Consider the following 144179-nt stretch of genomic DNA (forward strand, 5'->3'; position numbering starts at 1 on the left):
GATTTTGGATCATAGTATATCAGGCTCATGCCAATGACAGTTCCCAGAAAAGTCTCTCCTTCACTCCCTGTCCATTTTCCCACTCCTGTGTGTATGGTCTTTGGATCCCCAACTGGGGATTAGGCCAAAGGGTGCTAGCCCTTTTGTCAATCCGTATACTGATTAGATTGTAGGAGCATCACCCAAAGTCAGGTTTCTCATTGTCACTCTGCCTTCTAGCTTTTTTTGTTGTTGTTGTTACATAAATTAACACATTTATTATAGGCTAGCAATGTTTCGAATGGTGGAGCTTCTACTGGTCTTTCAACTCCTTCAGTCTTCTGATGGCAGAATTTACTGTGATGGCAGAAGTGGTGTTGTAGGTCCAGGCACCACCAGTGATGGTTTTCTAATTTTTTTTAAAAATTTATTTATTTGTTAGAGAGAGAGAGCGAGCGAGCACAGGCAGAGAGTGGTAGGCAGAGGCAGACGGAGAAGCAGGCTCCCCGCCGAGCAAGGAGCCCGATGTGGGACTCGATCCCAGGACGCTGGGATCATGACCTGAGCCGAAGGCAGCCGCTTAACCAACTGAGCCACCCAGGCGTCCCCACCAGTGATGGTTTTCATGCAGGAGCCACAATGCCAGATCCCCACAGCTCGTTTTTTCATCTTGGTTTTGCCATAGGAGCAAGTGTACTTGGTGTGCTGGCTTATTTCAATCTTCTTCACCATTTTCCTGAGGGAGGCACCCTAACAGCTGTCGTATTTACCCATGATTCCAACCTTCTTGGTGCATTTAGCCAGGTTGCTGCAAACTATGCCTGAGCCCAGAGACTTCTGCCTTCTAGCTTTTTAAATTATTCCAAACTAGAGTAAATAAAGTAGGTTTGTATAGGACTTTCAAAGTTGGGGACTAGCCAGTGATTAGATATATCATCATATCAACATCATCCTCCCCTCCACCACGAGATTCTTCTCAAATGGCACATCACTTCTGTGGTACACTTGCCAAAATGCATAACCTTAACCTAAGACATGGGCCATTCTCTAAGTGACCAGTTTTCTTCAAAAGCGTCAAGGTCATTAAAACAAAAACTGTCATAGATTTGTGGATACTGAGCAGAACAACTGAATGCAATGTGTGATTATGGATTAGATTGTGGACTAGCAAATTATATTGGCAGGAAAACTGGCAAAAGTGGAGTAGGGTCTGTAAAATGGTTTTTCATATTCTATCAATGTTATTTTCCTCATTGTGGTAGCATGTGTCACATAACATGTGAACACTAGTGGAGCTGGGTGAACGGTATATGGGAATTCTCATACTGTATTTTTAATGCTAAGAGCCTGAGACCTGTAAGGGAGGTGAAAATCTTAATAAATGCCTTGTTGGAAGCTCTGTATTGTGTATTTTGAAAATGAAATGAATGGCTTAGTCTTTATAAATATGCAGAATTCTGAAGGCAGTAAGGAGTGTCTTGGTAAGGCCTTGTCTTCTGGCTTTAGTATGTGAAGAGATATGTGTGACCTTCACTTATATTCGGGTATCTGTGAGGCAAGAGATTCCCAGAGTTTGTTACCCAAAAGAGGACAGCTGTGTATAAGGCATTGTTGCTGCCATTGACTGGACCAGATGGCCAAACCTTTGTCAGTGGCCAGAGTCCATAAAAATGTGCAGATGGGAGACGCCTGGGTGGCTCAGTTGGTTAAGGAGCTGCCTTCGGCTCAGGTCATGATTCCAGCGTCCTGGGATCGAGTCCCACATCGGGCTCCTTGCTCGGCAGGGAGCCTGCTTCTCTCTCTGTCTCTGCCTGCCACTCTGTCTGCCAGTGCTCTCTCTCTCTCTCTCTCTCTCTCTCTGACAAATAAATAAATAAATAAAATCTTTATTTTAAAAAAATGTGCAGATGGGGCCAATTGTTAGCCAAGCCATTGAATCCTAAAATGACTACCTGAGGTTTAGCTAACTGTGCTGACCCTTGTGTCCATCTTTGATCATGAACATCTGGGTTAAGGGATGAAAAGCATCCTTTCCTGCAAATTCCACAAGTGATGATGGTGACATTCACAAAGTATACAAACTTACTTTGCTATTTGCTCAGATTATCCTAAGCAGGTCCCCAGGTAGTCAAGGGTCTAGGTAAGGGGTGGCCTCCTCCAGCACATGACGTCTGGGGAGAAACTGAGGATGAGGAAACCGTTCTGCTACAGGTGGGATATGCCAGAGGTCCCAAGTCTGGCTCCATATTCTGGCAAGGAGGCCTTGATAGTGGTGCCAAAGTGCTGCTTCCATGATGCGATCCTATTTGGGTATAAAGAATCAAAGACTCTTTGTGAGAGCCTCTATTTCCAAAAAAGCCCTGGATGTGACCAGCAGTTGCTGCCCTAATGGCATGTAGTGTGGGGCTAAGGAGGGCAGTGTCTTGCATCAGAAGCTAATAGGCAACTTATGGCCATCGTGATGGTCCAGAGACTAAGGCATGAAAAAAGTTGGTTAAACCTCAATAGTGAAGGACTCTCTTGGGGGTACTTAATGGGAGGGCCTGTATTGCAATTTTAACAGATTTTAGAGCCTTTTGTTAGGTGGGACCCCATTCAGGTTGGACTGATCTGCAGCTAACAATGTAAATAGACTTAAGTAAAATTTGTAAATGAGGAATACATCACCTCCAGAACCCAAGAAGACACAAAAGATATTGGGCTTGTTTTAACACTGTAGGTGTTCAGAATCAATAGCTCTGTCTTGACAGTGTCAGGGATGGAGAAGCCAGTGGCTAGCCAGATAATTTTAGGAACTTAATTGAGGTAGTTGGGCATACCATGTCTAGACAATGGTCCATTTCCTTTCACTGACCTCCTTTGTGAGTGTCTGTATGTCCTGAATGTGTGTCAGATGAGTCTCCTCAGAGGAGGATGGCTTCCTCTGTCCATACCTGTGTCCCTAAAGAGAGATGGATGCAGTTGATCTTGCCTAGAAAGACTGATTGCACGTGATGTCAAGGCTACTGAGGTACTCTAAGGGTAGCCTGGTTAAGGTGTATCATGGCCCTAGGGATGAAGGCAAACTACAACTGAGAGGCTATTGAAACAGGCACTAAACACAACATATTAGCCAAATTGGTAACAGTGAAATATTGATCAGCTGCTGCCTGGATGGTCAGTCATTTCAATATTATTGGGTTTGTGAGCCTTATTGGATGGGACCAGGGCACTGAAGTTGAGGTAATTCACCAGGAGATGCCATGCATGTTTTCCTAGTTTAAGAACAGGCCAAAGTTGGAAATGGAGAAGTGTGGGGGAGGGGTCATTGCCCGTCCTCTAAATAGGTCTTATATAATGGGTTTCAATCCTTGAAGGCCCTTCTTAATTTACAGTGGACCACTGTGACAGGCAGAATAACGGCCCCCTACAGATGTCTACATCTTAATCCCCAGAAGCGTGAATATGCCATTTAGGTGGCAAAAGGAAATTTTGTAGCTGTGATTAAATTAGGATTTGAGCTGGAAAGATGAGCCTGGGTTATCAGGATGGGCCCAATGTAATCTAATCACTAGGCCTTTATAAGAGAGGGAGGTAAGAAGTCAGTCAGGAGAGATTTGAAGCCATAGCTGCTGGTTTAGAAGGTGAAGTGAGGGGCCATGAGTAGGGCAATGTAGGCAGCCACCAGAAGATAGAAAAGGTAAGGAAAACGATTCTCTCCTAGAGCCTCCAGAGATGATGCAGTCCTGTCCCAGCATTGATTTTACTCAGTGAAGAACACTTAGGACTTCGAATGTCCAGAAGAGATAGTAAATTTGTATTGTTTTAAGCCATTATGTTTGTAGTAATTTGTTACAACACTAATAGGAAACTAATATAGCAGTATTAACTGTCTTAACTGGAGGAGAAAATACATGTTTCTATTTTGTCAAGTCTTTACAAATGGCAATTTAAATTTACTACTTATTGGGTTGGAACATCTATGCCCGTTACGGGGTATTTTAAGGCAGTGGATGCTATGACCACGAGGAATTAAAAAGACAATACTTGGGGTGCCTGGGTGGCTCGGTGGGTTGGGGCCTCTGCCTTCGGCTCAGGTCATGATCTCAGGGTCCTGGGATCGAGCCCTGCATCGGGCTCTCTGCTTGGCGGGGAGCCTGCTTCCTCCGCTCTCTCTGCCTGCCTCTCTGCTTGTGATCTCTGTCTGTCAAATGAATAAATAAAATCTTAAAAAATAAATAAATAAAATAAAAAGACAATACTTTTGATGGCTAGGATGTAGTATACCTTTTTGTCTTCTATTTCATGTTCAATAACTCTCCTAAAATTATATAAAGTACTATGTTTTAATTCAGAGGGGACCCCAGGTAGTATGAGCCCTAGCATTAAGACTGTGAAAGGTTGCCAGTTGGTACACTCTGGCAGATGTAAAATTAATTCAGACCTGTTGTAAAGGTGTAAAAGTCAGTCAAAACTCTTCTTTTTGTTGTATAAACTTTTAGTAGATTTAGATTTCTAATTGGGTGAATACACAGACTTCTCTTTCAACTTTTTTGCTTCCTTCCCTCATAATTCTGTTTTACTCCCCCCACCCTTTTTTTGGTGCTACTGCTCCTGTTTATAAGTTTCTTCCTTTTTGAGAGTCCCAGATAAGAACTGTCAATGTTAGGGTCCTCCCCCATGTCAACAGTTGAACTAATGAGGGTTTTTTCCCCTATAACCTGGATCAGGAGCATTTTTAATGACACAGGCATAGGCAGCAACAGCAAAACTGCTATACAGTCACAGCGCTCCTTCTACAGCAGCAGCCAGCTGTTGGGCTCCTGTGTTGCACAGGCTATCAGTCTTTCCCCCGAGCACTCATACAAGAGAAGCCGGTGTCTGCTTGAGACACAACTGATGGTAACAGGGTCTTTCCTCTGAGCTTGGCATCAGTCATAGCTAATGCCATGAGACACATAATTCAATCTGAGACACACCATTAAGTCCAGGCTGAAATATGTGACCAGGGTCACTTTAAGGAGGGCCCGATCCCTCAGACAGGTTTCTCAATGCCAATTATAACTTGTAACTTTGGTTTGTTTCATATATGACAGAGGCTCACAAGACCTGGCAAATGTAGCAAAGGGTTGCACAAGTCAAAGTGCAAGCATGCTAGAAGGTAGCACACCAAAGCAACAGAGTATCTCAGTGGTGGTGGTTACCCTCTACACATTCTGGTTACAGTGCCAATTAATTATCGTGGTCACTCTAGAGGCAGGACAGACCCCCACCCAAACTTTTATTTGTATGTCAAGACTGATGTTGCCACACACATTAAGGGAGTGTGAAGAGATTTATGTCATTAGGCTTTCAGTGTTGTGGGGCAGACAAGGTAGCCTCCCACCAGCTCCAAAGATTGCTTGGGAGTACAAGGATGAGTGACTGGCTCTGGCTTTTATTGTGGTTATGGATGGGGTCAGGGTGAAGGTTTTGTGTGTGGGCCAGGGTAGACTCTTTGTTATAAATACATTCTTTGTTGGGGCGCCTAAGTGGCTCAGAGGGTTGAGCCTCTGCCTTTGGCTCAGGTCATGATCTCAGGGTCCTGGGATCGAGCCCCGCATCGAGCTCTCTGCTCCGCGGGGAGCCTGCTTCCTCCACCTCTCTCTGCCTGCCTCTCTGCCTACTTGTGATCTCTTTCTCTGTGTCAAATAAATAAATAAAATCTTTAAAAAAAAAGACATTCTTTGTTACTCCATTTATACAAAAATCTAGGAAATGCAAAACAATACATAGCGACAGAAAACAGATCAATGAGTGCCTGATGGGAAAGGGAAGGATGAAGAGTAATGGGAAACAGGTATTACAAAGGGGCCTCCCAAAACTTTTGGGATTGATAGGTATATTCATGTTCTTGATTGTGGTGATGATTTCATGGATATATGGATGTTTGTATCACAATTTATTAACAGAGACAAAGACTTGACAGCATACTCTGTTGGTCAGACTGTAGTGTGACATACTCTGGTACACTGCAGTGGAAACAGATGATGGTACAGCAGCCTTCAAGAGGACAATCTGGCAGTTTCTAATAAAATTACATGGAATGAATAGGTCATGGGAATAAAGGCACAGGATAGAGAATATAGTCAATGATACTGTAATAGCATATGGGGACAGATGGTAGTCACACTTGTAGTGAACATACAGACTTGTTGAATCAATATGTTATTCACCTGAAACTACTAACATTGTGTGTCAACCATGCTCAAATTAAAAATTTTTTAAAAACATGTAAAATATAACCAAACCTTAAAATGATTATTAAATACCTCAGACTTGTTAAGGATTTTAAAAAATAATGTAACAAAAACATATGTACCTATCACCATGATTAAGAAATAAAACACCAAAAAGAACAGTTGAAGACAAGAGTAGAAGGAATAGGGAATAAAACACAGTAACCGTAAAAAATTTGACAAATTTGACTGTATTAAAAATTAAGGACTTGTGTTTCTCTGGATACCATGTAGAGTATTAAAAGTCAGACAACCCAATGTTATCTGACTCAAGCAGTCACTTTACAAATGATATATTTTTCCCAATAAACACACAAAAAGGTGCTTATTAGTCATCAGAAAATGTCAATTAAAACCAAAATTAGGGGGCACCTGGGTGGCTCAGTGGGTTAAACCTCTGCCTTCAGCTCAGGTCATGATTTCAGGGTCCAGGGATCGAGCCCTGCATCGGGATCTCGGCTTAGCAGGGAGCCTGCTTCCCCCTGCCCCTCTGCCTGCCTGACTACTTGTGAGCTCTCTCTGTCCAATAAATGAATAAAATCTTAAAAAAAAAGAAAACCCAAATTAGATATCACTATATATTTACCAGGATGACTTAAAAAGCCTAATTATACCAAATGTTGGTAAGGATGTGGCACAACTAGAAGCTGGTGGCACAGGCACACGCCGCACACACGCGCCCCACACGACACCCCCTCCCCCGCCCCCAACCCTCAGACGCGGCAGAGGGATACAGGCGCCCTCCCAACGGCTGCTGCCGCACACACAAGCATCACGCTTACGCCACGGACCGCTCGCAGTCCCGAAGCTCCCACCCGGTGGCCCTGCCCAGGATGCGGGAAGCCCCCGCTTTTAGCGTCCTCTGGGTGCAGTCAGGAACGACTCACACTGCCCTGCGGATCTGACCGGCTTGTGCCCCAGAATCCTTAGCCCACAGAGGCCGAATCTTCCCGCCAACCCCAAAAGAAGCGCCCAAATCGCGGGGAACTGCGGGGTGCAGTGCCGGCTCAGGGACTCAGACACCGAGGCCTGTACCTACAGGCCTACCAGCACTAAGCCTACTCTCAGATGCGGCAACCAAGCCGTGCCGCACAGTCCCAGATAGTAACGGTGGAGACGCCTTTCCGGGTCGGCCCAGTCCCCGGGGCGCCAAGCGTTGCACGGCCCCTCACACCAAAAACACCGGGGAAACGTCGAGCAGAGCCGTAAAAGCAGCGAGAAGGACGGGAGAGGCGCTCGGCTCGTGCGGCAGGGACTCCTGGGAAGTGTCGCGCAGAGCCGTAAAAGCCCCGGGATGGACGAGGGGCGGGGGCGTTCGGCCCGTGGGGCAGGGACTCCTGGGAAATGCCGCGCAGAGCCGTAAAAGCAGCGGGTGGACGAGAGGGACTCTCGGCTCGTGAGGCAGGGCCCGGGAAATGCGCGGCTTAAGAGCTGCTGGATGCACAAGGTAGGTGGTCGTCCTGTCCCTCGGTGTCTGGCCGCGCGGGGGAAGGGGGACGGGGGGAGCTCCGCCGTAACTTCGCCTGCTCGCCCCTGCGGAATCCTGAGAGTTCCGCCGAAGCTCCCGGTTGTCCGAGTTCACACAAAAGTGCACATGATTTAGGCGTTGTTGGTGGCGGTTAGTGTTGGGTGGAACGAGGACGTGGGAGTTGGGTGGGTGAAGGGGCGGCATCTTCCAGGTGGGGAGGGGACTAATTGTGTTCTGAGGTTGGGGCAGTGGGAATATGCCGTTCGGGTAGGATTGCGCTGAGGGAAGCTTCGGTGTGGTTCCGTGAGACAGTGTTTGGGGTGCTGGGTGAATAGGCATCTACGAGGGTACAGCGTGGGGTGCTGTGACTCTGAGGAGGTGTGTCTTCTGGAAGAGGAGGTTTGTGAGTGAGTGAGAGCCATAAACTGCTGACGTTCCTCTTTGATCAGTAGTTCACATGTGGAGAGGCAGAAAACATTTAAAATAGATCCAAACAGACGTTTATTTTGGCATATATGCAAGATCCGAATTCGTTTTTAAACAAGAAAGAGTATTTGAAAAGAATATTTTGCTACTGGGTGCCTATGTTTCCCAAATCTCTGAGGGAAGATGTTCACTCTCTTCCTTGGTGGATAGTTGGGGATTCGGGGGAATTGGCCCAAATTTGCCAGCTTTGGGCCAAAGTAAAGCAGTAAAGTTCACCAGGCAATGTCTTGAATTGCTCAGAATTGAGGAATGCGGCAAGTGTCAGATAGTGTTTGTGCTCATTTTCTGAAGAGAAAACATTGGCTTAAAATAGAATTTAAGGCCGAATACAATTGGGCATGGAGGCTGGACCAGTTTACTCTCATCAGAGATCACTTAAAATGATTCTTTGAAGGTTTTGTTTCCATTTATTTCACCATCATCATTCTTCATGTGATTATAAATAATAGGATCCAGTAGGATAGCTGGGGATAAAATTAAACTGATGGCATTATTAAAAGGATAGTTTAAGAATGTAATGGAAGTAAAGATCCCCTTTCCCACTCTGCGATAGACACTAATAAGAATAGAAATAAACAATATGAAGTAAACAAGACCTATTTTAGAAGAAATATGAACACGCTAGAAAAATGTAAACCTTAAGTGGACAGACAATCTAATTGTAGATGGGGAGACTAAACATCAGCTATCAGTTCACAGGACCAAAAAATAAATAAGGGTCTAAAACAGCAAGCATAAAGTCGACTTTGTGCACAAATCTTGATTTTTAACACTCTGATAGACATCTTCTCAAGCACATGTGAAACATTCACAAAACTAATAATACAGATTTCAAAGAAAAAAGTAATTTCCTTAAAGTAAAAATAAAACAGTATTCTTTTATCACAGTGGAGCAAAACTAGAAATTAATTTTTCAAATGACATACACCTGGAATTTAAAAAGCTAACAAAAAAACTCGTTCAAAGAAAAAATGCAAAGTGATATTGCAAATTTTAAAAGAAAATTGATAAAGCACAATATGTCAGAAACTACAATATACAATTAAAGAAATTAAATGATATTTTATAGCCTTAAAATTCTTTTTTTTTTTTTTAAGATATTGTTTATTTGACAGAGAAAGACACAGCGAGTGAGGAACACAGGCAGGGGTAATGGGAGAGAGAGAAGCAGGCCGTCCACCGAGCAAGGAGCCTGATGCGGGGCTCAATCCCAGGATGTTGGGATCATGACCTGAGCTGATAGCAGATGCTTAACAACTGAGCCACTCAGGTGTCCCTATAACCTTAAATTCTTAAGACAATAAGAGAAATAGTCAACTAGGAAGAAAAAAACTAACAATTCAAAACAAAGCAGAAGGGAATAAATTATGAAAGTAAATTCCAAAATTAATAAAATTTAAGAGTAATGAAAACTATATAAGTGAATAAGTAAATAAATCAAGTGCAATAAAAACCCGAGTAGTCAAGCCACTCACTGCAAATCAAGAAAAAAATGAAAAAATGAAGAAAAATATAAAAAGTGACTAGGAAAAATAACTGTGAAAGATGGAATTTTAACAGTACACTATTTTCACAATTCTTTTTTTTTTTTTTTTTTTAAAGATTTTATTTATTTATTTGTCAGAGAGAGTGAGCACAGGCAGACAGAGAGGCAGGCAGAGGCAGAGGGAGAAGCAGGCTCCCTGCTGAGCAAGGAGCCCAATGTGGGACTCGATCCCAGGACGCTGGGATCATGACCTGAGCCGAAGGCAGCCGCTTAACCAACTGAGCCACCCAGGCGTCCCTTCACAATTCTTTATTTGAAAAAAAAGATTTATTTCTTTAATTGGGGCAGGGAGGGGAGAGAGAGTCCCAGGCAGACCCTGTGCTGATCTGACATGGGGCTCAGTCCCATGACCCTAAGCTCATGACCTGAGCTGAAATCAAGAATTGGAAGTTTAACCAACTCTTAACCCTGCCACCCCTGTTTTCACAATTCTATGTAAAATAATGAGAGTAAAAATAATTAAAAGAAGGCTTTGATAAATTAATAGATTTCCATGAAAATACATTTATTAGAAGTGACAAGTTATAATAAAAAGCATAAATTTATAAACAAATTTTATGAGAGGAAATGAAGAAATTTTACTCTCTCACAAAACAGCATCAGTCATAGAAAGTTTCACAGAAGAATTCTACCAAAAAGATGGAAAGTTTCAAGTTAGTAAATGGAACACATATAACATTTGGACCCAAACCTGAAGGAAAGTGTACAAAAAAACTGGACAAATCTTAGTAATGAATATTGATTAAAAATTTTTAAATATTAGCAGAAACAAACAACATATTAAAAATAAAACCTCACCAGGTTGAATTTATCCAAAAATGCCAGGATGCCTCAGTATTTGGAATTGTCAGTGTAACTAATCATAGACATAGATCTAAGGAAAAAAATCATAAAATTTCTCCCCTAGGCACTTGAAAAGATCTTTTACAAAATCCAACACCCTTTCTTTATTTTTGGGGGGGCTTGCACTCATGACCCCACGGTCAAGACCTGAGCTGAGATCAAGAGTCTGATACTTAACCAACAGAGCCACCCAGGTGCCTCTCAATGCCCATTTACAACTCAAAAAAAAAAAAAAAAAATCACTGCAATAGGAGTTGATGTGTCCCAGAACTAAAACAAGTTTCTTCCTTAATATGTAAAACAATAGAAACATTTTCTCAACTTCAGAATCAAAGCAAGTATATTAACTTTTTACTGCTGGCATTAGCCAATAAAATCAGTAAGAAGATAATGAGAGTTGTGTAGATTTAAAAAATGAAACTATTTGCAGAAGAAATAAAATACATCTAGAAAGCTCAGTAGTCAGTAATTTAAAAAATTACTGAATAATGCATTGGGGTTTTAAATGAATACACAAAATTAATAGCCTTCATTTAAAAAAAAGTTATGACAATAAGAAAAATCTCAACATATTTTTTAAAAAGATAAAATACTTAGAAGTAGAATGTGAAAGCTGAAAGAAGAAAGTTTTATACTAGTCACCAAATAAGCTTGGTCAAATGCTGTCATAAAAATAAAAGTTCTTTCTAAGTTGATATAGAACTTTAAGATAATTCCCTAAACAAACAAACAAACAAACAAGGTTTCATGCTGGATTTGCAAAAAAATTTAACAAAAGCCAGCAGATCTTGAAGATGACTGGCAGTGAAAGGAGGTTTTGCTAACATACTCGAGATCCTAGATAATTTTAACATTGTAGAGTTAGAGCATGAATAGACAGAAAAAGGGAATAAAGTATAAGATCCAGAAATGGACTAAAGTATATTTGCATAATGTATACTAAATATGGCATATGAAATCACTGAGGAAAAGAGGGATTCTTTAGTAAATGTCATTGTGACAGTGAGATAGCCATTTGGATAAAAGATAAAATTGAGTCCATACTTTATAATATAAACTAAAACAAATTCCAGATATGTTAAGAAATCTAAATAGAAGAAACAAAACCACACAGTTTCTAGAAGAAAAAGAGAGTATTGGAACGTGGGTATGGGTAAGGACTTTATAGATATTATTGAAACCAAAAGCAGTAAGCGAAGTGATTAAGAAATTTGTATTAAAAAATGTGGGGTTAGGGGCACCTGCATGGCTCAGTCAAGCCTCTGCCTTCACCTCGGGTCATGATTCTAGGTCCCGGGATTGAGCCCAGCATCCAGCTCTCCATTTAGTGGAGCATGTTGCTCTTTCCTTTCCACCCTGCGCCCCCTCCCCTCGTGTACGTTCGTTCTCTCTCTCTCTCTCTCAAGTAAAATCTTAAAATATATAAGAAATGCAACTGATTTAGAAATAATGGTATGGCAAAAACATAAGCAGAACGAGACAGATAATGCATTTGGAATAATATTTGCAATTTACCTCACAGATAAAGAGCTAACTCACTAATATATAAAAAGCTTCTTAAAGTTTTTATTTTTTAGTTCAAGTATAACTAACATATAGTGTTATATTAGTTTCAGGTGTTCGATACAGTTATTCAACAGTTCTGTAAATTATACTCAGTGCTCATTATAAGTGTACTCTTTTTTTTTTTTTTAAAGATTTTATTTATTTATTTGTCAGAGAGAGAGGGAGAGCGAGCAAGCGAGCACAGGCAGAGTGGCAGGCAAAGGCAGAGGGAGAAGCAGGCTCCCTGCCCAGCAAGGAGCCCGATGTGGGACTCGATCCCAGGCCACTGGGATCATGACCTGAGCCGAAGGCAGTCGCCCAACCAACTGAGCCACCCAGGCGTCCCTATAAGTGTACTCTTAATCCCCTTCACCTATTTCACCCATCCCTCCACTCCCCTGCCCCCGGCCCTGGCAACCACCAGTTCTCTATATTTGAGTCTTTTTCTTTATCTCTTCTTTATTTCTTAAATTCACATAACAAAGTCATGTGGCTTTTGTCTTTCTCTGACTGTATTTCACTTAGCTTTATATCCTCTGGATTCATTTGTTGCAGATGGCAAGATTTGATTCTTTTTTTTTTTTAATGGCTGAGTAATATTCCATTATATATACATGCCACATTTTCTTTAGCCGTTCACCAATGGATGGACAGTTGGGTTGCTTCCATATTTAGGCTGTTGTAAATAATGCTGCAGTAAATATAGGGGTGTGTATATCTTTTATGATTAGTGTTGTTGTTTTCTTGGGGTAAATAGCCAGTAGTGGAATTACTGGATTATATGGTAGTTCTGTTTTTAATTTTTAATTTTTTGAGGAACTTCTGTACTGTTTTCCGTAGTGACTGCATCAGTCTGCATTCCTGCCAACAGTGCAGGAGGGTTGCCTCTTTCACACTTGTTTCTGTGTGATTTTAGCCATTAATAAAGGTATGAGGTGATACTGTAGTTTTTTTTTTGTTTGTTTTGTTTTTTAAAGATTTTATTTATTTATTTGACAGACAGAGACCACAAGTAGGCAGAAAGGCAGGCAGAGAGAGAGAGGAAGGGAAGCAGGCTCCCTGCTGAGCAGAGAGCCTGATGCCGGGCTTGATCCCAGGACCCTGAGATCATGACCTGAGCCGAAGGCAGAGGCTTTAACCCACTGAGCCACCCAGGTGCCCCGATACTGTAGTTTTGATTTGCATTTCTCTCATGATGAATGATGAGCATCTTCCATGTTCTGTTGGCCATCTCTGTGTCTTCTTTGGATAAATGCCTGTTCATGTTTTCTGCCCTTTTAAAATGTTTTTGTTGTTGTTGTTGTTGTTGTTGTTGTCTTTTTTGGTGTTGAGTTGTGTAAGTTCTTTATGTGTTTTGGATATTAACCCCTTATCAGGTATATTCTTTGCAAATATTTTCTTCCATTCAGTAGGTTATCTTTTAGTTTTGTTGATGATTTCCTTCACTGTGCAAAAGCTTTTAATTTGGGTGTAGTCCAAATACTTTCATTTTTATTTTATTTCCCTTGGCAAAGGAGACATACTAGAAAAATCTATGACGGATGTCGAAGTGATTACTGCCTGTGTTGTCTTCCAGGAATTTTATGTTTTCAGGTCTCATATTTAGGTCCCTACTCCATCTTTTTTTTTTTTTTTTTTTAAGATTTTTTATTTATTTATTTGACAGAGATCACAAGTAGGCAGAGAGGCAGGCAGAGAGAGACGGAGAAGCAGGCTCCCTGCGGACCCGATGCGGGGCTCGATCCCAGGACCCTGGGATCATGACCTGAGCCAAAGGCAGAGGCTTTAACCCACTGAGCCACCCAGGCGCCCTCCCTGCTCCATCTTGAGTTTAATTTTGTTTGTGGTCTCAGAAAGTGGTTCAGTTTCATTCTTTTGTATGAAGCTGTCCTGTTTTCCCAGCACCATTTGTTGAAGAGACTGTCCTTTTTCCATTGTAGAATCTTGTTTTCTTTGTCGAAGATTACTTGACCACATAATTGTGGGTTTATTTCTGGTATCTCTATTTTGTTCCGTTGATCTGTGTGTCTGTTTTTGTGCCAGTACCATACTGTTTTGATGACTGCAGCTTTGTATATAACTTGAAGTCCAGAAATGTGATGCCACAGCTTTGCTTTTCTTTTTCAAAACTGCTTTGGCTATTTGGGGTCTTTTGTGGTTTCTTAAAAATGTTATGATTGTATGTGTGAAAAATGCTCTTGGTATTTTGATAGGGATAGCATTAAGTGTATACATTGCTTTGGGTTGTATGGACATTTTAACAATTCTTGTTTTTCCAATCTGTGAGCATGGAATTTCTCTTCATTTGTGTCATTTTTAATTTTTGTCATCAGTGTTTTTTATTTTTAGAGTGCAGACAGGTCTTTCACCTCCTTGGTTAAGTTTATTTGTACATATTTTATTATTTTTGGTTCAGTTGTGAGTGGGATTGTTTTCTTAATTTCTCTTTGTGCTATTTCATTATTAAATGTATAGAAATGCAGTATTTCTGTATATTGATTTTGTATTCTATGATTTTATTCAATTCTTTTATCAGTTCTAGTAGTTTGTTGGTGGAGTCATTTGGGTTTTTGGTATATGTATATCATTTGGAAATGGTGACAGTGTTACTTCTTCCTTACCAGTTTGGATGCGTTTTATTGCTGTAGCTAGGGACTTCCAGTACTATGTTGGATAAGAATGGTGAGAGTGGACATCCTCGTCTTGTTCCTTACCTTAGGGGAAGTGCTCTCAGTTTTTCACCATTGCAAATGTTAGCTGTTTCTCAAATATAGATCTGTTACTGAGGTATGTTCCCTCTAAATCTACTTTATTACGGGTTTTTATCTTGAATGGATTTTTACTTTGTCACATGCTTTTTTTGCACTTACTGTAATGGACATTATTATTTTTTTATGATCATGATTTTTATTCTTTGTCTTGTTGATGTGATGTAGCACATTGATTTGCAAATATTAAGCCATCACTGCATCCCAGGAATAAGTCCCATTTGATCCTGGTGAATGATTCTTTGGATGTATTATTGGTTCAGGTTGCTGTTCTTTATTGAGGATTTTGCATCTGTAGTCAGAGATACTGGCCTGTAGTTCTTTTTCTTTTTCGTAGTGTCTTCATCAGTATTAGGGTACTGCTGGCCTCATAGAATGCATTTGGAAGCTTCTCTTTCTGTTTTTTGGGGGATAGTTTGTGAAGAATAGATATTCTTTTTTAAATGGTAGACTTTCCCCACAAAGCCATTTGTTTCTGGACTTTTGTTTGTTGGGAATTATTTGATTACCGATTCAGTTTTGTTGCTAGTAATCGATCTGTTCAAATTTTCTGTTTCTTCCTGATTAAGTTTTGGGAGGTCATGTGTTTCTAGGAATTTACCCATTTCTTCTGAGTTGTTCAATTTGTTTTGTTTTTATTTGTAGTGGTCATTTGTATTTCTGTGTTATTTCCCATCTTTCATTTCTGATTTTGAGTTCTTTTTTTCCTCCCCCCACCCCTTTGTTGAGTCTGGCTAAAGGTTTATCAATTTCGTTGATGTTTTCAAGGAACCAGGTTCTGGTTTTATTGATCTCTTCCGTTTTTGTGGTGGTGGTGGTTTTCTATTTTGTTTATTTCTGGTTTTGCTTTTATTCTTTCTTTTATTCTACTGGGTTTAGGCTTTGTACTTCTTTTTCTAGTTCTTTTGGGTGTAAGGTTAGGTTGTTTATTTATTTATTTTGTTTTGTTTTGTTTTGCTTTTGAGGTAGGCCTGTATTGCTATAATCTCTTAGAACTTTTGCTGCATCCCAGAGATGTTGGGCTGGTTGTATTTTTTTTTTTTTTCATTTGTCTCCATGTATTTTTTTACCTCCTCTCTGATAATTTTGGTTGGCCCATTCATTGTTTAGTAGCTTGTTATTTAACCTCTATGTATATTTGTCATTTTCAGATTTATTTTCTTGTGGTTGATTTCTAGTTTCATAGCATTGTGGTTAGAAAAAAATGCATGATACAATTTCGGTATTTTTGAATTTGTTGAGACATAGTATGTGGCCTGACATGATCTAGGCTGTGTTCTCTATGCACTTGAAAAGACTGTGTACTCTGTCTTAGTATGAAATGTTCTGCATATATCTGTTAGATCCATCTAGTCCAGTGTGTCATTCAAAGCTAGTATTTCCTTGTTGATTTTCTGTTTCCATGATCTATCCATTAATGTGAGGTATTTTAGTTCCCTACTATTATTGTATTACTATCAATTGTTTGCTTTATGTTTGTTAATAATCATTTATGTATTCTGGTAAGTGTATGTTGGAGGGTGGGAGTCTGCAGGAGAACATGGAGGGTGGGGCACAGTGCCAGCAAAGTCTGTGCCAGTCTGCTCTGTGAGGGGCACTGCAGCCGCCTAGGAAGACTGGAGGCTGAGATGGAGGGGGTGGGCAGGACGTGGGCATGTGTGCGCTGTTAGGAAGCTAGAGAGTGTTGAACTGTGCTGGTTCCCATGGGTGTTCCTGTATCTACGCTGGGAGTTCAGATGTTGGATGACACTCATTAGCTCCTTTGCTCTTAGAGACATCTTCCGAAGATTCCTGCTCTTTTAGTACTTGCTCTGAGATGGGTAAATAAATATTTTTCTTGTATTCCTCAAGTGTTTTCAGAACTGCTGATTCTGTGCCATAACTCAGCTGGACTGTTTGTTGTGCTGTCTGTTTAAGGGCAGAGACTCAGTTTACTTTTACCCTCCTGCTCTCCCAGAGCCTATCCCACTGATTGTTAAAGTTCGAGGTTCTAAGCCCCACTGATTGTAAGACTTGCTAAACCTGTCCCCTCTGGTTTTCAGAGTCAAATGGTATGGGAATTTGTCTTCTTTGGGCAGGTTCCTATGTCTAAGGTGCCTGGAGGGGCATCTGCTCCTCTCATCTCTCCATACCTTTGCCATCCTCGTGTGGATAGTTCTGTGAGTCTTTTTGGCTCTAGACCGCATCTCCACCCTTCCTACCCTCCTCATTGGGGCCTCTTGTCTACATTTAGCTGTAGAGAGTCTATTCTGCTAGTCCTCAGATCATTTTCTGGGTTATTTATACTGATGGCGGGTGTTACCTAGTTGTATGCATGGGGCAGGGTGAACACAGGATCGCCTATTCCACCATTTCCCCAGAAGTCCTGAAATGCAAATGATTTCTTATGTTGCTTTTGTATTATGCAACTTTATTAAGTTTATTAATTATTTTATTTATTTATTTATTTTCAAAAAAGATTTATTTAACAGATCACAAGTAGGCAGAGAGGCAGGCAGAGAGAGAGGGGAAGCAGGCTCCCTGCTGAGCAGAGAGCCTGATGTGGGGCTCATCCCAGGACCCTGAGATCATGACCTGAGCTGAAGGCAGAGGCTTAACCCACTGAGCCACCCCGGCGCCCCAAGTTTATTAATTTCTAATAGCCTTTTCAGCAGAGTCTTTAGGATTTTCTGTATTAACATTATGTCACCTGTATATAGAAACTATTTTACTTCTTGTTTTCTGATTTGGATGCCTTTATTTCTTCTTCCCTGATTTCTTTGGCTCAGACTTCCAGTATTATGTTCAAAGGAGTGGCAAGAGTGAGCACTCTTGTCCTAGCCTTGTCTTCAGGAAAAAAAAAGCTTTTGGCTGTTCACCTTAGAGTATGCTTGTTTTGTGGACTTGTCATACGTGGCCTTTGTAATTTGTCATTTGAAGTATGGTCTATCTGTGCACTATTTATTTATTTATTTGGCAGAGAGAGAGAGAGCGCGCGCAATCACAAGCAGGCAAAGAGGCAGGCAGAGAGAGAGGGGGAAGCAGGCTCCCTGCTGAGCAGAGAGCCTGTGCCAGGCTTGATCCCAGCACCCTGAGATCATGACCTGAGCTGAAGGCAGAGGCTTACCCACTGAGCCAAGTAGGCGCCCCTTTGTGCCCTATTATTTGAGAGTTGTTTGTTTGTTTTAATGAAAAGATGTTGAATTTTGTCCAGTGTTTTTTCTGCATCTGTTGAAATAATGGGATTTTTAGATTTTGTTCTATTAACACAATGTATCATATTGGTTGATTTGCATATGTTGAACCTTCCTTGTTTCCCAGTGATAAATCTTACTGGATCAGGTTATAGGGTGGAAAATACATTGAAAAGATGTGGAGAAATAGTTAAAAGTCATTAAACAGCCCCAGGAGTACAAAAATACACAGCAATTGCAAAGAATTAGATCTGTGTGTACCACTGTTTTGCTTTTGCACCTTTATCATCAGTTGGCCATTTTCTTGTGGGACTGTTTCTGGGTTCTTTGCTCTGCTCTGTGTCTGTCCCTTTTTTAACACCACATTGTCTTGGTTACTGTAGCTACAGAATTTTTTTTTTCAAAATTTCAAAGCTGCTACACTCCTACCATATAGGTTTTAGTATCTCTCTATATATGTCTACAAAGATCCTGCTGGGATTTTGTGAAGATTACATTAAATCTGTGGAATGGTTTTGAGGAACTAACGTCTTTGCAATGCTGCCTTTCCAGTTACATGGGTCTTGTTTGAGTTCTGTCATGAGTGTTTTATAGTCTGCATACAGATCCTTCACGTATTTTGTTAGATTTAATCCTAATTTGGGGGGAAGTTATTATAAGTTAAATTTTTTTTTAAAGGATTTTATTTATTTGGCAGAGAGAGGTCACAAGTAGGCAGAGAGGCAGGCAGACAAAGAGGGGGAAGCAGGCTCCCTGCTAAGCAGAGAGCCCGATGCGGGGCTTGATCCCAGGACCCTGAGACCATGACCTGAACCGAAGGCAGAGGCTTAACCCACTGAGCCATCCAGGCGCCCCAATAAGTTAAATTTTTTTAAAACAAGACTTTGTTTTTTCAACTGCTAAATAAATTTTATGTATTATATCTGTATATATCACATTACTTTGTCCATTAAGGCATTGAAAGACCCTTAGATTGTTTCTCTATCTTGGATGTTGTAAGTAATGCTGCAGACAAAATGGGGATGCAAGTATCTTTTCGAGTTAGTGTTTTTGTTTTCTTCAGATAATACTCAGAAGGGGAGTTGCTGGATTATGTGATAATTCTACTTTTTTTTTTTTTAAGATTTTATTTATTTATTTGACAGAGATCACAAGTAGGCAGAGAGGCAGGCAGAGAGAGAGGGGGACGCAGGCTCCCTGCTGAGCAGAAAGCCCGATTCGGGGCTCGATCCCAGGACCCTGAGACCATGATCTGAGCTGAAGGCAGAGGCTTTAAACCACTGAGCCACCCAGGCGCCCCCCCCCTTTTTTTTTTAATTTATTAAGAAAACTACATGCTGTTTTCCATTGTGGCTGCACCAATTCACATTCCCACCAATAGTGAGCAGATGTTCCCTTTTTTTAGTGTTCTTGCCAACATGTTATTTTATTTTCCTTATAATAGCCATTCTGACAGGTATGAAGTGATAGGTTCATTGTGGTTTTGATTTGCATTTTCCTGATGATTCGTGACATTGAGAGTCATGTACTTGTTGTCTGTCTTTAAGTCTTTGTATTTATTATCAAGACTGACATTGGGCTTACTGCTTGTAGGAGTTTTATAGTTTTAGGTTCTACATTTAAGTCTTTAATCTACTTTCAGTTAATTTTTGTGACTAGTATAATATAGTTGTCCAGTTTCATTATTCTGCATGTCGCTGTCCTCCTTTCCAAAAACATTGATTTAACAGTGTATTTTCTGTGGGTGCTTGGGTGACTCAGTTGGTTGAGTGTCTGCCTACAGCTCAGGTCATGATCCCTGGAATCGAGCCCCATATTGGTCTCCCTGCTTAGCCTCAGCGGGGAGTCTGCTTCTCCCTCTCCTTCTGCCTGCCACTCCCCCTGGTTGTACTCTCTCTGTCAAATAAATAAATAAAATCTTAAAAAAAAAAAACCAAAACCAGTCTGTATTTCCTCTCAATTGTTTATTTCTAGCTCCTTGGTCATAAATTAATTGGCTCTTTATGAGAGGGTTATTTTCTGGGCTCTCTGTTCTGTTCCACTGACCTACATGTGCCTGTTTTTATGTCAATACCATGCGATTTGATTGCTATACTTCTACAGTATTGTTTGAAATCAGGGAGTGTGATATTCCAGATTTGTTGGTTTTTCGCAAGGTTCCTTTGCATATTTGGGATCGTCTGTGGTTCTATACACATTTTAGGATTGCTTATTTCTGTGAAAAACACAGTCGGAATTTTATTGGGGATTGTGTTGAATTTGAAGATTAGTTTGGATAGTATGCATATTTTACAGTTCTTCCAGCCCATGAACATTGAGTATCTTTCCATTTATTTGTCTTCAGTTTACTTCAGCAGTGTCTTATTACAGTTTCAAATGTACAGTTCTTTCACCTTTTTTTTTTTTTTAAAGATTTTATTTATTTGGGTGGTGGGGAGAGAAAGTTAGGTTTGATCTCACAATGACCTGAGCTGAAATCAAGAGTCAGATGCTCAACTGAGCCATCCAGGTGCCCTGGTCTTTCACCTTCTTCTTCTTCTTCTTCTTTTTTTTTTTTTTTTTTAAAGATTTTGTTTATTTATTTGACAGACAGAGATCACAAGTAGGCAGAGAGGCAGGCAGAGAGAGCGGGGGAGGCAGGCTCCCTGCTGAACAGAGAGCCTGATGTGGGGCTCGATCCCAGAACCCTGGGATCATGACCTGAGCCAAAGGCAGAGGCTTTAACCCACTGAGCCACCCAGGCACCCTGGTCTTTCACCTTCTTTAATTTATCTCTAATTGTATTCACTTTGGTGCAGTTGTAGATGGAACTGTTTTCTTAATTTTTCTGATAGTTCATTATTAGTGTATAGAACTAACAGGGTTTTTCTGGTATATTGATTTTATATCCTGCAGCTTTCCTGGATTCTTTATTTTGTTTACAGTCTTTAAGGTTGTCTCTATGTAATATGTCATCTAAAAATAGTGACAGTTTTACTTCTTTCTTTCCAGTTTGGAGGCCTGTTATTTCTTTTTCTTGCCTAGATGTTCTACGTGAGATTTTCAATAATATGTTGAATAAAACTGAGAAGAGTATTTTTATATTGTTCTCAGTTTTAGTAGGATGTTATTTGTAGGCTTGTAACATACATGCTTTATTTTGTTGAGATACATTTCCTCTATACCCACTTGTCATAAATGTTGAATTTTAAAATAATGTTTTTTCTGCATCTGTTCAGTTGATCATACAATTCTTACTCTGTAAATGAAATTATTTAATTTTCTAATTGTTTATTGCTAGTATATAGAAATATAGTTTTTTCCCACTTAAATCCAAGTATCCCATGAGACTTAAACATTTAAGTTTTTTATTTTAATTTCAGTATTGATAACTACAGTGTTATATTAGTGTCAGGTGTACAGTATAGTGATTCAGCTATTCTGTATGTTACACAGTGCTTATCATAATAACTGTGCTCTTTAATCCCTGTCACCTATTTCACAACCCCCTTCTTCTGCTAACTATCAGTTAGTTCTCTGTAGTTATGAATCTTTTTCTTGGTTTGTCTCTCTTTTGTTTTCTCCTTTGCTCATTTGTTTTGTTTCTTAAATTCCAAATATGAGTGAAATCATATGGTATTTGTCTTTCTCTGACTTATTTCATTTAGCATTATACTATCTAACTTCATCTATATTGTTACAAATGGCTAGATACTCTTTTTTGTGGCTGAATAATACCCCATCATGTGTGTGTGTGTGGGTGTGGGTGTGTGCGCACGGGCGCGCGCGTGCACGTGCATACACCACTCTTTATCCATTCATCTATGGATGGACACTTGGACTGCTCCTATAATTTAGCTATTGCAAATAACGTTACTAAACAGGGGTGCATGTATCTCTTCAAATTAGTGTTTTTGTATTTCGGGGGTAAATACCCAGTAGTGCATTTACTGGATCATATAATAATTCTATTTTTAACTTTTTAAAAAATTTGTTAGTGAGAGAGAACATGAACAAGGGAAGGGGTGGAGGGAGAGGGAGAAGCAGACTCCCACTGAGCAGGGAGCCCAGTGTAGGGCACATTCCCAGGACCCTTGACCTGAGCTGAAGGCAGATGGCTAACCAACTGAGCCACTCAGGTGCCCCTCTATTTTTAACTTTTTGAAGAACCTCCATTCTGTTTTCCATAGTAGTTGCACCAGCTTGCATTTTTACCAACGGTGTATGAGGGTTCCTTTTTTCCACATGCTTACCAGGGCTTACTGTTTCTTGTTTTTTTGATTTTAGCTCTTCTGACAAGTGTGAAGTGATACCTCATTTTGATTTTGACTTGTATTTTCTTTGATGATAAATGATGTTGAGCGTCTTTTATGTGTCCATTGGCTATCTGTATGTCTTTGGAGAAATGTCTGTTCATGTTGTCTGCCCATTTTTGGATTTTTTGGGGTGGGCTGTTGAATTGTAGGAGTTGAGTTGATAATTTTCAGTTTATTTTTGTGTGTGGTACAAGGGAATTGTCTATTTTTATTTTATTATTATTATTATTTTTATTTTTAAGATTCACCCATCCACTTTAAAGAACGGGGGGAGGGGCAGAGTGAGAGGGAAAGAGTATCAGGCAGACTCTGTGCTAAGCGTAGACCTCAGTGCAGGGCTGTATTCTCACAACCCTGAATTCATGACCTGAGCTGAAACCAAGAGTCGGACACTTAACTGACTGAGCCACCCAGGCACCCCTAGTTTTATTCTTTTACATGTAGCTAGCTGTCCAGTTTTCCTAAGACCATTTGTTAGAAGAAACTGTTTTTTCCCTATTGTGTATTTTTTCCTGCTTTGTTGAAGATTAATTGACTATGTAATTGTAGATTTATTTCTGGGCACTCCATTCTGTTCCATTGATCTATTTGTCTGTTTCTGTACCAGTACCATACTGCTTTGATTGGTGCAGCTTTGTATTATATCTTGAACTCTAGGATTGTAATAGCTCCAGTTTGTTCTTTAAGATTGCTTTGGCTGTTTGGGGTCTTTTGTTGGTCCAGCTAAATTTTGGGATTTTTTGCTGTAGTTCTGTGAAAAATGCCGTTGGTATTTTGGTAGGGGTTGCATTAAATTTGCACACTGCTTTGGGCAGTACATTTTAACCTTGTTTGTTCTTCCAATTCAAGTGCATGCAATGTCTTTTCGTTTCTTTGTGTCTCTCTAATTTTTTTTCATAAGTGTTTTATAGTTTTCAGAGTACAGATCTTTTACCTCTTTTGTTAAGTTCATTCCTTGGTATTTATTTTATTTTATCTTATTATTTTTGGTGCAATTGTAAATGGAATTTTCTTAATTTCTTTCTCTGCTGCTTTGTTATTGGTGTATAGAAAAGCAGTAGATTTCTGTACATTGATTTTGTATCCTGTGACCTTACTGAATTCATTGAGTAGTTCTAGTCGTTTTTTTGGTGGTCTTTTGCATTTTCTAGATATAGTATCATGTCATCTGCAAATAGTGAAAGTTTTACTTTTCTTTATTTGGATGGATTTTACTTCTTTTCCTTGTCTAATTGCTACAGCTAGGACTTCAGTACTGTATTGAATAAAAAAGATGAGAGTGGACATCCTTGTATTGTTCCTAATATTAGCAGAGAAGTTCTCAGCTTTTCCCCATTGTGTATGATGTTTGCTGCAGGCTTTTCATGTAAGACCCTTATTATGTTATGTTTTCTCTAAACCTACTTTGTTGAGGTTTTTGTTTTTTTTTTTTTTAAATCATGAATGGACATTGTACTTTTTCAGATATCTTTTCTTTATTTATTGGGAAGATCATATTTTTTTAATCCTTTCTCTTATTGATATGATATATCACATTGATTGATTTGTGAATATTGAACTACTCTTACATCCTGGGAATAAATCCCACCTGATTGTGGTGAATGCTTTTAAAAGAGTTTTTACATTTTTAAAAGATTTTTATTAGACAGTGAGTGAGCAAACAAGGGGGCGGGACAGTGGGAGAGGGAGACACGCTGACTCCCCATGGAGCAGAGCCCAGTGTGGGCTTGATCCAGGACCCTGAGATCCTGACTGAGCTGAAATCAAGAGTCAGATGCCCAGTCAACTGATTGAGCCCCTTGAATGATTTTTTACATGAGTTGTTCAATTTGGTTTGCTAGTATTTTGTTGAGGATATTTGGATTTATAGTCGTGAGAAATACTGACTTGTTCTCTCTTTTTTTTTTTGCAGGGTGGGGGGTGGTTTCTTTTCTTGTTTTGGTGTCAGGGTAATGCTGGCCCCGTAGAATGAATTTGGGAGTTTTCCTTCCTCTTCTATTTTTGGGAATAGTTTGAGAAGAGAAGAGAAACTCTTTAATAGAAACTCTTCTTTCTTTATTTTTTAAATAAATTTACTTATTTGAGAGAGTGAGCGTGCGTGCACATGAGGCAGGGAAAGAGGAACAGAGGGAGAGAGACAAATGTACTCTCTCTTGAGCACAGAGCCTGACGTGGGGCTCCATCCCATGGCTGAGCGGAAATCAAGAGTCAGACGCTCAACCGACTGAGCCACCCAGTTGCCCAGTAAAACTCTTCTTTAAATGTTTGTTAGAATTCACCTAGTTTGAGAAGAAAAGAGAAGAGAAACTCTTAAAAAGAGAGACTCTTCTTTTTTTGTTAGAATTCACCTGTGAAGGGGCACCTGGGTGGCTCAGTGGGTTAAAGCCGCTGCCTTTGGCTCAGGTCATGATCTCAGGGTCCTGAGATAGAGCCCCGAATCGGGCTTTCTGCTCAGCAGGGAGCCTGCTTCCTCCCTTCTCTCTCTGCCTGCCTCTCTGCCTACTTGTGATCTGTCAAATAAATAAATAAAATCTTAAAAAAAAAAAAAAGAAAAAGAATTCACCTGTGAAGCAGTCTAGTCCTGGACTTTTGTTTGTTGGGAGTTTTTGATTACTGATTCAATTTAATTACTGGTGATTGCTCTGTTCATATTTTCTATTTTTTCCTGTTTCAGTTTTGGTAGTTTATATGTTTCTAGGAATTTGTCCATTTCTTCTAGGCTGTCCTATATAATGGCATGCAGTTTTTCATTATCATCTCTTAAAATTGTTTGTATTACTGTGGAGTTAGTTATTTCTCTCTCATTTGTGATTTTGTTTATTTGGATCCTTTCTCTTTTTGATAAATCTGGCTAGGGGCTTATCAGTTTTGTTTTTAAGATTTTATTGATTTATTTGACAGAGATCACAAGTAGGCAGAGAGGCAGGCAGAGAGAGAGGAGGAAGCAGAGAGCTTCTCAGCAGAGAGCTGCTGAGAAGAGAGCATGATGCAGGGCTCGATCCCAGGACCCTGAGATCATGACCTCAGCCAAAGGCCAAGGCTTAACCCACTGAGCCACCCAGGCGCCCCGGGATTTATCAATTTTAACAGTCTCTCCCCACCCCCACAAAAGCAGCAGCTACTGGTTTCATTGATCTGTTGGGGTTTTTTTTGTTTTGTTTTGTTTTTTAGTTTCTGTATCATTTATTTCTGCTTGATTCTTTTTTTTTTTTAAGATTTTATTTATTTATTTGACAGAGATCACAAGTAGGCAGAGAGGCAGAGAAGCAGGCTTCCCTGCTGAGCAGAGAGCCCAATGCAGGGCTCGATCCCAGGACCCTGGGACCATGACCCAGGCTGAAGGCAGAGGCTTTAATCCACTGAGCCACCCAGGCGCCCCCAATTTCTGCTTGATTCTTTATTGTTTCCTTTCTTCTACTGGTTTTAGGCTTCCCTTGTTCTTTTTTTAGCTCCTAGGTGTAAGGTTACGTTGTGTATTTGAGATTTTTCTTGCTTTTTGAGGTACGCCTGTATTGCTATATACTTCCTTCTTAAGCCCACTTTTACTGGGGTACCTGCGTGGGTTAGTCGGTTAAGCGTCTGACTTTTGGTTTCGGCTCAGGTCATGATCTCCCAGCTTTTGGATTGAGCCCCACGTAGGATCTGTATCCAGTGTGGTGTGTGTTTCAGATTCTTTCTCTCTCTCTCAAATAAAATACTTTTTTTTTTTAAAAAAAGACCATTTTTACTGCATCCCAAAGGTTTTTGGACCATTGAATATTCATTTTTATCTCTTTGCATTTAATTTTTAAAAATTTCTTCCTTGGTTTCCTGGTTGACCCATTCATCATTTGGTAGCATGTTGTTTAACCTCAGTGTATTTGTGCTCTTTCCAGTGGTTGACTTCCAGTTTCATAGCATTATGGTCAGAAAAGGTGCATGGTTATGACTTTAGTCTTTTTGTTTGTTGAGGCCTGTTTTGTGACCTAATATGTGATCTTTTCTGGAGAATGTCTCATGTATACTTGAGTATAATTTGTATTCTGCTTTCAGATGGAATGTTCTGATTATATCTGTTAATTCCATCTGTTCCAGTGTGTTATGTAAAGCTGTTGTTTCCTTGTTGATTTTCTGTGTAGGTGATCTCTGTCCATTGATGTAATTGGGGTGTTAAAGTGCCCTACTATTATTGTATTACTATTGATTAGTTCCTGTTATTAGCTGCCATATTTATTTGGGTGCTCCCATATTCGGTGCATAAATATTTATGATTGTTGTGTCTTCTTGTTGAGTAGTCCCCTTTATTATGATATAGTACCCTTTTTCATTTCTTGTTACAGTCTCTGTTTCAAAGTCTTGTTTGTCTAATATAAGTATTAAAACTCCAGTTTTCTTTTGACATCCAATTTCATGATAAATGTTTCTCCATCCCCTTCTTTAAAGAAAATATTTATTTATTTGAGAGAGGGAGCACAGCGGGCAGGACAGAGGGAGAGGCAGACTCCCCACTGAACAGGGAGCCAGACTCGGGACTCAGTTCCAGGACCCCGAGATCATGACCTGAGCCGAAGTCAGACACTTAACCACCTGAGCTAGCCAGGCATGCCTTCATCCCTTAACTAACTTTCTTTCTTTCTTTTTTTTTTTTTTTAATCCCTTAACTTTCAATATGCACTGGCGTTGGTTCTGAAATGAGTCTCTTGTAGGCAGTATATAGATAGGTCTTGTTTTTTTTTTAACCATTCTGACACTATACATCTTTTGATTATAGTGTTTAGTCCATTTATATTCAGAGCAGTTATTGATATATATGTGTTTATTGCCATTTTATTACACCTTCTGTCATTGTTTCTGGAGATTTTCTTCGTTCCTTTTTTTTTTTTTTTAATTCAGTTAGTCAACATATAGTACATCATTAGTTTCATATGTAGAGTTCAGTAATTCATCAGTTGCATGTAACATACAGTGCTCATCACATCATATGTCTTCAGTGCCCATCACCCTGGCAGCCCTCAGTTTGTTTCTGTAGTTAAGAGTCTCTCATGGTTTGTCTCCCTCTCTGTATGAAGGTTCCCCTTTCTTCACATCCTCGCCAACATCTGTCATTTCCTGACTTGTTCATTTTAGCCATTTTGGTTGGTGTGAGGTGGTATCTCATTGTGGTTTTAATTTGTATTTCCCTGATGCTGAGTAATGTGGAACATTTTCTCATGTGTCTCTTGGCCATTTGTATGTCCTCTTGGGGAAAAATGTCTGTTCACGCCTCCTGCCCATTTCTTGACTGGATTATTTGTTTTTTGGGGGGTGTTGAGTTTGATGAGTTCTTATAGATCTCGGATATCAGCACTTTATCTGATATATGTCATTTGCAAATATCTTCTCCCGTTCTGTAGATTGCCTTTTAATTCTGTTGATTGTTCCCTTTGCTGTGCAGAAGCTTTTGGTCTTGATGAAGCCCCAAAAGTTCATTTTTGGTATTTTATTCCCCTTGCCTTTGGAGATGTCTCTAGCAAGAAGTTGCTGCAGTCAAGGTCATAGAGGTCATAGAGGTTGCTGTCTGTGTTTTCCTCTAGGATTTTGGTGGATTCCGGTCTCAAATTTAGGTCTTTTATCCATTTTGAGTTTATCTTTGTGTATGGTATAAGAAAATGGTCCAGTTTCATTCTTACGCACGTGGCTGTCCAGTTTTCCCAACACCATTTGTTGAAAAGACTGTCCATTTCCCATTGGATATTCTTTTCTGCTTTGTCAAAAATCAGCTGACCAGGAGCACCTGGGTGGCTCAGTCATTAAGTGTCTGCCTTCAGCTCAGGTCATGATTCCAGGGTCCTGGGATCCAGCCCCGCATTAGGCGCCTTGCTCAGCGGGAAGCCTGCTTCTCCCTTTCCTTCTCTCCCTGCTTGTGTTCCCTCTCTCACTGTGTCTCTCTCTGTCAAATAAATAAATAAAATCTTTTTTAAAAAAATAAGCTGACCATATAGTTGAGGGTCCATTTCTGGGTACTCTTTCTCTGTTCCTTTCTCATCTTTGTCACTTTGGATCTTTGCACTCAGAGTCCCTTTAATATTTATTGCAGGGCTCATTTCATGGTTATGAACTTCTTCAGTTTTTGTTTGGGAAACTTTGTCTCCTCCTATTCTGAATTATAGCCTTGCTGGATAGATTATTCTTGGCTGCAGAATTTTCCCATTTAGCACTTTGTATATATTATGCCACTCCCTTCTGGCTTGCCGAGTTTCTTTTGAGAAATCTCCAGCGAGCCCTATGGGTTTTCCCTTGTAAGTTAAGGACTTTAGTTTTGCTGCTTTGAAGATTTTTTTTGTCACTGTATTTTGCAAATTTAAGTACAAAATATCTTGGTGTTGGCCTGCTTTTGTTGATTTTGATGGGAGTTCTCTGGGCCTTCTGGATCTGGATGTCTGTTTCCTTCCTCAGGAAAGCTTTTAGCTGTTATTTCTTTAAATAAATTTTCTACCCCTTTTTCTTCTCCTAGGATCCGTGTAATATGAATGCCACTACACTTGGTGGACTCACTGACTTCCCTAGCTCTGTTCTTAATCTGCATAACTTTTTTGTCTCTTGCTTTCTCAGCTTACTTTCCTTTATTCTGTCTTTCCCTGCTTCATCTAGCTTGCTGTTTATTCCATCAAGTATTTTTAATTTCATTTATTATGTTTGTCATCTATGATTGGTTCTTTTTTATTTCTTTGTTAAGGGTATCACCTTTGTAAAGTCCTCCACTCTCTTCTCAGGATCAGTGAATGTCTTTATAATCATTATTTTAAATTCTTTATCAGGCATATTACTTATCTCCATTTAGTGTAGGTCTCTTGTAGTTTTGTCCTGTTTTTTCATTTGCGACATACTCCTCTGTCTCTTCATTTTGTCCACCTCTCTGTTCCTGTGTATTAGGAGAGTCAGCTGTGTCTCCTGCTCTTGAGGGTGATGGCCTTAGGAGGAGGTCCTGTAGTGCCCTGCAGTGCAATGTCTCCTGTTGCCCAGGGCCAGGTGCTTCGGGGAGTGTGTCCTGTGTGTGTTTCCCGTGTCCTGGTTGCTTTGTCCTTCACTCCAGTTGTCTGCAGGGGCTCTCTGTGTGTTGTGGGTAGTGTTTGGACCCAGCTGCGGTATGGCACATATTAACAAGGTGTGTGCTGGTCTGTTTGCCAAGTGAAACCTTTTGCTGCTGGAACCAAAGCCCTGCAAAATGTATGGTTTGGAAAGGTGGTATTGGTGGCGTTTGTATCAGTCTTCTTAGGGAGGGGGACTCACAGCGGCTGGACTGAGGCAAGTATGACTGGGAAGGGAGGATCCACTGTGGAGTGGGTGGGTGGGACTTGGTGTAAGCAAATTAGGGAGTGAATGTCAGTCCTGCTCTGGTTTATGGTGAGGGGCAGGGGAGAGAAATAGCACCTGCCAGCTCCTCTCTTCCTGGAGGGATCTCTGCACCTCTCCTGTCCAGCCTCTGGGATTCCCTTCTGTCTGCCCCCACACAGTATCTCTACTGGCTCTTTGTGGTGATGGGGCCTAAGGGCAGGGGTTAAGCTTCCCAATGCTCTGTTGGCTCTCCCAGAGCCACGCCTGCTGATTTTTAAAATTCCAGGCTTTAAATCCCGTTGGTTCTAAGAACTCACAAAATTTGGCCCCTTACTTTCAAATCCAATGGTTATGGGGATCTGTCTTCCCCGGGCTCCCTGGCATGATAAATCTGCTTTTCACCCTTCTCCATGCCCCTCCTGACCAGAGATGGCTGTAGTCTGTTTTTGCACCCAAGCCGTGTCTCTGCCCTTTCTAACCTTCTTAAATGTGGCCTTTTCTTGGTCTTTAGTTGTGGAGTTTGTTCTGCCAGTCTTCAGGTTGTTTTCTGGGTTATTTACGCTGCTGTGTTATCCAGTTGTATCCCTGGGACAAAAGGAACATAGGGTCTTTCTACTGCACCATCTTCCCAGCTTCCCCCTCCCATGAGACTTTTAAAAACAGCTTTAGTGTCATTGATATAGGTATTTTACTTACACACACACACATACACACACACACACACGCTTGATGTTCATGATGCGTATTGTAGCCATTATCTCATGGTTTCAAGCTCTATAAGCTTGTGAACTTTAGCTGTTTTATACAAAAATATATGGTCATGTTCAATTTTAGTCAAAAGAAAAGTAAGACTCCAAAACAAAAAAGCCCCCAAACCTTAAAGAATGGAGTTCTAATGGGGCAGTATGTGCTTTGCATGAGACAGTAAACGGTGCTGTCTCTCAGAGCCAGAATACGAGGGTTTCAAACTAAGGCAGTGGATAGATTTTCCTTACCATCACACCTAAACCATCTGCAGTTCTGAGAGCAGCTGTTGGGAGGAACATGGGTAACACTGCCACACGGTGACACAGCTGTGGTCCCGCTGCATTGAGGAGGAGACTGTCACTTGGCCTTCTCAGGCAGATGGCTTGCTGACATCAGTGGGTGAAAGGAATGCTCTGTCTGGGACCCACGGGGCTCTCGGAGACACCTCTCAGGATGGCTGGCCCGTGGACAACAGGGTTTGAGCTGCACAGGTCCACTCTACATGGGCTTTTTATGAAGTGATATTGTAAATGTATTTTAAGATTTCTTAACATTTTCTTTTTTCTAGCTTACTTTATTCTAAGAATGCAGTTTGTAATACATTTAACATACAAAATATGTGTTAATTGGCTTATTGGTAAGGCTTCTGGTTAAGAGTAGGTGATCAGTAGTTTAGTTTTTGGTGAGTCAAGTTATACGCAGATTTTCGGCTGCACAGGGGGTTGGCTCCCTTACCCCAACGTTGTTGAGCTGTACTAATGCCCAGTGGCAGAGTTAGGGAAAAACGATAGCTTCCGGGAAAAGGGCATAACTGTGGAAGATCCAGATCCTTTAGCAAATGCAGATCAGGATCACGGGAGAGGTGCTGGTGGGGATCAGAAGTTCACGTATGTGTAGCGTGTAGCAGGCATGTTGAGGGTTCCAGTCCTTGTCTCTTAGTTCCATCCTGTCTTTTACTTGGCACAGCTGTTCTGCGTTGTCAGCTGGCTCTGTGGAAGCCCATAAAGGATGCTAGACAGAAGCCGCAAACGGAGACAGAGGAGGAGGGACGGACTGACTCCTTCCTGTCTTCCCATTTCCCACAGCTTCGTTCTGATGGCGCTTCTCCACGCTGGCAGGGGCAGTTCTTCCCGAGAGCAGCAGCCGAGCGCAGTCTGCGGCTTCCCCAGCACGGGCAGAACCAGGTACACTGTCAGCCCCAACCACTGGCCCCTAGAACTTCCTGCCAAGCCCAGAAATTCCACACTGGCCGGGTGGCAGCCCTTCCGTACGACTGCTGTAGTAACTGAGTGGTGAACACTCTGTTCCCTCGGCCCAGGGAAACTGCATTTTGTTACCCCCGATTCCATGGAACCCTAGTTCTCAGCCTGTGGTCCATGACCAGCCGTGTCACGTCTCCCCGGGAACGTGCTAGAAGTGCAGATGTTCTCGGGCTCCACCCAGTCTGCCGAGTCAGTAACTCCGATGCCCGATCAGGAACCTGTGCTCCCCAAGTCCTCCTAACGCACGCTGACGTCTGAGAACCACTGCCTTAGAGTCCGCTTGCCCTTCTGGTTGTCTCGTTAATGATTCTTTGCATTAAATTCTGTTTAAATAACTGGTGTAGGACACCCTAATACAGTAGCATTCTACCAGAATGTTTAAATATGCATCAGTACCAATCTTTCTTATACCCTTTGAGAAGAAAGAAAAGGGAACTTCCCCCATCTCATTCTGCATGGAGCGCATTACCTCAGATATCACTAGCAAACACCACTATCCCCTAAGGACATAGATGCAAAAATCCTAAAACAACAAGAAAAATAATTAGTGCTTTGCATCCAGCATCATATTAAAGTGGTTAGACAACATGATGAAGTGGGAAATTCATCTTAGTAATTAATGCGAGTGTGGATCAGCCCACGATCAGTCCGTGTAAGACACCAGATGAACAGAATGAAGAGTAAACCAGTCATCTGAGTGCAGAAAAAGCCTTTAACAGAATCTAACATCCTTTCCTAATCACGAAATAGAAAACAAAAAAAAAACACCCAACAAACCGGGAAGAGAGGGGGAACGTCCCACAGCATGATAAAGGGAATCTATGAAAAACCTCCAGCTAATATCATACTCGGTGGTGAAGAGCTGGAAGATTTCTCCCTGGAATCAGGAGAAGACAAGTGTGCTTGCTTGAGCCACTATTCAGCACTGTTAAATTTTAGCCAGAAAATCAGGCAAAAATAACTAAAAAACATCTAAACGGAAAGGAAGAAACCTTTCTCTGTTTGGAGAGGATGTCATCTAAAATACAGAAAACCCTGATGAATCCACCCAAAAAAAGAACTACTGGTGCTACACGGTAGCACCAGTGATACACGGTCAACACACTAAAATCAGTTGTGTTTTGGTACACTGGCAGCGAACGGTCTGAATAACCAGAAATCCCGCGGGCACACCTGGAATAGCTGAAGTACGGCTCGGACGGCAGCGCTGCCCACCGTGACCTGCAGGCTCAGCGCAGCCCCTATCAGAATGCCACCGCCTCCCCTGCCCAGAAGTGGAAAAGCGGACTTTAAATTTCGTATGAAACAGACACTGAATAGCCAAAACAGTGTTTAAAGAACAAAGCTGGAGGACTCACACTTGCTGGTCTCAGAACTTATTACTGTGAACCTGGCTGTCGAAGCCACGTGGAGCTGGCAGAAGAACAGACCGGTGGGACAGAATTCACCACACGCGTCCTTCATTGTTCATCAGAGTTTTGACAGCGCTGCCTACACCTTTCAGTGGGGAAAGGATCTCTTCAAGTGGTGTTGAGATCACGGAGTAGTCATTCACAGGAAAGAGACTGATACTGAAATCCTGCCTCACGTCACGTCATGTATAAAAAGTAATTCAAGATGGGTCAAAGATAAAGCATAAAACTTAGGAAATGTGGGTGAATTTTCGTGACCTTGTATTTGGTAGTGAATTTTTAGATATGGCAATAAAATTAAAAAGAGAAGTTGGACTTCATCAAAACTAAAACTTTTAAAAAAGATTTTATTTATTTTAGAGAGAGAAGGAGACGGGAGGGGGAGAAAGAGAATCTCAAGCAAACACCCTCCTCCCCGCTCCCGAGTGTGTAATGCGACATGGGGCGTAATTTCACAACCCTGAGAGGATGACCTGAGCCAAAACCAAGGTCCAGTGCTCAATTGACTGAGCCACCAAGGCACCCCAAATTAAAACTTTTCAAGGACATCATCAAGTAAGAGAAAAGACAACCCACAGAAAGAGAGAAAATATTCACCAAGAGTCTAGTACCCAGAGTATATGAAGAACTCTTAGAACTCAACAACAGAACAACATCCTCAAAAAACAATATCCCTATTCAAAAATAGGTAATGGACTTGGATAGACATTTCTCAAAAGAGAATATACATCTGGCCGACAACACATGAAAAGATGCTCAACGTAACTAGTCATCAGGGAAATGGAGATCCGAACCACTATGAGGTACCACTTTAAAACAACCTGAATATCTATAAATGACAAAACAGAAAACAAGTGCTGGTAAGGATATGGAGAAACTGAAGCCTCCTACATTACTGACGGGAACCTAAAATGTGCAGCTGCCATGAAAAAGACTTTGGTGGTTCTGAAATGGTTAAACAGAGTTAGCATATAAACCAGCAATTTCAGTCTGGCACATACCTAAGAATTGAAAGCACGTTCACATAAAACTCAGACAAGATTGTCACACTAGCATTATTCATAATAGCTGAAAAATGGAAACAAGCTAAGTATCCATTTACATTGGATTGATAAAGTGAACAAAAGAAATGTGGTGCATACTTAGGACAGAACATGAATCATCCTGAAAGAGGAGTAGGATTTGACACATGCTTCAACACAGACGAATCTTGAAAACATGCGTTTAAGAAGCTGGACACAAAAGGTCACACGTAATTGTATTTCATTTATATGAAATGTCCCAAATAGGCAAATTCATAGTGACAGAAAATGTAATACTGGTTGCCAGGTAATGGGGTAAGGAGAATTGGTAGTGATTGGTATTGGATATGGGGTTTCTGTTTTGGGATGATGGAAATGTTTTGGAGATAGCCCTGATAGCTGTGCAACCTTGTGAATACATTAAAAACCACTGAACTGTAAATGTGGTTAAAACGACCAGATTTCTATCCCAGTTTTGACATTTGTAATACTGGGTTAAAGAAACTGTAATTTTGGTAAGCAGGAGTAAGGATGTCATGAGAGCATTCTTTAAAAATTGTGGCAAAATATACATAACATAAAGTCGACCATTTTTTACAGTTCAGTGGCACTGAGTACGTTCATAGCTTCGTGCGAACATCCTCACCACGTCCATCTTGCAAAACTGAAACTCTCCCCATTCTGGCATCCACTGTTCTACTTTCTGTCTGAATTTGACTAAAGTGGAACCACACTGTGTATGTCCTTTTGTGACTGGCTTACTTCACTTAGCATGTCTTGAATGCTCATCCATGTTGTGGTGTGAGTCAGAATTTGCTTCTTTTCTTAGGCTGAGGATTTCATTGTATCCAAATGCCACATTTCCTTTATCTGTTCATTCAACAGCGAACATGCTGCTTTCACCTTTTGGCTATTGTGAATAATGCCAATAAATGGGTGTACAAATTTGTGTCCCTTTTTAAAATTTTTTTCCCTTTTTAAAATCTTAAATAAAAAAGGTACGATTTGTTTTTGAAGGAAGTCTTCTAAAAATCAAATTTTTTTGAAAATATACCTCTTTTTTGCATTAGCTTAAAGATTAAGAATGTAGTTGATACTCACCCAAAAGAGAACCCAAATATCAATGGTACTATTTCCTTTAAAGAAACATAAAAGACATGAAAGTATCCATTGCAAATTTATTATGCATTAGGAAGCTTAACTTAAAAACCAACAGCATAGTAAAAAGATATGTTATCTCTGTTCATAGCAGAACAAGTTTCAAAATATATTTTCTCTTAAATGTATTCAGTCAGTACACAATCCTTTTATAAAAGTTGTATATATATTTTTCTTTCAACACCTTCATTACATTTATAAATACAAGATTTACACAGCACCCCATCAAAAAAAATTTAAAACTCCTTACAAATATCTACATATATATTTCATACCTATAAAACTTTCAGAGGAGTGCTCTGTTAAAGGTGGGTGGGCCCTAGGTAATGGTCCATTTACGGGTGCAGCAAAATACATATAAATCTGTAAAGTTTTCTGTCCATAAAACATCTCGAAAAATTAGCAAGACACTTGTTAAACTGAGCTTCTTAAACCACCATATTTTAGAAAAGAATCTGATGTGCATATTCCCATAAAATTCAAAAGTCAGACAAACAGATGGAAATAAAGACCTGACTGCAAAACAGGCGCGTACAACAGAGCAGTTAAGGCAGGAGTGAGATGAACGAGAAAACGGAGAAGACAAGATGCAGCAAGGAGCGAGACAGTTGTCATGTGTTCTGTGAGCCTGAACTTGGATATAAACTCCGCTGGGATCTAGTCACTAATTCTCGTTCTCACGTAGGAATACTTCTCTTACTGAAAACTTTCTCAGAAACTCCCTTCAAATTGTGTGTTGCCACCAGAATACTTGCTGTGTGTTTTTCTTCCGTAAAATCACCCTGGATCTGACCAAAACACCAGGTTTAGCGGTCTGAGTTGCTAGTTCTTCATAATTTAAATTTTTAAGAAAATTTCCCTTTATCTAATAAAGGTTATCACTGATCAGTGTTAATGTCCAGAGGTGTCGATGCTGAATTTCATTCTAGCCAAGAATAGGAAGTAGACAGAAGGAGAGTAAGACTGGAGTTTTTGTTGACCTTTGAACAAAGGCAATAGATCCCTGATACTGAGTGACTCTTAGTGCAGCCACTCAGAAACACCCGTGGGCTGAGAGGGCACAGATCAGAGAAAGAAGGATCGAAGAAAGAAAAGGAAGGAAACAAGCAGGGACTTGTTAGCTCACATCTTGCCAGAGACGGCAGTCCTCCCCGACCCTGCGCCTTCCACTGAAAAGGAGACAGAGACACTGCCATCGCTGTGCCTCCAGAGTTACTCAAGGAAAGCCATCCCACCAAGATAAGAAATCTTTCTAATTTCGTTTCAAAGTGTGGATTCCAGATGACTTTGAAGATCGCAAAATTTGCAGGAAAGTACTTTAGATCTTGTTCTAATATACCACAAAAAGAAGAAAAGGAACAGAAGTGGGGGCGGGGGGCAGAGGGATGGAGAGGGTCACTTCTCAAACCTGTCCCTGAAGGGTGCCACTAGCATCTCCCCTCCAGCACCATGACGTCTCCGTGTGGTGTGGCTCCCACGGCTCTCAGAGAAGGCGTCCACAGAATGCCCCTTTCTGCCAAGTTCACAGCTCAGTGCACTGATTCCCAGCCTCCTCGAAGGAAGAGAGCTCCCAGATGCTGCTGTCTTGCAGCAGTGGCTCGATGTCCTCGTCACTGCCCCGCTCGGGGGGGTTCGTCAGGCTGCCGCTGATGCTGCTGCTGTGTTTTTGGGTTCCACTGCCTTTGCGGTATTCAGGGATGAATAAGGCAACCAGGAAGGACATAAGAACTATACACGCCCCAAACAAAAACGGTGGGCCTGGGATGACAGCTCCCTGAGGGGCAGGGGAAACAAACAGAGACAAAGCGTTTGGTTAGTCTTCAGTTCCAAAATTAGCCCTGGCCTCCCCCAAACCATCAAAGAGTAAATCATTTTCTCATAAGCAAATGTTTTATTAAGGCTGAAGGCAAATCCTAAGAGAGCCTGAGTTTAGAACATGACAGAGGACAACTAACCATTGTTCTCTGCGCCACTTCTCAACAGCTTTTAAGTGGCAGCTGCGGGTCTCCAAATCCCACCCTGGGACCTCACAGCACGCGCTCTGTTGAACACTAAGGACTGTTTTATACAGAAATGTACACTGCAGGAACGACTGGAGAAATACACAGAAGCAGCACTCTAGCTCAATTTCTGGCAGGGATCTAGGTCATTCCACATTTTACTTGGCCTCGCTGGGCTTCACCAGAGGACAGCATTCTGATCAGAGTACTTGGGTAGGTAAAAATGGACTCTGCACAAAATAAGACACAGCTTTTGGGGAAGATACTACATCACTGAACCGATCCTTCCTCAACCCCAGGAAGCACGGAGCATAGCACATACAACAGAAACACTGTACGAACAAGAACATTCTCCAAATTTAAGTTCAGATTTTGCTACCATCAGACATAATGGTTATAAAACTACACTTATCACCAAATTACCTGCAGGGCAGCGTTGTCAGAACTCAGTTCCGGTTCCAACTCAGTCAGTTCCACATGGAACATGTAGAATATGAAGCCGTACAGTGCTGGCCCCAGGCCGTTACACAGCCCTCTTATTCCAGTTATGATCCCCTGGGCAACTCCTACATCAGAACAAAGAGAAGGAGCCAGTCTTCTCATAAAAGTATCTCGAGATTAGAGACTTCGCCCATCATAGTTTCATTTGGTGCACAAATGTGTTACTGGTTTTACTATGTCCTTTAATGTCCTAACTCTCTGCCCTAAGATCTATATGGAGATGAAATGACTGTGATGTTTGTGAAATCTCTTTTGGGGCTGAATTCCCCCCATAACAGCTAGATCATTCCTATAAATGAGGAATAATAAATAAAAAAAACTTTAATATTCTCCATTTATAGGCAATTTCCACTTTTCTGTGGAATGAGATTTTTCCTCCTTTACTCATCTAACAGTCCTTTTACAGCAAAAATCTGCCCTTTGTCTCCTAGAGCCCTGTGAGTCCACGGCAGTCCTAAAGTTGTGTACTCCCAGCACGTTCACACAGACTCTGCTGCTCATGGTGACCTGCACTGAAAAATCCCAGAAGTGCCAACTTCTAGATATCTCTGGTTTCTAATGTGGCAGATAAAATATTAGCTTGAATCATGAAAATGGATGTTTCCGTAAGTCGAACTGTTCAAATATGATTCAACTTAATATGTTCCAGTAATGTTGTACACTGACATTTAGGAACATCTGCATTAAAACATATAAGCATAATAACAGCCAAAGAGAATTCATGTCATGAAAGACCAGATGGTGCCTGTCACACATGACGACAGTGCCCATCCTCCACAGCCGGCTGGCTGCTTCAGACGTTAACACCGCCCCAAGGACACAGCCAAGGGAGTTCGCAAAGGGTGTCACACAGATTCTATAGTCTTCAAGTGACACTTTAAACATGGGTACGAGTAAGATGGCTAATTTCTGATCTGGAAAAGTAGTGCAATGAATTAATCTGTCAATCTAGTTCTTTATTAAAACTTTTTAAAGGGCTCTAATGCATTTAAAAGGTTTTCCTTATAAAATTTACTACTTCCTGACTACTTAGGTGAACCATTAACAGACGGAGAAGGAAAGGATTAATTCTGGCAGCAGGAACTGCCTGATAGAAGCCAGAGGTTCTAGAAGGATGAAGAGTCTAGATGGTAGAGTGCTATTCTCCACATGGATGTCTCCATCTTAATTGTGCTTCTCACTGTGCATTTAACAGTAAGTACACATTTACCCCCTCAAAAAATCATTTCCTAATTTAAGCTAATGAACTTTGATTTTGAATTTAAAGAAATGTTGGTGATTATGGTGCTTAAATAAAGAACTCCTTGCTTTACTGTCCAGTCATCATTTGACATCTTTAAAATGATCAGTTCATTCTGGTGGTCACACACACACACGAGGACTCAAAACTGACAGGAGAAAATGGATAGTTCTTTCTGGGGGCAGGGATAGTTCTATTTCTAATCCTCAGTATTCTTAACTGCTTAGTCCAGATTTAAGGAATGTAGGATCAAAGCGGGAGGGAACATATAAAGGTATAAATTGCCAAGAAGGGACCACGTGGCCATCACCAGCTCTGTGACATGAAGAGAGGCTCGGAGCCTCTCTTACTTCAGGTATATCTTAGCTGAGGAGAACAGCAAGAGTACAGTGACCTCACCTTGCTGATCGGACTCTGCGTTCCGAGAGACAAGGGCGCTGACTGCTGGAAATGTGATGCTGGACATGGCGGCCACCGTCCCCGCTGCCCACATCATCCTGCAGTGACAAGAGCGGCAGCAGTCCTGTTAGGTTGTATTTATTTTTCCCTCTTTAAGAAAAAATGGATTTTTTTTTTTTTAACCTGGAATGTCCTACATCATACTGTTAATAGTGATTACTTCACAGCTGGGAAGATTTCATTATTTTACATTTCCTCCTTCGAAATCTGTTCATCTGCCTTGTTTGCCCATTACCATCTTTAAATGTGTAACTTCAGTGAAGTTCAGGAAGATTTGTTTCTATAAATACCACATCTTCCTCAGCGATATTCCGCTTTTCTGTCTGTAATTCTCACCTTCACACTGCCCTTGGGCTGCTCGGTTTGCTACCCCTCAAGCAAGTGTCACGTGCCACCAACGGAAACAACAAGAGACCTGAAGTTCAGGGTCACTATGAAAGGAAATGAAGTATAAAGTCTGAGTGTGAGCAAAGTGAGGTCCTAATGGGGCTGAAAACCCGTCTGGCCAGACTTCCTTGGGGAGGCTAATGTGCACATCCTTACTGAAGAGAAAAAACCCTAGGTCAACAAAATCTCCTAAACATAGCACAAGTCTGACCAGATCAGCTACTGAAGTACCCAAGTTCATGTGACTGGAATCTTCAAGAAGAAGAAGAATCAACTACTGAACCACTGAGCACATTTCTAGCTCCTCTTACGTTATGTCATCAATTTATAGGAGTAAAGTGAGGATCAACTCTGGTATGGAAACCGAGCACAGAAAATCAGGTCTTCGGTAAGCAGGTGCATGCGATTCTTAGTCCTGAGGGCTTATTCTGAACTTCCTGTCTGTGGGCATCTAATATGCGGGCAGTAGTAACCGTCTCAGGGCACACATGGTTTTGGAGGAGAGCTTAGTGTTCGTCTAACTCAGATGTTCTAGGTTATAAAGGTTATGTCACTACCCAGAGTCACTCGGTTCATTAACAGCAGCGAACCCCACTATAACCAGTCCTTTTTCCTTGTCTTCTTGTGGACTATGTGAGGTCACTAAAAATTGACAGATGTGTTTAAAAACTACACATCCAATTAAATAAGAACTTTACTGCTGAGGCAAAGGCAATCTTAACAAATAATGTGAGATTACTTAGCGCCATCCTTCTGCAAATTAAGTCTAAACACCCTTTTTGAAATGTCGAGTACACCAACTGGCAAAATAATCCTTGCTTCCTTCCCATCACATTCAGCCAACTCGAGTTCCTCTAAAAGATGCTTCTATTAGTTTATGAGGATCCAAAGGAGAGGCTTACCAGGCCTGAGATCCAAAACCATACCAGGCTAACTGGAACATCTGGAAGCCCAAGCCCAGGAGGACAGTATTCTTATTCCCTAATGATCTCATCAAGATGGTAAGAAAGACGGTCTGTAAAAACAAAGGGGATAATCTTGAGAAACCATGAGTCACGGCTCTGAGGCCAGCTTGACGGGGGTCGGTGGGGGTGGGGGGGGGTGGCATTCACCATGACCAGAGGGGCTGCTACGGGTGCACAGCCTGGCCCGAGTGTGGGGAAGCCACGCGGTACTGCCAGAGCTCGAGTTGAGCTGTGGGGGATCCGAGCCTTCAGCCCCTCACCAAAGCCTGTTTATCTAATGCTTTGCTAGCACTTTCCAAAAGGTCATGATGGCTGTTCACCAATTACCATGATTGAGAAGGACAGGACTCGGACTTCACCGCCAGGGAAGAGCAAACCCCGAATGGACACATTACAGAATATGCAGGATTCTGCGGGAAGTTAAGTGTCAGAAAGCTGGACTAATGCAAATTTGACTTTAACAAATATATGCTCTACTAAAAACGACTAGCTCAGATTGTAAAGGCAGAGTTTGAAAGAGGAGTCTGGACTAACTGAATAGCCAGAGTTGCTATAAATACAAACCAAAATCATAAGCAACTTGCAAGTTCAACATAATTTACATTCACTGACAAAATAGGCTTTTTTTGCCTTAATGCAGTCCTTTGAGTCTTGTCAGCTCTAATGTTTGGGCAACACTGTTTCACAGCCTTCTGGTCTTTCCCTGAAGAGCACTCTGCTGGCCCCCACGCTGTAAAGCCCCATGAAGCCATTTCAGGGAATGACCTCTAGGCACTTCCATGTGCTACTGTGAACACACCTACGCATGTCAGTGAGTTCATTCAAAGGTAATGTGTCCTGCCTTTTGTGGTCCCTTATAATAGTAGATGGGGAAATTTTAATGTTTACTCATTTCATATATTCTAATGCACTCATTTACCACATCTCTTCAGTCCTGGGGATAGCAGAGTTTGGAAGAGTTATTGATTTCATTTTTGTTTTCCTGCTACTAAACTTTCCTCATTAACCAGAAGAGTGTTTCTATATTTTAAGCTTACTTTGCAGTATCTGGAGTTAGATGACTGGTGGTTGTAAAAGCAAGCTGTTACCTGCTGAACTAACTAGTAGAGGTAACAGGTATCCTAAAAACTAATGAAAAGTTGTATTAAATTCCTCCTAAATTACAATTTCAACATCCTATTAAAAATGATGGTTCTGGAGTGCCTGGATGGCTCAGTTGGTTGAACATTCTACTCTTTTTTTTTTTTAAAAAGATTTTTTATTTACTTATTTGACACAGAGAGAGAGGTCACAGGCAGAAAGGCAGGCAGAGAGAGAGGGAAGCAGGTTCCCTGCTGAACAGAGGGCCCAATGCAGGGCTCGATCCCAGGACCCTGGGATCATGACCTGAGCCGAAGGCAGAGGCTTTAACCCACTGAGCCACCCAGGTGCCCCAGAGCATCCTCCTCTTGATTTCAGCTCAGGTCATGATCTTGAGGATCACGAGATTGAGCCCTATGTCGGGCTCTCTGCCTCTACACAGCCCCTGCAACCCACCGTGCCTCTCCCAAAAAAAAAAAAAAAAAAAAGGTTCTGTAGACTGTATCGATGCCTGTTGACTGAGTCTGATGTTGTACCATAGATACAAGAGATGTTACCATGGCAGGAGAGGAGGGGGTTAATGACAGAGGGGTGTAAGGGCTCCCCATGAGCATTTCTTTGCAGTTTCCTGTAAATCCAGTTATTTCCAGATAAAAATGATAAAGAAAAAATGGCTGAAATGACACTCACCTGAGCCACAATAGACAGAATGCCGACCATAGCTATGAATGCTGCAATCTTAACAGATCCAAAACCTATGACCTGTGGAAATGGAAACACTTTTGTAATACAGATACTGTAAAAATAATATGAGATAAATATATCATCATCAAACACTAGAGAGAACATGAAGAAAATGATCTGACTTTTGGTCCTCCCAATAGAGAATCTGCTCAGTAGCCAAGTCAGTGGCTCTCAACCTCGGCTGCCCATTTAAATCACGTGGGCAACAGAGAGGAGGGGGAGGGTAGGCAATGAAATGCTGTAACACATTTGAGACCAATTAAATCAGACTCTCTGGGCCCGGGCCCAGGCATGTTTTAAAAAGCATCCATGGCGATTCTAGAAGCAATTGAAGGAAGCTGGCAATAATTTCTAAGCCTCTTAACCTTAACAGAAGCTCTGACAGGCCTAAAACTTTAGGTTTTAAATACCAAGTTTTAAAAAAGTAAAATATTTTTGCCCTCTACTGAAATCCTGTAAAAATCAGGAAAAGGATTTAAAAATTATTGTATGCGTTCTATTATTTAATAAATGATTGTCTTGCTTCCAGTCACACAACTAGGTAATAGAGCTAGAATCTCAGGTTCCCCAGTCAGTGCTGCCAACAAGCAAAGGCCTATTACTCACTAATTAAATGCAACTATATAAAAAAAAAAAAAAAAAAAAGGAACCTGGAAAGTAGCCTTATTTAGGGATTATTTCTCAGCCTGTATTTGTAAATCTAAGTAATCTAAATATAAGTAAAGTAAATAAAATCTAAGTATATCTAAGTAAATCTAAGTATAAGCATACATTTAAAGCAGCTTTATCAAGATAGGACTTAAGTATCCTACAGTTCCCCCATCACAAGTATACAATTCAGTGGCTTGAGAATACTCAAGAGAGTTGGCCAACCATCACCAGAGTCAACTGTAGAAGATGTCATCAGTCCTCCTGCCCCATCAGGAGTCCCATTCCCCCAGCCTGTCCCTCTGTCCAGCCAGTGATACACTTCCTGTCTCTGGGTTGGTTTTTTCTGAGCCTTTCATGTAAAAGAAATCAAGCCACATATGGTCCTGGTATCTCTGATTCAGCACAGTGTTTTCCCAGGGCGTCCACGCTGCCGCGGGTACAGCGCTTTACTGCTTCTCGCTGCCGAACAGTAACATCCCGCCGTACGGATATGCCACCATCTGTCAATACATTCCATCAACTATCTCTGCTTTTTGGCTATTACAAATATTTGTGTAAAAGTTTCTTCGTAGACCTATGTTTTCATTTCTCTTGGCTACATACGTAGGAACAGTCTCGCTGGAAACCCTACGTTGAACACCTTGAGGGACCACCAGACTCTCTTCCACCCCATCTTACGTTCCTACCAGCCTGTGTGAGTTTGCGTTTCGCCATACCCTCTGTCTGTCTGTCTGACTGCAGCAGGTGTGAAGTTTTGATATTGCACTACTTTGGTTGCTAATGTTAAGCATCTTTTCATGTGCTTATTTGCCATTTGTGAATCTTCCTTGGACAGGTATCTATTCAGTCTTTTTTTGAAAATTTTCAATTGGGTTGTCCTTTTATTCATTTATAAAAGTTAATACTTGATACAGATATATGATTTAGAAATACCTAGTGCAATTTTAACTCAAATGTGTGTGTGTGAACTGCTCTTAAAAGCACGCACAAATACAAAATAACAGAAAATGATTCTGATTTACTGTTGAGTGCTGGTGGTAGTGACATAAGCAATATGTATAGAAAGAAAGGGCAGAAAAAGAAAATAACTATAATTGTTTTTTCTGAAGGAATGAGAAGATTTTTCACCTCCTCAACTTTCCTATTTTTCTTACATCTAAATGCAGTTAATTTAATGCATAATTTAATTAGAAATGCAGATTAATTTTCTACATTAAACATGCTATTTCACCAGTCTTCCCACTAAATCTCTAGCATCTGCCCACTCAGAATGAACAAACTGAAAAGAATTGGTTGAAAAACAGTTTTCCTTATATGCCACCATATAAAGTCATAGTCTCACATTTTCAGGAAAACTGTGAGAATGGTGAATTTAACAAGTTTCAATTTAAAATATCTCCAAAAATAGAGGAATTTATCTTAGGAGGAGGCCTGCTCTGCCATCTGGAGTGAGCCCCTAGAAGGACTTCCAGGGAAATCGGTAAAAGACCAGGGCAGGATTGCTAATGGATGGCAGTTCCTGTCTATGCAATCCCAGAGAACTGGGGGGAAAAAAATTGGAAAGGGAGCTTGTTTTTAAATTGCCTTAAGTCAACTGCCTTTTTGGGGCACAAGGCAGAGTTTAAACTTTTAAAGAGAAAAAGATCGGGGAAAGATTATTTTGATTCTTGCTTGTGCGCCCCCTTGACGTCTACAGCAGCACTGAGTTATACGGCCTACTGAAGATGGCCCGGCTCAGGTCAGATCAAACTTGCCCTCTCTCTGAAATTTAATGAAGATTTAAAACATTATGATAAATTTTGCTTATGCTAATTCTCAGGGAAATTTTTCCAAGAGTAAACACTTTATAATATTTTAAAATATTAACGTTTCCCCGACTGCTAATTACGTGTCATGGCCTACACTTACTATACTGGAAGCAAGTCCACACTTTTTCTGTATACAGTTTTCCCCAAAATAGTTTTAGACGGGTCCTAACCTTTGGTTTTCTTCATGTTCTAAACCTACTAGGCACACATTACCCACCTGTCTGAGATAGAGAAAAAAACTTGAATACTGTCCAGCCTCAGGAAGGTATGAAAGAAACACGGTGATGCAAATTAGTAAGACAGTAGAATCTTTTCCAACCTTCTTCAGTGACTAGGAATAAGCAGAAAGAGAAACATAAAAAGTTAGGCCACACTAGAGTCACTGACATTCCAGGGTATTATTGGCTTCATCGTTTTGTTTTATTAAGGTGGATTATAAAAGTTGAAGGGATTACAAAAGTAGGTAAACATTAACTCTATGGTTACAAGTCCTCTAATTTCAAAGTTTTATGTTTGAAATATTATAGCTTAAAACCAAAACAAAACCCCCCACAAATACTTGTTCATCTTTGTTAACCATACTGGTTCACACCCTATAAACAGACGCTGAAAAAACACTGCTTCAGAACCATTTAAGAAAATCTCATCTCTCTCCTTCATTCATAATACAATACTTTTAAATCCATAAACAGTTCAGGGTTTTTATAATATATAAATTTACTATATTCTTTAAGATGTTAATACTCAATTTTCCTGTAAAACTGGTAGACAAAGAAATATGCTCCCACCATGGGGGTCAGTGACAACAAGAGTCTCTGACCAGTAACTTCTGAATGTTACACCTTTGTCTAAAAGTCCTTCTTACATGCCTTTTTACACAGAATTGTTGCTAAGATCAAAAGATGTGTCTGTTGTCTAAGCACTGGGGAGTGCTTCATTGGATTCTAGGGTCATCGTAACCGTAACCTTGTATGATGAACAGCAAAACAGCTCATGTCTGTGGAGACTTACTGCACAGACACGTGACCGGTTCATTTACATACATTCCCGGTATGCCCTGCGGCAGCCCTGGAGGAGTACTCGGGCGGCAGAGTACTCCTACCTCACAGAGGAGTTGCCACGCGTAACTTGACCACTACGTGACAAGAAAGTGGGAGGCCTGACCGGAGCCCAGGTCCACACCTGGGTTCGTTCTCTAAGCACCTTCTTCTCCATGTCTGATATCACAGCACAAACAAAATGAGCAGGGTCCTCAGGTTGGGACCTGAGGGACCTTTTCAGAAAAGAATTTGATGAGTTATTTTCCTTTTTACATATTTTTCCTAAAAAGTCAATTTGGATGATTAAAAACCACAGTCAAATCTCTGGGTTTTTTTCTGCACATATTTTCTTCAAGAACAATTTCAAGTCAGATGAGGTAGGAAAAAGGGAGGGATAAGATTCTTCTTCTCAGTACTTTTTCTGTTTGTTAATAGGATCCTTCCCCCCAAAAAAGCCAAAAATTTTTAAAAAGTTACAGAAAACAAAGAATCCGTTCAACCTGCACAATCAGGTTCAAAGCCTCTGGTCAAAGTGGATGTATATTAACAACCTAGAAAATAACTACTTTAGGCAGACCACGCCTATTCATCTTTTCTGAATTTAAGTGAATGAAAATGAACAATCCAGACGGCCACCTTCATTTTGTTTACCAAAAAAAAGTGAAAACAACCATGCAGTTAGAAAAAACATCTTCCCTACATTCACAGGGATTAAGTGGACATTTTTTTCTCTTTTTTCTTAGGATACCTACCACACGCTTGACTTAAAATTCTAGGGGCACCTGGGTGGCTTAGTCAGTTAAGTGTCTGACTCATGAGATTGAGTGCCAAGTTGAGTTCCATGCTGGGCATGGAACACACGAGACTATATCTCTCATTTTCTTTTTGCCCATCCCTCTCTTCCTAATAAAAAAAATTTAAAAAGGAAAGAAATATAAATCCTACATATTCCTTGGCGCATAGACAACTTCAGTGCCTTATGGGCGATTAAAATTTTTTTCTATTTTTACTGGAGAAAGAAATGGATATTTACCGCAAACGGGTCGGCTTGTTTCCAAGAAATCTTAGCTCCCCAGGAAAGCGGTCTCATTTTCTCTGGCAGAGATTCTGGAACAGCCAGTAAGATGAAGCAGATGTCCAGAAGAGCCACCACTGTGGCCACCAGCACAACAAGGCTGTCTCCGTAACTGGCTGAAAGGTATGCTCCAATGGCCGGGCTGCTGACCAGACTGGCTGCAAAGGTGGCCGAGACCTGTGGAAAAGCACGCTCTCATCCAGAGTCCCACTTTCTACCATACACACATGCAGAAAGCACACACTCAGCCCCATCACACCCATGTTCCTGCTTCTTACACAGGGTCCCACAGATGTACGTATGGCCATCCTTCCCTGGCTTCAAACAAAACAGAAGGAATGTGTTGCATGAACATTTTAAGAATGAGAGAGTCACTTCCTTTTAAGGACTTGTTCACAAACTATGAACTAACTGGAGATATCCTAAAAAGCTACAAGAGTAAAAAATAATCTTACCAGAAATAAAAATTGAGAAAAACTTCTCCATAAATAAAACATACACATTTTAGTCTTCTTTAATTGGAAGACAGGGATGTGGGGAGAAAGGCATGAAAAGAAAAACGTCTGCAGGGCTAATGGTACAACCTACAAATTGCTCAGGGACTATGCTGATGTCATAGTCTAAAAACGTGCACTGTTTTACCATTTTATTATTTGGTGACCATTTCATTAGCACAGAGAAGGGGGAAAAAATCCCTGATATTCTTAGAGAAAAAGGGCTGTTAACAACAACAGAGATCTGTTGAGAGAGAGGTTGAGACTTTATTTAAACTAGAGATCCCTGAGCTGTTTGTTTCTGTCACTCCCCACCTCCATCCTACACCAGAGACCACAGAACCGCCTGATCACATTCGCACCTGAATCCACGTGGAGTCTCTTCATTACATGGCTTTTCTAATGCAGAGGCTTCCTCTATCTTGGAATGTACCCTGAATGCTCAGAAGCTTGAATGTACAGTCTCTAAATCATAACCAGACTGAGTACCAAAAATAGACATATAAATTGGTTATCTAAACTTCTAATGGATTTTAAAAGAAACCACTGAAGTCATTATCTGTGGTTAAAATTATGACACCTGGTTAGTCCATGACATTCTTCCTTCACCCATCACCCGCAAATGAATTTGAAAATACAATCTCTCTTCAATCAGTATTATACTAAAAATACTAGAGAAGCCAGAAGTCCAATAAAAACTGGGGGAGAAAAGGAGGCATCCAGAATTCCAACTTGGGGAGCAGGAATTGGTTCAATATTTACTTGGTTCAGTATTTACTAAGTACCCACTCTGTACCAAAAGAAGACAGAGCTCCTGCCCTTCAGGTTTTTCCATATTATTTTGAGAAGATCAAGGCTGTTACATAAGTACATTATAAATTGCAGTGACATGCAGGCTGCTAGGAGAGCACTGCCACGGGGTCCTCCAGTGCTAACCACCTCATTTCTGCACAAAATGGGTCAATAAGTCAATCATTTATTCGTAAGTTTTCATTTCCTTAATCTCCACATTTTTGTATGTGAACAAAAAATTTGTACTCAATGTACAAATAGCAACAGAAAAGTAACTTTTTTTTTTTTTTAAAGATTTTATTTATTTGACAGAGATAGAGCACAAGTAGGCAGAGCAGCAGGGAGCCCGATGCAGGGCTCGATCCCAGGACCCCGAGATCATGACCTGAGCCGAACTGAGCCACCCAAGTGCCCTAAGTTAAATAACTTTTTATTTATTTATAATTTTTTTTCAGTGTTCCAAAATTCATTGTTTATGCACCACACCCAATGCTCCATGCAATCCGTGCCCTCCTTAATACCCACCACCAGGCTTTCTTCCCACCCTCCTTCCCTCCAAAACCCTTAGTTTGTTTCTCAGTCTCCTACTGATGTCCCCCAACTCACTTATCCTCTCCGTCTCCCAATGTCCTCCGTGTTATTCCTAAATAACTCTTAAGTTCGTATGATAAGCAAGAATGAGAGCCATTTTCTAATCTCTAATCTTTCCCACCAAAATGTACAGACAGCTGCTTCATTTCAGCTGAAACTGCTTTTCATAATCCCACAGCATTCCAAGTTTGAAGGATCTAACAGACACTCGAATTTAAAGAAGAAAACAAGAACTTGTTTCATCATTTGTCAAAATGACGTTTCTAAATCTACCATCATAATTGTCTTCTAGCCAAATGGACACGTTCTAAAACAAAAATTTTTCAATAACTCAAGATTCGGTCATTACAAACAATGGAATTAAATTTATTATCCTAGGACAATGATTTAATATATATGAACACATCTGATACATGAGTTTTGAATGGAAAATGACTGCATTCTACTAAGCTCCTCCTCAGAAAACCTGGGAAGGGCTACAGCAGCTGCTTCCGATGGAATGAGATTAATGCTCATCTATAAATAACGCATACACTCCGAAACCACGGTAACGTTCTAATTCATCTTTCCCTTCCATGTGATGTACCCTGCAACACTGCTCTGAGAAAGTACTCTGTTTTCTAGTATTTCCATAATTTAATTATTTGTAAACTGCTACAGAGAAAACCTCAAACCGGCAGAGGCAGAAATCTTAGTGAGAATCCTTCTTCTAAGCTTTCAAAACAGAGCTTAAGAAATGAGTTTAGGGGGCACCTGGATGGCTCAGTCGGGTAAGTGGCCGACTCCTGATTTCAGCTCAGGTCATGATCTCAGGGTCCTTGCCCAGCACGGAGTCTGCTTCTCTCTCTAAAATAAAATAAATCTTTAAAAAAAAAAAAAAAAGGGAAAAGAAAAACGCGTGTAGGACTTCAGATTCTGTGTATCTGAACCAGAGCCGAAAGTCCCATAAAGGACCTAGTGGGCACAGCAAGGCAGATGCGTCAGACACCGAGGACGGGCCTGCAAGTCCTCCTGACGCAGCCCTGACTCCACCGGCTCCTGGGCGCTCCAGAGTCCGTCCTCCCGCCCGTCTCTCGGCCGCTCTGCACCTCTATCTTCTCCTCTCTAAGTGCAGCACCTGAGAGATTAGCTTCTTCAAATATGCGAAAAGTCAACTGTAGAGATCTATTGCATGGTGAGAAATAGAATTTAGTGTGAAACTCTCTATGTAATAATAGTAAGTATTCTGGGAGCCAATTTAATCACGTGGAATATGGAACTAAAAGGAAAAAAGCTGGTCGCCAGCGCCCCCTGCCTGTTCCATCTCCTCCGGCTGTTCCTCTCCAGCAGCTGAGGCTCGGTACCTTCTGCATGACTGAGTTTCTGGGTCTATGACACCGTGAACTTCTATGCAAAATGTTGTATCTTTCGTAAAACTCAGAGCAGCGCCGTTAACTTGGTCCGCACGTGTACCGAAATCCCTAACCGCCCTCACCCTCAGTGCGGCCCTGGTAATGCCTCTCCCGGGCGACCTCACGGCGCAGCCTCTCCGCGAGCACTCGCTCGGTTCACGGAACTACGCCTCGTCAACGAGGCCTCGCCGCGGCCCTGAAAGAACTGCCACCGTCTTGGTGCAGTGGGAGTTTCGTGTAGGGAGACGGTGTACATACTTTACGCGTTCTTGAACGGATCTAAAACCCCAGCTAGACTTGCCGGTCTTGTAGATAACTGGCAGTAAATCCTCCTGTATCTGTAAGACATGGCAGCCTGCAAACTTTTCTTTTTTTTTAATTCTGTCATCTTAACATCTGACAACTTAGGGTACACATAAAGGTTAGTCAGTGGCCAACGTCCTGACTCCTGTGACCATGTTAGGGTTTGGGTTAAAAAAAAAACTGGTGGGAAATGAGTATCTCAATGGGTATTTCCCATCATGTAGAAGAGCTGCACAAACACCGTGAATGAGGCTTCTGGCACTTTCTCAACTCTGCTGTATGAGCCACCTTGCAACCCCTGGCCTTTTTTGAAGGCTCCCAGCAGCCTCTCCCTCTGCGCTCTTCCACCGCATTCTGGAGACGGCGGCCGGGACCGTTTCAGGATGTCGTATGAGAGACATTCGGGGTGGGAGGGAAGATGAAGGCGAGGGGAAAGCAGGTAGGAGGTGGAGGGGAGGTAATGCTGAAGAAGTTTTTAAACGAATGTCGAACGTCAACAAAGTGAAAGCTGCTCATGCGTTTTACGGAACAGCAGTACCTGGCCTCCGCACGGTTATGCGTCGGTCCGTACTGTCTTCCCGGAAGCGGGATTCAAGGGAAAGACAAACGCTTGGGAAAGCAGAGAAGTGACCTGGGTTTCTGGCCTTCAGTCCTCCTGCAACCTGTTCAACAACCCAGGCAGATTTTGCTTCTTCCACGTTTTCTCACCGTAAACACTTCCCGACACAGGGAAGTTTAGAGAAGAGCCCGGTGTGGGCGGAGGGGGAGCAGGCGCCTCCCCAACACACCCCCCAGCGCGCACACTATCGGCTGAAGGCGATGCCGACCCCGCAGGCTCAGGGAAGACTCTCTCAGATCAGACAATCGCGCACGTTGGGGGGGGGGGGGGGTTATGGCCGTAGCCTCAGGGAAAGCTTTTTGGCTTCTCTTTCAGAGCCTGAAAGAATTTAGATAGGGGGCCTCTCTTCCCAGATAACTGCCAGAGATAACTTTTTATATCAGAAAGGTTTATTTGCCTGGCGCGGCAAACATTTATTTACCAAACACAGGGTCTTCTCCTCTTCCAGTGAACGGTTTTCTTTCCCTCTCAAGTCCCAGGCCCCACCCTCCTTTTTCCTTAGCTCAGGATGGGACACAAGCTCCAACCGCCCGGCTGCCTTTGGGTCTCTCAGGTCTTTGTGGAGCTCTGTACAAAATTAAACGTTTCCCCCCTGGTAATCCGTTTTATGTCAATTTAATTAGGACTAGGGTAGCCAAAGAACCTAGAAGAGAGGAAGGGAAGATGTCCCCCCTCAACGACACCCACATGCCTCAGCAAGTTCACGGAGCTGGACACATACCCACAGGCTGCTCACAGGGCATCTCCCTCCCCGCCCCCCAGCCACTCTGGTCCTCTGACCTCAAGGGCTTCAGCCTGCCACCTTGTACACATCTGTCCTCCCCTGCAGATCCATAAAGCCATGATCCCACCTGAGAAAATTAGAAATGATTCTCTAATACTCAACTATCCAAAAACAAGGTCTCCTACAACTTTTGTTACGCACTCAACAATCATTTGCCGAATAAATGTAGTCCTTTCTCTACAGTACCATCTGCCAAATAAGCGTCTAAGACACAACCAGCAATACAGTTAACAGTGGATTAACAGGGCTGAGGTGCAGCATCTCTCCAACTCCAACCAGCTGCGCAGGGACTTACGCAGGGACTTACGTGCTCAGCACGTGTTTATTATTTATGTTTCCTCAAGAGATAGGCTAACAAACAAATCAGATCAACTTTTGAAACAATTTTGCAGCTGACAACTCACACATTCTGCCAAATTTCCCACCCTAAAACCAGAGGATATATTACTAGTAATTTCCATCTTGCTATTTTAAACTTCATAAATCTCCTTTTTAAACTTCAATTGCTTTAGATTTTCTCTTATGTAAATCAGTATTTGTAGTTTATTTTAAATCTTACTTTCCAATACATTTTTAAATAGGATGCTAATTACTTCTCTGGTTAAAAAACAAACTATACTCTTACCCATCCATAAGCAGTACTTCGCTCGTGTTCTTGAGTGACATCAGCTACATAGGCAAATATCACAGAGAATGTGACCGAGAAGACTCCAGACACAGAAATCATCGCAAAGTACCACCTATAAAAAGATTATTTTAATTACCAGGACACAGAAATCATCGCAAAGTACCACCTATAAAAAGATTATTTTAATTACCAGGAGAGAGGTAGTGTACATACACTTTTATAATCAGAACCAAAGATATCATGTAAAGATCATAAACCAAAAAATAAATTTAAAAACAAATACATGTATATGTATATTTAAAGATACAAAGGACAACTAATAAATGATAAGATGGGGAAGAAGTAGAAACACACCAAGTCTGTAACTGCTTAAAGGGAGTCAGTACATGCAGCTGAAAAAAATGAAAGAGTAAGGGGATATAGCTTTAAAGGCAGCCAATAAAAGAGAAATAAAAACTTAAATTTTCCTAGCTTTAGCTAAGAAAAAGACACATACAGCAAATAACTTTAAAAGAGTTAATATACAGGGGTGCCTGGGTGGCTCAGCTGGTTAAGTGTCTGCCTTCGGCTCAGGTCATGATTTCCAGGCCCTGGGACTAAGCCCCATGTGGGGGCCCCCTGCTCAGCAGGGAGTAAAACTCTCCTCTCCCTCTGCCCTTCCCCCGGCTCTTGCACACACATGCGCATGCTCGCTCTCTCTCAAAATCTTAAAAATAAGTAAAAGAGCTACATAAAAGCAGAAATCATAACAATGTATTTAAGACTAAAATTTCATTCACAGGCACAGATGCTTTTAAAAAAATCTAGTTAAGATACAACCAAACAAAATTCCACAGAACAAAATTTAGGGTTTATCCTGAGACATAAGGATATTTCAATATTAGAAAATCTAATAATATAAGGGGCTCGGGAAAAGATGGCAGGGGAGTAGGGGACCCTATTTCAACCAGTCGCCTGAATTTAGCTGGATATCTACCAAACCATTCTGAACACTCACAAATCAGCCTGAGATGTAAGAATATATATCTGGATCTCCACAAACAGAATATCTCCAAGTCTCAAGGTATGAAGCAGGGAGCCATGATTCTGTGCAGATATTGGAAGATAAGCAGAAGGGAGAGGAAGTCGCCATAAGCTGGCGCTGGGAAGGTGATATAACACAGGAGCACAAAAGCGCCCTGTACTGGGACCAGGTACAGACTGGTGGACCTGTGGTGGCCAGGAAGGGACTTTAGTGCAGCCCCCAGACAGGATCCAGGAGCTACAGGTGCACGTGCGGAACCGGGGGTGGTTTGTGGTTTTTAGAAGCACAAAGGGCAGAGACATGCCCGGCCCTGGCTATCACCACTGGGAGTTTTGCTGTGGGGCGCACAAACTGGGGAGGCTGTGGGTTTTAGCAGTGCAGACAGAAATGGAGAGAGTGTGGCTTGGAGAGCTCAGTGAAGAGCAGACTGCGATTTCTCTGTCCTGAGACAGAGGTTTGGATGTGGTGACTACTGCTCTGACTCTCGGAAGAAACGCGGAAAGCCGCCTGGGAAAGCAGCCAGGGAACGAAAGCCCCCCCAAAACCGGTTTTCACTGAGCCCATCCCCCACCCCCCAACAGGGGGCATGGCAACTCTGCCCAAGCAGGGTGGCCTGAGTAACAGCGCAGCAGGCCCCTCCCCTAGAAGACAGGCTGGAAGAAGAGGCTGACAACCCCAAGGTCCCTATAAAACAGGTGCATCTTGCTTGGGTCATGCTTAATACTCTGGACTCTGTACATTCCCTCAACCCCCCCCCCCAACAGAATGATTAAGTGGAGGAACCCCCAACAACGGAAAGAATCAGAGATTGTGGCCTCTGCCACAGACCTAATGGATATGGATATAACCAAGATGTCAGAAACTGACATCAGAGCAACAATTATGAAGTCGATATTTAGGTTTGAGAAAAATATTAGCAAAGACATAGATCTCTAAGAGCAGATATGAGATCTAATCAGGCCAAACATAAAAATAATATGAATGAAATGTAGTCTAAACCGGATACTCTGACTGCCAGCGTAAACAAGGCAGAAGAATGAACTAGTGAGCTAGAAGATGATAGAGAAGAAGGAAACTGAGGAGGCCCGGGACAAACATATCAAAGCCCAAGAGATCAGACTGAGAAGATTAATGACGCCAGGAAACATTACAATGTCAGATCATTGGGACCCTGAGGGGGTAGAGAGAGAGAGAGTTCTAGAAGATATATCTGAGCAAATCTTAGCTGAGAACTCTCCTAATCTGGGGAAGGAAACAAGCATTCGTGTCCAAGAGGCAGAAAGGACCTCTCCCAATATCAGTGAGAACAGACTGACCCCTGACATTTAACTGTACAATGCACAAATCTTAGATTCAAAGGAAATAATCTTGAAAGCGGCTAGGGGGAAAAGAGTTCTTAGGTACAGAAGAAGGAACATCAGAATAACATCAGACCTGTCCACAGAGACCTGGCAAGCCACAAAGGGTTGGCAAGACATCTGGGGTACTAAGTGAGAAGAACATGCAGCCAAGGGTACTTTATCTGGAAAGGCTGACATTCAGAATGGATGGAGAGATAAAGAGCTTCCAAGACCAAAGAAACTGAAAGAATATGTGACCACCAAGCTGGGCCTGCAAGAAAAATTAAGGGGGGAGGGTTCTATAAAAGAAGGAAGATCCTAAGAGTAATATAGACCAGAAATTACAGAGATAATCTATAGAAACAAGGACTTCACAGGCAACATGATGGCAATAAAATCCTATTTTCCAATAATCACTCTCAATGTGAACAGCCTAAATGCTCCCATGAAATGGCACAGGGTTGCAGACTGGATAAAAAGACATGACCTATCCACAGCTGTCCACAAGAGATCATTTTGAACCTAAAGATACATCCAGACTGAAAGTGAGGGGATGGAGAACCATTTTTCACGTCAGTGGACCTCAAGAAAGCTGGGGTAGCAATTCTCATAGCAGACAAATCAGATTTTAAGCTGAAGACTGTAGTCAGAGATACAGAAGGATACTATATCATTCTTAAAGCATTTATCTAACAAGAAGATCTAACAGTTGTAAATATCTATACCCCAGCATGGGAGCAGCCAACTACATAAGCCAACTGTTAACCAAAATAAAGAAACATACTGATAATAATACATTAATAGCAGGAGACCTCAACACTCCACTCAACAACAGACAGATCATCTAAGCAGAAAATCAACAAAGAAACAAGAGCCTTTTTTTTTTTTTTTAAAGATTTTATTTATTTATTTGACAGAGATCACAAGTAGGCAGAGAGGCAGAGAAGCAGGCTTCCCTGCTGAGCAGAGAGCCCGATGCAGGGCTTGATCCCAGAACCCCGGGATCATGACCTGAGCGGAAGCCAGAGGCTTTAACCCACTGAGCCACCCAGGCACCCCAGAAACAAGAGCTTTTTTTTTTGAAACAAGAGCTTTGAATGACACACTGGACCAGATGGACTTCATAGATAGATACAGAACATTCCACCCTAAACCAATAGAATACTCATTCTTCTCAAACACACATGGAACTTTCTCCAGAACAGACCACATACTGGGTCACAAATCAGGTCTCAACCAACACCAAATGATTAAGATGATTCCCTGCATATTCTCAGACTATAGTGGTTTGAAATTGGAGCTCAATCACAAGAAAAAATTTGGAAGGAATTCAAACACGTGGAAGCTGAAGACCATCCTGTGTAAGAATGTTTGGGTCAACCAGGAAATCAAAGAACTTATTAAACAATTCATGGAAACCAAGGAGAATGAAAACACATTGGGTTAAAACCTATGGGATACTGCAAAGGCGGTCCTGAGGGGGAAACAGAGAGCCATCCAAGCCTCACACAAAAAAACCAGAAAATTCCCGAATACACAAGCTAATTTTACACCTTAAAGAACCAAAGAAAGAACAACAAATAAAGCCTAAACCAAGCAGAAGAGATAAAATAAGGATTAGAGGGGGCGCCTGGGTGGCTCAGTGGGTTAAAGCCTCTGCCTTCCGCTGAGGTCATGATCCCAGGGTCCTGGGATCAAGCCCCGCATTGGGCTCTCTGTTCAGCAGGGAGTCTGCTTCTGCCTCTCTCTCTCTCTCTCTCTGCCTGCCTCTCTGCCTACTTGTGATCTCTGTCTGTCAAATAAATAAATAAAATCTTAAAAATAAAATAAAATAAAATAAGGATTAGAGCAGAGATCAAAGAATTAGAACCCAGAAATACAGTAGAGCAGATCAACAAAACTAGAAGCTGGTTCTTTGAAAGAATTAATGAGATTGATAAACCACCGACTAGAGAAAGGACCCAAATTAATAAAATTATGAATGAAATGGGAGAGATCATGACCAACACCAAGGAAATGGAAATACTTATTAGAAATTATTATCAACAACTATATGCCAATAAATTAAGCAACCTGGAAGAAATGGATGCCTTCCTGGTAAACTACACCAAGACCGAAACAGGAAGAAATTGACAATCTCAACAGACCAATAACCAGTACCAAAATTGAAGCAGTGATCAAAAACCTCCCAAAAAACAAGAGTCCAGGGTCTGATGGATTCCCAGGGGAATTCTACCGCATATTTAAAGAAGAAATAATACCTATTTTCCTGAAGCTGTTTCAAAAAACAGAAACAGGAGGAAAACTTCCAAACTAATTTTATGAGCCCAGCATTATCTTGATCCCCAAATCGGGCAAAGAACCCATCAAAAAGGAGAATTACAGACCAAGATGAACATGGATGCCAAAATACTCAACAAGATCCTAGCCCATAGGATCCAACTGTACATTAAAAGGATTATCCATCAGAGCCAGGTGTGATTTATTCCTGGGCTGCAAGGATGGTTCAACATTCACAAATCAATCAATATGACACACTAGTAAGAGAAGAGACAAGAATCATATGGTCCTCTCAATTGATGCAGAGAAAGCATTTGACAAAGTACAGCATCCTTTCCTGATTAAAAGTCTTCAGAGTGTAGAGATAGAGGGAACATTCCTCAAATTCATAAAAAACATCTATGAAAAGCCCAAAGCGAGTATCATTCTCAATGGGGAAAAGCTGAGAGCTTTTCCCTCAAGATCAGGAACATGACAAGGATGCCCATGCTCACCACTTTCCTTCAACATAGTACTAGAAGTCCTAGCAACAACAATCAGACAACAAAAAGAAATAAAAGGTATTCAAATGGGCAAAGAAGTCGTCAAACTCTCATAGCAGATGACATGATACTTTAAGTGGAAAACCCAAAAGACTCCATGCCCCAATTACTAGAACTCATATAGCAATACAGTAGTAATGTGGCAGGATACAAAATCAGTGCACAGAAATCAGTTGCTTTTCTATACACTAATAATAAAACTGTAGATCGAGAAATTTAGAGAATCGATTCCATTTACAACAGCACCAAAACCCCTAAGATACCTTGGAATAAACCTAACCAAAGAGGCAAAGGATCTATACTCAAGGAACTACAGAACACTTTTGAAAGAAACTGAAGAAGACACAAAAAGATGGGAAAACATTCCATGCTCATGGACTGAAAGAATAAACATTGTTAAAATGTCTATGCTGCCCAAAGCAATCTACACTTTCAAACCCTATCAAAATAACATTGGCATTTTTCAAAGTGCTGGAACAAACAATCCTAAAATTTGTATGGAACCAGAAAAGACCCCAAATCACCAAGGAAATACTGAAAAAGATAAACAAGCCGGGGGCATCATGTTGCCTGATTTCAAGCAACATTACAAAGCTATGATCACTATGACAGCATGGTATTGGGACAAAAACAGACACATAGGTCAATGGAACAGAATAGAGAGCCCAGATATAGACCCTCAACTCTATGGTCAACTAATCTTTGATAAAGCAGGAAAAATATCCCATGGAATAAAGACAGTCTCTTCAAGAAATGGTGCTGGGAAAACTGGACAGCTATATACAGAAGAATGAAACTGGACCATCCTCTTACACCATACACAAAGATAAATTCAAAATGAATGAGAGACCTCAAGGTGAGACAGGAATCCATCAAAATCCTAGAGAAGAACATAGGCAGTAACCTCTTCGACATCAGCCACAGCAACTTCTTGCAAGATATGTCTCGGAAGGCATGGGAAACATAAATGAAAATGAACTTTTGGGACTTCATCAAGATAAAAGTCTTTTGCACAGCAAAGGAAAGAGTCAACAAAACAAAGAGGCAACCCACCGAATGGGAGAAGATATTTGCAAATGATACTACAGATAAAGGGCTGATATCCAAGATCTATAAAGAACTTTTCAAACACCCAAAAACCAAATAATCAAGTCAAGAAATGGGCACAAGACATGAACAGACAGACACTTCTCTGAAGATGACATACAAATGGCTAACAGACACATTAAAAAATGTTCTATATCATGAGCCATCAGGGAAATTCAAGTCAAAACCACAATGAGATACCACCTTACACCAGTCAGAATGGCTAATATTAACAAGGCAAGAAACAACAGATGTTGGTGAGGATGTGGAGAAAGCGGAACCCTCCTACACTGTTGGTGGGAATGCAAGCTGGTGCATCCACTTTGGAAAGACAGTACAGAGGTTCCTCAAAAAGTTAAAAACAGAGCTACCCTATGACCTAGCCACTGCACTACTAGGTATTTACCCCAAATATACAGATGGAGTGAAAAGAAGGGGCACATACACCCCAATGTTCACAGCAACAATGTTACAACAGCCAAACTGTGGAAGGAGCTGAGATGCCCTTCAGCAGACGAATGGATAAAGAAGATGTGGTCTGTATATACAGTGGAATACCACACGGCCATCAGAAAGGGTGAATACCTACCTCTAAATCAACATGGATGGAACTGGAGGGGATTATTCTAAGTGAAATGAGTCAGGCAGAGAAAGACAATTATCATATGGTTCCATTTATATGTGGAACATAACGAACAGCATAGAGGACATTAGGAACAGGAAGGGAAAAATGAAGTGTCTCAGAGAGGGGAGACAAGCCATGAGAGACTATGGACTCCGGGAAACAAACTTAGGGTTTCAGAGGGGGAGTGGGGTGGGGGGATGGATTAGCCTCGTGATGGGTATTAAGGAGCGCACGTATTGCAATGAGCACTGGGTGTTATACGCAAACAATGAATCATGGAACACTACATCAAAGACTAACCAAGTACTGCATGGTGACTAACTTAGCATAATAAAAATTTTTTTTAAAAAAAGAAAATCTATTAATATAATTCTTCATAGTAACAATATTTTTCAATGCACTCAACACTCAAATGATGAAACATTACAACATTTGCTTTATATACATGAGATGCTAAGTCCATTATCACTTTTACTTAGCATTATTCATTAATCAATATAAGCAAAAGCAACAGTATGAAAATGGGAAGGGAAGAGGCAAAATCATTTGAAAATCTAAAGAAAAAATATTTTAAGATATTGAGAGGACACTTAAAAAGCCCTCATTTATTGGAAAAGCATGGAAAAGCATGACTTGTTCTCGGAAAGACTCAATAATTATTTAATAAAAATTCATCATCTCGCAGAAAATAAAAGGACCCACTAAACCAACATATTTATAATGTAACAAATACTGACATAAATTATCATATGATCAAACAAGGACATTTTCACATGATCCAAAAAAGAAATATTAATGCATTAAAACACACACACACGCACACACAAAACCTTTCATTCTAAGGTATGTTCTTTACACCTTAGGACGAGCATCTCAGCAACAGAAATTTTGGCCAAATACCATCTTCTGGAACCAAGAAAAACAACTAAGGTACAGCTCAGGTGCAAATTCCAAACCATCTTTGGTACTTAGTTATATGTTAAGTATTCTCTCCCTATTTATCAAGAAAAAATAAGATCAAATTCATATTATGATTTAGAACAGTCTCTTGGTCTCACTACTGTGTACTCAAAAGTGACTTGTGTCTATCCATGTAAACTTTTTTCATCGGTGCCCTAGAGAGCAGTGAGACGACAACACATTTGCAGTCAGCTGAGCCAAAGGGGTGAGTACAGGGACTGTCAGCCCCTCCCAGGACCCAATCCTTTAACTGACCTGATGGCAACAGCAGCTGCTCTTAGAGACATCTTTTTTTTTTTTTCCTTAAAGATTTTTATTTATTTATTTGACAGAGAGAGATCACAAGTAGGCAGAGAGGCAGACAGAGAGAGAGGAAGGGAAGCAGGCTCCCTGCTGAGCAGAGAGCCCCATGCAGGGCTTGATCCCAGGACCCTGGGATCACCACCCAAGCCGAAGGCAGAGGCTTTAACCCACTGAGCCACCCAGGCGCCCCCCTTAGAGACATCTTTAAACATCTTAGAGCCCAAACTGGCTTTCAATTCCCAAAGAAATCAAATAAAAATACAGGTATCAACTGCTTTGAAATGGTTAAGAAATGCTTTGCAGACGTATTATTCACATTTGACCCAAAACAAAGCCACTTACCAAGGGCTGATCCTCATCAGTGGAATTGGGAAGCAGGTGAAGAACACGGTGCCGAGGAGAAAGGGTTTCCTCCCCCACACATCAGACAGAGCGCCTATGAGGGGGGCACTCAGAAAAGACAGCAGGCCCTGGATAGGAAAGCAGAAACAAAGGTCATATTTACAATGTGGTCCCCCAATCATTTGTAATTCTTGCTTTCTAAATGCTCCAATTTATTTCACTGGCCCCAAAACAGACTAATTTGAAACTTTAAATATAAAGTGTCATTTAAAAACATTCTAATGAAATAAGTCAAGCAGAGAAAGACAATTATAATATGGTTTCAGCCGTATGTGGAACATAAGGAATAGCACGGAGGACCACTGGGGAAGGAAGGGAAAGCTGAAGGGGGAGAAATCAGAAAGGGAGAGGAACTATGAGAAACTATGGGCTCTGGGAAACAGCTGAGGGTTTCAGAAGGGAGAGGGGAGAGGGATGGGGTGGCTGGGTGATGGGTATTAAGGAGAGCGCATACTGCAATGAGCACTGGGTGTTATATGCAATTAATGAATCACTGAACACTACATCAAAAACTGATGATGTACTACACAGTGGATAACTGAACAATGAAAAACCCTACATCATTACAAGTCAGCCCATTAGCATGGTCTAACTGCCCACGGCAGTCAATTTACCATTAAAATTTCATTTGTTTATTGCCCAAATAAAAACAGGATTGGAAATTAAAAAAAAAAAATCCTAACAAATTTTTAAGCATGCTGTTAGAAAATGGAAAATGGGGGGCTTATTTTTCTGGAGAAGCAGTGATATGAACTATGTACACCTATAGATGGCCCATGAGATGCACACATACCAAGCATGCAGGAAGAGGTCAGAAACTTAATTCAGTTTAATAAATATGCATAGCTCCAAATCATCTGCTGCAGTGAAGACACTTTCTTGCCTTCTTGGCCCTGACCCTGATCCTCCCTACAATATGTGCTCCCCTTGATGAGCTGCAAACCTCCGTTCTGATCCCTTCTTTAAACCCTGGTCTTGGGGCACCTGGGTGGCTCAGTCACTTAAGCGTCCGACCATTGGTTTCAGCTTGGGTCATGTCGGAATCATGAGACTGGGCCTTGCATCGGGCTCTGAACTCAGTGCAGGGACTGCTTTAGATTCTCTCCTTCTTCCCTCTCTGCTCCTCCCCTTCATTCATACTCGCTTTCTCTAAAATAATAATAAAAAATCTTTAAAACCCTGCCGTAGCCTCCACTGTGCACAGTTTAACATTTTTCAGCGGGTACTTCTGGGTGAAATAATGAGTTTCTGAACTTAGCTTTTATAAAAAAAAAAATGAGTAGGGGAAAACTGAGATAGAGGAGACAAGAGTAGGAAAACGTTGATAAATAATGAAACTGGGTGGTAAGTACATGGGTGTTCATTATATTTTCTACTGCTGTGTATCTGAAATTGCTCAGCATTGCATACACACAGTACCCTCCAAAATCTGGCACCTAACACACATTCTGTGCTTTGGCTATATGTAGAACTTCTTAGTTTTCTGATATACCATTTTCCTTTGTGCCAACGGGACTTCGCTGTGCCTGCATACACTTCCCACACTTGAGACTTCACACAATGCTTTAAAATATGGAATATATGCCATTTTTAAACAAAAAAATGAGAAGGCAGGATGGCTGGGTGGCTCAGTCCCTTAAGCGTCTGCCTTCGGCTCAGGTCATGATCTCAGGTTCCTGGGATTGAGTCCCACATCAGGCTCCTTGCTCAGTGGGGAGCCTGCTTCTCCCTCTGCCTGCCACTCCCCTGCTTGTGCTCTCTCTCCCTCTCTCTTTGAAAAGTAAATAGGTAAAATCTTTTAAAAAGGCCAAACATTAAAGAAATATTTAAAGTAATATAGTTTTTACAGAAAAAAATATACTGTCTTCCAGATTATGGATTTTAAATGATAATTTAATCTCTCCATTAAAAATATTAAATTCTTAGTAAGAGTAATAGATACTGAAAACATCTTCTGGGACAACCTACCCTTTTTTTTTTTTTAAGGTTTTATTTATTTATTTGAGAGAGCGAGAGAGAGAGCATGAGAGGGGAGGTCAGAAGGACAAGCGGACTCCCCGTGGAGCTGGGGAGTCCAAAGCGGGACTCGATCCCGGGACTCCAGGATCATAACCTGAGCTGAAGGCAGTTGCTTAACCAAGTGAGCCACCCAGGCACCCGACAACCTATTTTATTAAGATTTTAACATACAATCTCATGCAGCCGACCCCTGAAGAACACAGTTCGGGGCACCAACACCCTCTACATCATGTAGTCAAAAATCCACACACGGGGGCACCTGGGTGGCTCAGTCGTTAGGCGTCTGCCTTCGGCTCAGGTCATGATCCCAGGGTCCTAGGATCGGACCCCACATCGGGCTCCCTGCTCAGCGGGGGAGTCTGCTTCTCCCTCTTCTCTGCTTGTGTAATCTCTCATTCTCTCAAATAAATAAAATCTTTAAAAAAAAATCCACATATAATTTTTGACTTCCCCAAAACTAAACTGTTGACCAGAAGCTTTATCAATAATGTAAACATTTGATTAATGATATTCTGTATACCATTATTTGTATACTTTATGTATTACATACTGTATTCTTAAAGTAAGCTAATGAAAAGAAAATGTTAGGAAAATCGTAACCGAAAATACATTACAGCCAAAAGAAAAAAACAGTCTGCAAGTGAATCCATGCAATTCAAACCTGGGTTGTTCAAGGTCAACTGTATTTGGCTCTTTGGAAAACATGAATTTCTAAAAATCACTTTTCCTACACCAGAGTGATGTCTTTACTACCCGACCTGGCCCCAGATGCTATCAGGCCACATTGTGAGAGCAACAGATTGAGGGTATTTGTACCCTGACAGAATCTGCAAATGAGAACAAAATGTTTAAAAAGTAATACCAGACAGACCTCAGACCCCTTTTCTTGATCAGAAATACCGCTGACTCTCATTACCCACAGCAGTTATGTTCTATGAGGCTGCGAGAAACACTGAACTAGAGAACGTAGAACCACTGCTCCTTAGCTTCCTGTAAGGCTCTGGTCACCTAATTCCATTAACTGATCAACACACAACCATGATTTATGTGTGCTTCTCTTTAAAGACACTATACTTAATATATATTGTTGACCTATGAACACTGAACTCTAAATCAACAGCACCATGACTCATGCCTTGAATGAGGCTTATCTGACAGTATATTCTCCGAAAGGCACATCACGACCTCCCACGCTTAAAGATACTAGTCAGAACTTCTGCATCCCCTTGGGTACGTTTTAAGTAGCCAAATCACCAACAAAAGACACGAAGATGCAAAAAACGTGGCACTAAATGGACCACAAGGACACACATACACAGTAAGACCTCAAACAGACAGAAATTCGAACTCAGCTAGAAATGAGGGGCTGGTACCTGACACTCCCCCTCACCCAGGGGCATGAATGACCACGAAAGCACTGTGCTGATCTGGGGTCACAGATAAATTCACTGAGTAGGTGGATTTGCAAACATGAAATCCAAACATAATGAGGACCAAAGGGTACTATGCTGTACCAGCCCAACCAGTACTAGATGCAACACGGTGTGTGGGAGTCCGGGTGCAGATGGCAAAATTCACCAACAGCTCTCACAGTCACTACAGTTAGTTAACTTCCCAGCAGACGTGGGTGTTTACAGTGGCATAATTAATTGGCCAGTATTTCTTTTTTTTTTTTTTTAAGATTTTATTTTACTTACTTGACAGAGGGAAAGAGGAGAAAGAGAGGGTACAAGCTGGAGAAGCAGGAGAGGGAGGGAGAAGCAGGCTCCTCACTGAGCAGGGAGCCCGACAACGTGGGGCTCAATCCTAGGACCCCGGGAGCATGACCCGAGCCAAAGGCAGACACTTAACCAACGTAAGCCACTCAGGCGCCTTGGCCAGTATTTCTGACATGACTTTTGGGCTCTAATTAGAGTTTATTGTTCAATTAAATGTAATTATCCAAGTAACATTTTTTTTCCAAGTAACATTTTAAAGCATACATAGGATGACAAATAAAACTTACGTGAAGCAAACATACATGAATTGTACACTTCATATAGCCATCATAAAAGTTTTAAGCATACATTTTCCTTAACATACGCAGTTGGCAAATATTTGACTAAAACAGTTGGGTCGGTATTTTTAAAACTAAAAATGTTTTTTTGTTTTCTTTCAAATAGCATAATTAACTTTGCAAATGAATGTGAGGGAGCAATGGCTCCAGGGAACAAAGTCATTTAACTACGTCTGAAAATGTTCACTTTTCCTTGAAAAAGTTCACATACTATGACAAATTTTCAGTATTCTTTAATAAGCTATGAGGAACTTGCAACATGTAGACTTGGTTACCCCCAAATTAGATTTGTTCATTTTCCAGATTCTAGATTTTAGATCAATTTTAGATTTGTTCAATTTCTCATTTCTTAAAAGATAAGAGAAAATCATACACCAATGGAACTGTGTTTTTATTTGTGTAATTGACTAGAACAAATATTTTCATGCAAAAACAGTATTAACACAGGGTCACCTCTCTGACTTAGGGCCCACTGAGAACCTGCACAGTACAGAGCTTCCCTTCAGAGGGTACGCATCAATCAATGCAAGAGGGTAAATGAGAAATGTGACACATAAAGTGATTTTAATTCGATTAAAGTTTGGAAAAGTGAATCTGCAAAGCTGGAGAAGCGTCAAAGAACAGTTGGTGCCAGAGCCTTCAAGGAAATAATGATGCAGGCAGGAAGGCTAGGGCGTGTTGGTTTGTTTTGAGGTAAAGGAGCAAAGTAGGAAAGAGTCACTAAAAGAAAGAGGAAATAAAAAGGAGATGAGAGTGAAATTGTTTTAATTAAAAATATAAGTAAATAGACTTCTCCTACTTAGAAGTAGTAGGTCCCTACTTCAAATCCTGACTCCAAGAAAGCTCAGTATATGTTCTAAAGTAATAACAACAGTAACAGCTAGCATGCACCTATGCCAAACTCTTCCACACCTTTCACACACGTGTCCTGACGCTGTGCCGTAGGTGCTGTCAGGGTGAGCAGCTGGCCCGAGGCTCATAAGCAGCAGAGGCAGGTTTCGGCTCAGATGTGAGGTGGCTCCGGAACCAGAGTCCCAACCCGTAAGCCCACAAGTCAAACCAATTCTTAAACTAATCTGTTAACATTTCGGGGTCTCCAACCTAAAGCACATAAAGTACTAGTTTTTCCCACTTTGTGGGTGCTCTTATATGTTTATTTTATTTATTTTATTTTAAGTATTTACTTATTTATTTTGGGGGCGGGGGAGAGAGCACACACAAGCAGGAAGGGCAGAGGATCCCAGGCAGACTCCACGCTGAGTGTGGAGGCTGATGCAGGGCTCTGTCCCCCAACTATGAGATCATGACCTGAGCTGAAACCAAGAGCTGGATGCTTCACTTACTGTGCCACCCAGGCACCCCACACCTATTTTATTAAATGGATAAATTAGCAGTCTATCATGAAAAGACTGTACTTAAAACATGAAGTCAATTCTCAAGTAGGTTGTCTGACAATATTATTTACAGATAAAAAGGATAATCTTTAAATTTTTGTCCAAATTAAGAATTATTCTGTGTGTGTGTGTGTGTGTATGCATGTATGTAGGGAAACCATTCTGTACTTACTAATATCAAAGAGTAGCGTGAGGGAACTTTAAAGATATCTTGTTTTTGACTCTTTAATTCTTAAAAACATCAACCAAGAGGCGCCTGGGTAACTCAGTCAGTTAAGCATCTGACTCAGTTTCGGCTCAGGTAGTGACTCAGGGTTGTAAGATGGAGCCCTGCTCCAGACTCCACACTCAGCAGGGAGTCTGCTTGAGATTTTCTCTCTCCCTTTGCCCCTACCCCCACTTGTGCACACTCTCTCTCAAATAAATAAATAAATAAACTTAAAAAAAAAAAAAAACCACACACACAAGTTTCCGTGTGTCCTTATGCTAAGCTACTGTTGCTGATTTAACTCATTTAAAAAGCAGAGTGAGACAGATGAGCAGCAACTCCGGGGACTACAGAAACTTGACATATTAAATATCTCTGGAAGAGCATCCTGGCAGAGGATCTACTTGCCCTTTCCTTAATCAAAGTTGATGGTCAAGTCTAGACTGAGAAGCAGCACATCTGCATGTGAACCCCTGCGGCCACCCCATTAGCTTGCCTGCTGGGTCTTCTACTTTTTCACCCTTCCCCAGCCTGCACTGTGATGTCGAAGCTAGACCAGATGATCACTTCCCGCTTTAGCGCCACCCTCTTCATACTGATCACTCTAGGCATAAACCAACCCTGGACACATGACTTGCTGAGTCTGGGACACTGATACGTGTACTTTTGTAATAAACATAAAACACAGCTGCTAAAGAGAAAAGTTTCAAGAAGTTACAAGGCAGACGTCAGGTCATCAGACCAACTGGTTTTAATGATGAAAATGATTACAGTCAGTCCACCTGCTGCTATCAACCAGCAGTCATAACGAGACTTCACCTGCCAAGTCACACCTGGCTCTCAGTCTGGTGTAACATTTTGACAAAGTGTGGCTACAACTACTGTGATGCTGTCACCTTGGGTAGGCTATAGCACCCAGTTGTTTCATCAAGTGTAGTGTGGGGGTTCCTATGAAGGTTATTTTGTTGCAGTTGGTTTTAAAGTAAAGGGTATCACCTCAATAATATGGGGAGAGGGGGCGCCTGGGTGGCTCAGTGGGTTAAAGCCTCTGCCTTCGGCTCAGGTCATGATCCCGGGGTCCTGGGATTGAGCTCCACATCGGGCTCTCTGCTCAGCAGGGAGCCTGCTTCCTCCTCTCTCTCTGTCTGCCTCTACTTGTGATCTCTGTCAAATAAATAAATAAAAATGTTAAAAAAAACTGAATCTCTAGAATGAGGTCTGCTTTAAAAAAAAAATAATAATATGGGGAGAGCCTCGTCCAATTAGCTGATGGCCTTAAGAGCAGAAGCTAAGGTTTCCAGGATTAAAATGAGTTCTGCCTTGGGACTATAGCATCAACTCTTGCCTGAGTTCAGCCTGCCCGACAAATTTCAGATTTGCTAACCCCAAATCATCCGAGTCCATTTCTTAAAATAATTCTTTTAATATATGTTATTAATCTCTTAATACTAATGAAAAGAAAAAAAAATTTGCTAATATTTATTTAGACTGTAATTTCAAACCTTAGGAAATAAAGCATTTTATTTCCTTATAAAAAACTTATCAAGAGTCACTTGAACAGTGCTTGCTGTCCTACTAAGCCATATAACATATGATGTGCAGTCAGTATCTTCTGTGCATTGGCAAACTGTCAGATGCCTTTCTAAATTTGAATCAGCTTGCAACGTTTTGTCCTTTATGTTTTCAATGTCATGAAATACCATCTCTGAGAGTTCCTTCAGTGTGAAGCATTTTGCTGACATCACTTCCCGGGGATACCACACTGTTCTCCTTTATGCTGCTGAGTTTATCTTAATAAGTTCCTCGGGCTGTACACCCAACCAGCCCATTTCTTCTATGACTCTGCAGAGGTTCTACATGAACCTCACTTCTAGCATTATCAGTAATTACTTCTTCACTGCACTTCCACCCTTGCTGGCCAGTTCCTTTTCAATGATCCATTTTTGTAAAGTGTTACGGGGGTTTATCACTGGGGCCAAGGAGGCAACACAGCTGCATGCTTTGCTCTCTGTGCAAGAACTAAGAGATGCACAGTGACCAGTCACCAACATTCTGAAGTGCCACGAATGGTTACCGATGATGGTGTTCACCCGTGATTTATGTAGTGTTCTGCGGACTGAGGAGCCAGCAGCAGTTCGTACTTTATGCAATTACTCACAGTTAATTAACAGTTAATGGTGATGGAGATTTGAGCTGTACTGTTGCAGGGATTGGTATTTTTTAACTGAACCTGAATAACTGAAAGCTGCGCATACCAGAATGTGCAAAAAGGGGACTGCCTATACTTCGTATGATTTTTTTAATGTCACAGAGAAATTATTATGCTATATAATTAGTGACGGCTGATACAAGAACAAAGATAAACTGTTAGTCTCTGTGTAAGCTGGATCTTGACTATTTAAAAATGTGTAGAAAAAGACTAGAAAGAAATATTAAGTCAACAATATTTACTGAACATGTGTCATTTGCCAAGAACTGTTCTAGGTGCTGAGGACAGCAGTAAGCAAAGCAGACAAAAATTCATGCCTTCAAGAAGGTTCTAGTCTAAAAGAGAAAGGTTGAGAAAGACATACAGTAACAACATAAAGCAAAATATATAGCATGTCAGAGGTGAAATTATAGTGCTTTTGAAGAAAAAACAGAGAAGAGGGACTGAAGTCATGACAACAGGTTACATTATTCAAGACAATAGTCAGTGAAGGCTTTACAAAAAATGACATCTGGGTGAAAAGCTAAGGTTTACGGAGTGAGGTCAGTATCTGGGGGGAAAGCAATCAAGCAGAAAAAAACAGAACCTGCAAAGCCCTCAGGCAAGCACAGGCTAAGGAAGCTTTGCTTAGAGAAAGGTCACCAGGAGTGCAGAAGAGAACAAGGATGATGCCAGGGGAGAAAACTGAGTGGGGATGGGATTGGTTAAGACCACAGCTGGCTTATATTTTCTCAGGATCTCTACTGAAAGGAGAACAGAGAATGTTTTCACTATCGATCTATTTTGGAGGCACAACCGCAGAATCTACTGATGGAATGGTTTGGGGAAGAGAAGGGAGTCAACGCTAACTCCAGGGATTTTGGTCTGAGTGAGAATGGCATGACCAATCATCGAAATGGGGAAGACTTGGAAGCAGGTCCGGCTAAAGGGGAAGATCAGGAATTTGGTTTCAGCATGTTAACCTCGAGATGCTTATCAGCCAAGGAAAAAGAGGTGTCAATAAGGCAACTAGGTATGTAAGTCTAAGGTCTAGGGAAATATTTGAGAGCTGAAAGTGGTGAGTCTGATAATGTCATCCAGGAAGTGAGTGTAGAGATAGAAGAAATTGTTGTCCAAGGCTTAAGTCACCCATATGACTCGCCGGAGAGAGGCTTAGGAAAGATGTTAATTAAAACAATCAAGTTACCATATGATCCAGCATTTCTAGTACTCCTCGGTGTATTCCTAGGGTTAAGTGAAAACATAGGGCCACAATGGGCTCAGTGGGGAGTCAGCTGGAGATTCTCTCTCTCCCCCTCTGCCCCTCCCCCTGCTCATGCTCCCTAAATAAATCTTTAAAAAAATAAAATGCCATTATTGTAAGCACTCTCAAATTATTTTTGAAAATAGGAAAAGAATAAATGTCATTCATTACAAATAATACTGCTCAAAGCTGCAAATTCAATAAATTACTAGGGTACAATTTGAAGTGTGCTCCTCAGCTCACAGATCAATGCTGTCTAAGCTGAGACGGACACATTAGACACTATTCCTGTATACTAACCATACTGTAAAGTGGGACTGGAACATAACATTCTATTTTAATCTCTGATTTATAAACTTTTCTGATAAATATCACATTAAAATTTAAACAATGAATTAATAATTACATGGTCGAGAACTTAGCTTTGATTAAAACACAAACAAGCTTTGACGAAAGATTACCATATAGCTGATGAAATCTTGATGCTGCCTTCTTCCTCAATATCAAAGTCAATCTCAAAAGTAGAAAAGAACATGACAGGCAGGGAATTAAAAGCCTCACATAAACTCTTTATAAACTGCCGTGTACACGTTAATAAAAATGAAGTACTGCTTTTACCAGTAAACCATTCTATGCCTTATGGACTTGGGTTGTATTTCATTATGACATTGATAATCCAGGTAAAAGTTTAGGTTTAGGTCTCCAGAACAAATAGTGATTATTTCCCCACCTCGCATTCAAACTTCCAGAGTTAAACTATTAAGGATTCCTGCCTTTGGTTCCTTGTGAACCACACAAAAACTGTTCTTACCTTTACACCTTGAATGAGGCCATTCATGAGGAATGTGTGTTGAGGAAATGTTTCATGTAGAACCTACAAAAAGCAAACACACATCAAGAAAAATTCAACAACAAATTAAAGGGTAAGATTTTTGCCTCTGTTAATATTAGGTTAGGTAAATAAGATGAACCCTGGAATGAAGACACTTTAAGTATCAGTGAAATATGGAAAATATCCAAAAGTACGAAAACATAAAAAATGAGGCAGAAATCTAAATAAGGCAAGAACCTACACAGGAGAACTCAGGTGTTTCTCTTACAAAAGCATCTGCAGCAAACATAAATTGTTAACTGGCTACATCTTTCACTACTAACATTTTTAAGCAGGTACCACAAAAGGTTATATAAACTCAAGTATATGAACCTGCAGCCCAGGTTCATGTGACCTAGGTAGTCTAGGAAACCCCAAGCCTTCAATTTGGACCATAGTGATTCTGAACTTGTAGCGCCTCTGAATATCTAACAGAAAAAATTTAAAACCAATCCTCAAAAGGCATCATAATAGGCTTCAGATCAACCACACATATATGTTTTTCAAATACAATGACCAGGGCATTAAAAAAAAAAAAAAAGGTAATGAGATACAAAAGGAAATATGATACCATGAGCAAGAAACAGCAACAAAAAATATATATATAATAGAAACAGACTCTCAACAACTTCACATTCTGGAATTACTTAACAGAAATAAGGTAAAATGAATTTGCTTAGGGCATGTAGGCAGCTCAGTTGGTTAAGCATCTGACTTTGGCTCAGTTCATGATCTCAGGGCTTGGAATCAAGCCCTGTGTCAGCCTCCTCATTCAGCAAGGAGTCTGCCTGACCCTCTCCCTTTGCCCCTTCCCCCATTGGTATGTGCATGCTCGCTCTCTCAAATAAATAAAATCTTAAAAAAAAAAATATATATATATATATATATTTACTATGTTCCAAGATATAGAAAATAAGCTTGAAACTTTTGAACTAGAAGCTATAAGAAAGCCCACAGATTTTAAAAAGAACAAAAAGAAATTCCAAAACAGAGAAAAATATATTGACTTAAGTTAGGAACTCAATCAATGGATATGTTTAACAAGATTAGACGTGGCTGAGAATTATTGAACCCAAAAGTAGGTCAAAAGAAACTATCCAAAATGCAGCATGGAGAGACAAAAAGACAAAAAATAAAAGAGAAAGTAAAAGACACAGAGGATCCTATAAGAACATATGACACAATTTCAATTAAACTTGTCTTGTAATGAAAATGAGGCAAACACAACATTTCGGAAGCCAATGGCTGAGAATGTATTAAACCAATGATAGATATCAGGGCAGAGATTAAAGCAGCATAATAAATTCTAAGCAATATAAAAAGAAATCCAAACTCACAATCAGAAAAGCAAAAACAACAACAATAACAAATCCTAAAAGCAGCAAGAGATACAGACTGCCTTCAACTGAGCTCCAATTAAGATGTCTTCATAACAGTAACAATGGAGCCCAGAAAAGAAGCATGCTCTCCTATCATCAACATAACAGGGAAAAGACAAATGCTAACCTACAATTCTATACCTGGCTAAAATGTACTTTGAGCGGAATTTTTAACCCAGCAAAACTTAACAGTAGTACGTCTACTAACTTACGGACTCCACCTAATGAGATATAAAATAATGTACTTCCAGAGAAGGAAAATAACAGATGTAAGATCTGAGACGCAACATGAAATAGCAGCAAAGAAAATGGTGAATATAAACAAACAGTGATGCACACAATGAAATCATGTGTCCTGTAGGTTTTATTTTTCATTATGTAGAATTAGAAGACTTAATGACATTAGAATAAAGAAGGTAAATAAACAAAGTGTTTACATTTCTTCACCTCATTTGTGCTGACACTGCTGTCCTAGATTAGGGTGAAGATACTGACAGACTTCAGTAAATTCGCATGGAATGCTATGAAACAATTTCATATTGTTTCCAACCTTTTTCCTAACAAGATTATTCAGCTAGTGGCATGTGAACTCTACCTATCTGTACTAGAAAAACAGGAAAGTAAATAAATGACAGCAAATAGCCCAAGTTAAAAATCTCAAGTTCTCAGCAAAATCTCAAAAATAACACTTCATAGGATACAGAGATATAAAATTTTCTTTAAAGAAAACAGAATCCAAATCAATATCAGAACTACTTCATAGTTTCATTTGTTACATGCATTTGTTACAGTGAAAGAGCAAAACACAAGAAAGTCAATGTATTTTTTAAAAATGTTTCTCTGGGGATGCCTGGGTGGCTCAGTCAGTTAAGCGTCTGCCTTCGGCTCAGGTCATGATCCCAGCGTCCTGGGATGGAGTCCCACATCGGGCTCCTTGCTCCGCAGGGAGCCTGTTTCTCCCTCTGCTTCTGCCTTCCATTCTACCTTCCTGTACTCTATATCTCTGAGAAATAAATAAATAAAATCTAAAAAAAAAAAAAAAAAAAAGTTTCTCTGATCCTGGGCATGCCATTGGGTGTGGGTATCCACTGCCTCACAACCCTCTGTTCTCCCCTTATATATTCTGTCGAACTGAGGCTGCGAGCAAACAGACATTCCTCAGACTCCCCTTGCTCACAGGCTTCCTCACAGTTTCTGCCAGAGAAACAGAAGGTGGGGAAGTGCCGGTGAATACCATACCAACTCCAGGGCTGCCTGCTTGCTGCCAAAGGGGCACCAGTGTTGATCCTCCACTGCCTCCAGCTCTGTCCTCTGACTTTCCTTAAGACAACTCTACACTCAAAAGGACCCGAACATGCATTCACTTGTGCAGATGATGCAGCAGAAACAGGATACAACCACTGAAGTTTGGCAAAACCATATCCATGTATGAATTATTGGGCTGTATGTTAAACTACAGAGATCTGATGGGGTATCTGGCTATGTGAGAGACGATGCAGGAAGTTCCTCTAAGAATTTTCAATCTGTGCTTTTCAAACCTCTTCTGCTTTTTCCTAATTGGAGGTAAAGTGGAGAAGATAGCGGTTAAATCTTATTGGATAAGGAAATAAAACAAAAGCCAATAAAAATAAGATAAGCCTTCATAAAGTAAAGCAGCTATAAAGAAAAAAGAGGGGCACCTGGGTGGCTCAGTGGGTTAAAGCCTCTGCCTTCGGCTTGGGTCATGATCTCAGGGTCCTAGGATCAAGCCCCACATCGGGCTCACTGCTTAGCAGGGAGCCTGCTTCCCCTTCTCTCTCTGCCTGCTGCTCTGCCTGCTTGTGATCTCTCTCTCTGTCAAATAAATAAATAAAATCTTAAAAAAAAAAGTAATATTCTACCCATTTTATGATAAATTAAAAAAAATTAAATGCAGTATATAATTTAACTACAATAGATAGTAACCGTTACCATAATACATTAAACCTAACAATAAAGTGTATTAAACATTTCTGATAAAATCACAGCTTTCATTTTTAACTTCTTCCTATATAAAATAAAACTTAAGGAAGAAATTGCCTTTATTCTTCAAGACTACTGGAAGCATTAAATATAATGGTATTTTTTTTTTAAGATTTTATTTATTTACTTGACAGAAAGAGAGCAGAAACAGGGGAAGCAGCAGAGGGAGAGGGAGAAGCAGACTCCACACTAAGCAGGGAGCCTGATGTGGGGCTCAATCCCAGGACCCTGGGATAACGACCTGAGCTGAAAGCAGCCACTTAAATGACTGAGCCACCCAGGCACCTCTATAATGGTATTTCCTAATAACTGCAAGTTTAGAGTTGAACTGACTTCTGGTACAATGAAGCGAATAACTGCATGTATGTAAGCACACAGACATAAATATATGTATGTGCTTACACATTACACATGCACACACATGCACAGCTGTAATTCTGCACTTCTACCTAAAATTCCACTGCTAGGAAACTACATTTACAGTATTCCTGGGAAGCTAGGAATAGTGGATGACACACAGCAGACAGGAAACCCTCAAAGAGCTCAAGTAACAATAACATGTGAAGGTGGGAGGGAAAAAAAAGATCTTTGAAAACATAAATTTTCCAGAGTCCAGGAAAAAAAAAAAACAAACCAAGACAAAAACAAGACCCAGAACTGGAAGAGGAGGAAAAACAGTCATAGTTCAACATGTTTTTAAAAGGTTATAAAATGAGTTCCTGTATCTTGCTCTCAAAGCTGCCATCCTCCCTATCGGTGTGCAACATAAGATTCAAACAGCATAGTTCTCTGAACTGAGACTACTAAATGAGATCCTGCAGAACCAAATGGGTAGGAGTAAAAAAATGATAATGCCCCAGGTCCCTTAGGTCTGCCAAGAGTAGCAAAAAGCCCTACGATCACATAATAAACTACTTCGTTATAGAGGGATCTCTGAACAACCACACTGTCAGAAATCAGGAGCTCCTACAAGCAATGCCTGCATTCAGGTCTGAGGAACAGGGCTTCCACCTGGGCTGGAGAACAATACTCCAACTACCACAGGTGTCTAGGGCACAGGCGGCAAACTCACAAGCTGATATTCTTTCTGATTTGTCTTTGTGTTTCCTAAAGTGCAGTAAATGTCAGTGTGTAGATTCCAGGGAAAAAATCATATATCATATGGTTTTCTAGCATGTCACAAGTCAGAAGATTCGAAAACATGGGGCTTGAAGTGCCACATCACTGATTAGCTGAGTAAGCAGACAGTGGTTGCTGTGGCCAAAGCAGCACGTATTGAAACTGGAACATTCCCACCCCACTTCTGACATTTACATTACTTGCCTGGCCCCAGAAGATACTCGTTTTCACAATCTCTGATCTACCCCCTCATCTGTAAATATAAGCATGTATAAAATTCAACAACAAATCTAAAAATCATTAAAAGGCACAAATAGGAAAAGATAATTTACCCCACTGTCAAATAATCAAATTATGATAGGAAACAGAAGAAAGTTTAAAAATAAGTGTCCTCCAATATATTAAAAAAAAATGCTACATACATTAAAAATGTGCTGCACAGGGACCTGCACCAAAGCAAAACAAGTAAAAAAAAAAAAAGTCTTCAAAAACTGATTACTGGAAAAAGCACAGAAATACAGAAAAAGGAAGAACATCAGAATGTATAACTACCAGGATAAATAATGACTGTATAAAACATTACAATGTACTGCAGTGTTTAAAAAAAACACAGAATTTAGCTGCACAACAATGTAAAAAGTAGGAGAGAAATACATCTCTCTTCAAAGATGCCAGAACGGGTAGACAAATGATACCAGTGAATATATAAAAGACATCAAACAAAATTAACAAATTTAACATACTTACCCTGTAGAGAATACTACTCCAGGGAATATTTAATTCTTTGCAGATCACATGGAAAATTTTTCAGAATTAACCATGTATGAGTATACCAAACAGGCTTCAATAAATTTCAAAGAACTGAAATAATTCATAATATGATTTCTGATAATACAATCTAGAAAAGTCCCCAAATGTTTAGAAATTAAGACAATATACTTGCAATAATTTATGAGCACAGGAAATATAGTGATTAAGACTGTATGGTGACAGATGGTAAGTATTTATTATGGTGAGCATCTTGTAATGCATAGAACTATCAAATCAGTATATTGTATACCTGAAACTAATATTGTACTGTACTTCAATTAAAAATAAAAAATAAGGGGCGCCTGGATGGCTCAGTTGCTAAGCATCTGCCTTCAGCTGAGGTCATGATCCTGGGATCGAGACCCACGTCAGGCTCCCTGATCAGTGGGAAGCCTGCTTCTCCCTCTCCCACTCCTCCTGCTTGTACGCCTTCTCCCACTGTCTCTCTGTCAAATAAATAAAATCTTTAAAAATAAAAGAAACTGTGACACACATACACACACACAGAGGAATATCATTCAGCCATAAAAAAGGAAATTCTGCCACTTGAGACAACATCAGTGGACCCTGAGGGCATTTTGCTAAGAGAAATAAGTCAAACAGAGAAAGACAAATACCCTATTATCTCATTAATACGTGGAAGCAAATAAAACAAACAAGCTCACAGATACAGAGAATAGACTAGTGGTTGCCAGAGGTAGAGGATGGAGGATGAAATGGGTGAAGGGGAGCAAAGGACAAGCTTCCAGTTATAAATATATGTCAAAACTGAGTGGGATTTATGCAAGGGTGTGGGCTAATATTAAAAAATCAATATAACTGGGCGCCTGGGTGGCTCAGTCAGGCGTCTGCTTTCGGTTTGGGTCTGATCCCGGACTCCTGGGATCAGGTTCTGCATTGGGCTCCCTGCTCAGTGGCAGGAGTCTGCTTCTCCCTCTACCCGCCCCTTCCTGTAATCTTTTTCAAGCTCTAATAAGTAAAATCTTTTAATAAAAAAAATCAATAACTGACCACATTACTCAAATAATGGAAAAATCTAGTTGTTATCTGGTTATATGCAGAAAATTCATTTGATAAAATTTAATACCTATTTAGGATAACTGTAAGCGAAACAGGAAGAAGCGAACTTCCTTTCTCTGAAAAAGAATATCTACAAAAACAAATCTATAGCAAATAACATACTTAGTGGTGAATTTTAAATTTTAGATCACTTTCCACCAGAGATCATCTATGAGATAAGGATGCCTACAGTGACTGCTTCTAGTCAACACTGTACTGGATGTCACAGCAATGCAATAAGAAAAATAAAAAGGACTGGAAGGAGCTAAAAACTGTCATTCACAAAATATATGAATGTGTATGTAAAAACCTGTTGATAAACATTTAGGATTAGTAAGTGCATTCAGCAAGATCACTAGACACAAGGTGAAAACACAAATTGTTTTGTGTACCAGCATAATAGAAAATTAAACCTTACCCATCCCCATGAATACCTGGCCAGCTAAGCACCAAGCGTTCAGGGACTGACTGGGAACCTGCCACCAGTCTTGGCACCCTGGCTGTGTCATAGCCCCAAAGCCCTGGAATGCAAACTAAGACCTAGTTAGAAAAGCAGCAATGGGATAGGGACGACTATAAGCAGGACTAAAGTCCGTATTTCCAATGGGAATGGCAGCCATCTGCCTCATTTATCCTAGCAATTAGAGCCACCGTTTTTTTTATTGCATCTTATTAATAGCCTTTTTTATTTCACCTTGATTAGATGTTAGTTCTTTATTTTTCCAGAAAGGGATTCTCTAGTGTCTTCTATGCTTTTTTTGAGTCCAGCTAGTATCTCTATAATCATTATTCCACACTCTAGTTCTGACATCTTACTTATATCCATACATATTATTAGGTCTCTGGCTGTCAGTACTGTCTCTTGTTCTTTTTTGAGGTGAGCTTTTCCGTCTTGTCATTCTTGCAGAAAGTGATCACTTTTCTATTTGTAGAACTGGAGCAATTCTTTTCTTAGATCTCAGGATGAGTTCACAGGTGTTTGGAATGATTTGATAGCAATCTAGCTAAATTCCTGGGACCAGACAAAACTAAGGTCTCCTACTTCTCCGCCATCTTGGAAAGTCTCCAATTCTATACTACTTCAAACAGACCACTTCTACTGAGTGCTAGGATGCAGACAGTCAGATTGGACAAAATATTAATATGCAGGTACTGTTCTCTATCTCCAAATCCTTATCAGACTGTTTTTCTCACCTGAAGGAAACAGGACAGAGTGCTCTCCACTAGTTATAGCATGGAAAAAAAACCTACACATGAACCATCATTCTAATAGTTACACCAAAGTGGGTGACAGATGCAGGATGCCAAGAACTACTTATACGACAACAGTAAACCCCAACATAAAAAAAGGGGATAAATGAACTCCTGCCGTAATGAAATAAACCCTTATTTTATCCTTTCCTTATCAAACAACCTAACATTATCAGTTCTCTGTCCAACCAGAAAAGGCAGAAAGGAGAGGGGATATGCCAGAGATAATCTTTTTTCTTTAAAATATGGGACTCTTCCCCCTCAAAGGAGGAAGGAACCACCCCCGCCAGAATAGAAACAGAGGTAGCAAACTGTAGTGTAAAGGTTAAGTGAGATAGGACAGTAAAGGACATTTAGCTTAATTTAGCAACACCAAGAGCTCAGAAAAAAAGAGAATGAACCCACCTATTAACTCAGCAACACTTCTTCTATGACAATATAGTGTGTCAGAGTGATTCCAGCAACCCTGTACTCCTCACACATGTTTATTTTAACCAAATCTTTGCAAGCAGCAAAACTGCTCAGAAACTGCAAAGAGGAAATAAAGCAGCATTTTAGCTGGTTTCTAAGGCTGCATTCCAGGGTCTAATGAGGACAAAGAACCCCTAGGAAAATTATCTGCATTGGACAGTAGGAAGAAAGGCACATCAGTCTTTGGATGTATACTAAAATTAATTAACTAATTAATTAAAACTAAAAGAGATCTGACAATCTGGTCTGGAGCCAAAAAGGTCCCCAAAGATTTTAACTGTCTGGAAAGTGGTTTTAGAGTTCCTAACAAGGCCTCAAAAACATTAAGTTGTTCTTCACTTCACTTTGAATTCTTAAGAGGGCATGATTATAGGATTAACTCTATATTGAGAAACCTGCTGAACCACTACAGGAGATTTCTGGTTGCCTTAGAAAAATACTATTTAAACACTTAACAGGGTGCCTGGGTGGCTCAGTGGGTTAAGCCTCTGCCTTCGGCTCAGGTCATGGTCTCAGGGTCCTGGGATCGAGCCCCGCATCGGGCTCTCTGCTCAGCAAGGAGCCTGTTTCCTTCTCTCTCTCTGCCTGCCTCTCTGCCTGCTTGTGATCTCCTTCTCTCTGTCAAATTTAAAAAACAAAACAAAAAAAATCTTAAAAAAAAACACAACAAAAAAAGACGCTTAACACCTAAGCGGGGGAGGGGGTGCATGGGGAATGGACACGGGGGACGGACATGGACAGAGTCAGAGAGCTAAGACCAAAAATTAAATAACATATTTCCTTACAATGAGTAGCCTGGTATGTCTATATTCATAGTGAAAATACATCTCAAAGAAACAATCCCTTAAGGACACACATGTGAGCCTACAATGCATATTCCTATTATTCAAAGAAAGTATCTCCTGAGCACTAACTGTGTCATAGGCAGTCCAAACAGTGGGGAACACAGCAGCCTTGTGAACTTAAAATGGGGACCACTTACCCCATTAACTAATAACCAATTATCTTCTGTAGTAAAGCATTAGGAAGGAAAAGGTAGTGTAATGAGAAAGAATAAAACAGAGGTTTAAAAACACAGGCAATCTTTAGACTATTCCATCCAAGCTGTCATTTTAATTAATCAAATTTCATTTTAAATGCACCAGAAGAATAAAAATAGCGAAGTCTTATGTGAGGCTAACAGCCTCTTTAAAGTTCCCTATTTTCTAAAGCTAATTTTGGAACAAAGTTCATCTGTATCCAAAGGGATTCTCTGGCAATGGCAACATGGTGATTGGGAAGAGTTAACCACCAATGATTTTTAAAGAACAATTTAAGACAACTGAAATATAAGGCCAATTAAAAAATATCTTTTTCTTCAATTTTAAAATATCTTTAGTATAATTGTTAGTGATTGGGGTGTGCCTGGGTGGCTCAGTCGAGTAAGTGTCTGACTCTTGATTTTGGCTCAGGTCGTGACCTCAGGGTCCTGAAATTGAGCCCTGTGTGGGGCTCTGTCCTCAGCATAGAGTTTGCTTGGAATTCTCTCTCTCCCTCTGTTCCTCCACCCGCTCATGTATGCATGTGCAGATGCACTTTCTCTCTCAAATAAATAAAATCTTTTAAAAAACAAAATAAAGTAGTAATTAAGCACCCAAAATCTACATGCCGATCCTTTCTTACACATCTCCCTTCCTCTAACCACAACATATATCAAACATCCAGGTGCTTGCTAAGAAATTCAGTGCAGCCTCAGCAAAAAGTGGCTATAGGTAAGTCAACTACCAAATATGGAAATCTGAGCATTCTTTTTTTTTTTTTTTTAAGATTTTATTTATTTATTTGACAGACAGAGATCACAAGTAGGCAGCAAGGCAGGCAGAGAGAGAGGAGGAAGCAGGCTCCCTGCTGCACAGAGAGCCTGATGCGGGGCTCGATCCCAGGACCCTGAGATCATGACCTGAGCTGAAGGCAGAGGCTTTAACCTACTGAGCCACCCAGGCGCCCCAAGAAATCTGAGCATTCTTAACAATGATCACTTTCACTGTTACAAGGTACTTACCTATCTATTCACTATGTTCTTAGTCAAAGGCCATTACATCCACACAAAGTAAGTCTCAAAGTTCAACAAAACTTTGCAATAATTTCCCCTAGTGTCTTCCTAAATACCTACAGTTCACTCACAGCACTTCCAAGATTCTGCGTCAGTGGGAGGGCCTTGCTACCCAAGAATACTTAAAGTGCAGCCCAGGCGTTTTGCTGCAGGTAGTTCACAGTTTGTGTACACAGTGGAAACAACCCAGTGCAAGAAGCTGTTTCAAATCGCTATCAAGAGAGTCTCTCAAACACATACCTAAACATTTGGCCCTGGAGATACATGCTTAAGAACCTCTGTTTTGCTTTCATAAACAAGGACCTGTTCAGCAATACTTACAGTTAACATTGGAGTTGTCAACAAGCCCCACGCAAAGAATTCTAGGAAGATGACAATAGCAGCATGGTATACACTTGGTCTGCCAAAGCCTTGTAGCTAAAAAAGGAAGAAAGTTATTATGAAAAATAGTAGCGAGATGAAAGAAAACCATTTTGCTAAAATGATATCTAACAAACAAAATAAATGCTGTATAAAATAAACTTAGGACCTACTTAGATGATAAAACTTCATTCTGGGGCATTAGGCATTCCTTGCCTAACCACAGAAGGTGCCAAAGTTATAAACTTTTCACTTGTCCCCTCAATGCAAACAACTGAGCTTTGGTTGAGAATCAACTGGGTCTTTAAGAGACTGGGGTCCCAACACCTGACTATTCTGTTTCTTACTAATTGTGTGTTCCTCAGCAACTTGGCCTTTCTAAGCCTGGTTTCTCTAGCTACGTAAAGAGAGAGGTGGGCACATGGATCTTCTGCTCAAAAGCTTCAGGAGCAGCACAGATGATATAAATGATGGGGTAGGAAGAACAATAAGGAAAACACAGTCCATACATACAGTCCATACATAGGGGTAAAAATCCAGCCTTCTGTTTCTGTTACATTTTAAGACCGTTGTCTATTATGCTAGTTGTCTGCAGTTTATGACTTCTAGAGATAAATCTAAAATTCCTTCCAACTTAATGCTGATTCTGTGACAACGCTTATTACAAGATTAGGCCCCTTGCTACGACTTGGTAGTAACTGGAAGTGATGTTTGCAGAAGACTGTAAACCCCTCACTATTCCTATGTTTATATATATATGATATATATATATATTTTTTAAGATTTTATTTATTTATTTGACAGACAAGTAGGCAGAGAGGCAGGCAGAGACAGAGAGAGGAGGAAGCAGGCTTCCCGCTGAGCAGAGAGCCCGATGCGCGGTTCGATCCCTGGACCCTGGGATCATGACCCGAGCCAAAGGCAGAGGCCTAACCACTGAACCACCCAGGAGCCCCCAATAAATACAATCTTTAAAAAAAAAAAAAAGAGTAATCTATAGTATCAGTAACAATGTTTGAGAATAAAATACAATGCAAGACAATATCTGAATCTCCCCATATCCTAAGACTGCACATACTTTTTGCTAGTTAGCCTTTTTAATGATTGTATCATTTTCTTTTGCATTTCTGTGATTACGAGTGAAACAGAACTTCCTACGTTTTTTAGAAAGCTGTATATGCCTACAAGTTGTTCATTGCTCTGCATATCTTTTCAATGGAGAATGAATCTTTCATGTTGATTTACAGGACTTCTTTACAGTCAATATCAAAGATATTTATATTATGTAACAAATCATTCATGCTCCCTCACCCACTGGCACTCATACCCTTTAAAAATAAAAGGCACAAATATACAATTCAATAATAATAATTGGAGACTTCCATACCCACTTCTAATAATGAATAGAACAATTAGAAGATCAACAAAGCAGTAAAAATAGGCTATTTTAGTAACACTACACTAACTAGACCGAACATTTCCTGAACACTCCACCCAGCTACAGCAGTATGCTCTTCTCATATGTACACAGAAATACCATTAAAAAAGTCTAAATAAATTAAAGGTTGAAATCATATAAACTACATTCTCTTGACCATAATGTAATGAAACTAGAAATCAGTAACATAAAAGAATATGGAAAATTCACAAATATGTGGGTATTAAACAGTACACACCTAAACAACCATAGGTCAAATAAGAAATCACAAGAAGATCACAACTTTCAGATGAACAAAAATGAAAACACAACATATTAAAGTTTGTTGAATGCTGTTAAAGCAGTGGTTACAGGGAATTTTATAGCTGTACATGCCTTATTATTTAAAAAAAAAAAAAGATCTTCTGTCAATAACCTAACTTTTCACTGTAAGAAACTAGAAAAGCAAAACCAACCAAGGCAAGAAAAAGGAAAGGAATAATAAAGGGTAAGAGCAGAAATAAATGCAATACCGAACAGAAAAGCAACAGAAAATCACCAAACTATCCAAACAGGGAAAGTGACCATGAAAATAGGGGGAACATTTAAATCACTAAAATCGGAAATGAAAGGGAGGTTTTAACAGAGTATTATGAGCAACTGCAGCCAATGGATTAGGTAAACTAGATGAAATGGACAGATTTCTAGAAACACCCAACCTACTAATAAGACTGAATCATTAAGAAATAGGCTATCTGAATATATCTAGAACTAGTAAGGGAATTGGATCAGTGATCAAAAACTACTCAACAAAGAAAAGTCCTGGACCTCATAGCTTCAGCAGGAAAATTCTACCAAACATTTAAAGCAGAATTAAAATCAATCACTCTCAAAGTCTTCTCAAAAAAGAAGAAACACTTCCTAACACATTTTATGAAGAAAGCATTTACCTGTACCAAAGAAAAAAAGATACTACAAGAAAAGACAACTACAGGTTAATTTTCCTTATGCTAACGATACAAAAAATCTTTAACACAATACTAGCAAATTAAATTCAGCAACCTGCTAAAAGGGCTCTAATACCATGGCCAAGTGAGATTTATTCCTGGAATTAAGAAAAGTTCACATATGAAAATCAATCAACGGAACACCATCACATTAAAATGAAGGGGGAAAAACACATGATCATCTCCACTGATGCAGAAAAAGCATCTGACAAACTCAACAGCCTTTCATGATTAAAAAAAAAATCTTAAAAAGGATAAAAGGAAATTTTCTCAATATGATAAATGCCACATATGAAAAATTCACATCTAACATCAAAGTCAATAGTGAAAGGCTGAAAAAACTTTTTCTTTAAGATCAGAACACGGAGGGGCGCCTGGGTGGCTCAGTGGGTAAAGCCTCTGCCTTCGGCTCAGGTCATGGTCTCAGGGTCCTGGGATCGAGCCCCGCATCGGGCTCTCTGCTCAGCAGGGAGCCTGCTTTCTCCCCTCTCTCTGCCTGCCTCTCTGCCTACTTGTGATCTCTCTCTCTCTCTCTGTCAAATAAATAAATAAATAAATAAAATAAAATCTTAAAAAAAAAAAAAAAGATCAGAACACGGAAAGGATTCCTGCTTTCAACACAATTTTATACATCATAGTATTGGGAGTTCTAGTCACAGTAATTACATATTAAAAAAAAAAAAAGCATCCAAACTGGAAAGGAAGAAGTAAAATCATTTCTGTTTGGGGATGCCATCATCTTACATATAGAAAACCCTGAAGTTTATTTAAAAAAACAAACAAAAAAAAAAACAACTTTAGAGCTAAAAATGAATTCAGCAACATTGCAGGACAAAAAAAAAAATCAACATGCAAATATCAGTTGCATCTTTCTTTAAAGATTTTAATTTCTTTGTTTGAGAGACAGCCTGCATGAGTGGGGAGGGTGTAAGGCAGTGGGGTGGGGGGAGTAGAAGAGGAGCAGGCTTCCCACTGAGCAAGGAGCCTGCAGAAAGGCTAGATCCCAGGACCCTGACATTTCCACCTGAGCGGAAGGCAACCACTTAACTGACTGAGTCACCCAGGCACCCCTCAGTTGCATTTCTATACCCTAACAATGAACAATCTGAAAAGGAAATTACAAAAACGATTCCTTTCATAGTAGCATCAAAAAAAATAAATTCTCAGGAAAAATGAACCAGGCAGGCAAAATACTTTCACACTGAAAATGACAAAACATTGCTGAAAGGAATTAAGAAGACCAAAAATAAACGGAAAGACATTGCATGTTCATGAATCAGAAACTTACTGTCTAGATGTGAATGGCCCTAAATGATCTATGGATTCAATATCATTCCTACAAAAATCCCAATTACATTTTTTGCAAAAAAAAGGGAAAACCTGTTCTAAAATTCACATGGAATCTCAAATGACCCTGAAATAACAGCCAAAACAATAAAAAAGAACAAAACTCCAGTACTCACATTCCGTGCATTCAAAGCATACTACAAAGCTTATCAAAACAGTATGGTACTAGCATAAAAACAGACATTAAAGACCAATCGAATATAATAATAGAGAGTACAGAAATAAACACTGTGTAATAACCAAATGATTTGCAACAGAGTCCTAAGACCATTCAAAGGAGAATAGTCTCTTCAACACATGGTGCTGGGAACACTGGCTATTCATAAGCAAAATAATAAAGCTGGACCTAACCTCACATCATGTACAAAAATTTAATTCAAAATGTATCAAAGCACTAAATGTAAAAGCTTAAACTATAAACTCTTGGAAGAAAACACAGGAGGGAAGTTTCATGACATTGGATTTGACAATGATTTCCTCAATGCTATCAAAAAAAAAGGGCAACAAAAGAAAAACAATAGATAATCTGATTAATCAAAAAGAAACTTTTGTGCATCATGGGGCATGATGCACATGCCCCTTTTCCCTGAAAAGGGAACCCAGAGAATGGAAGAAATATTTGCAAGTCGTATATCCAATGAGGATTACCCAGATTATATGTTAAAAAAACTCCTACAATTCAAGGACCAATAAACCAAACAGATGCAAAAATGGGCAAAGGACAAAAAAATACATGAAAAGATGCTCCGCATCACTTATCATGAGGGGAATGCAAAGTTAAACAACAATGATAGTACTCATGGTCATTAGGATGGCTATGATTATAAAGAAAAAAAATTTAAAAACCTGAAAACAGCAAGTGTTGGCAACGATGTAGAGATTCAAAGAGACAGAAAGCAGAATGGTGATTGTCAGGGGCTAGAGAGAAAGGGAAACGATGAGTTATTGTTCAATGGGTACAGAGTTCAGTTTCAAATGATAAGTTCTGGAGAAGGACAATGGGTAATGGTTGCACAACAATGTTAATGTACTTAAATGCCACTGAACCGTACACTTTAAAAATGGCTAAAATGGTGAATTTTGAGTTATGTATATTTTACCAAAATTTTTTTAAAAAGAAATTCAAAATAGATAACAGAGCTAAAAGCAGGGCCCTTAGTTTCACAATGAGTTTGTATATACAGCACTAACCTCACTAACCATGCAAAAAGAAAAGTTAGTATGTTGGACTGCATTAAAATTAAAAACTTACACTGTGAAAAACACTGCTCAAAGAACAAAAAGACAAGCCATAGAGTGGAATAAAGTATTTGCAAAACTCATACCTGGTAAGTGACTTGAATCAAGAGCTCTTACAACTCACTTATAAAATAACAAGTAACCCAATTTAAAAATGGGCAAAGAACTTGTATAAAGAAACATTTTTTGAAAGAAGATATACAAGTAATCAATAAACACATGAAAAGATGTTCAACATCATTAGCCACCAGGGCAATGAATATCAAAACCAGTGTTGTACGACTTCAGAACCACTAGAATGGATATTAAAAAAATATAGTCATAAGCACTGATGAGGATTTAAACAGCCCTCATACAGAACTGTTGGGAATATAAAATGGTACAACCACTGTGGAAAATAGTTTGTCAATTCCTCAAAATTTTGAACAGTTACCATATAATTACCAGCAATTGTACTCCAATACCTAAGACAACTGAAAATATATGTTCATACAAAAACTCATCAACAAAAGTTCATACAGCATTATTCACAGTAACCAAATGTGGAAACAACCCAAATGTCTACCAACTGATGAATGAATAAACAAAAAGTGGTATATCCATACAAAGCAATATTACTCAGCTGTAAAAAAGAATGAAGTATAAATGCATGCTACAACATGGATGAACTTTGAAAACATAATGCTAAGTAAGAAAAGCCAGGAGGAAAGGCAACAATATAGTATGATTCCATTTAAGTGAAATGCCCAGAATATACAATTCCAAAGGGAGGGAGCAGATTAGTGGTCACCAAGGCTTGAGAGTAGGGGAAAATGAAGAATGATTACTAATGGGTACTGGGTTTCATTTTGGGGAGATGAAAATGTTCTGACAGTGGTGACAGTTGCACAAACTTGTGAATATACTAAAATAGATGAATAGTACACTTGAATATAGTGAATTTTATGTGACTATATCTCAATTAAAAAATGCAATGGTAGGGGTGCCTGGGAGGCTCAGTGGGTTGAGCCTCTGCTTTCGGCTCAGGTCATGATCTCAGGGTCCTGGGATCGAGTCCCGCATCGGGCTCTCTGCTCAGCAGGGAGCCTGCTTCCCTCTCTCTCTCTCTCTCTCTGCCTGCCTCTCTGCCTACTTGTGATCTCTCTGTGTCAAATAAATAAATAAAATCTTAAAAAAAATGCAATGGTAAAAAGGATGAGAGAAAGATGCAGAAAGAGGCAGTCTCTTGGCTGCCTCTGGACTTCATGAAGGCTAGAACTATGACAGCCACCTTGAGACCACAAGAGCCAGACAAGTCAATACACAGAAAACACAAAGTACCCGGGTTCTTGATTATACTGCTTATATGCTAAATGAGCCAATCCCAAAAACTGTCTTTCCATCATATTTCTTGTTAAATGAGTTAATAAATTCCCTAATTATAAAACGAGGTTGGGAGGGAGGAATCTGAATAGATTCCTAACCAAAAATGATACGGATAATAACTATATCAGAAGATGCCCAACATGTCACTTATGCAATCCATGCAATTGCTGAATAACAGAATTTAAATGCACACAGCTAAGTGAAAAGAAGCAAGTCTGGAAGGCTATATGGTATATGATTCCATTTAGGTACAACTATAGAGGTGGTAAACAGATCAGTGGTTGCTAGGGGTGGAAGGGTAAGTTAAACAGTTGAACCACAAGGGACTTTTTCAGGCAGTGAAACTTCCGTGTAACATTGTAATGGTAGATAAGTGGCACTGTGTATTTGTATCAAAACCCATAGACTTTCAGAACCCAAAGAGTGAACCTTAATACATGTTAATTAAATATATAAGAGGTCAGAGAATCTCAGCATGGATTGCAGAATGTGACAAAGAGCTAACTGTATTAGGAATGTATGAATCAACTTCACTGGAGAGAGCAGGGGGAAAAGTTTGTGATCTAAGTAACACAAGAATGAGTAGAGTCTGTTAGACTGAAAGCAAAAGAAACCTCACATAAGCACTGTGCTCTAACTGAAAAATGTGTTCCCCACAGGGGTACAGATAACAATTCTAAAACCAGTGTCCTGGAACTGAACAATTAAGTAAACGGATGGCAAATGGTGGGAGTTACTTTTTTCACTGCCTGAGTGGAAGGTTATAAATAAACAAAGGGGGAGAGATAGAATTAGCTATGCGATAACAGATTAGATTTGGATATCATTATGAACTTATTCTAGCTTCACGTGGATACAGACAGCCACATATAAAAATATTTATAGATGTATGTATACACACAGACTAATATTCACACATATATATTCCTTGACCTGTCATCTGAGAACCTAAAAGTAATGACACCCTGGCAGCCCAACAGCACTTTAAGTATCTGGTACCCGGGTCTTGGTTTCAAATACAATTTTCCAACAAAGGAGCCAGGGCTCCTTGGAGAAATGGTTAATTCTAGGACTAAGGCAGGAAATATACAAGAGGAAATGGGAGCTCTTGTAGTGCCAGAATATAAGTGCTGAAACAACAACAATAACAACTAACAACAAATAAACAAAACCTAAGAAAATGACAAAAACATGGGGATATGTCAAAGAGCTCCCAATGGCTAAAGCTGGAGCAGTATGAGCAACAAAATAAAGCCGTATTGGATTATAACTCAAATGATAAAATAAGTATGTTTATACTAAAAAGATGATATAGTAAATAAATGGGGGAAAACAGACAAAACTCCTATGCAGAGGAACTCCAAATAATTTACATAGGTACTCTGCACTCAAGAAAGTGAGGCGTAACTTCCCATTCTTCGAATGTGGGCTGCACATACTCTCCTCCGAAGAGTAAATATAGAAAGAGGGGGAAAGAGTAACTTTATAAAGAAAGGTGACAAACACTACCTCAGAGAAAATGTTAACATCAACAGTGATTTTTTTTTAAAGATTTTATTTATTTATTTGACAGACAGAGATTACAAGTAGGCAGAGAGGCAGGCACAGAGAGAGAGAGAGAGAGAGAGGAGGAAGCAGGCTCCCTGCTGAGCAGAGAGCCCGATGCAGGCTCCATCCCAGGACCCTGAGGTCATGACCTGAGCTGAAGGCAGAGGCTTTAACCCACTGAGCCACCCAGGCACCCCTCAATAGTGATTTTTTAATCCTTAATATGATGTAATGAAAATGGCACTTCATTTTTGTGGGCTTCCTCCGCCAAACCCATAATCTCACCCTAGTATTGAGGAAAACATCCAATGAATCCCACCTGAGGGACATTCTACAATATATCTAACCAGGACTCATAAAAATTGTGAGGGACATCAAAAACAAGTAAAGTGTGTGAAACTAACACAGCCCAGAAGAACTTAAGGAGACATGACAACTAAATGTAATGAAATACTGGAACAGAAAAAGGGCATTCAGTAAAGACCAAGAAAATATGAATAAATAAAGTGTGGAGTTTAGATGATGGTAAAGTATGGACATTGGTTCACTAATTTTTATAAATATACCATATTAATTAAGATGCTAATAATAGAAGGAAATGGGTGTGGGGTTTATGAAACCTCTCTATATAATCTTTGCAATTGTTCTGTAAGTCTAAACTACACTAAAAGTTTTAAAAAATAAATGGACAAGAATACCAAAAGCATCCTGAAGGAGGAAAGGAAAGAGTACAGGAAATATTAGAGCAGGGGCTGGCAAACTATAGCCCACAGTCTAAATCTACCACCAGTTTTTGTAAATTGTTCTACTGAAATTTAGCAATGCTCATTCATTTAAGCACATCAAAGGCTGCTTTTGTGCTACATTGGCAGAGCTGAACAGTTGCAAAGCCTAAAATATTTACCATCAGATTTTTTTTTAATTGATAAAACAATTCCACTTACAACAGCATAAAAAACCTAGGAATTAGTTTAACAAAGAAGTATAAAAGTTGTATACTGAAACAAAATAAAGTTGAAATAAATATACAGACATTCCATGCCCATGAATCAGAATATTTAATATTGTTAATATAGGGCGCCTGGGTGGCTCAGTGGATTAAACCTCTGCCTTCAGCTCAGGTCATGATCCCGGGGTCCTGGGATTGAGCCCTGCATCAGGCTCCCTGCTCAGCGGGGAGCCTACTTCTCCCTCTCTCTCTCTGCCTGCCTCTCTGTCTACTTGTGATCTCTGTCAATAGACAAATAAAAATCTTAAAAAAAAAACCAAACTGTTAATATAATTCTCCAAGAATGGATCTACATATTCAATGCAATCCATATCAAAATCCCAGCAGTTTTTTATTACAGAACTTGATGAGATGATCCTACACTTCACACAGAAATGCAAACAACCCAGAATGCTCAAAACAACCTTGAAAAAAAGTAGTACCGTGGGAGGACTCACAGCTCATGATTTCCAAAATTACTCCAAAGCTATGTTTACCATCAGATTCTTAAGAGAAGAAAGTTTGCTGGCCCCAACGTAAGTGGAATACAAAGGGGAGTTTATAAATATCAGTAACCTGATAAAGTATCTGAGAAGCTGCTGACATTCCTTAACTACCCTGAGCAGAGGCGGGTGCTTCCCCACCAAACCCCTATAGCCTCTCTGCCACACACAACTATTCTCTGTCCTATACTACACAACACCTCAAACAGGTTTTGTGACAGAAAAAGCTGACTTCCCATACCACCCAAGACATATGTTAACAAATTCCCAACCGTGTTCGTGTTTTAGCAATTGTGTGCGTAAAGAGAACGTAGTCACCTCCTGCCACTACAGGCTTGAGAACTTTTCAGGTCCATAGCTCAATCTTTTTTTTTTTTTTAAGATTTTATTTATTTACTTGACAGACAGAGATCACAAGTAGGCAGAGAGGCAGGAAGAGAGAGAGGGGGAAGCAGGCTCCCCACCGAACAGAGAGCCCGATGTGGGGGCTCGATCCCAGGACCCTGGGATCATGACCTGAGCCAAAGGCAGAGGCTTTAACCCACTGAGCCACCCAGGTGCCCCAGGTCCATAACTCAATCTTGATGAGCCAACTTAACCAGGATAATTCAATGACTTAAAATAGGAATGAAACATATCACCCAATTACAGACAGTGAGATATGAGGGGAAATACGTCAGGGGGCTTATGGACTTTCCTTCATTCTTCTAGGGACATATATCAAAATATTACTGTTTCCAGTGTGAGGGCACTGTTGTGTAAGCATGTGATACTTAGCAACGACAGCCAACTTGAGACCAAATGTGGTCAATCCTAAACACCAAAAACTAGCACCCCAGGAAGAGCAGAGTATATGAATGTAATGAGCCCACTCGGTCTTTGGTGATACTATACTGTCAAAATAAGCACACAATTCCTGTACTTCCTATCAAAAAAAAATTCCATTATTATCAAGTGTATCATTACACCATAAACAATGTTAAGCTATTAAAAATAAAATATTTTAGTTTGATTTTAATGGGTAAGCTAAGGAACTAAGACTGTAACTGTAAACTGTTGGTTCCATTGTACTTCTAAGCAGAATAATAATTTTAAAATACATTTTAATTGAAAACTGGAACCCCAGAGTTGGAATGTACTGCCATAAGATTCAAAGTCATCTCTTCAGTACTACTGAAGGCATTTAGGAGAAGTATGTTTCACTATAAGCTCTTAGTATTTTAAAAAATTCAGACATTTAGTACTTCTTGCTCCATCAAAAATAAATTCCTTATCAGAAATCTTTTAAAATATAAACACAAAGATGAAGAACACAAATAATTTTAAAACAAATAAATTATTATACCTGAACGTTTTGCTTTCTTCCTCCTAATACTGGAATGCCAATAAGAAAAACAATTTTGTTGCTTCTTCAGATGAAATAACTTTCTACAAAAATTATGAAAATTTTCTCAGCACTGCATTAAATAGTTGAATAAATACAATGACTATGATGTTGGATATACTAAGCATTTATTAAACATTTGTAAGGTAACTTCTTTTAGCTCAACTTTTCAAACTCTCTAATTTGCCAACACCACCTGACTTAAAGCAAACCAAGATGCCAAGGACTGCTTTTGTAAATATTTCTATCTCTATCAATCTTCTCTAAGAATGAAAACATTCGGGGCACCCGGGTGGCTCAGGGGGTTAAAGCCTCTGCCTTCGGCTCGGGTCATGGTCCCGGGGTCCTGGGATTGAGCCCTGCATCAGGCTCTCTGCTCAGCAGGGAGCCTGCTTCCCTCTCTCTCGTCAAATAAATAAATGAAATCTTAAAAAAAAAAAAAAAAGAATGAAAACATTCAATTCTAAGAGGTTAATTCACTAACATACATTTGTTGAGTTCTATTATGTCAGCTAGATGCTGGGGGCAATGGTATCAACAGAAGATAGTATCCCTGTTCCCATTTCATGGAATATAAAATTTTAAATTTAAAATTAAAATAAAATTTTAAATTTTAAACACTCTAAAGAACAAGGACACGGGTTAGGGACAGGCTACCACAAAAGATCCGAAGCTATACTAAGGCAAAAATTATCCTAAATTATGCTTTATTCCCATTTTATAGGTGACAAAACTCAGATGCAGAGAATTCAAGTAACTTGCCCATCTCACACAGTTACTAAGTGCCTAAGCTGGTGTTCCATCCACACATTTACCTCCAGAGGGTATGCTACTAACCACTTTATTATTTAAACTACCCTTCTTAGAGAGCCCAAAGTTCTCCACAAGTAGAAACAGCACATATATATGACAAGTAGCATGGACTTTGGCAACCTAAGTAAGAGGTGACAGGAGCCAAATTTAGACTGTTCCCCAGGCCAGGTGCAGCCCTTTACTTATCCACCCCCCCCCCCCCCGCCTTTCCCACACTAAGGAGTCTGGCCTGGTTCAGTGCGTATCTGGACAAAAGAACAATCTCCACTAATCCCTCACTTGCTTTCTCAACATGACCTGAAAACATCAGGTGAACTAGAGCATCTGGCTTTTGTGAATCAGGTCATCTGCCTTCAACTGGAAAAAGATAAGGTTGAAAGCTACTCCCATTTGTCCCAAACATGATCCCCAACTCAAAGATCACAGTACACAGCAAACATCCGTGACTTGCCCACATGGGAGCAGAAGAGAGAGAGGCTGTCATATACACCAACTGACTAGAACTGAGTTTCCACAAATAAACCCATACATCTATGTTCTGCTAACTTTTGGCAAAAGTGCCAAATCCATTCAAAAAGGGAAAGAACAGTTTCCTCAACAAATGATGCTGAAACAACTGAATTTCCACATATAAAGAAAGAAGCTGGAACTCTACCTCACCCCATATACAAAAGTTAACTCAGACCAGATAAATGACCTAACCTAAAGCCACAAAGCTTTTGGAAGAAAACAGAGGTAAATCTTGAATTTAGTTATAGATTCTTAGACATGGCTCCACAGCAACAAAAGAAAAAGAAGATACTGGGCTTCATCAAAATCACAAACTTTTAAAATACACCAAAACCCTAAATGTAAGACATAAAACTCTTGGGCACCTGCATGACTCAGTTGGTTAAGCACCTGCCTTTGGCTCAGGTCATGATCCCAGGGTCCTGGGATGGAACTGGTATTGAGCTCCTTAATCAGAAGGGAGCTTGCTGCTCCCTCTCTCTGCCTGCAGCTCCCCCTGCTTGTGCTCTCTCTCTCCCTGTCAAATAAATAAATAAAATCTAAAAAAAAAAAAAAAAAAAAGGCTAAAACTCTTACAAAACGACGTAAGGGGAAAGCTTTTAACACTGGATTTGACAATGATATATTGATATGACACCAAAAAAGAAAGACAACAAAAGTAAAAACAGGTAAGCTGGATGTTACCAAAATTTAAAACTTCTGCACATCTAAGGATACAATCAACTGAGTGAAAAGGCAACCTATGGAGAAAATATTTACAACGCATTTTGTCTAATAAGAAGATAATTTCCAGAATTTATCAAGAACCCCAATAACTCAAAATAACAACAGTAACAACCCAATTTAAAAAAGGGCAAAAGACTATCAAATGGCTAACAAGGATATGAAAAGATGATCAAAATCACTAATAATAAGTGAAATGCAAAATCAAAATGAGATACCACCTCATCATCAGGATGGTTACTCTCCAAAACAAGATGAAAACCAGAAAGTGACAGATGTTGGTGGGGATGTAGAGATACTGGAATCCTTATGTAATGTTGGTAGGAATTTAAAATGGTGCAGCCACAAAGAGAAACAGCATGGTGGTGCCTCAAAAATTAAAAATGGAGGGGCACCTAGGTGGCTCAGTGGGTTAAAGCCTCGGCCTTCAGCTCAGGTCATGATCCCAGGGTCCTGGGATCGAGCCCCGAGTCGGGCTCTCTGTTCAGCGGGGAGCCTGCTCCCTCCTCCCCCTCCGCCTGCCTCTCTGCCTACTTGTGATCTCTGTCAAATAAATAAATAAAATCTTTTAAAAAAATTAAAAATGGAATTATCCAATAATACAGTGATTCCACTTCCAGTCTAGGTAGGTCTCCAAAAGAAATGAAAGCAGGATCTCAAAGAGAAATTTATTTCTACAATCATGTTCACAAAGGCATTATTTGCAATAGTCAATCACCACCACCATCACCACCACCACCACCACCACCACCACCCAGAAGCAATGAAACACTCAACAGATAATTGCAGAAACAGAATGTGGTATACACATAAACTAGAATACTATTCAGTCTTGAAGGAAATTCTGAGGCACACTACCAGTCTTCAACAATCTTAAAGACAACATATTTCAACATGTGTCAACAACAACAATGAGGACATTATGCTGAGTATCACAAAAAGACTGTGATTCCACTTATATGAGGTATCTAGAGTAGGCAAATTTAAAGTAAATGAAAGCAGAAAGGTGGTTATTAGGGAATGGGGGATATAGGGTAAATGCTATGTAATGGACATAGAGGTTAATTTTACAAACTGAAAAAGTTCTAGAGATTGGTTTCCCAATAATATAAATATATTTAACACTACTAAACTGCATGCTTAAAATGGTTAAGGCATTGGGGCACCTGAGTGGCTCAGTCCATTAACTGTCTGCCTTTGGCTCTTATCAAGATCCCGTGGTCCTGGGGTCAGGCTCCCTTGCTCAGTGTGGAGCCTGCTTCTCCCTCTCCATCTTTACTCTCCGCCTGCTCATGCTCTCTCACTCACTCACTCAAATAAGTAAACAAATAATCCAAAAAAAAAAAAAAAAGGGCAAAGTGGCACCTGGATTGCTCAGTGAGTTAAGCATCCAACTATCCAACTCTTATCTCAGCTCAGGTCTTGATCTCAGGTTTGTGAGTTCAAGCCCTACACTGGGCCCAGAGAGGAACCCACTTAAAAAAAAAAAAAAGTTAAAATAGTCAATTTTATGTTCTGTGCAATATATCGCAATGTTAAGAGAATTTCTTAAATCAACTGTATTTCAATATACTGGCAACAAACAACTATAAATCTGAATTTTTTAAGAGTTCACATTTTTAATACATTTACACCGTTATGTACAATAGCATCAAAAAACATGAACTACAGTAAAATCTGACAAATGACGTGAAAGAGCTATATACTGAAAACTACAAAATACAGGTGGGAAATTTAAAAGACCTAAAATAAATGGAGCAGCACCTCCTTCATGGATGAGAAGACTCAATGTTGCCTTCAATTCTTCCCAAACTGATCATCAGAATCAACAAAATACCAAAGAAAATATAAGCAGGGTTTTGGGGTTTTTTTGTAGAAGTCAATAATCTGATTCTATACTTCTAAAATGTAAAGGACCTACAATAGTAAAAATAATTTTAAAAGAAAACAAAGTTGGAAGCCTAACACTATTTGTTTCAAGTATTAGGTACCTCCAGTAATACAGATTAAGTGGTACTGATATAACGATAAATAGATGAAACAGAGAATCCAGAATAGACTGACACATATATGGACAACTGAAAGTGAATTTCCACTAAAGTGCAAAGACAATTTAGTGAAAAAAAAAAAGGTCTTTTCAGGGGGCGTAGATGGCTCAGTTGGGTAAGCACCGGACTCTTAGTTTCAGCTCAGGTCAGGATCTTGGGGTTGTGGGACTGAGCACCAAATCAGGATCTGTGCTTAGCTCTGAGTCGGCCTGAGATTCTCTCTCTCCTTTCCCCTCTCTCTTTCAAATAAATAAAATCTTAAAAAAAAAAAACAAAACCAAAAAACTCTTTTCAACAAAGCATGCAACAATCAGTTATCCATACACAAAAAAAGAACTTCCATCCACACTGCACCATATTTTAAACTAATTCAAAATGGTCATAAACCTAATTGTAAAATCTAAAAAAACTTCTAAAAACACAGGAAATAAGCACTTCTTAGATGTGAAATCAAAAACACTATCCATAAAAGAACAAATGAATAAATTAAATTTCATGAAAATTAAAAACTCTGTTCTTCTAAAAGCACAGCTTGGAAGAAAATTTTTGCAAAGCATATATTTAATAAAGGACTTACATCCCAAGTATATAAAGAACTCTCCAAAATCAATTTTAAGATAATAAACAACCTAACAACAACAAAAAAAATAGGCAAGACTTAAGCAGACACTTCACCAAGAAGATATAAAGATGGCAAGTAAACTTACGGAGAGATGCTGAACATCATAAGCCACAGGGACATCCAAATTAAAAACACAGTAAGATATACTACAGACCTATTACACGGGCTAAAACTAAGTGTTGAGGGGCACCTGGGTGGTTCAGTGGGTTAAAGCCTCTGCCTTTGGCTCAGGTCACGATCCCAGGGTCCTGGGATTGAGCCCCACATTGGGCTCTCTGCTCAGCAGGGGCTCTGCTTCCCTTCCGCCCCACCCCCCCGCCTGCCTCCCTGCCTACTTGTGATCTTTGTCAAATAATTAAATAAAATAAAAAAAATAATAAAGCTAAGTGTTGAGGATGTGGGTGAAGTGGAACCCTCATAGAGCTAGTGACAATGTAAAACTGTACAATCACTTTAGAGAACAGTTTGGCAATCTTCTTAAAAAGTTAAAACAATACACCTACTATATGATTCACCCATTCCATTCTGATAAAAGTATATCCCATACAAAGATTGGTAGACAAATGCTCATAGCAACTTTATTTATACTAGCCAAAACCTGGTGATAAACCAAATGTTCATCAATGCTGAATGGACAAATCGTGGCACATCTCTGCAATGGAATACTACTCAGCAACAAAAAAGAATGCACTGAATTTATATACAACACGGATAAATCTCAATTTATGCTGAGGGGAAAAAAAGCCAAACCAAAAAGAGCATATGCTAAAAAATTAAAAGTAATATATAGTGACAAAGTAGATAAATGCTTGCCTACAGAGTAGGTGGAGAGAAAGGATGTATAACGGGCACAAGGAAACTTCTGGGAGTGATGGATATATTCACTATCTTGATGGTGGTAATGATTTTACAAGTGTATACATATGTCAAAACACAAATCTGTATATCTGTACATAGTTTTTACTATGTCAATTTTATTTCAACAAAGCTATTTTAGAAATATAAGCAAATATAAAACTATGTATTAAAAAGTCAGGGAGCTAGACAGAAGTTGACACAATTTCGCCGATATTATATGTTTTAGCAGGTTATTTATTATAGTTGATTACAGGTACTGATGACAAATTTGTCTCCAATTCTCATAAAGCAATGCCCTTCCTATGCCACAACGTCTTTCTCCAGGGCACATCTCAAACTTTGTAGCCTACTTGTGAAGGTTCTATGAGACACTGAACTAGAAGAAAGTGGGGAGTGAGGCAAAAAGGAAGAAAGAGGGGGAAAGAAGAGGGAGGACACATTAAAAAAAAGAGAATGAGAAATAAAAAGATGCTTCTGTCAGGTAATAAAACATATTTCTCTCATACATATAGTTTACACCATTCTTAACAATGAAAAATCTATTTCTGTTATGAAGAGAAAGTTTTACCTTTTTACTTTTACCATTGCTACTGAACCTTTTCCTGGATATTCTAGTTCATATAACATAGAAATACAGAAGACACAAAATCATCTCCATTTGCAAAACTGATCATTACCCAGATACACTGGAGAATTTTTTTTTTTTTTTAAATGAGGTGAAGGGGCGCCTGGGTGGCTCAGTTGGTGAAGCAGCTGCCTTCAACTTGGGTCATGATCCCAGGGTGCAGGGATTGAGCCCTGCATCGGGCTCCTTGCTCAGCAGAGAACCTGCTTCTCCCTCTCCCTGCTGCTCTGCCTACTTGTGCTCTCTATCTCTGTCAAATAAATAAATAAATAAAATTTTTATTAAAAAATATAAATATAAAGATGAGGTGAAAACTACCAGCGTCAGCAATAAAAACAGTAAGGATCTTATAGTAGTTTGAAAAAGCCTAAGAGGATATTAGGAACGACTTCATGCCAGTTAATCTGAAGATGAAATGGACAAATTCCTAACAAAATACAACTTACTAAAACAGACAGGAAAAGAAAAATCAAATAGAAAACCTAGATTACTATACTACCCCAGCCTAAAAACCATAAAGTTCTACAATTATTTTACCAATATTACACAAAACCTTCAGAGAAAAGAAACTAGAACTCCCCAACTTGTTTTTTAAGGCCAAAGCATATTATATAAATGACAAGAGGAAAAAAAAAAAAAGTAAGTCAAGCCTATGTCATTGACAAGCCAAAAAACTGGGTTCAAGCTAGACTGACTTCTTTATTAACATTTATTGGTCATCTCCTTAACGACTATTTCAGATTAAAAGATACACAGCTGTAGTCCCTACCTTCAAAGACTTAATCTAGTGAGAGAAATGGTGGAAAAGGATGCTCAAATATCCAAAAAAGTAAGATCTACAAAATCCTGTCTATACGAGGCCTGAGAACAACATAACTGCAAGGATAAGTCTGTGTTATGACAAAGGCTAACTGAGCTGACTAGAAATTTACTAATTCTAAATATAAAATACAGTAAATGTTTCTATGAAAGCACCACGTATTTGCCTTTCTAAATTGCAATGTATCTACTGCTCACAAATGCTTTCAGTTTCTCCCCTTATCTGCTATAATTTACTTAAGAGAGGTTGCTATGCCAATGTACCAGTACTATTTTATTACTGAAATGATCATACTGGTCCCTAACAGTGTCAAAAAACAATTGAAATAATTTTCCCTACCCTTAGGGAAAATTATTAATTAATAATAATATTATTATTATTATTTATAAAAAGATAAAAGAGGATCTGTCCCTAGATCCTCTTTTATCTTTTTATAAATATAACATAGTCATTTTAGCATTTTTTTTTACCTGAAGCTGCTCTTGAGTATTATTTCCATTTGCCTACATAATAAATAATATTCTTGTTCTCAAAAATCAAAATTAGCCTTTATAGAAAACCTTCTGGAACAGTCTTAGGAAAATCAACTTAAGAGACATCAAATGTCACCAAAACAACATTGATCCTGAGAGACCTCATATCAGAATTATTAACCCATTTCTAACCACTGGCTTCTGGGAGTCCAAGAACATCCTGAAATAGTATGCTAAACTTGGTTGTGTTTTCTTTGCAGCAAATTCTTCATTATCATCAGATGTTCACCGGTAAATGATGCCAAAAAAAACCTTTCCCCTTACCTGGCTATGAGGGTTAGGTATAATGGAAAGTATACATTTAATGATAATGCAAACAATTCTGATAAAACATCTCAAGTTGTTTGTACACACATGATTAGGAAAGGATAGAGCAAAGAGGAAATAATAAAAGAACTTGTTTGCTTAACACATATCCCTTTTCTACAAGGCAATGATCTCTTGAAGTAAATACTTGATTCCCTTCTATTACTCAGATCAATACATTTCTCTGCCAGTCTCCTTCTGGTCAATACCTCTCTTTGCCAAACAAGGTTGAAAAGCTGTCGGCAGGTTCCCTGTGTACGGGCAGTCTCCCCCACAATTATTAGCTTCTAAGAGCCTGAAACAGTGAGTATCATTGGAATCAAGCTATAAGGAAATTCCAATACATTAAAATGAAATCAAGTCATGGAGGCTGCAGAACATAGCTCCTGGAAGTGATACTAGACAGAAAGTGCAAGCAGGAAAGACGCATAATTTAGGTCGCCAGGATACAATATGAACCTACATGATTAAAGGCATTTACTTGCCTTCCCAGCCACCACACATTCCAAAAAGCACCAGTGTCTGAACTGTGCCACCTGCCCATGCTAGTCATTTCACTTAAGTACAGCAAGCATTAGAAAACTTAGTCCGGGGACGCCTGGGTGGCTCAGTTGGTTGAGCGGCTGCCTTCGGCTCGGGTCATGATCCCGGCGTCCTGGGATCGAGTCCCGCATCAGGTTCCTTGCTTGGTGGGGAGCCTGCTTCTGCCTCTGCCTCTGCCTGTGCTCGCTCACCCTCTCCCTCTCCCTCTCTGACAAATAGATAAATTAAAAAAAAAATCTAAAAAAAAAAAAAAGAAAAGAAAAGAAAAGAAAACTCAGTCCGTATTTGCTGCAGTTTATCAATACTGACTCCATGCACCCTCAGAGACCAGGAAAGAGTGGGCAGGAATGTACTTGTGCCCAAATTATCATAGTAGCATCAGGGTCCACAGGAAAAGGAATCAGGGAACAGTGTGTCTAAGTGTCCTTGAGTAAACATCCCTCAAAAGTTCTAGCTCTAAGCACATAAAATTAGGAACTTTAATTTTTAGTAAGTGACTGGCAGGGATCCCCTATACATGCTGACCAATCATTCATGCCAAAAATAATGAGAATTGGGGCGCCTGGGTGGCCCAGTGGGTTAAAGCCTCTGCCTTTGGCTCAGGTCATGATCCCAGGGTGCTGGGATTGAGCCCCACATCGGGCTCACTGCTTAGCAGGGAGCCTGCTTCCCCTTCTCTCTCTGCCTGCTGCTCTGCCTGCTTGTGATCTCTGTCTGTCAAATAAATAAATAAAATCTTAAAAAAAAAATAATGAGAATTAGTAACAGCTAGTATTTATTGAGAACTTACTAGGTGGAGGTTTGCAGTAACCCTCACAATCCTCTGTGGTAAATACTATTATTAATTCGGAGATATTATGTAACTTGCCCAAAGTTATGCAGGTAATAAAAGGTGGGAACTGGGATTCCAAGCATGCTCACCTAATCACTATGCTATAATGCTTCAACCTGCCAGGTTATTTTTCTATCCAATAAACCAAGGGAGCCAATGAAAAAATTTCAGGACAGCAATAATTATCATATTTACATGTTAGATCACACTGATCAATACTGTGGACAGCAGACCAATGGTGAGGTAAGCAAGGGTCCCAAAAAATAAGTCAAAATCTAAGCACAAAATGCTGAGGAAATGAACCATGGGGATGCAGAGAATAAAAACCTAAAATCTGAGTCTGGTAGAATTACCTAGACTTGGTAACGTACTGGAAGTTGTAACATGGCAAGGGATGGAGGAGGCTACCTCTCAAGTTACTGGCGTGGCCTCTGGTTAGTAATTACGGTCTATCAATTCAAAGACAGGAGGAGGACCTGGCAGTTTGGTTTAGTTTAGAGGGGGGAGGAAGATGACAAGTCTACTTTTTAAATAACCAAAAACAAAACGAGAAAAACTAATTCTCTGGAATTTCCTTCCCTCGAACACAAAACTCTCTTTATGGAAATCTTATCTTTGAAACGAGGAACTCCTAATGCTTTTTCAAAAACTAGAACTCACTTGAGCAAGGAGGGTCCTTCAACATTCCTAAGCTCTCCTGCTACAGAGGAGACACTGAGTGGAAGGACTGTGTCGAGACCTTCCTTGTCTAGTGCACCCTGGTTCTCAGAGAACCAAGACCAGAAACCAGCTCTTCTGGCTCCATTCTACTTACTGCTCCTTCTACTTCATCCACCTTCCCCATTCTCCTAATGGAGACTCACCTCACCAAGGAAGAATCATGTAGCGTTTTTTAAAAGCAAATACAAATACGTAAGCTAAAATGTGAAGCCAACTGCATACACTTAATTTTCCTAAAATTTCTAGTTTTCTTTGTGTTAGTTTCTAGTCACTGTAACGCTTCTGTATTTCCTGTCCTAAATAGACTCCCCTCCCCCACCAAAAAAAGTCTTTAAGAAATGACTGGCTCTCTCTGCTAAGTATTCCACCGCAGCAAACCAAAGCGCCACTGACAAAGCCTGATCTGCCGAATCTGGGCCACTTAAGTCAGGGCTTGGAAGCCTCCTGAACTTGGCGTAAAACCGGGGCGCGAGACCGGCCTGCACACGCTCCGCAGCCGGGCCCAGGCCTCAGCAGCGGCTCCGAGATCCTGCCCTGCGACCGCTGGGAGGAGGAGGAAGCGGCGGAGGTGCTGCCCAGCCTCCACAGCCAACTTCCCGGTTGAGGCCCCTACACGTCCATGCAGGCTCGGCCACGGAAATCGCATCGCCAGGCACACGTCTGGAAATTCTTGAAAGAACTACATTATTTGTACTCGGGGCCCTGTGTCTAGAGCTCTTTGAAACAATAACCCCCTCGAATTCTGTGTGGCCAGCAGCGGCGCTGGGAAAGCCCGGTGGTGAGGAATCCAGTGGCCGACCCCGCAAAGGACGGGCTTTCCGAGAGCCGGAGCCAAAGCCGACGCTCCATGTCTGCCCAAACCCCGGGGGACGCAGGCCCCTGCCCGCAACGCGCGGCCCCGCGCCCGGGCCCCGCCCAGGCTCCCCTGACCCGGGGCCTCGGGCTGAGCACCGCCGCCGGAACCCACGCCCGCGCTCACCGAGATGCCGCCGGCGGTCTGCGCGCCCGGGCGCTTCTCCGGCATGGCTCCCGCCGCGGGCTCCGACGCCGCCTGGTGCTCTGGCTCCGGCGGCGGCTCGGCACTCATGCCGCGGCCATTCCCGCGCCGGCTCGGGACGCTCTCGGACGACGGCGACGCCGCGAACGCGGCGGCAGGGCCCGCGCCCTCATGGGCTCCACGGCCCGCGGCGGCCTGCGCGTCGGGCGGCGGCGCCAGCGGCGACGCGGAGGGCTGGAAGGGCGGCTGGGGCTGGAGCCGCTGAGTAGACGGCGAAAGGACCGCAGTAGCTACTGACTCCGCCGGCCGCAAACACCGCCACTCTCCCCACTGGCGGCTGCCGCCCGGGACGGTCAGGAAGCCCCGCCCCGCGCCTAAGCTCCCGCCTCAACCTCGGAGCCCGCGCCCAAGGCCTTCAGCAGCGCCTCGCCCACCTCGGGCCCCGCCTCCGCGCCGCCAGACCTGCCGCGCGCCGGAAGTACGTCATGTCCCAGGACCGCCCCAACCGTACTTTCTGTTTCCTGAGACACCGCCCAGTGTGGCAAGCCGACCTAGAGGCGCGGGATTTTTGTAATTACGGCACCTCTGGAATGATTCCTTGTGTCCTCATCAGGTACAGAATGGACACGTTCTGACACGGGAAAAACTCCCCTCACCCCGGTCTGGAATCCAGAACTGGGAAAGTGCTGTATGCACTGTATCTAAGATATAATATTCCTCCCCCAAATCTACAGAAGCTGCTGGATAGCTGGGTGAGGCTGTGGGATGCGTGGGAAGGACGGTATGAGGAAACGTACAAACCCCTGTTCCAGTCAGTAGCTACTTGATGGCTCCAACAAGGCGGATATGAACTGGTTACTCAGAATCACAGAACTTTACCTGTGAAATAAAGATAATAGCCTGCTCTGGGCAAGGTGATGATGTATAGAAATAAACTATACTAAGCCGGGCTTTGTAAATGCTGCTCTCATGATTACTGGCCATAAAGGACCTTGTAAGATACCACATCTCTATTTTGCAGGTGCCAACCCAAGCTTCAAAAGGTAAGTGACTTGGTACTTACAAAGCTAAGGTAACAGATAGGACTATTGCACCAATTTGGAGCACAGATAAGGTCAGAATATTTTTTCCTGCTAGAGGGTTGAGCATCCAATGCCTCCTTGAAAGAAGAGGAATTATCTTGAAACCCTGAAGACCTTACGTCTTTCTCCTTATTAGGGAAACCCAGGTAAACTTAACTAACAATAAAATAGGTCCAATCAGTCCACCGTTGATTACAGCTTGTGTTATTACTATGAGAGTTAGTAAAAGGAAATCAGAAGCTCGAGCTCCCATGCCCGAGCATCATCTGTAGACCCAGCAGAGAGAGACTCCCCTTGCAAGTCTGTGGTGCTTTAGCTACTGTATTATTCCAGCAGGAGGAAGAAGGGTTCTTTCCCCAGCTCCACCAGCCCAACCAATGAAAAGCCATTATACCTCAAACCCTTGGTTTACTCCAGTGGACTTTTTCTTTGTAACAGCCCTCCCAACTTTCTCTGTAAGAGAACCTTCCTCTCTTTGGTTCTTGAGGCTTGTCTATGGTTTTAACACTAGCTTCCTTGCTTGCCCTGGATTGCAATTCTCTGATATTTCTGAATAAACCCATTTTTGCTGGTAAAATAACTGGCAGTTTTATTTTTAAAGTTAACATTTCAAACAGTTCATGCACAATCTTAAAGATTTTTGTGTGCTCTGACATAGTCTACACACTGGCTTGGGTCCCTCCGAGGCCTTGAGCTAGTTTAACTTTGGTGTCTTAGTTCAGGCTGCCGTAACAAAATACCATAGAGTGAATGGTTTAAACAACAGAAACTTATTTCTTACAGTTCCAATAGGCATACAATATTGTAGCATAGAAAGATTGTAAAACAATAATGTTTGATCTTTTTAAAAAACATTAATCAAAAAAGAATGAATATTTCTTTAGTAATGATTGGCTCTAGAATTAAAAATATTTTTCATAAAAGCTTCTGATTTGGGCTATGAATATGTAATAGCATACTTTTATAATCAGAAAAAGAAAACAGACCAATTCCCAATCTAAAAAAATATGATGAATTATACTTTACTAGTTTCCTATTGTTACATAGCAAATTACCTCAGACTTAGGGGCTCAAGTCAGCACCAGTGTATTATCTGAGTGTCTCTGTGGGGCAAGAATCTCACAGATTTTAACTGACTTTGCTGAGGGTCTCACAAGGGTAAAATCAAGATGTCAGCTGACCTCATACTCATCTGGAAGCTCAACTAAGTAAAGATCTGCTTCCAAGCTCTCTCAAGTTATTGCTGGAATTCATTTCCTTGTGGTCCTATGACGAAGGGCCCCATATTCTTGCTGGCTGTTCGTCAGCTACTCCTCTCAGCATCTGGAGGCTGTTCTGTTACTTGCTGAATGGTCCTCTCCACAGCAGTTTGCTCCTTCCCACATCTCTCGGAGACTTCACCTTCTTTTAAAGAGCTTAGTTGAGTAGATCAAGTCCACCCAGGATTATCTCCTTTTTGATTTACCCAAAGTCAACTGATGAGTAGCCTAAACACAGAAGTGATATCTCATGTATTCACTGGTCCCACCTGCAATCTGGTGGAAGGGTAATGCAGCATGTGTACACTAGAGTACAACAATCGTAAGGACCATCTTAGAATTCTGCCTATCATACCAGACACTTCTTTAGAGCAAGGAACTTCTTTCTCTTATCTTTGTAGTCCCATGGTCTGGCTCAGTGCCCAGAATGTAAGAGATGGTCAGTGAATGCTTGTAGAAGAAATTAAGCCAGTTAATACTGTTTCAAACAGCGTAAATTTAGGAAGAAAAGCCCCATAGTATGTATTGGAAGTCTTTCCTACTTCATTTTACTGGATTCATACAGTATATTGTGTGTTGCTAATCCTGTTTTGGAAGGCAGAAATGTTCATAGGGACAAGTGGAACAAGTGACAATCCAGAGAGTTATAAACAAGTGCATTCCTCTTGTTTTTACCTGGTATGTCTATGTCAAGTTTTAGAACTTTAGCTGAAATTGATAGTTGAGGCTTGTGTGGATCAGATACTTAATATTAAAAAAAACCACTTGTGGTTTTTCATTGGAAACTCTTAAGAAATAGACAAAAGGAAGTGGGAGCAGTAGTAGTTGAGAGACCCACTTGAGCTGGGATCTATTTCACCAGTTATTGCTTGTGTGACTGCGAAAAGGTGTTTTAAAGTCTGTAATCCTCGTTCTCCCCATTTACAAATTTGGGGTAATTAATACCCACCCTCTTGGGACTGTTGTGATGATTACAGAAAGCACGTTCTATGATTATATTGTAGAGATCATTGAGATAATTAGTTGCAGTTGTTATGTAAAGCTCTCAGTTATTTTCTCTTTCTGGATATTGTCTTTCCTCATTCAGTGACTCTGGGGAGAGTTGAGTAACATGAAAATATTACACACACAGACTTTGCAGAAGCCTTTGACTTTGTTGCCTCTTTTAACGTGCTGTTGACACTTCCTCTCTTGTTGAAATCGTATTGGGTTGTCCCAAGTGGACTCCTTAATCCCCATCACCTGTTCAACCCATTCCTCCACCCACCTCCGTTCTGGTAACTATTAGTGTGTTCTCTAGAGGTAAGAGTCTGTTTCTTGGGTGCCTGGGGTAGCTTAGTTGGTTGTGTTTGCCTTTGGGTCAGGTCATGATCCTGCAGTCCCAGGATCAATTCCCGCATCGGGCTCCCTGCTCAGCGGGGAGTCTGCTTCTCCCTCTGACCCTCCCTCTTCTCATGCTCTCTCTCTCTCTCTCATTCTCTCTCTCTCAAATAAATAAAACCTTTTAAAAAAAATAGTGTTTCTTGGGGATTAAGGAAGGGAATTGTGATGAGTACCAGATGTTGATTGCACTATAGAGTACTCCTGAAACTAATACTAAACTGTATGTTAACTAGCTGGAATTTAAATAAAAACAACACCTCAAACAAACCCCAAAATTAAAATGCATCTTAAAGAAATAAAAGAAATAGTTTCGGGTTTTGCTATTTGTTGCATTACTTATGAGTAGGCTACATTTGCTCATATGCTTAAATCTAAGCAAAAACAAGAGGAACTTTTTTTTTTTTTTAAGTAGACTTTCTCTAATGGCACATATACGAGTCCCAAGTTTCTATAAAATTGTCAGATTCTTCAAACCAACTGTCCTTAACTGGTGTAATTTTGCTTCCCAGGGGGCATTTGATAATTTCTAGAAATGTTCTTTATTGTCATGATCACCATAGAGAAGAGGTTGCTAAGAGGCCAGACGTGCTAACAAACATCCTACAATGCGTAGAATAGTCCCTAACAGTGAAGAATTATGTAGGCCCAAATGTCCATGGTGCTAAGGTTGAGAAACCCCGTTTTACACAAAGGAATTTGTACAGTGTAATGCAGCCAGTGTATTATTTTGGAGAGAAAATATATACATTATCTCCTAAATCACAGTGGCTTACACAGTAGAATACCACTCAGCAATGAAAATGAATAAATTATAACTATTCTCAATAGCATCACTGAATCACAGGATGATGTTGAACAAAAGAAGTCAAACATAAAGGAATATAGACATGATTTTTTACATGAATTTTACATGATTCAAAAATGCAAAAAAATAAATTGTGCTGTTCAAAGTCAGGATAATCAGTATTGTAGAGGTTTCTACAGGGCTGATCATGTTCTCTTTCTGGATCTGGATTCTGGGTACACGGATATGTACATTTGGTGAAAATTCATCAGTTATATACTTATGATTTGCCTATTTTTCTGAATGAGTAATTTAAACAGTTTCCTAAACTGTGTTCTAAACTGTTTTCCTTAAATGTTTAAGGAAAATGTATGCACAATGTCATGCTATTTGATTATAACGATTATATCACTTAGTAGCTTAAGTATCAGTTCCTGACTCCTGGGACCAAAAACCAGAAAAATTTGTAAGCCATTTTCTTAAGATACTCTCACAGTAGAGAGTTGTTCTAGAGGGAGCAGTGGAGACTTTTGAAGTTTATTTTTTTTTTCTTTTCCATAGCATCCACTGAAATTTGTTGTAACATTGGCAGGGTATATAGATCAAGGTATGATTCTGCTAAAGCTAATTTTAAAATCAGTACAAGATAAGGATGCCATTGTAATGCTGGTAGGTGTGCTGATAATACTGATCTTTAGCCCCACATCTTGCTTATGTTTGTGCAATGACCTCCCTCAGGGCTGTGTTCCAAGCCCTTTGGAGGTTAATATATGCCATGACCAGAATTCAGGAAGGCTTGTTTTGAGGTTCCCTAAAGTTCTTTAGATAACTAGGAGAGATAATATAGTTTCTTCCCCTCCCTCCCTTCTGCTACACAGATGGCACCACTTTAACTCACTCTGTAAAACCTATAGATTAAGATCTGGGCTTGTCAGAGAATAGCTGCATAGCACCTGGATGGTCATCGGTCTGACACCCCCTGCCCACCCCCCCCCACTGCCATTAAGTTACCCTGAGTAAAACTGTGTAAATCATATGGAGTGGCCTTCTTCATTTTTTGGTCTTAAAGTGCCTTCTCCATCTGGATGATACTTGAATATCCCCCTCCCACCTTCTAACAATTGTTGATGATTAGTATTACCATGTCAGAGCAAAATGTGCTAATACCCTCTCTATATAAAATAAATAATCTTAGGGGTGCCTGGGTGGCTCAGTCGGTTAAGCGTCTGCCTTCGGCTCTGGTCATGATCCCAGGACCCTGGGATCGAGCCCCACATCGGGCTCTCTGCTCAGCAGGGAGCCTGCTTCCCTCTCTGCCTGCCTCTCTGCTACTTGTGCTCTTTCTCTCTGTCAAATAAATAAATAAAATCTTTTAAAAATAAATAAATAATCTTAAAAAATTTTTTTTAAATAAATAAAAGGGATGGGGCACCTGGGTTGCTCAATCATTAAGCATCTGCCTTTGGCTCAGGTCATGATCCCAGGATCCTGGGATCGGGTCCCACATCAGGCTCCCTGCTCAGTGGGGAGACTGCTTCTCCTGCTGCTCCCCCTGATTGTGCTCTCTGGCTTGTTCTCTCCTTCTCTTAAATAAATAAAATCTAAATAAATAAATAAGTGGGCTGTAGTAAGTCCTCAATTATCAATAATTACTTTAGATATGCTTGAATTAACCACACCAGTCAAAAGGCATAGAGTGACTGAATGGTTAAAAAAATATGATGGAGTGGTATGCTGTCTACAAGGGACATCCCTTTAGATTTAAAGACACACGGGCTAAGCTCGAAAGGATGGGAAGTGCGCCTGGCTGGCTCAGCTGAAGAGTATGTGACTCGATGTTGGGATTATGAATCCAAGTCCCATGTTGAATGTGGAGATGACTTAATGATAAATCTTTAAAGGAAACTTTTTTAAAAAGAAAGAAAAAAAGACGGGGCGCCTGGGTGGCTCGGTGACCTCTGCCTTCGGCTCAGGTCATGATCTCAGGGTCCTGGGATCGAGCCCCCTATCGGGCTCTGCACAGTGGGGAGCCTGCTTCCCCTCTCTCTCTGCCTGCCCCTCTGCCTACTTGTGATCTCTGTCGAATAAATAAATTTTTAAAAAGTCTTTAAATAAAAAAAAGAAAGAAAGGATGGGAAAAATATTATATGCAAATGTTAATCAAAGGAAAGTAGGGGTGGTATAGTTATATTATACAAAATAGACTTTAAGTCAAAGCCTGTCTTTAAAGACAAGGTCAGGGACGCCTGGGTGGCTCAGTTGGTTGGGCGGCTGCCTTCGGCTCGGGTCATGATCCCAGCGTCCTGGGATCGAGTCCCACATCGGGCTCCTTGCTTGGTGGGGAGCCTGCTTCTCCCTCTGCCTCTGCCTGTGCTCGCTCGCTCTCTCTCTCTAACAAATAAATAAATTAAAAAAAATTAAAGACAAGGTCATAATATAATGATGAAATGGTCAATTCAATAGTAAGATATAACAATTACAAAAATATACACACCCAGCATCTGAGTTCCTAAAGTACAGGCCAATATTCCTAATGAACACAGATGCAAAAATCCTCAATAAAATATTAGCAAACTGAATTCAAGAGCACATTGAAAGGACCATACACCATGACCAGTGGAATTTATCCCTGGGACACAAGGATGGTTCAATGTTCACAATAAATATGACACGCCACATAAAGAAGATGAAAGAAAATACCCCCACCACATAATTATCTAAATAGATACAGAGAAGACATTTGTCAATATCTTTCATCATTAAAACTCAACAAAATAGGCACAGAAGGAGTCTAACTCAACAATAAAGGCCATATATGAAAAGCCCTCATCTAACATCATAACAAATGGGGAAAAAATGAGAACTTCCTATTTAAGATCTGGTACAAGGCGAGGATGTGCACTTTAACCACCTCTCTTTAATACTGGAAGTTCTAGCCAGAGAAACTTAACAAGAAAAAGAAATAAAAGGCATCTAAATGACAGATGAAGTAAAATTACCTTTGCAGATGATATGATATTACATATAGAAAACCGTGAAGACACAACAACAAAAAAATAACTATTAGAAATATTAAACACGTGACACCTGGGTGGCTCAGTCAGTTAAGCATCTGCGTTCCGCTCAGGTCGTGATCCCAGGGTCCTGGGATTGAGCCCCACATTGGGCTCCCCGCTCAGTGGGGAGTCTACTTCTCCCTCTGCATCTCCGTCTGCCCCTCCCCCAACTTGAGCTCACTCTCTAAAATAAATAAGTAATTTTTTAAAAAAGATCTTATTTATTTATTTGACAGAGACAGAGAGAGAGCACAAGCAGTGAGGAGCAGCAGAGGGAGAGGGAGAAGCAGGCTTCCTGAGGGTCAGGGAGCCCAATGCAGGGCCTGATCCCAGGACCCTGGAATCATGACCTAAGCCAGAGACAGAGGCCCAACCAACTGAGCCACCCAGGGGCCCCTAAATAAAATCTTAAAGAAATAATAAACACATTCATTGAAGTTGCAGGACACAAAAATCAACATGCAGAAGTCAGTCAGTATTCTCCAAGGAAATAATAATATAAATAAAACCAATCATTCCATAGCTTTCTAGGGAATGAATTTGAGAAGGGTGAGAACAAAAGTAAGCGAACCAGGTATGAAGCTACTTAGTGGTCCATGTATGTTGTGGTGGTGACTTGAATAGGATGATGGCAGTGGGGATTGATCTTCAGTCTGACGCTCTCCCGACTGAGCTATTCCGGCCACCCGCGGCAGTGGGGATTGAAAGATACAGATTGGAGGCAGGACCAAAAGGGCTTACTTAGAAAGAGGATGAAGGAGCAGTGTGCTTAGAATAACTAGGTTGCTCAGATTCTCTGTGCACAAGAGAAATACCTAGAATGGTGGAATTTTCACTGAGACTAATGTCTGGGAATTGCTTACTAAAGACAGTGGTGCCTCTGGTAGAGTCATGGGCCTTGAAAGAGAAATAGAGCAATTGCTGAGGTTCTATGAGTATAACACCGTGGCAGACTTTAAGAAAACAAACACAAAGTAAAAGGAACTATACTCAGGAGTGCAGGAATGAAACGCATCTAGGATCCCATCACCCATCCAAGACTTAATTCCTTTGATACCCCAGCGTACCTTCTCACTCCACATCACCTTCCCCTTAAGAGACACACATATGCATATATCTTCTCAAAAGTACGTCTCAGACTGCACACACAGGCCTGCAGTATTCCCTCTAGACATGTCCTAGAAGAGGTCTTTGAAGGCAAGGTGCCTAGTAAAATACCAGTTCTGAAGAAATCCATTATATATACAATATATTTTCTAAGAAGAATAACAGAATCAACCATTCAGGTTATTCAATGAAATCCTGCTGTGGTTTCATTTGAGTTAGTAATATATAATGATGATAATATATAAGTTAGTAATATATAATGTTAAAGTTAGTAATATATAATGTAAAGTTAATAATATATAATGATGATAATATATTATATAATATATAGTAATAATGATGTATAAGATGTCAAAAACAAAAATTGCCCTGGATGGGATTAATGACATTTTAGACTTGGCAGAATAGATTAGTGAACTTGAAAATAACAATAGAAGTTATGCAAAATGACACAGATTGAAAACAAAAACTGGACAAGAAGTGGAATGCCTCAGTGTATGACAGATTCACATTAGCTTAATATATAATTTGAGTCCCCAGAGGAGAATGGGGAGGGGCACAAAAAGTGTTTGAAGAAATAATGGCCAAAATTTTACAAATTTGAAGAAGTCTATAAACCCACAGATCCAAGAAGCCCCAGAATCTCTAAGGACAAGAAACATGAAGGAAACCACATTAAAGCACATCATAATTAAATTACTCAAAACTAGTTATAAACAGAAAATCTTAAAAGCAGTCCCTCAAAAGAGACACGTCATATACAAAAGAGCAAAGATGAGAATCAGAGCATATTTTTTTTAGTAACAATGCAAGCTAGAAGACAGTGGGGCAACATTTTTAGAGTATTGAAAGAAGAGAAAAGGTCAACCTCAACCCTCAACCTAGAGTTCTATCATTCATTTTGTTCAAATTGTTCCATCTTTGGCCACTGGGGTATCTTTCAGGTTTTCTCTGAGTCCTCCAGAAAAGTCACTTTTTTAAAAACGAACTATGTTATTTTCTGACACTACAAGATGCTCCAGGTTCAAACTGTATTTTCTCAGCCCGTCCCTAGAATCAGCCTTTTCTGATTCATTTTATTAGAGTGGCACTTAGAAACCAAGATATGGGTAGTGGGTGTGCTTGCCGCTCCTGAGGTGTCAGTGCCTCTAGGCCCTCTCGTGTATACACATATCTCTATCTCTATCTCTGTTTGAAAGGATTCACTTTAGCTGCCCCCTATTTTTCATGGAGAACTATGCTTACTTAATCTTCCCAATTCCTTGCATTATGGAGCAATTCCTTTTAGGAAAATTGGTTAAAAGGTAACCAACATGTGATTTACAGATTTGCAGTCTGTCAACATGTGGTTTACCTTTTGTTTTTGTTTTTTAACCTTTTTAAAAAAAGATTTTATTTATTTGTCAGAGAGAGAGAGAGAGAGAGAGAGACAGCACAAGCAGGGAGAGTGGCAGGCAGAGGGAGAAGCAGGCTTCTCACTGATCATGGAGCCTGCTACAAGACTCGATCTCAAGACCCTGGGACCATAACCTGAACTGAAGACAGATGGTTAGCCAACAGAGTCAGCAGGTATCCCATGATTTACCATTTGAAAAAAAAAAAAGTGTATGTTAGGCTACAGTGGATACTAGGATAATTTAGAATCAGAAGGGACAGGCAAACATTTTATAAGGAAGGATGGCATTTTGAGTGGGTCAGGTAGACAAAGAGTTTATTCTACAATGTGTGTGAACTATATAAAAGGTGAGGAACTTAAGGACTTTCTTCCTTGCCCTACTTCTCTCTGTTTCACATGCTGAATGTATGTTGCTGCCACCTGATACAATCTCTATGCCTGAAGCAGGAATTTTTGCTGATATAGGTCAGCTCCTCCTTTTCCTTGCCACCCCCTCATAATCAATTATCAAATGTTACTTATAGCCTTTCCCACCTCCTACCTCTCTTTCCCTATACATCCAAGCAACCATCATGCCCTATTTATTCTATATCTCAAGTCATTCTGCACCTGCTCACTCCCACTGCCACTGCCTTAGTTCATGTCCTTCTCATCTCTCAGTAATTTAGTGTCTTTATCTTTGGGTTTACTTCCAACTATATATATAGTCTTCAAATGAAATTGATATTTCCAAAACAAATCCATCTTGGGTCATTTCCTTGCTAAAAATTCTTCAAGGTATCGTATTTTTATGCAAGGTAAATCTCCAATTCATTACCATGACATGGATGGCCCTGGATCTCTAGGTTTGCCCACCTCTCAGCCTCGTCACCTGGCATCATCCTATGCCAATGTCATTGTGCTCATATACCTAAGGTTCCCTCTGTCTAGAATAACCTGTGCCCCTCCCACTCAACTCAGGCATTATCTCCACCTGGTAATCTTCATGTCTCCTCTTCTGTATCATATACCCTTTCCTTGGACCTTTTGTGCACCTCATGCATGTTTCTCTGTCAACATATAATTGTCTAAATGTTAAAAACATAATTCTCACCCAAAGAGTTAGTGAGCACATGCTAATATTTCATTTATTTTAATTCCAGTTAGCTAACAGTGTTATATTAGTTTCAGGTGTATGAGATAATGATTCCACACTTCCATACATCACCCGGTCCTCCTCAAAAGTGCACTCCTTACTCCCCAACACCTAGTTCACCCATCCCTCCCCCACCTCCCTTCTGCTAACCATCAGTGTTTTCTCTATAATTAAGAGTATGTTTCTTGGGGTGCCTGGGTGGCTCAGTGGGTTAAGCCTCTGCCTTCAGCTCCGGTCATGGTCTCAGGGTCCTGGGATCGAGGCCCGCATTGGGCTTTCTGCTCAGCAGGGAGCCTACTTCCTCCTCTCTCTAGCTGCCTCTCTGCCGACTTGTGATCTCTGTCTGTCAAATAAATAAACAAAATCTTAAAAAAAAAAAAAAAGCCTGTCTGCAGTATCCTGGCAAATAAATTCTTTGTATTTGTTAACTAATGATAAGGCGATTTAAATAACCTAAAAATGTGTGTGGTGTTGAATAGGTTCTGTTTGTTTGCTTGTTATTTAACATTGTCTTAAGGAGCAACCATCAAAACCCTGAAGCCAAGTGCCTGGGAAGAAAATTCAAGAACTCCAAAATCCATTTGAAGCCATAGCCAAGACTCTCATCTTTCTGTCATTGACTCACTGAGCACTGTGGTGCTTTCCTTGTTTACTGCTGCTTCTCCCTCAGCCTGGTCAGCTGATCTTAGCTCCACCGATGTGGCTTTAGCACTCTGAATGTTGGCTTGAACATCACCTTTCTGTCCCCATTTGTCACTGTCTCTAGTAGAACAGTAGAATGCACCTAGGACTTTATCCTATTGTGGTTCTGTGGAGTGTGAAGCCTGGTCCACATTACTGTGGAAATTAATAAAGGGAAATCTCACTAAGTAGACTTGAGAGACTGGAAGGGGAAACTCCAAGGGGGAACAGTACTATTCAACATTAATACAGGAAGAAATGTCAATTACAGGCTTCAGCAGAAGAATCTTCAACAGGAAAGAATTGTCAGTTTCAGGCTCCCAAAGGAAAAGATGTTGACTACATCTCCCCAGTGAAATCAACTCTCACTGCAACTCAGCCCCTGAGGAACTCACCTGAACTCTTGCTTTTCTTCTAGGGTGTTCATTCAAAACAACTCCTGCCAATGTCCTCCATCTTCTTCATGAAATCATTGTTCTCTCCTTCGTTTGTTGGCTTACCTTTGGTTTTGCTGGTAACATAACGGACCGTTTTATTTTTAAGGTTAATATTACAATAAAATTTAAAGTTCCTGGTGTCTTTCTCTGTGACTGCTACCTTTTACTGCACACTTCTTTTTTATTTTACTTAATACAATTATTTGTTTACCAAACCGCCTGTATTTCTTTGTAGACTTTCATCTTTTTGAGAAAAATACTTTTATTATTATCTGTTGACAATTATTAATATCTGTTGAAATAAACTCAACTGACTGACATAAACTGAACTGAACTAGAAACACCTTAAGAACAAGATTATATCTTATTCACAATTTGTACCACTATCAACATACAGAAAGAATAATAGCACATTTATGAGAGTTAACTGAATGTCAAGCCTATAGTAACCCATTAATACACAGTTGGTACATACGAAGAAACCTGTGGGCATTGTCTGCACTTAAAATGCAGGAAAATAGAAATAGATTTCTTATGGCAGGTAAGGCCACAGCACCAATGAGTGCTGGTGCCAGGGCTCAAACCAAGGTAGACTTACCCCAGAGTTCCTCACCACAATTTGATATTATCTCACAAATTGGATTTGTCAAATTGGATAAGTAATGAACAAAACAGCTCCAAGTTACTGATATGGTTTCAATAGACTTTGGGAAGACTGTGACTCAGATGACCTGTTGTGACCTGAATTAAGAGAGGAACATTCATCTCATCTGAGAGCTGTGGGGCCACAAGGAAGCGAGCCTCTACCACTGGCCTTGCCTCCAGGGCTTAAAGGGCATGAGAACATCACAATGAAAAGTACCACCACCGGAGAGGCCCAAGGGTACAGCGGGCTTACACCGAATCCAGGTGTGAGCAGGTGTATGTGGTGGTAGGGTGCTCAGAGCTGTAGGATTGACATTCATGTTCATGTGGTAGTACTGTGTTACTAACAGCTGGGAAGTTTTGGGATACTGTTATCACTACAATTCTTTTTTTTTTTTTAAGATTTTATTTATTTATTTGACAGAGAGAGAAATCACAAGTAGGCAGAGAGGCAGGCAGAGAGAGGGAGAAGCAGGCTCCCCGCTGAGGAGAGAGTCCGATGCAGGGGTCGATCCCAGGACCCTGAGATCATGACCTGAGCCGAAGGCAGAGGCTTAACCCACTGAACCACCCAGCACCCCTATCACTACAATTCTTTAATAAATTATGAAAGTTCTCCATAGTTCTCCGAGTGCATCAACCTCATGTATGCTTTTTAAAAATCTTTTGCAGAAGAAAATGCTGAATAAAGTTGTCTCTCATTTCCTATCAGAACATTTTTGCTGTTGTATTTATGAAGTCCTCACACTCATACATTGACCTAACAGCTTGAAACCAGATCACGACACCATTATAAATCTCCAACAACGCTCCGATTATTTCTCCAGTTCTCTAAAGTTCAGCCATTAAAACCAGTGTCACTTTGACCAAGTTACTTCATCTCCATGAAACACAGTGTTCTTATCTATTAAACAAAGATGATTTGTATTCTGCTATTCTTTCATAATCTCAAAGACAATGACAGGGAGCATGACCGCATTTATGTGGATTACTATAGTATTTTTGTCTTTAAGACATTATTTAACAGGTTATGATTTATTTGCTGTTAGTGAGCCTTTGGTTAGAGTATGGTCCCAAGTTTAGCTTTGTTTCCTAAAAATGCAACTATATACTCCTGAAACCAACATAACACTGTATGTTAATTATAATGGAAGCAAATAAATAAGTAACTACCGTGACCTGAATTAAGACCAATGGCCAGTTGTCCCCTGTGTAGAAAGCTAGGGTTTCTTATAATCCAACTTGAAAGCCGTTGGCCCTATTGAGACCCATAAAACAGAGAAAATAAACTCAGAGGAAAATACAATCTAAATTGCCAAAACAGACATACATGTCATCCATTGATTACTGAATATCCTTCATCCAAATAGATGTGTGGGAAGATTAAAGATAATAACATATTGAATGACCAGGGCAATTATCAGGGATTTTATCAAATTTTCAAAGAGTGCTAATGGCTTTGGGGAGCCTCAGTGGCTCAGTTGGTTAAGCGGCTGCCTTTGACCCAGGTCATGATCCCAGGATCCTGGGATCAAGCCCCACATTGGGGTCCCTGGTCAGTGTAGATTTTCATAATGTAGATTTTCTTCTTTTTTTTTTTTAATTTTATTTTGTTTTTTCAGTGTTCCAAGATTCATTGAATAACATAGATTTTCATCTACGTTATGAAACTATCTTTTATCCTGGATATATTCTACTGCTGTTTATAGATGGTAGTATAGGTCTTCCTTTGTCCCCGCTCCACAGTGACAATTCCAGTCCTAAAAGACTATTTACTCTGGGACCATCTCCCTCTCCCTCCACTGCTCCCCCTGCTTGTGTGCATGCACTCTCTCTCTTTTTCAAAAATGTACGTATCTTTTTAAAAATGTATGGAAGATTCATAATCTTTATCCTGGGACTTTTCTGCTTGCATGTAAGGTTCTCCCAGGCAGTCACAGAGCTGCGTGGTGGAGAGGACTAAGGAATCAGTCACATCTCCGGGGCACCTCCCTCCTCATTGGAACCATAACGCCAGGTGATCTTGCTTCATCAGAGCTTGCAGAGGCTGCTGGGCACCTGGGTGACTTTTGTCTTTGATATTCTTGCCTTCCCTGTTGATAGCCTTGGCTCCTACCCCCAGCAGGGAGCCCACATGTATTTCCTGTTACTCATGCCCACACGTAGTCCCCTGCAGGGACTACCTGCTCTCAGCATGCTCTTGGCTCATTGACAATCATACTGACTACTGAAGTTCAAGGCATGGCCCCTTCAGGGGTGTGGGGGTTCCATCTGATCACCCTAGCCTGCTTTCAGCAGGCATCCTGTTAGAATTCAGCAGGATCCTGTTTGGCCAGAATCCCCTCTGCCCTTGATGTTTCCTCTTAGTTTTCTACCTATGGACTTGCTGGGCTGTAAGTTTCCAGTTTTCTTTGTTGTATTCTGAGTCAACCCTCTCTCTCTCCCCCAGCTACACAATCCTGTTTCAGTAGCCCCCTTCAATGAAGTCTTCCTTACTATCTTTAACAAAAGTCATAAGTAATTTTTCATGGATAACATAAACGCACATTCACACATGCTCAGTTTTATGTGTGTGCAAAACAGTTATCACTATACATTTATTCTTATCATGGACATTTTTAAAAAATTCACAGTCTTATTTTTTTCTCATTTCTCTTGCCTTCTCCATGCTCTGGGAAACCAGTGTGAGCATTTTGGTGTTTTATGCTTGTTTCTCTTGCTTCGTGTTTTGATTCCCTGTTGTGAGCCGAGCATTGTTCTAATCACAAGCCAGAGTCCTGCCCACAGGAGCTTATATTCTTCTGAAAAGATAGGGAATAAACATTTAAACAAAAATATAAGATCGTGTAAGGCACTGTTAATTACTATGGAAAAGATAATAATTTTTAAGCTGCTTTTATCTGATGTTAGAGATGGCCTTTCCGAAAAGCAGATACTGAAATTAAGATCTGAATGACGATGAGGGAGCAGCTCTGAAGAGATCTAAAAGATGAGTGTTGGAAACACAAGGAAAAGCCTGTGTAAGGCCCAGAAAAGCAATGAGTTTGGGGTGACTGAGAGGGAACTGAGAGCAACAAAGAGGAAGATAAAGCCAAAAGGTGTGGCCTCCATGAGGCAATGTCTACTTCTCGCCAACTGTGGTGGAGTCCATCGGAGGTTTCAAGAATGACACAATAATTTGCATTGTGCAATGATCTCTTCAATGCTTGTGTGACAAATAAGATATAGGGTCAGAGTGGACACAAGGAGATTGGTTAGGAGACTATTACCAGGGCCTGGGTGAGAAATGACAGTGGGGATGGTGAGCTGCTGAATTCTAAAGTGTTTCAGAGAAAAAGGTCTGATGATTGGGCTGTGAGGCCAAGCCAGAGTATGTGGATCTTCACTATATGAGGATGTTGGGATCCTCTGATGTGACAAAGGGGAGCAGGACAGAAGGACAGGATGGAGGTCAGAGCTCACTGGGCTCAACAAGGAAGCAACTGCCAAGTTGTACGATGCCCTGGTGGTGGTGTTATTCTCTAGAGAATGAACCTGGGGCAGCCAGCATGGCCCTGACCCTCTAGGGAGCATCCACGTATCTCAGTCTGCATAGATCATGACTTAACTCATCTTTCCCCTGTGGGTAAGCATTAACTTGTTTCCAATTTATTTTCCATTTTTAATATTTTGAGTGTTTTTTTGTGTGTGTGGGGGGTGGGAACATTATCAGTAAGTCTGCACATTTTATTGTGCCTGAAATGGATGCCTGGGTATAATACATGTGTTGTCAATTATAATTAGTGAATAGTGTCAAGTTGACTTCCAAAAATGTAGTCATGGAAATCTTATGGACTTACTAATATTCTATGTACAATGTTTATAATGAAAATACAGATGTTTTGGCTAAGAAGGGAGCAGAGGATGTTTGAGAGTCTAAGACTACACAGGACTGTACATCACTGGATGCTGGTAACGGACAGCTGATGTCTGTTGGATAAGAATTTCTTCCTTGGAGCACCTGGGTGGCTCAGTGAGTTAAAGCCTCTGCCTTCGGCTCAGGTCATGGTCTCAGGGTCCTGGGATCGAGCCCGTCATCAGGCTCTCTGCTCAGCGGGGAGCCTGCTTCCTCCTCTCTCCCTGCCTGCCTCTCTGACTACTTGTAATCTCTGTCTACCAAATAAATAAATAAAATCTTTAAAAAAATGCTGACTGGGTGACTCAGTTGGTTAAGTGTCTGTCCGCTCAGGTCATGATCTCAGGGTCCTGTCGGCGGGGAGCCTGCTTCTCCCTCTCCCTCTACCCCTCTCCCTGCTCCAGTTCTCTCAGTGTCAAATCAATCAATCAATCAATCAATCAATCAGTCTTTTATTTTTTAAGGGTTTGGTCCTTAATTTTAGGCTTCTTTCACGACTTGTAAAGGAATTTCTTTTTTCTTTTTTTTCTTTAAATTTATTTATTTGACAGAGAGAGATCACAAGTAGGCAGAGAGAGAGGGAGAAGCAGGCTCCCCACCAAGCAGAGAGCCTGATGCAGGCCTCGATCCCAGGACCCTGAGATCATAACCTGAGCCGAGGCTTAACCCACTGAGCCACCCAGGCGCCCTTTGTAAAGGAATTTAGCAAGCTCCTTGATGGTCCCATGAATGTGCAAATTTGGGCCAATAATGTGAGTTCCTTGCATTTGGACCTCTGAAGTACATTCTATTTCAGTATTTCAGCCTTCATGGCGTTTGGCCAGTAAGGCACTTAGGAGTCCTATCCCACAGCTGGTACTTATCCAATATTAAAAGTGAAACTGTTGTGGGGTATACAAGAAACCACCAGAAGGAGACACGAAAAAACTCCTTCGGCCATATTTTTCTGACTCCTTTTACAATTTTTTATGAAGGGGATTTTATGGACTGATAAATGACAAAGTAGAATCTGAAAATGGAAGGATTGAAACCACAACAAAACAAGGGCACTTGGATGGCTCAGTGGAGTCAGCTTCTGACTCTTGGTCTCTGCTCAGGTCTTGATCTCAAGGTCATGAGTTCAAGCTCTGCATTGGGCTCTGTGCTGGGTGAAGAGCCTACCAAAAAAATCCAAACAACAACAACAACTTGAACGGATTGTAAGGAATCGCAGCGATTCTCCCCACTCCGGGTTTAGACAGGGCTGGGCTCTGACCCAGCAGCATTCTTTTCCATGCTCCCTAGTGACCTGCATGTGGAGGTTCAATAAGGTCTCTTCCTTTGCAGCTGGAATCAAGCCCTCTTCTCTCTCACTCGTTTAGATACATATCAGTATTTTTATCACCTCCTCTGTGCCAGATGGTGTTCTCAGCATTAGCCAGCATCCTACCCATGTGGAGCCTGTGTCCCATGGGGTCTCCCCAGCTGGGCTTTGGTGTCATTGCCAACAATCCTGGATACCCCAGAGAGTCCACGTGCTTGGTGCTAACGCAGGCTGCCACCGACCAGAGCTAATGCGTTTCTACCGAGCCCCAGCCTTCCCAGGAAACCCCTATTGTGGCACTTTTCATACGATCTCTCCTGCAACCTTTGGGATTTCAAAGGCAAGGACTGTGAGCCAGATTTTGAGAATCTGGTCTGACCTTTGTGTGAATTCCTCTCCCTGAATGTTATGGGAGAGTGGTTGTCTGGAGAATCATCAGTCTTCTTGGGACCGGCAGGTGCTGTGCCTGGAGGCATGCACTATGTTCTGGGCCATGAGCCTTTCCAGAATTCCACTCCACGGGCAGATTTCTGCCATATGTTTGTGCTTCTCAGTATAAACCAGATGTCCTCATGTTCTCTAGATATCCACATAATAAAAGTCTATCTAGGCCCCCTGAGTGAATGCTGGAAGTCCAGCCTTTTCTCAGGCCTCTGAATGTGTGCTTGTCCCACAAGTTTTTCTGGAAGGTTGTCTGCATCCCTGCTCTCAACTCTTGCTCCGTTTTCTGCATATCCCCTCTTCTCCAGGCCAAAGCTGTTTGCATTACCCAGTTCCTTTTCTTGGTTTTCCAAGCATCTTGGTTCTCGATAAAAGATACTGGTTGCAACAATGAAGAAAGCATGAATACAGACTTGGGGATAACACTAGATACTTAATGATCGGAACAAATAAAACCTGAGTCTCAGATAAGGATGGCAATGGTCAATGTCTGCTCAGTAAGGGGGGCCGGCTGGCTGAGGGACCTCTTCTCAGCTCCGAGCCTGCATACCTACATTGTGCCAAAGATCTCTTTTTTCTTTTCTTTTCTTTCTTTCTTTCTTTTTTTTTTCCTGATCTGCACACTGGTCTCCAGGCCTTTCCTCACCATGAAGGAGCCTCTCTTGCCTTTTTTTTTTTTTTTTAAGTTGAGGTGAAATTTAAGGAACAGGAAATTAGCCATTTTAAAATATACAGTTCATGGGTGCCTGGGTGGCTCAGTTGACTGAGCATCTGACTCTTGATTTTGGCTCAGGTCATGATCTCAGGTTTGTGGGATCGAGTCCTATGTCTGGCTCCACACTCGGAGTCTGCTTGGGATTCTCTCTTGTTCTCCTTCTGCCCCTCCCCCTGCTTGCACTCTCACTCTCGCTCTCTCTCTTTCTCTGTCTCTATCTCCATAAAATAAAGAAATAAATCTTTAAAAAGATAAAGTATAGGGATCAGTGGCATATGGTACATTCACAAGGTTGTGCTACCATCCCCTCTACGCAGCTCCCCATCATTTGTATTACACCAAAGGAGACTGGGCCCCCATCAAGCAATCACCCCAGCAGTAACGGCTTACTTCTCTGTCCCCCAGCCTGTGACAACCAGAATTCTAGTGTCTGTCTCTATGAATCTGACTACTCAAGGAATCTCATAAATTGGAATTATGTAGTAGTGTGTGTCCGCGTATGTGTGTGAATGGCTTATTTCACTTAGCACCATGTTTTCAAGTTTCATTCATGCTGTAGCATATTGCAGAATTTTCTTTCTTTTTAAAAACTGAATAACATCCTATTGTATTTATTTATTTTTTTAAAGATTTTATTTATTTACTTGACAGACAGAGATCACAAATAGGCAGACAGGCAGGCAGAGAGAGAGGGGGAGGCAGGCTCCCCGCCAAGCAGAGAGCTCGATGCGGGGCTCGATCCCAGGACCCTGAGACCATGACCTGAGCCAAAGGCAGAGGCTTTAACCCACTGAGCCACCCAGACACCCCTATTCTTTTGTATTTATATGCAGCCTTTTATTTGTGCATCATGTGATGGGTGTTTGGGCTCTACCTTCCAAATGTCACTGATAGCGTCACGATGAACATTTGTGTACCACGTTTTTTCAGTTCTTTCAGGTATATACCTAGGAATGCAATTTCTGGTTCATAATTCTATGTTTAACTTTTTGAGAAACCTCCAGACTGTTTTCCATACTGTCTACACCATTTTACATTTCTACCAGCAGTGTGAGAGGGTTCCAATTTCTCCCCATTCCCTCCTATACTTATTTTCTGTTTTCCTTATTTTTGTTATAGTTGTATGAAAACAGATAAAGAAAACCTCAGTTAAGAAGGAGTCAGGGAGCCCTGGGTGGGGACGGTCCAGTGTGCACCACTCACCGCTGCCTGCATATCCGGCAGCAAGAAGGGAGAGAATTCTTATCTCGACAAGGGAGGACACAGGTAGGAATTTCATTTAAAAAAAAAAAAAAAAAAAAGGAGCTTTCTTTGCCCCAACAACAGCGCACTAACCACTGCTTGCTGATGAGAAACTACCACAACCCACAACCTCAGAGTCTTTTTTTTCCTCAAATAAACTTGTGTTCAAAACACAAGTTTCCTCATAAAACCTCATAAAAGTTGACCTTCCTGGGACACCTGGGGGGTGGAGTGACTTAAGTGTCTGACTCTTGGTTTCAGCTCAGGTCATGATCTCAGGGTCATGAGATCGAACCCTGTGTTGGGCTCCCCACTCAGCGTGGAGTGTGCTTAAGCTTCTCTCTTCCCCTCCCTCTCCCTCCCTCCCTCTCTCAAATAAATAAGTCTTTAAAAAAAAAAGTTGACTTTCCCTTTGTTCTCCAGACTTGCCCATGGTTTACATAGTTTGCTTGTCCCAAATTACAATTCCTTTGCTATTACTGAATAAACTGATTTTGCTAGTATGGTAACTGGTTCTTTTATTTTTAATATTGACACTTACCACGTGTGTGAAGTGGTACCTCATTGTGGCTTTGATTTGCATTTTTCTAACAATTAATGATGCTTTACATCTTTTCATGTGATCGTTGAGTGTAGGTCTTCTTCAGAAAGATGTCCGTTCAAGTCTATGCTCACATCTTAATTAGGTTCTTTGTCTTTTTATTGTTAAGTTGTAGGGGTTCTTTAATTTTAATTCTTGAAAGATGATTTTTTTTCTGACTTTATTAAGGTATAGTTGATATTTATTAAGGTATAGTTGATATATACTTCATATAAGATGTACAACAGGATGATTTTGAGACAGGGACACTAAAGGGACCCCACAAAGGACTGCTTTTTTGCTCCCTTTCCTGCTTCTTTCTTTCCTAGGACCTGCACCGCCACCTTACACATGCCTTCTAGTACAGATAATGTGTAAAGGTCAAAGAGTTAATGATTTCTTTGAAGTTTTCCAGCGCGATAGAGAACACCTAAGGAGTGACCAGGCAGGGTCATCATGCCAAGACCACTGACTCACCAAGACCCCTGGCTCCAGTAATACAGTATTGCTAACTGTGGTCACTGTCTCCATAGGACATCCCCAGAACTTAGTCATCTCATAACTTGCAGTTTGTACCTTTTCCTTTTGACCAACTCTCCCCACTTCCTGTACCACCCACACAATCTGGCTACCCCTGGCAACTGCCATTCTATTCTGTGAGAGTTCTTGACATATTCTGCATACTAGACCCAGTATTCCCTCTAAAGGAGATCTTGGACCATGGAGTCCTCCTTGGGAGTCTGGACTTTCACGGGTTTCGACAAGGTCTGGATAGAGAAGAAAACCTTCCCCTTCATTCACAATATTCTGGGACAAAGGAGAGTCTTGCTAGCCTAGTCTTTCTTTCTCTCCTTTTCCACTGATGGCCTGGTTGCCTTGACTTCCTGTGAGAATGGCTGGAAATGGAGTCGAACCATCCATATGTATAAGTTGATGGTAAGCCTCTAATCCTGGATAATGAGCCTAGTTACTGGGGAAACACAACTCTGAATATAGTTTAGACTCTGCCAAATCATCCTGTTACAGTCGTTGTTACCTGAGGTAGTGGTTAACTTTCAGAGCTGAGACCCAAGCAAACCTGCTGAGTGGGAACCCTAGGACATTGGCACCTGGCCTCATTTTGCATTGCCCAACATTCACAGAGGTAGGAATACTGCTCTTTCTGATGCTGCAATCAGTCTCAATTTCTATAGATGCAGATTACCTAAAGCTATTCTCAAATAAACTGCTTATTGATTTCATGGGTTCTGAGGAGGTAAAGCTTTCTAGTTACAGACTATAAATGGGTTCTAAGCAGAACAGTTCTGCCCACATAACATTGCAGTTATGACTTACAGTTATGGAAACATCTTTTCAATCAAGGTGAGTCACTTCTTAAAAGGAATTCTATTACTTACTCAAACAAAGAAATGGCAGTGTTCAGGTTTTGATGGCAAATAATTAACATTCTTAATCCCATAAAATGAAAATAACATCTTTGGCATATTCCTGGGGCAATCCATTGGTGGAAATCATAAATCAAAGTAATCCTCTAACTGCAATCAACATCAAAGTTTGACTTTAAAGATTATGACTGTGTATCATAATCACACAATAAATATGTTAAATGACATTGTAAAGAATAAAGAAATATTTTTCTAAAAATTAATCATACAAAGAAAGGCAATTCCTCTGGTGCAAAGTTATAACATAGGCCAGTGGTTTTCAAAGTATAGTCTAGGGAACCCAAAGGGTTCCCTAGCAGTTTTCTGGGGAGACACGAGGTCAGACTATTCTCAGAATAACACTAAGAATATTTGTCTAATTTACTCTCATGAGTGTACAATTGAATTTTTCTGAGCCTACATGATGTGCAAAACCAAAAGGGATTGGATGCAGAAGCAGATTTGAGATTCCAATGTCATCTATCAAGGCAGACATTAAAGAGATTTGCAAAATTGTAAGACAATACCAACTTTCTCGCTACATTTTTTTTTCTTTTGGTAATATTGTGACCAAGTCCAAGCCTTTTTTACTTGCCACACAGCACACCTATCAGTCAAGAGGCAAGATGTTGGGGCAGGGAGAGAGACTGTATTTGGAAAACTAACAAACCAAGGAGATGGCAGACTAATGCCCCAAAAAACCATCTACCTGAGCATGAGGTTTGAGCAGGGAAGTGGGAGGGTGTGGGAGTGGAAGGATGACTGACGTCTGTTGACATCCGAGGGAAGGTGCGTAGCTTCTTTGTCTTGGTCAGTTGATTTTTGTTACAGGATTCTGGTCGTGTCATTCCTGTAAATCTTAAACATAGTGTCGTCATTTCTGTATGTAATTTCTTACCTCCTTGGATGAGGTAGGTTTTGGGTAAGAAACCAGTTTTGTAATTCTTGGCTGTAAGCAAAATTCCTTTGATGACACCATGCCCATGTGCAGGGCTAAGCAGAAGTTTCCAAGCTATAGGTCACAGCAGCAAGGGAAATAGAAACAAATGGAGTCAGACATGCTAAGTATCTCCTTGTTTCAATGTAACTATTTTCCACAAGCTGTGTTATTTAACATGTAATAGATTTATTATTATTTGGTGTCCTATAATTTCATTTAACTTTTTAAAGTTAACTTACAGTAAAACTGAACTTTTTTGAGATGTACAGTTCCATAAGTTTTTACAAATACAGATTCGTGTAGTCACCACCACAATCAGGATGCAGAACACCTCCAACACCCTAAGAAATTCCCTAGTACTGCTCCTTTGTAGTCACACCCTTCCTACAAACTAAAGTCTCTCCCCTAAGTCCTGGCAACCACGGATCAGTTCTCAATCACTATAGTCTTATCTTTTTGAGATTGTAATGTAAATGAGATCAGGTAACACGTAACCTTTGAGACCGGTTCCAATCAACATCATGTCTTTGAGATCCAGTCAAGTTGCTGGTTCCTTTTACTGCTGAGTCATATTCCATTGGTTGGATAGCTATAGACTGCGGGTGGGGGGAGTGGGGGTGGGTGTTAGGGTTAGGGCCTGACTAGGCTCTGAAACTATCCCTGGTGGAAAAGTGCTAAGACAAGATATAAGGGAAGAGACCCGACCATCTGGCCCAGGATGTTAGGGAGTATTTTTCTTTGGTGGCTACACTGTAATCACAGAAAATGACCAGACCTCAAAGAAGTAAGGCACGAAGGGTATTCTCAACAGTCCTTGCTCAGACCAAGATGGCACCAGAGTCTTGAGGCCACTTGACTTCCTGGTCAGTTCTCAATGAAGACCACCAGTGACAGCCCTCCGTGGCCACCCATTTGGGATCCCTCTCACTCCAGAGAGCTTTTCCTTTCCTGTCTGGTCTCATCTTCACTTAAAAACTTTCACTTCACCTCTTCCTTTGTGTCTGTGAGGTTCATTCCTGGTCTCGGTGAGCCAAGAACCCTGCAACCCTGTAACAGATACACCCCAACTCGTCTATCCATTCCCCTGGCGAAGGTCTTTCAGTTGTTTCCTATTTTTGAATACTATAAATAAAGCTGCTATGAATATTTCATAGCATGTGCAAGTTTTTTTTTTGGTAAATGTTAAGTTTTCATTGCTCCAGGGTAAATACCTAGGAGTGGGATTCTGGAGCATATCGTATGTGTACATTTAACTTTATTTTAAAAAGTAGTGAAGCAGTTTCCAGAGTGACTGCACCATTTTGCAACCATGCTGACAATGCTTGCAAAGTCCACTTGCTCTGAATTCCTGACCGTGCTTGGTAATGTCAGTGTTTTCTACTTTGGTCCTTCGAGTGTTGTGCGATCTTAGTATGGCTTGTATTTGCACTTCCCTTATGGCTAATGATGTTGATAATCTGTTCATGTGCTCATTTGCCACCTGTATATCCTCTTTGAAGACGTGTCTGCTCAAGTCTTTCGCATAGTTTTTCACTTGAAGTCTTTGTTATCCAGTGTTGAGTTTTAATAGGTTTTTACGTATTCCGCATACTAGTTTCTGTCAGATGAGAGATTTGCAAATATTTCCCCTTTTCTCTGGCTTGTCCTTTTATTCTCTTAACAGTGTATTTTGCCAAGCAAAGGTATTTAATTTTATGAAGTTCTATTTATCTATTGAATGGATCAGGCTCTCCACATCATATTCAAGGACTTCTTGCCCAAACTCTGTGCTTTCTTTAAAAAATGTTGTAATTTTACTTCTTACATTGACATGTATGATAAATTCTTAGTTACTTTTGTATGAAGTGAGGTTTAGGTCAAGGTTCATTTGTGCTCCAGGTTGACCAATGTAGCAACACTATTTTTACAAAGGCAAATTCTTTTTGGTTTTTTTTTGAGGGGGGGGGGAGGGGGTATTTGTCTTTTTTTTTAAAATTAATTTATTTTTACTTTGGTGGGTGAGCGGAAGGGGGAGAGAGAGAATCTCAAGCAGACTCCATGCTGATTCTGGAGCCTAATGCAGGCTGGATCCCACCATGCTGAGATCATGACCTGAGTGGAAACCAAGAGTTGGACATTTAATTGACTGTGCCACCCAAGTGCTCTTATCTTTTTTAATTGAAAAGCTAACAGACTATCTAGTTATATTTCCTCCGAAACCACAAACTGAGTAGTAACCGAGTCTCTAGCCGACATATTGAAAGCTGAGGATTAAAAATGCAAAAAGTCAGGGCACTTGGGTGGCTCAGTGGGTTAAAAAGCCTCTGCCTTCAGCTCAGGTCATGATCCCAGGGTTCTGGGATCGAGCCCCGCATCAGGCTCTCTGCTCAGCAGGGAGCCTGCTTCCCCCCCACCCCTCTCTGCCTGCCTCTCTGCCTACTTGTGATCTGTCTATCAAATAAATTAATAAATAAAACTTTTTTTTAAAAATGCAAAAAGTCCTTAGATCCAGTTAAGGGAACCCTGCTACATACAGATAATCTCTACTGGCAGAACTCCTGAACCATAGGGAGCTGGAAGACAGCCTGATAACCCCACTCAAAACGTTGACCTCAGGTAGCTTTCTTCCAGTTTCCAACTCATGAGTAAAGATAATATGTTGTTAATTCTATTTCAGAATATATTTTGCAACATGTTTTATTCACAACGCCAACTTTTAAAAGGTCATTAAACTAAAGCTAACTAGACAATAAACTTGGCAGATATCACTTGACAAAGAGAGGGAAAGCCCCAAATGCCACCTTCTATAGAGAATCCACAGTTCAATTTTATTCTAGAACAGAGAAAAAAAAGAAACTTTTGATCACACTGGAAGAAACTCCGCCATAAATTTGGAATCTACTCAAACTACACATGTGGGGAGGACATATTCTGTTCAAACAACTGAGTGGCTGCGTCATTTGTCTGCTGCTTGTCTAATATTAACAATTATAAGCAGAACGGTGCAGCTGCTAATTGGAACAATCCTTATGGTGTTACAGTGTCAGGCACAACACTTCACTTCTCTTCACACACTGGTTCTCTTTGTTACTTCAGCTTCCTTTTCTTCAGTAAAGTCATTCTTGATATTGAAGGTCTCGTGAATCTCCTCAGAAGTTTTCCCCTTGATCATATTGGCAACAGCCTTGCACGGAACGTCATGCAAACCTTTGATGTCTGGGGAGTTTGCAGCCAGAATAAGTTAAACAAAGTGTTTCTGGGTCAACTTTCAGGAGTTCTCGGTCCCAGACAAGGGTATCATCTGTTTGCTTTCTTTGTTCTCAGCATCGTCAGGAAGAGGAGAGTCATCGCTGGGGTGGGGGCACCACGGAGTGATCTTTCTAAATATTGCTGTGTTGACATCTGGTGGAGGAACTGGGTCATCATCTCCTCCCTCATCCACTCCCATATCTTCCAAAATGGTCTTGATAATCACAGATTGTTTGGCAGTTTCAACATCAACTTTCAATATCTCTCCATCAGAACTCTGCAACTTAATTGAAGGCATGGTGCTCCCTCTCAAGGAGGCTGCCGGCCAGAGGCTAACAAGAGCAGAGCAGCCTCAGCGATAAGAAGAGAAAGGTGGAGAACAAGACCTCTCCGCAAATTCTCTTGGAATTGCCTTTTGCACCGCTGCCAACAATCAACTTGCCATCAACTGCCATCCATCAGAATGGCTACTACCACAAAACCCACAAAATAACAAAAGAAGTTAAGTACAAATCCCCAAAAGTTAAAAAGTGTTGCGGAGGATGTGGGGACACTGGAATCCATGTGCTTTTGGGGGAAATGTAAACCGGTGCAGCCATTGTGGACCGTAGTAGGGGGGTTTATAGAAAACGAAAAACAGTATCACCACACAATTCAGCAATTCCACTCCTGGGTATACGCCCATGATAATTAAAATCAGGGTATACAAGAGATATTCGTACACCCATTTTGGAAATTTTTTACTTAAATTTAATTCAGTTAACATGTACTGTGTTATTAGTTTCAGGGGTAGAGTTTAGTGATTCATCTGTTGCATTTAACACCCAGTGTTCGTCACAAGTGTCCTCCTTAAAGCTCGTCACCCAGTTACCCCATCCCTGCACTCACCTCCCCTTCAGCAACCCTTAGGTTCTTTCCTAGAGTTAAGGGTCTCTTGTGGTTTGTCTCTCTCTCTCTGATTTCATCTTATTTTATTTTTTCTCCCTTTCTCTACGACCCTCTGTTTTGTTTCTTAAATTCCAGATGGTATTTGTCTTTCAAATGTGAACATTGAATGTCTCTCTTCCCCTTGGCCCTCTCTCTCATAAATAGATAAAATCTTCAAAAAAAAAAAAAAAAGGAAAGAAAAAAAGAAGAGCTTAAAACACTCACATTTTAGTGATTAGGAAACCCAGGCTCAAGAAGGTTAAATGACTTGCCTATAGGTCACATAACTAATTTGAGAAAAAGGTAGAACTACCTAATCCAGGTTTCCTGACCCATAGTCCATTGCTTTGTATTTTATTTTATTTTTAAAAGATTTTTATTTATTTATTTGAGAAAAAGAGCAAGAAAGCACAAGCGGGGGGCGTGGCAGAGGGAGAGGCAGAAGCAGGCTCCCCGCTGAGCAGGGAGCCTAACTCAGGGCTCTATCCCAGGACCCTGGGATCATGACCCAAGCCAAAGGCAGATGCACAACCAACTGAGCCACCCAGGTGGCTCCATTACTTTTTATAATATTCTCGTAGGTACAGAATTTTAAAAACTGCTATTTAATGTTTTCATATAGAGTCAGCAAGAATTATACTCACTATTTTACATAATAATGTATTGACAATAGTTCAAACAGAAAGATTCAATAACTATATTAAGAAAAAAGTTAAGTACACTGAAGTAAAAAACAAACAAACAAACAAAAACCTATTGAAAAGACGTGAGCCATCCCAGAGAGAATGAAAAGGACATTAACTGGATTGGTATTTATAAGCAGGACACCCTTCTGTCCTGTCACCCCAATCCCTGAGCCTGATTGATTTCACAAGAAACATCAGCCCTCCGATGCAGGGGTTGACAAACTTCCTAAAAGGGGGGAAATGTTAAATATTTTTGGCTTTTCAGGCCATAAATTCTCTGTTCTGACTACTCAGCTTTGCTATTCATGAAAGCAGCAAGAAACAATACATAAACAGACAATGCTGTATCGAATAAAATTTAGCATTTTATTTTTGACCTCCTTCACTTTGGTGAGTGCTTCCTTTATGAGGCACATTTAAAAATCTGTCAGCAAGTTATTTCAGGCAAGTGTCTTTGTATCTGTGTGTGTGCGCATGACACTGAACTGTGGTTTGTTTTTATTTGCTCCAGGGAGCAGGTGTGAGTCAGGGGATATATACCCTGTTGGTGCACATTTAGATGGTCTCAGATACTTTAATAATTAATCCCATTAAGAAATTTTCTGAGCATCGGGGCACCTGGGTGGCTCAGTGGGTTAAGCCTCTGCCTTCATCTCAGGTCATGATCCCAGGGTCCTGGGATCGAGCCCCGCATCGGGGTCCCTGCTTGGTGGGGAGCCTGCTTCTCCCTCTCTCTCTGCCTGCCGCTCTGCCTACTTGTGCTCTCTCTCTGTCAAATAAATAAATAAAAATCCTTAAAAAAATAAAAATTAAAAAGAGAAGAAATTTTCTGAGTATAGATTTTTTGTTGTGGATACAAGTGAACATATCCTTACAGCAAATCAAAAGAGGTATAAAATAGTGTGAAATACTACATATCCTATTCACACTTTATGAACATTTATTTTGTGCAAATTTTGTACCAACATCTTTCATACATCAATAGGTCTACACACAAACCCAATTCAGATTTTGAAACTCTTAGAATACATAAAAATGTGCTGTGTGCGGGAACCTGGGTGGCTCAGTGGGCTGAAGCCTCTGCTTTTGGCTCAGGTCATGATCCCAGGGTCCTGGGATCGAGTCCCTCATCGGGCTCTCTGCTTGGCAGGGAGCCTGCTTCCTCCTCTCTCTCTGCCTGCCTGCCTACTTGTGATCTCTGTTTGTCAAATAAATAAATAAAATCTTAAAAAAAAATGTGCTGTGTGCCTAAACACTTGAATATGAAGGAACAGAAATGTTCATTCTCTGATGTCTCTTTGGTTGGTTTATAACTATGTTTCTGTGCTCTCTTTGGCAGCACATATACTAATATAACTATGCTTCTTCAGTACGAAGAGCTGGATGAAAATGGTTGTCAGACTTACCTTAGAGTTGACAATATGTTGAGTCTAGTGTCCCTAACTCTTCAAGATAGCTTTCAGAAACATGATAATTAACCTAATGTTGATGGATGTCTGAGATTTATACAATATCAAAATATCCTCTTCTTTATGCCTTTCCTTATAGTACTTTAAGGTTTCCATTATAGTGCTTTGACCTGTCATTGCTTTGAGAATATATCTGTCTTTATCTCCAAGTTCTTAGCCATTTTAATCATTGTATCGTAGGGAGTGATATCAACATTGTACTTTGTACATAGGTTAATCAATTGGGTAACTTTTTAAAGTGTTTATTCTGATCACAATGTTAATAGTGAATAATCCAGACTCTGTCAGGAATTTTATGCTCTCTCCTTGGTAACAAGTGAAACAGAAATCTTCAGATGGAAGAGGAAAGTGTTAGCCACTGCATCTGAAAGTTCTCATTCCAGCTAAGCATGCAGGGCCAATGAATTTTCAGAGTTTGAGATAAATTGGTACAGCAATTTTAAGCATCTTTTGGGCAAAAGCTAAGCACTGTAACCGAATAGTGGTGTTTTCAGGTTCTCTCTGATCAAGTATTAATTGTTTTATTGCCATACAAAAACACAAAAACCAAACACGTAGCTTTCAAAAATACATTAGTTAGAGCGGTAATTCTGACACAATGGTTATATAAAGAACGATGGTGATATTTTACCTGTAATTGAATTCTTTGTATAAGTACATTCTAGATTATAAATTCCTATCTCTGACTGTATTTTCTTCAAGATTACGTTGTATTCTGTTCTATCACTTGTGAGGTATGTGCAAATCCAGTTGTGTAGAATCATGAGATACGCGTTTACAATACCGTTTCTCCTGTCTGCATCTCTTTCCGATTCTTTCTGAATGCTCTGTCTCTTTTTCCATCATACACAAATGTATGTATTTTTTAAAATGTATGTATGAGGGCGCCTGGGTGGCTCAGTGGGTTAAGCCTCTGCCTTCGGCTCAGGTCATGGTCTCAGGGTCCTGGGATCGAGCCCTGCATCGGGCTCTCTTCTTGGCAGGGAGCTTGCTTCCCCCTCTCTCTGCCTGTCTCTCTGCCTACTTGTGATCTCTCTCTGTCAAATAAATAAATAAATAAATCTAAAAAAAAATGTATGTATGTTTTTACAGTACTTTAAGTCCTATTAAGCTCAGACTGAGAGGCCTTTTGTAACTATGACTGATGCCAACACACAGTCCATTATTTGACCTTTGTATATTAAATCATGATTTCCTTTTTATGATAATGTGGAACTGAATTAGTATAAGCTATGTAATTTCAATGAGTACATCATTTATTCAATACTTACTGAGAAGTCCCATGACCATGTCTTATGATAAATCCACCCCCGCCAACTTTTTTTTTTTTTTAAAGATTTCTTTTAAAAATTGCTAAATGCTTGGGACTCCTGCTTGGCTCAGTTGGTGAAGCGTTCAACTTTTGATCTTGGCTCAGGTTGTGATCTCTGGGTGGTGAGATCAACCCCCACGTTGGGCTCTGTGCTCAGCAGGGAGTCAGAGCTTGCTTGAGATTCTCTCCCTCTGCTTCTGCCCCATCCCCTGCTTATGTGCTCCCCCTCTCTCTCTCTCTCTCCAATAAATCAATAAATCTTTAGAAAAAAATTGCTAAATGCTTGGTCTTTTTCTTTTTAAGATTTTATTTACTTATGTATTTGAGAGAGACGAAGAGAGAACATGAGCCAGGGGAGGGGCAGAGGGACAGGTACAAGCAGACACCTGCTGAGCGAGAAGCCTAGTCCCAGGACCCCAAGATCATGACCTGGGCTGAAGGCAGACGCTTACCTGACTGAGCCACCCAGGCGCCCCCAGCCCACTTTAAATACTTGGAAAGTTCTATGGGACAGTGCTATGTGAGCTCTGACATGAGTGGGAATTCAGTACTTCATAAATCAGAACACAGCAGCCGTTCAGCTGAAAGGTCTCACATTTATTAGTGAACCAGTCTACTGGTGTAGAGGCACAGTGACATAGAAAAATTGTTTCCCTGACAAAACATGTCTATTGGCCAGGTAGGAGGGATATTTACAGTTTGATAAGCTAGGAACACGTGATCTTCATGCAGCTTAAGTATGTGTGCCAATTATGTGTGTCATCTCATGACATGCAATGCCTTATAGGCTATAACCATAGCCTGGTTCTCCAGTGCCTCCTCTTAGAGTTGTACCTGATTTTATTATCAGTTTTCATCCGAATCCACTGGGGAATGGGACTGTTCTGTTTTCGTTTCTTGGCCAGGAAACGCTTGATTCTGAAAGTCTTGTGAGACGATGTGGCAAGGAACAGTCAACCACACACACGCCAGGACGGTGGTGAAAAGGCGAAAGGAGCTAAATGCTTGGTCTTGACAGGAAGTATGAGCTAACAGAGGATGGAACGGAAAACTGGCCGTTCTTTCACTGGGTTTATCCTGCAAGGTTTTTCTGAGCCACGTCAGCTGGAGCTAGTCCTCTTTGTGGTTCTTCTAATCTTCTTTATGTTCACTCTGCTGGGAAACACCACCATCATTGCATTGTCCCAACTGGACTCAATGTCTTTAGACTTCCATGTCCTTTTCCCTCTCCAATGTAAGCTTTCTGGACCTATGTTACACGACCAGCACTGTCCCGGGGCTCCTGGCTAACCTCAGGACACCAGACAAGTCTATCTTGTTTGGTGGCTGTGTAGTTCGGCTATTCCTCTCTCCAGGGTTGGTAGGCCCAGAATGCATTATCACAGGGATCAAGGCGTTTGACTTCTATGTAGCCATCCACAGGTGCCTGCACTACACAGTGATCATGCACCCCCGTCTCTGTGCCCTGCTAGCTTCTGCATCGTGGTCCGTTGGTTTTGCCAACTCCTCATTGCAGACAGTGCTCATCTTCCTTGTACTACTTTGTGGGAGAAATAAACTAGATCACTTCTTTTGTGAGGTACCCTGGCTGCTCGAGATTGCCTGTGTTGACACCACTGTGTATGAGTCAGAGAAATTCTTTGTCACCGTGATCATTCTCCTTATACCTGTGGCATTAATGACATTCTCCTACAGTCAGATCGTCTTAAGAAGAAGGTCAGCTGCAGGGTAAAGTGTTTGGGGCATGCGGTTCCCAGCTCACAGCGGTCTCCCTGTTCTATGGCACGACCATCTACGCTTACCTTCAGCCCAGCAACAACTACTCCCAGGATCAGGGCATGTTCATTTCTCTCTCCTACACCATCATCATCCCCATGGGCGACCCCCTCATATATATGCCGAGGAAAAGGGTGTGATGGGATCTAGGAAGAAGATTCTTTGGAGGGGCCATGACTCCAGATGACTAGATGGGGAAGACCCTTTGATGGAAGACTTTGAATACCAGAGCCATTAGGATGCTTGTGTCTTGCACACGTCACCCAAAATTTCCCTTGACAACTCTCAAGGCAATTCCCTTACCTCATTTTTTAAGTGCAAGTGGGTGCTCAAAATCTAAGTTCATGGATTCATGCAGCTTCCCCAGATGGTACCTTTGTTACAACTGATGAGCCCATATTGACCCATCATAATCCAGCATCCAGAGTGAATCCCAGTGGTTCACTCATCATGCTGGACATTCTGTGGTTTTGGACAAGTGAATGATTACCTGGACTTACTGGTTCCCTGAAGTCTAATTGTTTAACTGATGCCTACAATTATGTGTCTAGTGAGCATCTCAAATTTCGCATGGTCAACGCTGCAAGCCACCACTCAAGGATGGTCCTCTCAGAAGTTTCCCATTTCCTCCTTCCCATTCCCTTCCCACTCCATCCTTCCGGTTTCCTAGAACAACACCAAGGACATATGCCACACTTCTCTTCTTCAGAGCCCACACTGGTCAATATGAAAATCTCTCTTGCTTTTGTCGTCAAATACATCAGAAATCCAAGGGCTGCTTTCTACAACCTCAGAAGCTACCATGCTGATGCTGGCCACCAAGGTCTCTCTAAGTGGACTCACCCTGGTCTCCCTCCTTCCTCAAGGGACTTTTTAAAGGTGTAGGTCAGATAATTTCTCTTCTCTGTTCTAGCAGGCTGATGATTTTCCAAGGCTTGCTAGAAAATGTAGAGTTGTGATAATCCCCTTTGGGCCCGTGCTCCAACACAGAGGCCTTTTTCCTGCCCGATGTCATCAGTCCCTCTGTTCTCCCTGGCCATGCTGCAGACACCATCCCCCCAGGGGTCTGAAGGGACATTTGCTTCCCTCTTCACTGAGTGCTCAGATCTTTCTCCCTCTTCTCCAAGCCTGGCTCAGACGACCTTCCTGTGGAACCTACCTGACCACCCACCACCCCACTTTTTACATGCTTCCCCACACTCATATCCATGGGACATGCTGTCTCTCTCTCCTGTCATCGTTTCCTGTCTCTTGTCATCAGACCTTTTACAACATGTCCTCAGCATCCTGAACAGTGCCTGACATGTTCAGACTCTGGGGTAAATCTACTTTCCAAGAAGTCAACAGCTAGGGTCAGTCAGAGAAATGAAGCCACTAGGAGACAGATATTAAGAGATCTGTTGCAGGGGCTTGGCTGGCAGGATATCGGGGATGGCTGGGAGTCAGAAATCCCTAGAAGGGGCTGTGAGGCAGCCAAAAAGAACTCTCAGGCAGGAGCTGACCCTCTAACTCTGCACAGGTGTCTCTTGGGTTCTCTGCCTCTGGGAACCCTGGCTAATATAACTGTTCCTTCTGCTCAACATCCTCCTTGACACTTGCTATGGTCAGTCTAATTTTAGCCATTCTTGTGTGGGTGTGATGGTATCTCATTGTGCTTTTAATTTGGATTTTCCAGAAAATAATACTGTTGAGCACCCTTTCCTGTTCTTACTGGCCACCAGTAAATCTTTTGTGAAGTATTAGTTTTGAAATAGACTGCCCTTCTATGATTGATGTATAGGAACTCTTTATTGATAAGATTTTGTCAGCATGTGTATTGCAAATCTTTACATCCCATTCTGTGGCTTGCCTTTTCATTTCTTGAAATTTTATGACATTTTATGAAGTCCTACTGAATCCTTTCAAATGGTTAGTGCATTTTGTGTCCTACCCCAAGACTGACATTTTCTACATTTTCTTCCAGAAAATGTATAATTTTAAGCTATGATCCATCTCAAATTTCTAAATTCCATTTTTAATTCTAATAGTATATTTATAGACTATTTTGGATTTTCTATGTACACAATCCTATTTTCTGTGAATAGTCTCATTCCCCTCCCCCCCAATCCTATACTTTTTGTGTTTTCTAGCCTTATAACTGGGTAGATTCTCCAATACTATGTTGAATAGAGTGGCAATGTTTGAAGATTTTAATATACCTTTCTCAATATCTGGTAGAAAAAGCAGAAAAAGCACTGTTAACAAATATGACCTAATCGACATATTTGGAACATTACAAAATAAGTGTGGAATATGCTCTTTTCAATTGGTCACAGAATATTTACCCAAATAGATGATATGTTGGGCCATGAAGCAAGTCTACAAATTTTAAAAGTCTGAAATATCATAGAGATTATATTCTTAGACAACAGGGGAACTGAGCCATAGTCATAATGAAAAGAAAACTAGGAAGTCTCTCAGTGTTTGAAAATGAAACCTTGGAGCACTTGGGTGGCTCAGATGGTTAATTGTCTGCCTTTTGCTCACATCATGATCCCAGGATCCTGAGATGGAGTCCTGCAGGGGGCTCCCTGCCTGCTCGGCGGGGAGACTTCGTCTCCCTCTCCTTCTACTTCTCCCCCTGCTGTGGTCTCTCACTCTCTCTGTCAGATAAATAAATAAATAAATAAATAATATCTAAGGAAACATTTAAACCTAACTTTGCTACGTATCCCAAGGTTCAGAGAGGAAAATTCTCAACCTTTCCCACGTCATGGCTCATAGACAATGGCACGCTCTCTGTGAAGAGCACTCACTATCATAACCTAGACAGAAGAAAAGCCTCAAATCAGAGTTCTGCCTGCCCCAGGCACACCTGGCAGCCATGGCCTGTGGTCCTCCCCGCACCAGCTGCCCTTTCCGGTGGCCCTGATGTAAGGGAACAACATGGCCATATGGAAATGGGAAGCTCCACACCTGTAGTAATGATGATACTATTGTATTGTCCTCACCAGTCCAACAACATGATTTCTGAATGAAATATGACACAATAGCAGCTTCATGACCTTCCTTAAGCTTTGAAAATCATCTAGGGAATCATCTGTTAGAAACATGGATTCAATATGTGTTCTTTCTTCTGGAAAAGAAATAGACCCAAATAGTAATCATGGCTTCTGGAGCACTTGCTCTTGAGAACCATCACACTGGCTCTTTGTGGAATTCTCCCTCTTAAACTTCTAAACTATGATGTAGATATTATTAGGCGCATTAAAAAAAAAAAGATTTTATTTATTTATTTGAGAGAGACCATAAGAGGGGGAGAGGTCAGAGGAAGAAGCAAACTCTCTGCTGAGCAGGGAGCCCGATGTGGGATTCAATCCCGGGGCTCCAGGATCATGACCTGAGCCAAAGGTGGTTGCTTAATGAACCGAGCCACCCAAGCATTCGAAGGCACATTTTCTAGATGGTTAGACTGGGGCTCAGAGACGATTCTGAGTCATATGATTTTAAAGTGTCAGAAACCCAGGTGGGATCCCCAAACTGACTCCAAATCCCTTGTTATTCCATACATGGTTCTATTTCCCTCTTATCTCTGGTCTTCTCGATCCGGAAACATGTCAAGTATCAGAATTTTCTTATTGTGTGGCCAACTGGAATGAATTCAGCTGGACTTTTAACCTCTACCTCTGTCATGATCATTAAGATAATTATCTCAGTGGAGGACCGCTGAGTAAGATACTCAAAGATCCCTAGGAATAGAGACATTCTAATATTTTTCTGATATTAAAGTTACTTACAAGACCTATCTTTTTGAAATTGATTCAGGCTCTGGTATGTTCAGAGTATGCTGTGAGATAGGTCTGAAATAGTATTTAAAAATACTCAGCTCAGCGTCTTCTATGAAGTGAGCCAATGCTTATAAACATTGAGAAAATATTCTCTTATCAATGATTATTTACTTCCCAACCACCGTAGTATTTGTATGTTATGACTATGACTTACATTAATCAAAATTTGCAGAGCAAAAACTTATACAGTGCATCCAGGGGGCACTTCATGTTTAAATTAGTGTTGTGACAATGAGCTACTTTATTTTCTTATATTCTATTTTATTTTATTTTATTCTATAGTCCAAGGGAATGGGATTTCTGGCAGTTCTAAAGTTCTGACTTTGTTTATTTATTTTTTAAAGATATTATTTATTTATTTGACAGAGAGAATGAGAGAGCATGAGCAGGGGGAGCAGAGGGAGAAGCAGACTCCCCACTGAGCAGGGAGCCCGATGCGGGGCTGGATCCCAGGACCCCTGGATCATGACCTGAGCTGAAGGCAGATGTTTAACGACTGAGCCACCCAGTACCCCTAAAATTCGGACTTTAAATTATCTCTATGCTTCAGATATTTGGAGAAAGGGAGGAGCCTGGTGTCTGCATCACCTCTCTTACCTGTGTTGACCTTGGAAGTCTCTGCAGGCCTCATTTTGATTTCTTGGTACTATTGTTAAAGGTGATTTTGTCTCGAGTTCCTCACTTTAGAAGTCATTATAATGATAATGGGAATTTTTGTCTTTTACCATCCATGAGCCCTGATCCTAGGCTCCCAGGGAAGCTATCCTTTAACATTTTACCAAGCTGAAAATGACTGGGCAAAACCTCACAGCATGGGCCCTGTTTCTGCCCCAAGCACATATTGTACATCCGTGTCAAGAAGAAAAATAAAACAAAACAAAACAAAAAGCCACTGCAAAATAAAGATAAGAAAAAAAAAAAAGAAAAACTCTCCTCCCATAAGGTTAAAGTCATACTGAGGTGCACATACTGAAAACATAGGAAAAAGTCTATAGCTTTCTGGAATGTTCTTCCGCATGAGGATGTGTAACTCTCTGTGTAAAACAAAACAGAACAAATATATAAACCTGCCGCAAATGTTCCTTCTCCAGAGCACTCCCTTCTTCGTGCCTTGCCTTGGCATTTCTGCCAAGAAGCCTGTTGATAATCTTACTGAGGATCCCTTGCATTTGAGGAGTTACTTTTTGTTTGCTATTTTCAAGATTAGCTCTGTGTTTTGGCTTTCAACTGTTTGATTATAATGTGGCTCAGTGTGAAATAAAGTATCTTTTTTATTTTTTTTAAGATTTTATTATTTGGGGCACCTGGGTGGCTCAGCGGGTTGGGCCTCTGCCTTCGGCTCAGGTCATGATCTCGGGGTCTTGGGATCGAGCCCCGCATCGGGCTCGCTGCTCGGCGGGGAGCCTGCTTCCCCCTCTTTCTCTGCCTGCCTCTCTGCCTAATTGTGAACTCTCTCTCTGTCAAATAAGTAAATAAAATCTTTAAAAAAAAAGATTTTATTTATTTATTTGACAGATGGAGATCACAAGTAGGCAGAGAGAGAGGAGGAAGTAGGCTCCCCGCTGAGCAGGGAGCCTGATGCAGGGCTCGATCCCAGGACCCTGGGATCATAACCTGAGCTGAAGGCAGAGGCTTTAACCCACTGAGCCACCCAGGCGCCCCTGAAATAAAGTATCTTTATTGTATATAACATCATTGTCTCTGTAGAGAATTCTAAAGAAGTGCAATAATACTCTTAGCAATAATACACAAATTTGGCAGAGTTGCAGCATATAAATTCAATTTCCAAATATCACTTTTCTATATACCAAATTCAACAGCCAACTGGAATTTGAAATTTAAGAAAATACCATTTAAAATAGCACTAATAAATGAAATACTTAGGAATATATGTAGTAAAATATGCACATAATCTTTATGCAGAAAACTACAAAATGCTGTTGAAAGATCTTTGATCTTTGATTAAAGATCTAATTAAATGGAGAGCGATATTGTGCTCATGAATTGAAAAACTTAACGTGTTCTGATTTGATCTATATGTTGAGCATGAAGCCAGTCAACAGCAAGGTCTTTTGTAGGCATGGACAAGCTGATTTTAAATGTATATGGAGGGGCCCCAGGGTGGCTCAGTGGGTTAAGCCTCTGCCTTCAGCTCAGGTCATGATCTCAGGGTCCTGGGATCAAGCCCTGCATTGGGCTCTCTGCTCAGCAGAGAGCCTGCTTCCCCCTCTCTCTCTCTGCCTGCCTCTCTGCTTACATGTGCTCTCTGTCAAACAAATAAAATCTTTAAAAAAAAATGAAAAAATGTATATGGAAAGAGAAAAGAACTAGAATATCCAAAACAATTCTATGAAAGAAATTAGAGGACTCAATATTAGCCCATTTTAAAACTGACTATAAAGGTACAGGAATCCAGACTGGCAAAGGATAGATAAAGAGCTAGATCAGTGAGCCCAGAAATAGGCCAACTCAAATATATTCAACTGATTTTCCATAAAAGTGAAGAACAATTCAATGGAGATAAGATGGTCTTTTCAACGAATCATGTGTAATAATTGGATGTCTGTATGCAAAAAAAAAAAAAAAAATTTTCAACGCGTTCCTCATACCGGTCACAAAATTAATCTAATCAAAATTGATCATAGACTTAAATGCAAAATACATAAGTAGAAGGAAACAGGAGAAAATCTGTCATTCAGATTTAGTGATTAGTTTTCATTTATCTGTTTTTATTTTTAGTGATGAGTTTTTAGTTAACAGCAAAAGTACAATCCATGGAAAACAATTGAATTCAATTTTCTGTTCAACTAATGTCATGCATTATATTCTTTTTCTTATGTGGAACTACCCTTGCGATCCAGGAATAAACCTCGTGTTGGTCATGGCGTATAATTCTTTTTGTGTGTTTGTGTATTCTTTTTGCTAGTATCTTTTGAGGAATTTTGCGTATATAATAAGAAAGGAAATTAGTCTGTAGTTTACTTGTGGTGTCTTTCTGGTTTTGATATCCAAGTAATACCGGACTTAGGAAATGGGTTAGAAAATGTTTCTTCTTGTTTGGATCACTTTGTAAAGGGTTAGTGTTATTTCTTTGTCAAACATTTGGTAGAATTTACCAGTGAAGTCATCTGGTCCTGAGCTTTTCTTTGTACGAAGTTTTGTTTTTGTTTTTGTTTTTTTATTACTGCCTTAGTCTCTTTTCTTTTTCTGTTTTCAGTCTGCTTTGGTAGTTTGTCTCTTTCTGGAATTTTCTCTATTTCTTTTGAATTATCCAGTTTGTTGATATACAGTTGGCTATAGTTTTCCCTTAACGTTCTTTTTCTGCAGATTGGTCATGATATGCCTCCCTTCATGCTTGATTTTTTTATTTGAGTCTTCCTTTTTTACAATTTAAGTAATGGCCTGTCAGATTTGCTTATCTTTCAAAGAACCAGCTGTTGCTGTTGCTGATTTTATGTATCGTATTTTTAATTCTCTATTTCATTCATTTACATTTTAAACTTTATTATTTCCTTACTTATGCTTGCTTTGAATTTAGTTACTCTTCCGTTTCAAGTTTCTTAACATGGAAGAGTATATTGACTTGAGATCTTACTTTTTTTAAATGTAGGTGTTTACAGCTATATGTTTCCCACTGAGCTCTGCTTTTGCTATGTCCCAGTGTTTTGTTTGTTTGTTTGAAGCTTGTATTAAAATTTCCATTTAGTTAACATATAGCGTATTATTAGTTTCAGGAGTAGAATTTAGTGAGTCGTCACTTACATATAAAACCCAGTGCTCATTGCAATAAG

The 144179-nt window shown here is 40.6% G+C and overlaps 1 protein-coding gene, 1 long non-coding RNA gene and 4 pseudogenes across 7 annotated transcripts; 2 read left to right on the top strand and 4 right to left on the bottom strand.

Annotated features, from left to right (window-relative positions):
• Positions 1 to 292: 292 nt before the first annotated feature.
• LOC308352964 (large ribosomal subunit protein eL43-like) lies at positions 293 to 1588 on the bottom strand (annotated as a pseudogene). Its single transcript has 3 exons — positions 1560 to 1588; positions 604 to 823; positions 293 to 388 (listed from the first exon to the last, which is right to left on the bottom strand). The product of its transcript is annotated as a large ribosomal subunit protein eL43-like (transcript).
• A 5955-nt stretch (positions 1589 to 7543) lies between these two features.
• Positions 7544 to 42005, top strand: LOC308353013. The gene is made up of 6 exons (XR_013967724.1): positions 7544 to 7683; positions 31486 to 31584; positions 38187 to 38360; positions 38789 to 38949; positions 40681 to 40842; positions 41096 to 42005. It is a non-coding gene; the product is annotated as an uncharacterized lncRNA (long non-coding RNA).
• On the bottom strand, positions 35256 to 104092 carry MFSD14B (major facilitator superfamily domain containing 14B). Of its 2 annotated transcripts, XM_080819564.1 has the most exons (12): positions 103641 to 104092; positions 81872 to 81967; positions 71309 to 71371; positions 61309 to 61436; positions 52804 to 52918; positions 47163 to 47381; positions 45307 to 45420; positions 42577 to 42648; positions 40744 to 40856; positions 39395 to 39492; positions 37678 to 37820; positions 35256 to 37028 (listed from the first exon to the last, which is right to left on the bottom strand). In XM_080819564.1, the coding sequence occupies exons 1-12, from the start codon at positions 103746 to 103748 to the stop codon at positions 36777 to 36779; spliced, it is 1521 nt and encodes a 506-aa protein (XP_080675690.1). In that variant the 5' UTR covers positions 103749 to 104092; the 3' UTR covers positions 35256 to 36776. The 2 variants fall into 2 exon arrangements, with proteins under 2 accessions (XP_080675690.1, XP_080675691.1); XM_080819565.1 differs by lacking the exon at positions 81872 to 81967 and having other exon boundaries at positions 103641 to 104053.
• A 26107-nt stretch (positions 104093 to 130199) lies between these two features.
• LOC308353579 (S-phase kinase-associated protein 1-like) lies at positions 130200 to 130689 on the bottom strand (annotated as a pseudogene). Its single transcript has one exon. The product of its transcript is annotated as an S-phase kinase-associated protein 1-like (transcript).
• Positions 130690 to 135573: 4884 nt separating this feature from the next.
• LOC308352965 (large ribosomal subunit protein eL39-like) lies at positions 135574 to 135787 on the bottom strand (annotated as a pseudogene). The gene has a single exon. The product of its transcript is annotated as a large ribosomal subunit protein eL39-like (transcript).
• A 33-nt stretch (positions 135788 to 135820) lies between these two features.
• LOC308352966 (putative olfactory receptor 2B8) lies at positions 135821 to 136701 on the top strand (annotated as a pseudogene). The gene has a single exon. The product of its transcript is annotated as a putative olfactory receptor 2B8 (transcript).
• The last annotated feature ends 7478 nt before the right edge of the window (positions 136702 to 144179 follow it).

This window comes from Martes martes (genome assembly GCF_963455335.1).
Source record: "Martes martes genome assembly, chromosome: 12".
In the NCBI taxonomy this organism is placed as follows: Eukaryota; Metazoa; Chordata; class Mammalia; order Carnivora; family Mustelidae; genus Martes; species Martes martes.

Bases quoted from the DNA above. Each gene is read 5' to 3' on its own strand.
- MFSD14B (XM_080819564.1), bottom strand. From the start codon at position 103,748: ATGAGTGCCGAGCCGCCGCCGGAGCCAGAGCACCAGGCGGCGTCGGAG. The intron at 47,382-52,803 runs GTAAGAGTATAG...GCTTTTCCACAG, and splicing joins GAAGTACTGCTTATGGATGG to GTCTCGGCCACCTTTGCAGC. The intron at 42,649-45,306 runs GTGGGTAATGTG...CCATTTCCACAG, and splicing joins TTTTTCTCTATCTCAGACAG to GTCATAGGTTTTGGATCTGT.